Source organism: Macadamia integrifolia, chromosome 9 (assembly GCF_013358625.1).
Source record: "Macadamia integrifolia cultivar HAES 741 chromosome 9, SCU_Mint_v3, whole genome shotgun sequence".
Lineage (NCBI taxonomy): Eukaryota > Viridiplantae > Streptophyta > Magnoliopsida > Proteales > Proteaceae > Macadamia > Macadamia integrifolia.
In genome coordinates, this window is record NC_056565.1 from 14,270,368 (window position 1) to 14,405,941 (window position 135,574).

A 135,574-nucleotide genomic window follows, 5' to 3' on the forward strand; every position below is an offset into this window, starting at 1 on the left:
ACCGCAACTGCCAATAAGTACTGAAAAGAGTATGGAACGATCCCCAGTTTGGTTACTTTAGCCCCCCAAACCCTGGGCCCACATGGTAGTTCCAATTTAGTGTTGTTTTCGTTTATAAGAGTTCTAGCTCCTTTTGGTTTCCTTATTTATGTTCTAGGAATTTTAATTTGAACCAGATTCTCAATTCTCATATTTGTACGAATTATAAACTTCTTACGATGTCATCTGCGAACAGCATACACCAGCGGACCTCATCTAAAATGTTCTTCGTTAATTCATCCATGATAAGCGCAAACAAATAGGGGCTTAGGGCCGATTCATGATGTAATCCAATCGTAATTGGGAATTCCTTGCCTTGACCTCCCACAGATCTCACTCTAGTCACCAAGCCTTTATACATGTTCTTAATTATATCCACATATGTACTCGACACCTCCCTCTTTACCAGGACATGCTGGATTAAATCTCTAGGAACTCTATCATATACTTTTTCTAGGTCAATAAAGATCATGTGGAGATCCTTCTTGTGGACTCTATAACTTTCCATTATCCTCCTCAAAAGGTAGATAGCCTCTGTTGTAGATCTACCTGGATAAATCCAAACTGGTTTTCCGAAATCTTAGTTTCTTTTCTTAGGGGGGCAGCCGCGGGATTCAATAACTTTCTCCCATAGTTTCACAGTATAACTCATTAATTTTATGCTTCTATAGTTATTGCAGGTCTGAATATCTCCTTTATTTTTGTATACCGGAACAAAAATGCTTCTCCTCCAAATCTGGCATCTTGCTTGTGTTCATAATCTTGTTAAACAGTTGGTCAACCAGGTAACGCCACATATTCCCAAGGTTTTCCACACTTCTATTGGGATCTCATCTGGGCCTAGTGTCTTGCCGATTTTCAACTTTCTCAAGGCTTCTTTGACTTCTGCCACGCTAACCTTTCGAACATAATTTTAACATTTCAAAATTATAATTAAGAAAGAAAAAAAAAACCTAAAAATACGAATATTATTTGCAATAGTGTAAGAAGAGTACATCATGGCTGAAGGATGAGATGGGGGTGACAGCATGGAGGCATGGTGTGCCTATTGGGAAGGACAAGTAAGTCCCAATGCAATTCTTTTTTGGAAGAAAATCATGGGAGGTGAGGCTAGTAGACTGAAGTGGCATTTGGAAAATGGATATAGGAATGTGGCCAACTTAAAGAGAAAGTTAAATAAGCAGAGGGCAAAGAAAAGAGTTTGACAAGACAGTCCCAAATAGACAGGCAGCGGCAATAGGAGGGGGACTGATGCAGCAACGCTCCGATGGATCGACCCAAACCTGCTCCGGAACCAGGACCAAGACCCATATCCAATTTGGGTTCCAAGTTACTAATTTGGGTTCAAGATTAATAGAATATTCTAGGATTTTATTTTATTTGAAAATATTTGTTATCTTTTATTTTAGGTTATTTTAGGGTAGCTATTAGGTAAGTAGAAATTTTCAATTTTAGTTTTATTGTGTTTCAATTTTACTAGACTTTAATTTAGGAAGCAATTAGGATTTTCTATTTCAGTCTTAAGAAAGGCATGTAAACAAAGAATGAATCAGTTGATTAATGAAGAATGAAGTGATTGTGAAACCCCCCTGCGTGGCTGTCTTCTCCCCCCCTACGTGGCTGTCTTCTTCCCTGAGATCTCTCTTTTCCCTCTCTTCTTCTTTCTTCTTCCCCTTTCCCATCGATCTGCTACTGCTATTTCTCTCCTCTATTTTCTATTTCTACTAAACCAATACTGCTACTCTGTTTTCTGGGCAACATTAACAGCCCTGATTGTTGAAGTCGATCTCCATTGATACTCCTCTGTTGAGTCTGAGCTTTAGGGCATAAGAACCCCTATCTTAGGCGACTTGAACCCTAGAGTTTCAGTCCCAAAGAAGATCCCTACTGTTATAGCTTAACCTGCAACCATAACCAAAACTACGCCTACTGCCCCTTTTGATTCCAGGAGTAAAATCTGAACATAATACCTGATCTTTTGGGTTTATTTTGGTGGGTTTAATAGAGCCGGAAGATGTGACCCTATGCTTGCAATTTCAGCCCAATCCTAGGCCTAAACTGTGAGAACCTTCACCTGGAATAGGGTAACTCTCGCTGGTTTTAAGAATTTCCAAGGTTGAAGAAGACCTTTCAATCGTGAGTGGTGTTTCAACTTTATTTACTGTTTTTCCCAATAATACCCTTGCCTTTCTCCCATATTCTCTTTTGTCCTTTATTTCCTTTAAGTTCTAAGTTTGCCCCTTTATAATAAATCTTATTCTCCATTATATCGTTTTCTATTAAGTGACCTAATAGCACCTTTAAGAATTCTGTTAATTACCAAATTGCCACTGTTTCTAGTAATTGGCCTCTAAGTTTCTTAAGAGGGCCCATAACCATCCTCCTTGGATCCTTGGGGCCCACCGGCCCCCCATTAGGGACTCAGACTCTGATTTTGATTATGATGAAGACTTTGTGCCTGACAATGTGGAGACAGAACCAGAGGCAAGACAGATACGGCAGGCGAGGGCAGCGAGTCATATTACACATATGCAGGAGCAGGAGAGACACAGAGAGTTCAGGGGAGAAGCTGGTGCCTCTAGAGCAGCTGCAAGAGAGGCTGGTTCTAGTAGTTCTACATCTAGCGCAGCTGCAGGAGAGGTTGGTCCAAGTGGTTCTTATGCACAGGGTAGGAAGAAACAGAAATAGTTAGAGTTGCCCTTCAGGAGGTCACAAAGTGTGGGGAGGAGCCCCACCCCCACCCCCAGTAGACAGTGATGATGATGCTATCGACATACTTGAGCGAAATCCTATACTTTTCAGAACTCAGACTAGTAGATAGTGACAGCTGAAGCAAGTGTGGATTGGAGAGGTAAGGTGGGGGTTGCAGTGTCAAAGTGGTTCTTTTACCACAGTATCCCAGGCTCCCAGCACATGCTACTGAAGGACCCATCAATCAGAACATGCCAGTGACTGTAGGGAGGCTGGGGAGGAAGTGAAGGAGTCACTGCTTATGAGTTGATGAATGTGTATCTGCCCCAGCAGAGGAAGGAATTAGAAGTGCATAGAGACCCTCAAGGGTATATTCTATATGGTCATAGACTCATATTACCTCTTCCAATATAAAAGCGCTCACATTTTCAAGTTTTAACATGAGTTTTCGCTTAATTTTTAGCATTTTGTTCTGCAAAAGTTCGTGTTTAAACCCCAAAATATCATCATATCTTGTCTGCTTTTTTGATGACGAAGTAGACAATGCAATGGATCAGATCGGCCATTGTCTATCCCAATCTAGTCCTGGGATACCTCAGCTAAGTTTTGGCCAGATTGATCTGAGTTTTGGCATAATGTGGGCTCAAGATACCTGTCACAACCAAGTTCTAGATGCAGATCACCAAGTCAAGTCAGATCGGGAACTGGTAGATCCAGATACAGTTCAGCCAATAAAGCCGATCCAATCCCAAGTCCTAAATCTATGGTTGACAGAGTAAGCTGTGTTCTGGTAAAAACAGCACTTAAAGAATCAGGAAAAAAAAAATGATTGGGAAAACCACCACCCCATGAACTATTCAAAAAGGTCAAAGAATCATTATCTCAAAATTTTCTTCCTTGCACATTATGTTACAGACAGATACAATGGCAACAAGAACAATTTTGTGGACAACAAAGCAACTTGAACCATGCAAAACTGTAAAAAAGTACAGTAACCTAGAGGGAATGAGAACATCTGAAGAGCGGTAAACAAGAAACTGTGCAAGCAGTTATCTTCAGCTATTGGATTTGCAAAATTCAAAATGACAGAGATCTTACAGTATAGAAGAAATGACTGAACAGCATTCAAGAGGACGGGGGAGACTTCCTTGACTGGCCGAACCTCCTAGAAAGACAGAAGGTGGTCAAAACAACTTAGAGGATTGAAAAAAGGCTATGAAACTAGAGGGTAGAAAAAACACGGTAACCTTGAAATCATATCTCAGAAGTAAATACCTGAAATGATTTTGTATCACTCGGAAACCCCGAAATAATCAGTTGCCTTATTATCTTCGAACACAACAGCCACCTCTCACAAGTTAAATATAGATCATCTTGATGGTCTACTGAAGCAACCACAGTGGAACTTTGGGCAAGTGCAGAAAAACCACTCAATATGGTCTGCACATCACTCTGCCAAAGGTGCCAACTATATTCAAAGAAATGAGAGGAAATCTGCATTAAATGCATATAAGAAAGCCATTAGTTACAACCATCAATTACAAACTGGAAATGCAACCTTGAAGAGAGAACAGAAAAATATAAGCTACAAGAAGAATGGGAGCTCCAAATGCAACAAAAATAATAATGACAACAACAATTTTAATAATAATAATCATGATCATGATGGATATGGCCTATCAATGAGGAAGCACACGACAGACAAATACGGGAGAATACACAAGGACAAAATACAAGATCCTATAGCAAGGGTGCATCACAAACCCTAAAACAAGGATTGCAATACAGGAAACCCCCACTATGAACTCAATTTTATCAGAAGATCCCAACATAATAAACTTAATACATCCAATTAGAGCAACAATATTTAGAATTGCGATGCAAGGACATCTGCGACTTGTAATTCGATCTTACATCAACTTGGTATCAGAGCTATGCGTCATGACCCACCCAATAAAAGCCCACGGGCCAAGCATTCAAGTCCATGGACATAGTCCCTTGGGTCAAGCAAACTCTAGAAACCAAGAAGGTTCTAGAAAAGTTTGTATAGCTAAGAAAGAGGGAGATTTCTAGAGATCTCTAAGATACTAAAATCTTCCCCTAAGGAGGTGGGAAACTTCTAATCTCCATGACTAGAAAGTTCTTAACCATTAGATGTGCAACTCTTGTACAAATCCTATGCATTCTTTGTAACTTGGGGTGCCTACAAATAGAGGTGGCCTCATTTGGCTAAGGCACCAAGCAAGTGAGCAACAAGCATTGTACTCAAAGCTCTCAAGTGTAATGCAAGTTCTTTCACTCAAACTTTCGTGTTCACTATTTCTCTTCCCAAGTCCCTTAAGGAGCATAGTAAGGCTGACTTAGTGCTAGCGAGAGTGCTAAGTGCCAGCGCGGTTGCTTAGAAAGGTCTAAGGTCGTGACACATGGCAGAGGAAAGCTCCACCAATCCCCACCAAGCTCCTATCAATGCTATTGATACACTTGCTTTAGTTGTACAACAGTTAACAGAAAAGTTGTCTACTATGAAGCGAGAGTTTAGAGAATTTACCGACACTTCCTCAAAGTTGTCTACTTAGTATAGCTCACAATCATGTGCAACATAGCCGGACCAAACATATTAAGGTGGACCACCTCTTCATTAAGGAAAAGATTGACTCTGTCTATATTTGCACTATTTTATAAGACAGGCGACTAGTTGGCTGACATCTTCACCAAAGGACTCATCTCTCAGCAATTCAATACCCTTCTGTGAAAGCTAGGGATGTAGGATTTTTATCCTCCAACTTGAGGGGAAGTGTTAGAGTTCATGTCATAAAGGTATTTTGGGTACTAGATTATTATCTTGTTAGTTACATTGTATTCTGCTTTTTATGTTTTTATCTTTTACCTCCCTCGGGAGATGTATGTAGTTTATAATATTTAAGTTAGTAAATCAATATAGGGCATGTTGATGTATAATTTATGCTACCCTTCCCTACAAGTTTGAGCTTTTACGTATCAAAGCAAGGAGGTCGAGTGTTCAACTCCTGGGAAGTTCCAAAGGGAGCTTTTCTCCCACTTCTTATACCTCGGTCACATGTGTGGGCACACATGTGTCACACGGTGCCCAGATGGCCTGCACATGTGGGGGAGTGTTGATGTATAAATTTACACCGTCCTTCCCTACAATTCGAGCTTTAAGTGAAACGGTAGCGAACGAGGAAGAGACATCCTTCTCTCCCCATACAATTGCACTCATCTCTCTCTTCTTCTTTCTCTTCTCTTCTTCCTTCTCATCTTCTTCTTTCTTCCTCTTACCTCTTCTTTTACCTTGATCCTTGCTTACTTTCAACTAAAGGAATATGTGTCCAGTATATATAGTTGATGCCAGCTCAAGTTTATAACTAGTAGGACGTTCTAAGTCCTTGGCACATTTTACTACTGACTAAATATTACTCAAACTAAAAGTATAAAACCTCTGCTGAAAATAAGGAGTTGAAAGGCTTAATATTTATAAGGTAGAGGGTTCTCAAAGTAAGTGGCATAGGGGAGTAGAGAGATAGACACAAAGGTGCAAGCATTCCCTGCCCCAGCAGCTCAGACAACCTTTTCCCTAATTGCAATGTACCACAAAAACAATAAAATTCTCAAAACACTCTTGTTTTAATCACGAAAATTACACTATAATTCAAACAGAGTTTTGAGTCTTTTGACTGATCATTACTTTAATCTAGTTAACCTACAAAAGAAAATTCTAACATCATATACATACTATGACTATTTCAAGACATAAATTCTGACCCTTGAAAGTTTTGTAAAGCCACAAACCAAAATTCTAAAAAAGTCTGCTAGAATTAGTAAGAAAATATTATTTCTTTTGTATCACATAGTTGCTTAAAATTTTGAAAAATACAAACAGTACACTGCAAGATTATATAGTTTGGACTTCAAAAGCATGATTTCCCCAACGCAACCAACCTCTGAAATCTCAAAAGGAAACCAAAATAGAATAAAAGGTTCATACTATTAATGAGCAGAAAAGGGAGGGGGGAAATTTGGTGCAACAATGATCCAACTTTAAGTCTTTAACACATATGTTGTGCAAGGTATGGTGTAAAGCAGCACTATTGTGAGAGAAAGGTATCATTCTTAAGAGTTAAGAAAGAGAATAGAGGTAGACAGTACATACCTCTGCAAAGTTCCTCTGATCCGAAGTAAGACGTTTAGATGCCAACTCCTTCAAGGTTCGAAAGAGGACCATGAAAATTCTATGCGATGTAAGGACATCTGCCGATTGAAGTTGTTGTGCCAAAGCAGAAAAAAGCTCTGGCCTGAAAGAATGATCCCATTAGAAGTTAAAGTTACCATAAAAAATTAAGATGAAGTAACATATTTCTCATATCCAGAATTAATATATGGAAAGAAAAGGAGGAAGCAACACTGAAACATTACAGTCATGACATGTAGAACATGCTTATGGGAGTAAAGGCAGAATGGATCCGGTACAATGCAATTGGGACAAGAAAAAAAAAGCCTTTTAGTATCAAGGGAATGGCTCGATAAAATGGGAACGGGACAAGAAAAAGTCTTTTTAGATCATGGTGTATCGACCTGCATCAGTAAAAATACGACCTGAGACAGGTCGTACACCTCAAGATTAACTCAATATGACCTGACAAGACCAGAACACAAAGGCATTAGAAACCAAAGACCAAAAGTGAGAAAAACCAGTGGTCAAGGTTCAATCTGCTTAGGTTCAAGCTTGAGAAGCATTCTAGACACCAAAATGACTCCAAAAGAGAAATCAAACATAGACTTTTTTTGCATGAAAGGTGAAGAAATCACGGATCGAAGTGGAACTGTGGAAGTCCACGAGTTGAGGTGAACCTAAAAATGCTTCAATTTGTCTGCTAAATGTTGTTGTTGTTGTTGGTTGCTTTTGCTAAGGATGACATGACATCTAAGTTGAAAAACAGCCTAGAGTCATGCATCATTAGGCAAGAACAGAACTCTAATATCTATTTAGGGTAAAGTATTCTAAATTTGATTTGTAGTAACCCCAGAAATATAAGCCCAAGCGACAAACTTTTTACTTCCACAATAAAGTCAATAAACCCAAAATTTAAAGTGACACATTGCATAGAACTAGAAGACATACCATTCTTTAGGATAATCGATACGAGCAATTTTCGAGACGATAACAGCCAACTGGAGAGCTATCTGAACCAAAAATGTGTCACTAAGGTATAGCACATAAAATGGCTATCCTACAAATAGCAAAAACAAGGATAAAGGTGGTCCATGATCTCATTAAACCATGCATGAAATCGATGACATCATGAATAAACTGAGTCTATGAAACATTATACACACCCATACCTATCCATCTAAAACAAAAGAAAACAGCAAAACATCCATTAAAAAAATTAATGTCAGCAATCACCTGATAATTCTCTTCTCTCAAATGTGAAAGTAGTTTCTGTCTCAAATGTATTTTCTCTTCATTGCTCATTCCCCTGTACGAAAATTTCAATAAAAAAATGTTCTACATTAAAAAAAAAAACAACAATAAAAAACAAAAACAAAAAAACAAAGAAAATAGGAAAGCATCATGCACCCAACTAAGTAAGCCAATCGCATGGTGTTAAAAAGGAAATGAAGAAATAGAAAACTAATGAAAATATGAAGTTAAGGGGTCAAATCCAAACTTCTGATACCAAATCAATAAAAGAGAATTTTATCAAGGAGAAAAAAGAAGATTCCAAATAGGACAAGAAATATAAAGTACCCTCCACCATATCATTTTATAGTACATGCTGTATGAAATGATAACTGACAAGTTTAGAGAAAGGTAACTCCCAAAGCTACAATTATAGAAAACAAATAAGTAGTAATAATTTTTTTTTTTTAAATGAACAGAAAGGGAGTTGCTAAAAAATTAAGAATGATGACTAACAGATAGCCAAGATTGACCACTTCAATTTCCTAGATTCTGGAGAGATTGGAAAGAATTCTCATATCATCAAATCTACACAGACGATGTAGGAGGAGCTTTTAAAGTGTTGTGTGATAGACAAATCTATTATAAATATTGTATGGGGCTGAATACATTGTTCCAACGATTGGCCAAACCCGATCCAAATCAAAATTGACAGCGACCTCCATTCCACTGGTCAAAGTGAGAGATGTTTCAGTTGAGAAGCAATTTCTGCAATAGCTTCGAGGTGGAACAATCAACTGTTTATCACACCGACCTACTGTGCCCTTAGGTCGATAATAGAACATTCATTTTGTATGCAATGCTGAAAATCTGACTAGTCAACCATATCCATCAAAGTCCTCAAATTGAACAAAGTTGTTAAAGCCCTAGTGTGGCAGATTAGGGAGTATTGACCTCAAAGCTGAGGGTAGCATTGAGTTGCTAATGGAAGATGAACCACCAGTCCTCTAGAACATGTTCTTGAACATGAGGGAGGATGCCAGATCTGATCCTTCCTCCAAGGCGTATTGGTATGTAATCTTCTTCTGGCCAACAGACTCTACAAGAGTAGATCATTTGTGGGAGAAGAACCTTATACACTGAGTTTGTGTGCCAATAACAAACCATTTTTACAATAGAAAAAGGATTTGGATGTCAAGACAAAGCTTCGTTCCCCATGCTCCAATCACAGACAATAGATCGACTTCCTTTTTTTCTTTTTTTGGGGGGTGGTTAAATAAATAATTTATTGCCAAAGAGAGAAAAAAGAACACAACAGCCCCCAAAAGGAGGGGGGAAGAGCCAAAAAACAAAAAAGGATCAGCCCTCAAGGAACAGAGGAGGGAACATGAATAAGGGAAAGGGAATAAACAACAATGTGCATGTTCCTTGGGGAGTCAATACAAGAGGAGGACACACCAGGTTACTTGGCAACACCATAGATCAACTTGTTAATAGCATAATGCATTACATTTCTTCTAGATTGGGAATTGGCGTCATTATCATTGCTAGCAGTGGATGCCCATCTAAGAAAAATAAAAAATAAAAACATTTTTTAAGTTTCCATTGTTCCTTTGAACCTGGCCATTGCATTTGATTCTCTGCATCCCCTGTTCCCAGACGCTCTTTGTGCATTCTGCCATCTTTCTCCTTCATTCTGTGTGAGTGTGTGTTAAGTGTTTTGATAAATAACAAGATTTCACTGATCGAAAAGATCATGGAAGTAAATGTAATACAAATACATACAGGTACAACAACTAGGCCTCTACAAAAGGACCAATCCAACAAATTCACACATATCCTGTTGGCTGTACAGTATCTACATAGGCTATCAGATTCTTAGCCAACTGTTTTGTTGGACATAAATTGCTAATGTTATCTGAGGCCCAACCCATCTTTTCCTGCTGACTGACTTGTTCATCCAAACCCTTTTGGGCCCAGAAACACTACCCAAGCCACAGACCAGTTTCCAATTTGAGTTTGGTAAACACCAGTGGTAGTTTCCCACTTTAGAACCCTTCAATTAGGACTAATGGTTGGTGCTTCTCAATTTTTTGAAGACAAAGCTATCTTCTTCCTTGGTCAGCATCAGTACTACTGCTTCAGTCTGACATTTGGATGCTCTTTGATTTGAACTTGATATTTCAGGACCAACTTGAAAGGTCTCCATTGGTCGCATGTCACTTACTGAACACCAGGTCTTTTCTCTTAGACTTATTAGCAGTTTCTATAGATTTGAGGTCTCTGAAGTCCATATGGGGTGGTTGTCGGATTTTACTTGTGAAAACCAACCTGACCCACGTGTTGTTGAGCCTCCCAACACACTTCCATGTTCCCTCCGTGTTGTACTCTTCATTTCTAGTATTGGACACGTCTTCAGGGAAGCAAGTTCTACGGTCTTTATCCCACGATAGTTACTCCTCTAATGCTGCCAATTCCCTTTTCTTTTTTTCTTTTTTCTTTTTTTCTTTTTTTTTTTTTTTTTTTTTTTTGTGTGTGTGTGCGTTTGTGTGTGGGTGTGTGTGTGTGTGTGTGTTTCATTCTCTTCTATCCTAATTCAGATGCAAAACTAGTTAAAGTCACAAATTCAGAAGTCCAATTAGAAGTCCAGGGATATAAGTGCAGGTTCTGTACTCAAGTTATCTTTTCTTTGGCAATTGTGCTCCGTCATTTTAATCCACTGTTTCTGTCAATGAATTGTCCATATTTCCAAAACATTATGGGTCTCCCTTGGCTGGTTCCTCTGTTACTGCATGGTCAGCTTGGTTCTCTGTGTAAAGTCAACCACAACTTTAATAGATGGCTAAACCCTGGTCTGATCATGGGATCGATACAGCTGCCCTAAAAGATTGACAGAACTCAGAACTAAATCTAACAGTGGTAGGCTCTTAGCAAGGTTGACCCAATAATATTATCATCAAATTGTACTCTTCTACATTTCAGGATGCAAATGTTATAAATGTGGATAATGAAAGACCTGGTAAAGTAGTTCCATGAATTTTAAAGATAACAGCATAAATAAATAAGTCTAGTCAGAAAAACTCACAGTGAATCACGCCTACTTCTCCAGTACCGACTGATGCTGTTCTTGAAGTAAACTGAAGCCATGAGGCGTACATCTCCCTGAGAAGCTAGATCCTTTGCAGTAATCACTTCCTGTATTAACCGGAATTTCAGAACAAAACGCGACAGAGAGACATGGAAGCAGTATAAGACTGACAAAATCATACACTGAATGCCTGGATTCACGTAAATTAAGTATACCCATAAAACCCAGATTGAGCACTTCTAACGAAATACCAATCAAAAATTGTCACCCGCATTGCAAAGTTGGTCAATCAATAAACGAATAAAACAATATCAACATCAGTCGATGAAACGCCCTAGCAATAAAGAACTGGATAGATTACCATAAGACAAGAGCAAAAACCAGGCCTACTTTCAGACTGAGTAAGAGCAGTCTCTGCTGGCTTACGCAAGGCTTCGTCTCCCCTCAAAGAATTGGTGAGCAAATTATACATCGTAGGAACGTCCGAAGCAGACAGAGCCATGGCTCTGAACGAATTTAACAATCAACACTACAAATAAGAAAGAAACTAAATCGAGAATCCGATCAGTAACGTTAGACCCAATAAATGAAGCGCGAGAAAGATATGGCAATGTATGAGTACATGGAGAAGGAGAAGGATAAATTAAGGGTTCTCTTCTTTTCTGAAGTTCGTCAAATACCTTGTTTCAATCACCGAAAATCTATGCGATGCCACAGAGATTGATTTGTAAATTTAGTAGAGTAGGCCAGTGGAAGACCTGTTTGATACTTTGATAGGCTATTTAAAGGCTATCAGTTAATGGATTTTGGGCAGAGCCCGTTTGTGACGAACACCAGTGAGAGAGAATGGTATCAGAGCCTTATCCCTCCCCCTTCTTCGGCTAAGGTCCGTCTCCGACGGCCAACCCTTCTCGGTTTGAACCTCTTGTAGTCCAACGAATGTTCTAGGCCACGCCCTATTGCAGGTTACTCCGTAGGTATAGTTCTTTGGTGACAGAAAAAGAACCTTTGAGCGATGGGTTCTCAGGCCAAAGAGTGGCTGTTTTATACCCTGTAACGGCTCAGGTTGATCTGTCTCTGAGACCTTAACCTCCGGGGGTCCTGATCGGCCTCGACTAGGCATCCGTTGATCTACTTGAGTTTCACCGACGGGAAGTGCTGCTCGGATTTGGATTACCGCCCTCCTTACAGTATGTCTCTTTCCCGACGTTCTACGTCTTCTCGAAGTTCTTCTTCGTCTTCCTCTTCGACCCCTTCTTCTTCCCGGTCTTCCTCTTTTTCATCCATCGAGTCCCTCTATGAATTTGATTATCTTCCAGATGATCAAATCATCCCGTCAACCCCTTCCCCTCTGCTAAACCCATATACTGTCTTCCCAAAGAAGACTTCTTCTTCTGCTACCTGGAAAACCCTTTTAGCTCCTAGGAAGAAAACCCCTCCGGTAAAGGAACTTGTTCAGGCTTCCCGATGTGAACTCCATCACATCCCTGCCACCACTAAAGAACAACTGTTCACCTTGGAGATCCCGACCAACTTCATCCCTGATTGGCAAAACCAGGGTTATACCCATCTCCACTTTGGTGCAATCAAGTTTGCCCTTACTTTCCATGGCAGGAAAGGTCTTCCCGTGTTCTCCCGCGTCGCTCTTCTAGACAGTCGTTTTCTCCGGTATGAACATGCCGTGATTGCTACTGTTCAGACCACCCTGAACGCAGGAACAATCTTCCTTACCTTATACCCTAACTTCAACATAGCCTTAGCAGATCCACTTCTTCCTTCAGCCCTAAAGTTTCAGATCCAAATCTCTGGATCTCCACTTGCCCCTACGGCTTTAGCAGGTACTATCCACTATCAGTTGGCTTATCGATTACAAAACCATGCCTTTGATCTTTCGAAAGGCCAATCTGAGGATGCTCTATTCCTTTCGGTGGACTCTGACCATGTTCCTAGCCTTACCTATGTCCCTAGACAAATTCCAAGAGACGACCTCCTTCGTCTCCTACCTTCTTCTTGGGTTACGGCTTATGAACAGCAGATGGCTACCCAGCAACCTGCTCCCGTAGAACCCCTCCTACCTTCTTCTTGGGTTACGGCTTATGAACAGCAGATGGCTACCCAGCAACCTGCTCCCGTAGAACCCCTCCAGTCTACAGACCCACAGTTTATCACTCACCCTTCTGGTGAGGTTGAAATTAGGTTTCCTCCGCCACAACCATTGCCAACACCTTTTCCGACCCAGTTTCAGGGTATGATTCAACAAGATAAGATTCCAATCAAATCTTTTGATGCTCATGGCAACCCTGTTTACTATTTCTCCGATCCGGTCTCCGGTCATAAATACTTTGACCTCTGCGACTGTGATGATTGTCTCCAGGACTCTGATGATGATGAACTCTATCGCCCTAAAAGAAAGTCCTCCCAGACTATTCTCAGGGACCGATATGAGTCAGGAGATACCACAGTTGGCCCCTTAAGCACAGAAGCCCGGTATCCTTTTATGGTTAAATATGGAAACCCTCTTTCAGAACCCTCTTATGTTCCACCTCCTTCTCTGGTCTGTAAACCTCCTTCACCACCTAAACCACCGTCTCCTTTGGTTCCCCCTTGTTGTATGTATGCTCCAGGTTCTTCTTCTTCTTCTCCTGTGAAGAATTTCCCTGGTCCTACCGATTATGGTCCTGATTCTCATGGTGTCCGTCATGTTTGGAAAATTAAACCTCCTATTCTCCCTTCTGGACAACCAAAAGAAATCTCTCCAGCTGAAGCAGCTCTTAATTGGCAAAATGAAAACGCCATAGTCCAAAACCAGTACTTGGAACGTATCCTTACTACCACCCAACACACCCATAGTACTGTTGGCTGGCATACTCAGTTGATTCAATCCCTGAAAACTGAGATGGATCAAGTCCATAGGGAACTCGCTGGTATTGCCTCCTCGACTGCTGATACAGCTCAGGTCTTTGCTCTTATAGGCCAAAAGGAGAAACATCTACGGTTTCTTGAAGCCCAGTTGCACAGTTTACAACAGGCTCCACCTCAGGCAGCAACATCTAGTCGTCAGCAGCCTCTTCCATTAACAGTTCCCAGTATGGCTCCTCAAGATCCATTTGCCATGTATACTATCCCGGCTCCTCCGGTAGTTACATCCCAGCGCTCTTTTCCCCTTGAAGAATTGAAAGCCTTACAACGTCAGCAACGGAATCTGAACCCCAGGCAACAGCAACAACAGAAACAGAAAAACCCAGCCTTGGCAAAACCCTCTCCCCCGCAATTCCAACCATATCCTATGACTGTTTCTTATCCCGCACCTACACCACCTATCCCAAGCTATCCATCACCCTTACCTTCACCCTTACCTTCACCTTCACCTTCTCCACCTCGAACCAAACCTAAATATCCTCCTATAGGAGCCATAACCCCTTCCGGTGATGATGTCCTCACAGATCTCCTCACCACTTTAGCCCTCCAAGATCCCACACCTGTCCCTTCTTTTATGAATACAGGCCAAGATCCTCCAGCTCCATATCCTGCACCTCCTACTGTTGATGAGATGGATGGTGATCAGGATGACCCTATGGTCCATAATCCTGAACCTGCACCACAGCCCCCTCCAACATATGCTCCATTCTCAAACCAAGACCCCAAACAGTTCTTCACCTTGGATGATGTCCCTGTCTCTAAGTGGGCTTCTAAGTTTGCTGATTTCCATGCCTGGATTAATGCTGAACTTTTACAAGAAGGTGCTACATCAGTCAGTGTTCTGACTAAGTTTGTTGCCAGACTTCAAGGAAAACTCAGGGAATGGTATTTAGCTCTTGGTGGTTATCGACAATTACAACTTGTCCAACTCCCTGAAGGCCAGTTCATTACAGTCTTATATCAAGAATTCCTTGGTCCTGTCTCGAATGATATCACAAAGGCTCGTGAAGAGTTTTTACAGCTCAAGTGTTGTTCTCTGGCTCGTCCAGATCTTGACAAACACTATATTCGTATGACAGACCGATTCCATAAGATTGGTGGCCTTGATGATGAGAACCTCAAGCAGATTTTCCTCAACTCACTTCCAGATCCTCTTGGTGCTGATACTCTGCAGTTTCTTCGAAACCAGAACATTGCTCTCGCTTCTTGCAGCATCGGCTCCTTATACAGCTTTGCTCTCACAGCTCTTGACAAACTCTGTAATGTCAAGAAAATCTGGAAAGAATTACAGTCCAAGTCTGACAAAGTGTCATCAGCCTGTGACACTTCCTGGATGAAAATCAAATGTAAAGGTTCTGATCACAACTGTGATTGTTCGACAAAGAAGCCTTTCCACCACAAGCAGTTCTTTCACTCCTCCAGAAAGCACAAGAAACGTTTTCCGTTTAAGCCATCCCGGTATAAACGGTTTAAACCACAGTGGAAATTCCTTCGGAAAAAACAGTTTCGAGGGAAAACCAAAAATACTTCTTGCTTCATCTGTGGAAAAGATGGACATTTCGCAAGAAATTGTCCTAATACAAGTAAGAAAGACAAGGTGCTACATATGCTTGCCTCCCTCCATCATGATGATCTACAAGATGCTGATCTTGAATCTCTGTATTCCTTAGATGCAGAGCCTACGGATCTCTCCCTTTTTGCTATTGACTATCCAGATGAGGTTGATCCCCAACACCTCACAGACTCAGACCCAGAGTCTTCCTTCTCCGAGTCCGAGGATTCAGATCCCCTCTACCAGGTCATCCCTTTCCTTTCCAAGGAAAAGGAACCAACTCCTCTTCCCTGTCAGTCTATTACCTTACCGCATGCAGCAGTAACATTAATCCCAGAACCATATGCTAAACCCGTCCATCTAATAGCCTTTTTAGATACAGGTGCTGCAACAACCATTTTGTCCCCAAAGGTCCTTCCCAACCATTTCTGGAAACCTCAAGTCCCTGCTTTGCCATTTTTAGCAGCTAATGGTGAAACCTTCTATATCACCTTAGTTACTAAAAAACCCATTAAAGTTCAACTTCTTCCGACCCTTTCTTTCTCCCATGTTATGTTAGGATCCCAGTGTCCTGGAAAAGACCTCATCATAGGTTTTGATGTCCTGAGTCATCTTCCCCTGAAATGGACTCAGCAAGGTCTTGTGTATAAACAACAACTTCTCCCCTGGTCCCCTTTTTCTAACATATTTCTTGCAGGAACAGGTCCCTCTCTTTCTTCCTTTTCCTTTTGGGCGATCTTGGGAGTCTACTCGGCGCTTCTACTCGCGGTTCCACTCATCCACTTGGCGCTTTAGTGAAGAGTCAACTCCTTCTTCATTCAAGTAAGTTCTTCTTCTTCCTTTTTTCTCAGAATTTCTATTTGGGTGAAATGCATGTATAGGGTTTACTTTCTAAGCTTCCTTTCCATATTTTCCACCATAGAATAGTATTACCATGTGTTTGTGATGATTCCACTGTGCTCATTTGTAGTTTATAGGAATTATCTCTCTTTATTTGGAGAAAACCCCAAATTGGTGCCCTAGGTTCCCAAATTTGGGGGTTTCTTCAATCCTTACTCTTTTTCTCCAATTGACGACTTCTTTGTAATGCATTTCACTTGTTTTACGCTAGATATAATTTAGATTTCATTGAATCATCCATTATGCTTGAAATCCCCATGTATTTCCATGAAAATCCCTCTTTTTGTCTTGGTTTCTTAAGTTTTCATCCCATACTTGTATTCTTCTAATTCCATAACCTATTTGGGGTATGTTCTTGCAAATTTCAACATCCCACTACTGTGGCATTTCGTTCTAGACCCTAGGTTTCAACTTTTACTTCACTATGAATGGGTTGGTGAATCGAAACCGAACCCTTCCATGTTATTTATGCTCATTCTCTCCTTTGCTGTCATTTTACTGTTTTGGCATGTTTCTATGCGTTGTCATCTACCATGTTTCATATCCTAAGTTTCCCATCGTTACCGGATTGTCGCCGGTCCCCATTTTGCATGAATTGAATTTTGGATTTCCCCTTCTTAATGCTGCTGTCCTTTCCTTTCTGTACTAACCCTACTTTCTTTCCTTATTGCCAGAATGTCGTCACGCACCGGCAAAGGACCATCTTCCTCTGGCGTTCGACGCAAGACCACCGCTTCTAAGCGGAAGAGTGCGGAGACCAGCTCTTCAGCTCCTCGCACAGGGAGACCTGCACCTGCCCAGTCTGACCCTTCAGACTATGATGAGGAGCACTTCACTAGTGCAGAGGCCGCAGCCAACTGGCCTAACTTCCTGAAGGGGTCAGTGTTGATGGAAAAGACCGTGGTAGTTGAGGACTTCCACAAGGCCAGGCTTCAGGAGAGGTTCTCAGCATTGGGCTGGGACTCTATTCTTCAGGTGGACCGACCATGCTACGAGCAGCTCGTCCGTCGATTTTATTGCAACCTGGAGGTGTCGTATCAGTACGGGGAATTCACCATCAGCAGCTTGGTGAAGGGAGTGGATATCCAGCTGACGGTAGGCACCTTGGCCAGTATCCTGGGCATATCAGCGGCGGGATACCGATACTACAGTCCCCCCAGGAGTAGGCCCCAGGGACCATTCATGAGCCTGGAGACGCCGGACTTCATCTACGAGACCATCTGCGGCAGCAGCAGTCGCCCGGAGTCCGAGACATCTTTCTTCCCTGAGGTCCGTCTCTTCGCTCGGTTGATCCAGTTCAACCTGCTCCCCAGAGGAGGTCATCGAAACCAGGTGGGTTTCATGGCGGCTTTCATTGCATTTTGTATCTTCACGGCCGCAGAGGGAGGCGGGGAGCACTTGTGCCTTCCCTATATCATCCTCCGAGCGATGGAGCACCATGCTTCCCACCCAGAGGACGGAGGATTCCCCTACGGCAGGATCCTCACCAGGATCTTCGAGTTCTTCGGGGTGAATCTGAGCGGAGAGGAGGGGAAGACTCCGGCTGATAGGTTCGATCGGAGCAACCTCTTGAAGATGAGTCTCCATACCCTCATGGATTCACCTCCTAGATCAGGAACTCGGAGAGGTAGGGGTAGGAGGGCTGCCCCTATGGAGGATGTCCCCATGGAGGAGGAGTCCAGTGAGGAGGATGAGGACTACGTTCCTCAGGATGAGGAGGAGGATCTGATGGGTGGCAGCGTTCCTGAGGAGGCGCCTCAGGAGTCGAGAGGTCCGGGTCCTAGTTCTTCCGGAGCTGCAGCCCCACCATATGGAGCCCCACCACTTGGGAGTGGTGACTACGACTATGAGGTCAGGACAGCCTCCATGCGGGCCTTGCAGGATGGCCAGGTTCAGATACTGAGGCGGCTGGACGAGATTGCCTCCAGGCAGACCACCTTGGAGGATTCCTTCCGTAGGTTGGGTCAGGACTTGGACACCAGGACCAATGCTATCTCAGCAGACTATGGCCGGCTTCGGAGGGAGGTACAGGTGGTGAACGCGAGGTTCGATTATTACGATCACCGCCTCAACGTTAACTCCCGGCCTCCGGCGAACGTGGTAATCATCGACGACGATGACGACGACCAGTGAGGGCTTAGCTCGCCTACACTAGCTGTTTTTCCATTTTCTCTCTTTTGTAGACCTTGTATATTTATTTCTTCTCATTCCTTGTAATTGCAATGTAACTTGATTTCATTTATGGAATAAAATATCTTTGGATAATGGATTGTTGTGGTGTTTTCATATGTGGAGTACCTGTGTGGTTTTGTGGTGATATGATTTTTCTATCTGTGCCCTTGGTTATATTATTATCTGTTGTTTATCAGGTTTTGTGTAAAATTTTTGGAAATGCCACTTTACGCCGTTATGCTGCCGAAATTTCGTCGAAATAGTACTTTATAGGTTATAGTTCCAATCTAATTACCTTTTTATCTACACTCACGCATGCCATGAATGCAACTTATAATATAACTCCATTTTATACTTTCTTTCTTTGACTTTTAATCTTTAAGCTTTTAGCTTTACCCAACCCCATTTTCCTATTATAGAGTCTACGGGATTCTAATGGTATGCTGTGAGTGGAGCAAAGCATCACGCTCTGATACCACCTTTTGTCACACCCCGTTCACACTGAACCGGAGCGGTGACCGAGTTAACACCGGTTAACCCAAACCTGCCAGGATCATCAGATACTGTATTCCACCACAGCATACACACACTAACATTAATTCATCAGATCAGCGGAAGACTAAGTTTTACCTGTAAATAATTCCCATATACTTGATACCCAAATGGTGATACAATAATTATATACATTTGGGCCCGAAGGCATGATATATACACAAAAAGAATAAAGTTCAAATATCAAGTATATACAAGAATTCTTCAAAATCATCAGAGTACACAGCTCGGCTCGGTATCAAGGCTGGAGCTCAGCTCGGCATCAAGGGTTGTGCCCAGCTCGGCATCACATAGAAGAGCTCAGCTCGGCCTCGGTAGTGGAGCTCGGCACGGCCTCCAAGGTTGAGCTCAGCTCGGCCTCAGAACTGTTGTCCCGCAGCATAGCTCTCACATGCGCAGTCTACGCCGTGCCCAAACTCCTCAGGGGTCCACAAGTTCTCTTCAGGAAACTCGACTGTGGGACCCACCCCATGCTCCTCAGATGCATGACCTGCAAAAGCATCTAAAAAGGGGTGTACACATGGAATGAGCTCACTAGCTCAGTAAGTAGAGAGGTGGACCACACACAACAGTCCACACATCACAACACATCATATGCACTACATGTCATGCTATTCATTTTGAATCACATACACCTAATCAACATTACTAAGTCTTTGGTTTAAGTGCTACTACAACCACAGTGCGCGTATACTCCGGGTACGAGCCACGAACTCTCTCCCGCGATACGCCCATAGGGCTGTTGGAGAAGGCCCACCGTGAGTACTCAAAAAAATAAAGACAATGCCGTCCACCGGCTCTCAACAGAAATGTAAATAAATGAAATAACAATGCTGACTCCAGCAATTTAAAAGCAGTACGATTGGCCCTCTTGAAATACCACCGGGGTTGCCGACTGTCCTACATGACTCGCCGGGCGTAATGCCNAGAGCTCACTAGCTCAGTAAGTAGAGAGGTGGACCACACACAACAGTCCACACATCACAACACATCATATGCACTACATTTCATGCTATTCATTTTGAATCACATACACCTAATCAACATTACTAAGTCTTTGGTTTAGTGCTACTACAGCATGCTCCTATATGTGTACGACTGCATAGTGCCTCCGTGTCCCATACCACGGGCCACCAATGCATTCGTTTCCAAGCCGACCACGGCATCTATTCTATCAATGCATTATGCTCCATGATGTCCACATTCAACATATAACATCTCATTCAATTTGCATTTGAAAAGTAAACATAGCATATATGCACATCAATATGAGGAATGACTAATCTATATAGCATATTCATGATGACATGACTAGGTTAGATAAAGTTATATGAATGCCAAACAAATGCCTTGAAATAAGGCCAAACGTCCTCTCTCCACTTACTTGTAGCGTACAAGGAGTCCCGCTCGGTACGGGTGAGATCCGGAGCGAATCGGGTAGGCTTTGGTGAACCTAACAAAATTGAGCGGGGTTAGTACTTCACCATTTTAGAATCAAAATTAATGAAATCCGATGTCAAAATTGTGTTTAGAACGTTGAAAGAAGGTCACACGTCCGATTTGGGCTCGATCGGACCTACGGATCACCTTCAGGGCCACTCAGGTGGGTCGGACAGGTGGGCAGTCTACCCACCGGTCCTACCCGCCGGTTTGGACCGGCGGGTATACCCGCCGGTAGGGCCCGCCGGTCCTACCCGCCGGTTTGGCCAGGGACCCCCCTGCCCTCTCAGGTGGGTGCTCTCAGGCGGGTAGGGACCCGCCGGTTGTACCCGCCGGTTTTGGCGGAAAAACCCCAGTTTCTTCTCAACTTGCTCCATTCCTTGGGGACCCAAATAGGGCTTTTCCCAACCCATTCTTCACACCTTTAAAGTCCTATAGGATGGTTCTAGCTTAGATCTACGTTAGATTCGAGTGAGGGGAACCATCTTACCTTCTTTGCTCAAGAATGACTTCAAACCCTCCAAATCACTTCCAACTCACAATGCTCCTTCTACCTTGTCACTATCTCTTCAAATCCTTCAAGATCAACACATAAATCATCTATTAAACCTTAGATTCATCATTTCAAAGGGTGTTTACTAGATCTTAAGAAACCATACTCGAATCAAGGGTTTAAAGCGTGGGTATGGTTAATGTTCATAAAACCCAACTTTTCTTACCTCCAACTGTAGATCTCGAGTTGAAGATTACTCTCCCGGCGCCGGAATGGCAAGATCGAGCTTCGGCGCCACTGAAATCCTTCCTTTCTTCCTCTTCCCTTCTTCTTCCCTTTCTTTTCTCTCTCCTCTTTACTTTTCTCACCAACGTACGAGGGTAATAAATGGAAAGAAAAGAAATCATAAAGCCTTATATACTATTCCTAATTAAGTGAATAGTGTTGGATGGGTCACTCAGGTGGGTGGGTGTACCCACCTGTTATACCCACCTGAGAGTCAAGACATGGGATTTTGACCGGGTTCGGACCTCGGCTCGGACCCTACCCCAAGCATACGATGTAGCATACGTATATACCTTAAAATACGGATATAATACCTGTTCTATCCGTACATAGCCTTATGGTAGGTGCACGTACACGGTTTGGGCACTCCCGTCTCTTCTGGCACTGGCTCGGACTTGTCGGGCCAGCCGGTGTTTAAGGTCACCCGTGCCATCATAGCCCATAAGGAACCCGCTCTAATATCCTCAGGCTCGGTTCCTGCATAGTTAAACCGGTTCAACCACGAAATCAGACCGGGTTTAAGAAGCGGGATATTACACCAGTTGTGGTGCAGAATCATCCTCGTATTCCTAGACCCGCCTTGATTCAAGGTGGTCCACCTCAAGGGAGAATGTATGTACTATCAGCTGAAGAAGTTGAGGCAAGCTTCGATGTTGTAGCAGGTACCCTATCTATCTCGGGAATACCAACTTATGTATTATTTGATTCTGGTGCATCACATTCTTTTATATCTAAAAGATTTTCTGGTAAGATTGATGTGACAACCAGGGCTTTGGAAAGTAAATTGATTGTTAGCACACCTACAGGTAAGGTAACACAATTAAATAGTGTACGGACCATGTTCCGTTGAAATAGATGGGAAAAAGCTAGATGCCCAACTTATCAAATTTAACATGAAAATTTTTGATGTCATATTAGGCATAGACTGGTTGTCTACTCATCAGGCAAATGTTATGTGTGCTGAAAAGCAAATTAAAGTGGTGAATGATGATGGCAAAGAGCTTGTGTATCAAGTGAATAAGATAAGACGACCTAGAAAGATTCTTGTCTCTGCATTACAGGTGGTAAAGTTATTAGAAGACGGATGTCTAGGCTACCTAGCTTCAGTACAGGATGTAGAAGCAAAGGTCACACCATTAGAAGAATTGAATGTAGTCAAGGAATTTCCTGACATCTTCCCAGATGACCTAACCCAGCTTCCGCCCGACAGGGAGTTAGAGTTTGCCATTGATTTGATTCTCGGAGAGGCACCAGTGTCTAAAGCTCCATATAGAATGGCACCACCTGAATTAAAGGAGCTACAGACTCAGTTGCAGGATCTATTAGAGAAAGGGTTCATACTTCCAAATGTATCTCCTTGGGGTGCCCTAGTTCTGTTTGTCAAGAAGAAAGATGGAAGTTTTCATATGTGCATCGATTATCGAGAATTGAACAAATTAACCATTAAGAACCCGTATATGTTGCCATGCATAGATGACCTTTTTGACCAGTTGCAAGGTGCTAAAGTGTTTTCCAAGATCGACCTCAGATCTGATTATTATTAGCTCAAGATAAAGAACAATGATATACCCAAGACGACTTTTAGGACCCGATATGGTCATTATGAATTCCTAGTCCTATCTTTTGGGTTGACCAATACACTTGTAGCCTTTTTATGGATCTGATGAATCTAGCATTTTATGATGTTCTTGATAAATGGGTCATCGTTTTATCGATGAGATCTTGATATAATTGAAAATAGAAGAAGAGCATGCATAACACTTGCTAATGGTACTTTAAAGATTGAGAGAACAACAGTTATATGTAAAATTCAGAAAATATGAGTTTTGGTTGAAGCAAGTTGAATTCCTAGGGCACATTGTGTCTGAGAATGGGATTGAAGTTGACCTAGGGAAGGTAAGAGCAGTCATAGAATGGGAAACTCCCAAGAATGCCAATGAAATTAGAAGTTTCTTGGGATTAGCGGGCTACTACCGGCGATTTATTGAGAACTTTTCCCGAATTGCCACCCTAATGACTAAGTTGACCAGGAAGGGAGTGAAATTTGAATGGTTAAATGAGTGTGAGGACAGTTTTTAAGAATTGAAGAAACGATTGGTGTCAGCCCCAGTACTGACGATACCAGAAGGTACTGGTGGGATGACAGTCTACACAGATGCCTCCAGAATTGGGTTAGGTTGTGTTCTTACGCAACACGGCAAGGTAGTGGCCTATGCATCTAGATAGTTGAAGGGATATGAGAAAAATTATCCCACTCATGATCTAGAATTGGCGATAGTTATCTTTGTCTTGAAGATCTAGTACCATTACTTGTATGGGGAAAAGTGCGAGATATTCAACGATCACAAAAGTCTCAAGTACTTCTTCACCTAGAGGGATCTAAACATGAGACAGAGAAGATGGCTAGAACCCATGAAAGATTATGACTATGATATACAGTACCATCCAGGTCAGGCTAATGTAGTTGCTGATGCACTGAGCTGAAAGGCTCAAACTGTATCTTTTTCTTATTTGGCCACCAACCCACGGTTTAAGCAAGAAGCCATATTAATGGATGAGATCATTTTGAATGAGGGATATACCTTAGAGCTTGATCAACATCCAGAGGATATTAAGCAGTTAACCCTATCTCTGGTAGCCTTATAGGTGCAACCATCCATCAGGTACGAAATAATCATGAAACAACCCATGGATCCTGACTTGCAGAAAATCAGAGTTAAAATCCAAGAGCATAGGATGGATGATCCTGACTTCACAATAGCCGAGGATAGAGCACTATTGTTTCAAAGCAGATTGTGTGTACCCCATGACATGGGGATCCAAGACAAGATAATTAAGGAAGCACATAGTTCTGAGTACGCGCTTCACCCTGGAAGCACTAAGATGTACAGAGATCTTAAGCAAAGTTATTGGTGGCCAGGGATGAAGATTATAGTAGCCCTATATGTTGCACAGTACCTTACGTGTTAGAAGGTCAAGGCGGAGCGACATCGACCGTATGGTACTCTTCAACCACTCCCAGTACCAGAATGGAAATGGGATATGATTACTATAGACTTTGTCACCAGGCCACCCTGTTCACCCGAGGGAATGGATGCAATTTGGGTGATAGTTGACAGACTTACTAAAACTCTCATTTCATTCCAATCAAGACTACCTATTCCATGGTTAAGCTAGCACAACTTTACATGGAGAATATTGTTCACTTACATGGAGTACTGATCAGTATAGTATCAGATAGAGACCCAAGGTTCACATCTAAATTCTGGAAGAGCCTCTAGTATGCTATGGGAACACAGATGAACCTAAGCACTACCTTTCATCTACAAATTGAAGGGCAATCTGAACGAACCATACAAATACTAGAAGATATGCTCAAAGCCTGTGCAATGGAAATGAGTGGCAGTTGGGAAGAAAACATACCTCTTATGGAGTCTGATTATAACAACAGCTATCAATCAAGGATCGAAATGGCTCCATATGAGGCATTGTATGGTAGAAGGTGCAGAACTCCTTTATATTGGGATGATGTAGGAGAGTGACGAATGCTTGGGTCAGAAATGATATAGATGACTTGCGATAAAATTGATATGATTCGCAAGAAGATCAAAGCTGCCCAATTACGTCTAAAGAGCTATGCGGACAACTGCAGAAAAGACATTGAATTCTAGGAAGGGGAGAAAGTATTTCTAAAAATCTCTCCCACCAAAGGCTTACACAGGTTTCACAGGAAGGGCAAGATGAGTCCAAGATATGTTGGCCCATTCGAGATCTTAAAACGGGTTAGCCCAGTAGCATATAGGTTGGCCCTTCCACCGTCTTTCAACAATGGGCACAATGTGTTTCATGTTTCGATGCTGAAACTATATGTACATGATCCATCACACGTGCTAACAGTGAAACCAGAGTACTTAGAGGCAGATATGACTTATGAGGAGCAATCTGCTAAAATCCTGGATCGGAAGATTAAGACTCTTCGTAACCAATCCATTGCTTTTGTAAAGGTGTGATGGGCCAATAGTTCACTTGAGGAAGCATCATGGGAGAAAGAAGCTAATATCCAGGCTAAATATCCTCATCTTTTCAGACTACCAGGTAACTTCAATTTCGAGGACAAAATTTTTAAAGAGGGGGGGGGGTAGATGTAGAGCCTTGCTCTTTAAACCCCGGTTTATTGCCCTATTGGTTCGGTTTGGTCTTACAGGGTCTGAACCAAAACGGGTTGATGCTGGTGCTTTATGGTACATGATGGCAAGGGTGACGTCAAATATGGGGTGACCAGATGAGATAGAGCTGGTACCCAAGATGATCCGCACACCTAAGCTATGCCCTTGCACATATCACAAATCCATGTATGAATAGAAAAGGTAAGTTGTCGTATTTGAATGATAGGAACTTGATCCACAACACTTAGCGACAATGAAGTACATGTTAAGACTCTGTTTTCCTCCAAAATATAGCAAGGTTGGCTTGTTTGGCCAGCTGGTGGGTGTCATTGGTAGGTGCGAGACCCACCAGTGTGACCCACCTGTTGGGGTTTTGTGGACCCCAGCATGCCCGGCTTGGATAAGCACGTGTATTTTGACCTCCTCATTGTAATGAGGTGTTGTATGCCCAAAGATGTCTGCTACATCACCCAAAAACGTGATTAATGTGTTTTGGTCCATAAATGGGCAAAACCAAACAGACCTTACAAGATATTTATGAGCCAATGTATAATTAGCCTTTATAACTCTCTCTCTCCCTCATTTATGCTTTTTAGAAAAAGTAGGTGAGAGGAGTAAAGAAGAGGGAGAAAGAGGAAGAACGAGAAAAGGAAGAGGAAGGAAGTTTCCCCTTAGATTCTGGAGCCGCATCTTGCTTGTCCGTCACCGGAATAACGATCGGTGACTTGAGATCTTCATTTTGAGGTAAGTAACACTATGAATCTTGAGGTTTGATGAAACCTTCTTTGTGTATGTTTGGTCTAAAGGGTAACAAAGCCATTGTGTGTGATTTTTGTTGAAGTATTTGAGGAGAGGAACAAAGATTAGAGGTTTTTGAAGTGGCATTTGAGTTTGGGGAAAAGGGTTTCAAGATTTGGGGTTTTTACAAGTAAATGTATGATTTCTTCTCCTAAATCTTGTTGTTGTCTTAGATCCATGGTACAATCAAGTAGGTGAAGCTTAGAATGTGTGGGAAATGAAGTGGGAATCACCCCATTGGAATTTCAAGTGTTGGAATGGAAGAAGGAAGAAAAATAGCAGAGTTCGAGAGAACCAACAGGTAAGACCGGTGGGTGCTTGATCACTGGTGAAGACCTATTAATCATTCCTGCACTTCTGGTTCTACCGGCGGGTAAGACCAACGGGTCCCTGACCCGGCCGTATGACTCGTCGGTCTTACAGATTTCATTGGTTGGTTCCCTGACCCACCTGTATGACCTACCAGTAGCTCAAATGAGCTCTGATTGAATCCAAATTCGTTGACAACCTTCCGTACGCTATTATTCGTATAGTGACCATATCCTACGTCGTTTATGATCCTGACTTATATGTATTTCTAAATCCTTTATCTATGCTAGGATTCAAGAAACTCATCCTCTTACTTCGGATCTTACCCGTACCACGAGTACCGATTCTCCTACGAAAATAGGTAAGTGGGGAGAGGACTTTGATTCTTAATTTGTGGAATATTTTTGGCGTCCTTTGCACTCATGAACTATATTGACATTCTGATTTTCATTCTCATGCATATGGTTGATGAATGAATTATGCATTTAGAACTGAACATGTTATATTTTAAATTCTATATGCATTGTTATATGTTGCATCTTGAGAATGGATTTATTATGTGATGTATATGATGCCAGTTTACCGAAAATGTGTGGGATTTTATAGAATAGATGTCGTAGTTGGCTTGGAAACAAATGCATTAGTTCACCGTGGAATGGGACATGGAAGAACTATACAGTTATACTATCTTATGTAGGAGCATGTGATTAGGATTTTATAAATCCTCGTGCTACGACCCTTCCCAACAGGGGTTTACGTGTTGGGTTATCACTTAGGGGAAGCGTCGGTCGCAGACCGCCATGGTAGTTAAAAGTACGCCTGGCTGATTATTAGGACAGTTGAAAACTTTAGTGATGTATTTCAGAGGGTCAATCGTACTGCTTTTAATTTCTACTATGGTTCGGCCACGATTTACTTTTCTGCTGTGGTTAAGCCACGATTTATATTTCTGCTATAGTTCGACCACGATTTACTTTTCAGAGTGCTCACGGTGGGCCTTCTCCGACAACCCTATAGGTGTATCACGAGATGGAGAACGCATCTCCGACCCGGGGCATACGTGCATTGTGGTTGTGAGTAGCACGTTACCTATGACCTAGAATGATTTGTTTAGATGGAATAGGACTAAAATGAATCTTATGCATATAGTATCATTGCTTTGCATTTACTTGTGTGCGTCTTTCTTTCTATTTACTGAGCTAGTGAGCTCACCCCTCATGTACACACATTTTTAGATGATTTTGTAAGCTATTCAGTAGAGGAGCCCATGTCGGGTCCCATTGACGAAACCCCAGTGGAGGATTGGTGGGTCCTCGAAGAATTTGAACACGGTGAAGGTTGCCCATGTGAGAGTTGTGTTACTAGGCAATAGTGATAGATTCGGTTTACCGTACTTTTTGATTCTTTTGGTATATTCTCTTTTTGTGCTCTCGATATTTAAAATACTATTTTTTGTTTAATTATCATGCCTACGGGGCCACATATAAATATTTTATGTATAACAATTTTGGTATTAAGAGTATGTGAGAATTACAGATTATTAACAATGATAAGACTTCTACTGTATTATGTTATAACATTCCATTGATCACGTGTGGCTTGCTGCACTGTGGTTACTGTATCAGATGATTTTGATGGTTTTTGAGTTACCCGGAGGGAACCCAGTCATCGATCCGGTTCTATGTGAATGGGGCATGACAGCCACGGTCTCCACTTAAATCACAGACGCGTCTCCATTCGTACCCTGTGTCCTTTTCTACCAATGATCCAATCATCTTCTCATCAGCACACAAGTCCACATCGCATCAGCCTATGGTCTCACCCCATGCCACTCCACCTTTTTAGAAGAAACGTAGTCATCATAGCTCCTCTCTGCTTTTCAAGCTCACCTTTGGGTTTTACTCGAGACTTCCAAACATCCTAACCTAACTCATTCCACTATTATCCGGTTTCTCTATTTCCAACCCGGTATTAAACAACTCCCAATATCCTTTACCCATAAACATATCAAGCCCACCACCTACGCAAAGCCCAACTCACCTCCTCACTAATTATCCTCACCCAACCCAAACTTCTTCACTTTTATCCAATCACTTACAAGGCCTAATACCATCCACCTTCCCTAAGCCAATTCAACTCCTCCCAATTACCTCTTCTGAAACAACAATTATTCCTACTTCTCTTCCCACTTCTCCCATTAACCCCCAACCTTCCTCTTCCCTGCCTAGCCCTCCTGTATCTTAAAGAAAGAAGATAGTGCGTGAGTCCTATCCTAAACCTTATTAGTGCTCACAATCTACTAAAGGCAAATCATGCTATTCAAGGGCAAAACAAGCAAAGCATCAAACTCAAGGAGCCATTCAGGTTCAGAACCAAGAGACACCATCCTCTCTGGAATGTTTTTTAATGGATGGCCCCTCGGTAGCTGGGGGAAATCAGCACCACAGAGACCTATGAAGATGATCTCTTGGAATTGTCAGGGGTTGGGAAAGGCCCTGGCCGTTCGTGTCCTTCAACATCTTTCCCAGACCACACATCCAGAAATTATTTTTTTAATGGAAACCAGATGCAATAAGAGGAGAATTAAGTGAATAGTTCACAGACTTCAGCTTACTTCTCACTTTTCTATTGATCCAGTCAATTCAGGTGGGGGCCTCACTCTCCTATGGGACAATAATATTAAGGTGGAGATCTTGTCCGCTAATAATAGGGTGATCGATACAAAGGCAAAGCCCAAATTCTCCCACCCTTTGTTTCTAACTTATGTTTATGGCGATCCAGTTAGACACTGTAAGCAAAGTGTTTGGGACAAAATCACTTTATTTGGAAGCCAAAGACATGAGGACTGGGTTTGTATGGGGGATTTTAATTCTTTTTTTGCTTGGCATGAGAAGAAAGAGGGGAACAACAGAGGAAACAGAGATAGCATGTTATTTAAAGCTTTCTTGAATTCCTGCAATCTGATGGACATTGGGACATATAGTCCAGCTTACACTTGGAATAATCGGAGGAAACGTTCAGCAAATAAAAGGATTAAACTAGACCGGGTCCTTTCTAACCCAACCTGGAGAAGCTCCTTTGTTGATGTTATTGTCACAGTTTGCTCCATGGTAGGTTCAGATCATCTTCCTTTAGTTATTGATACTGAAGGAGGAAAGGCTTCAAGGGTTAAACCGTTCAGATTTGAAATATGTGGCTTACTCATCCTGATTGCAGGAATACGGTAATTAAAGCTTGGTCTATTCCCTCTTTTAACACCGCTGGAGATATTGTTTTGCAGAAATCATATAATTCTAAGTTGGTATTCTCAAAGTGGAACAAGGAAACGTTTGGCGATGTTAACAGAAAAATTGATCGCTATCTCAGGGAGCTTGAACAATTGCAAAATCAACCTTCTGAGGCATCTCAATCCAGAGAGAAAGCATTAGAAGATCTACTGAGTATTGAGCTTGAGCGGGAAGAATTGATGTGGCAGTAGAAGTCACGTCTTCAATGGTTGAAAAGTGGCTATTGGAATACAAAATTCTTCCATGCTACCACCTTACAACACCGACATCGAAACAAGATCCTTCATCTGCATCTTAGCTCCGGTCAGTGGTCCCAATCTAAAAAGGAAATATTCACAGAAACTCTTAATCACTATCGGAATATTTTTACTACAGGGGGTGGACGATGAAGCTCTCTTTCAAGTTAGTCAAACAATTAAACTTGTGGTGGATACGGATATGAATGAATTCCTATGCAAGGTTCCAAATATAGCTAAAGTTCGGTCAGTTCTTATTGATATGGCTCCCCTTAAATCACCAGGGCCTGATGGGTTACCTCCGGTATTCTTCCAATGGAACTGGGATATTGTTTGCTCTGATTTGTATGAATTTGTACTTGAATTCTTTACTTTTGGTACTCTTCTTGTAGCAACTAATGTCACTAATATATGCCTTATCCCAAAGGTCAATCAACCAGAAAAAATTGATTAGTACCGACCCATCAGCTTGTGCAACGTTGTGATGAAGATAGTTACAAAAATTTTGCGACCTGAGTGAAGAGCTTTCTCAATCGCATCATTTCCACCTCACAATCAGAATTTATTCCCGATTGTGCTATCTTCGACAATATTCTCCTTGCTCACGAAGTATTCCACTATATTAAAAAGAAGAAGAAAGGTAAGAAGAAGTTGGTAGCTCTAAAGCTTGACATGGCTAAGGCCTACGACCATCTCGAATGGTATTTTGTTGAGGGTGTTCTTCATTGGCTTGGCTTTAATGATAAATGGGTTACCATGGTTATGTTCTGCATCATCTCAGTCTCATATGGTATTCTCATAAATGGAGCGGTTAGAGGAACGGTTACTCCTTCCAGGGGTATAAGACAAGGGGATCCCCTTTCTCCGGCCATCTTGGTGTTATGCTCCTAAGCCTTGAGTTCCCTTTTACATATGCGGAGTTCAAGGGTCATATTCATGGTATCAAGGTGCACAATAGATCCACCCCTATCACTCACCTATTTTTTGCACATGACAGCTTTTTATTTTCTGAGGTGAATGTTCAAGAGATTCATAACTTGAAGGACTGTCTAGAGCTATATTGTAAAGCGAGTGGTCAGATGATTAATTGCCAGAAATCTTCCCTCAGCTTTAGTCCAAACACTCAACCACACTTCAAGAGGTGGTTCTCTTGTATCATGAAGATGCCTTATGGAGACGGTCCGAAGAAGCACCTGGGCTTGCCAATAGAGTTTCGGACCTCTAAGGTGGAACTCTTTAAGGAGATTTTGGAGAAGACCTTAAGGAAATTGCATGGCTGGAAGCAACAGTTGTTATCCCATTCTGGGAAGGATATTATGTTGAAATCGATTGCTTTGTCTATGAACACCTTCGCCGCATCTCACTTCAAATTACTGGTGTCTCATCACTCTAAAATTCGAAGTGCTGCTTGCTACTCACTTCTTTTGGGGAAATGAGGAGGACAACAAAAAAATCTGTTGGGTTTCTTGGAAGAGACTTTGTAGATCAAAAGCAAAAGGTGGGCTAGGCTTTCTTGACCCTGTATTCAAAACAAAGCCTTACTAGGGAAGTTGGCATGGCACTTTTGGAAAACCCCTGACTCTTATTGAGCATCTTATATGAAGGAAATATAATATCCTAATTCTACTTTCCTAGAAGCTAGGCTGGGAAGCAACCCCTCTTGGGCTTGGAGAGGTATATTGGAAGGTCGGCAAGTTATTCTCGATGGCTTGGTTTGTAATGTGGGTGATGGGAGGAACATCCGTGTGTATGACGATAAATGGTTGCCTTTACCCCCAAATTACAAACTTCAATTACCCAATTCCATTCTTCATAGCCACCTGCACGTTTCAGACCTCATTGACCAACAGAATAGAATGTGGAATGTCAAGCTATTGAACAACCTCTTCCATCCTGGTGATAGGGATATGATTTTGAAGATCAAGCTGAGTCCTTTTCCTCAAGGAGACCAGAGATTTTGGATTGGGTCTAAGAATAGAATTTACTCCACTAATGCTGGATACCACTTCCTCTGCAACATGAACGATAATAAAGAGAATGTTTCGGCTGCATCTTCTTCTCTTCATAGCCCAAAAATCCCTGATGAAGCTTGGAAACAGATCTGGCCTTGTTTTTCAGTGCCCAAGATTAGTCATTTTCTTTGGCAAGCATGTGTTGACGGAGTTGCATCTGGTTCGGGTCTAATGAAGAGGAAGATTCCCATTGATCCCGCTTGTCATAGATGTGGAGCCCCTTCTGAAGCGACAGGCTGAATCCAAACCAAACCGCTCTTACAAAGGGGCAGTCTAATAAGATATGATTTAACTCCCTTTGGATGATCCTCAACTTGTCTCCCTTATCCTTCGATGGAAATCCATTTTTTCTTCCAGCAAACAATTGGGTCGCGAAGTTTCTGGGCTGGGATCCTTCATCCGTTGGTCTTTGTGGAAAGCTAGAAATGATTCCTGGTTTGGAGGTCTGAACTTTTCACTATTAGAAATTATCAACAATGCTGAATCTCAATTCTAGGAATTTGTAAAGGCTATGGACAATGGAAATTCCAGCCCCCATAAATCTACTCCTATGCACAGCCCTCCACAAGTTTGGACACCTCCAAGGTCTAACTACTATAAACTAAATCCAGACGCATCCCTTCAAAACAGTAGAGGGGGTCTTGGATGCATTCTTCGAGACAGTAGCGGTCAACCCATTATAGCGGTCTCTTCACCTGCTTCCTCCTCGTCCCTTCTTATTGGAGAGGCTTTGGCATGTCGTATTGGTATTCTCTATTGCATCTTTGAAGGCATTGATGATCTTGAAGTAGAATCAGATTGCAAGGATTTGATCTGCACCATCAACCAGTCTACTCCTCCTCCTATTGAAGTGATTGGTATTGTGCAAGATATTAAACACCTTGCTTCTTTTCTTAGGAGCTGCAGTTTTCGATACATTCCCAGGAAGATTAACAACGTAGCTGACTCCTTGGCCAAGAAGGCCTTGTCTTGTGCGTGCAAGACAATCTGGCCTACTTCCACTCCGTGGTTATCTGATGTATGTCATTTAGATACCTCGCATTGGTCAGGCTTCAATAAATAAATCTTCTTTTTACCAAAAAAAAAAAAAAAAGAAATACAAAGTAGATAGAGGCATGAAAAATACAAGGCTTAGGTACAAAAAACCGAAGGCCCAGAAATAGAATGTGACCAATCTGCTTGATATGCCAAAAACAACAATCTTCCAAGGTAGGGAATGGTTAAAACCAAAAGATTCCCTAACAAACTTGCTATAGAAATAGCACCAAGCAGATATAATATCTTTCATCATGAGGATAGGTATATCCAAAATGACTAATAGTGTGGCGCATGCCAAACACAAAGTATCATAGTATGCATACAATCCAACACAAAGCCAATAACTGACAAAATTGACCAACATCCTATGATTCCAAAACGTGATGGCTAACACCAAGTCAGCCAAATTGCTATAGACATAGCATACAGGACACTCAATTATACAATTGATCACAAGAACCACATCATGGATAGAATAAAAAGGAGTAGGAGGCGTTGTGAACATAACTACACAAATCATGGTTGACAACCTGTCTAGGCCCCACATTCTATAAAGTCTGCGTACTGCACATGATCGTGGCCTAGATACTCTGTTAAGTTTGTCTCGAATTCTTGATCCGTTTTGAAGATTGACCCGATCCGACATATTTTGGTGGCGACCCGAATGGGAATTTTTTCTGAGATCTGTGATGGAAGCAAAGGGCTTGGGCCGATAGGCCCAAGCCCGGAGCCCATCACTGATCTCGTATGGGGGTGCGGGAGCTACGCCCCCGCGGTATGGTTCGACCGGATCGACCGTGACCCGATGGGTCGAACCGCTATTTGGAGTATATATATATAATGTACTGTTGCTTGTTGAGAGTCATTGTATTCTAGGGTTTTCACGAAGGTTTCAGGGCGAGTTCTTCCTCGCCGCTGCTAGATTGTAATCCTTCTTCTACATAGTGAATCATCTTCTTCTTCGCCCGAGGACGTAGCACACCACCCTGGTGTGTGAACCTCGTTAAATCTCTGTGTCGTACGGATCTATTGTCTCTCTTTATTCGTGTTTCTTGGTGTTTGATCTAACATACTCCGATCCAGGATGGCTGGGGTATAATCACTTGTTTCACTGCCGACGAAGACACCGTCGACGAAACCACCTCTGGTTTCAGCTCCAATGCAAACTCCATCTCCCCAACTTCTGTCGCCCACCAATGCCTTGGGTCGAGATCAGTCAAGGCCCCAACAGCAGCTCCAACGATGAGAACTGAGATGACAATAATGCACTAGCCTGGAAGCATCTACTGGATCAAAATTCCTATGAACAAGGAGTCAGAAAAAGAGCCAGGGAGAAACAGATTAAAGGATATCCTCCTCTCTTCTGAAATCCCAGCAAGTTTGATAATCGTAGCGATAACTGATTTGGAACATTGAGAGTTCGTTAGGGTTGTTGTGAAAAGCGCTCAAGATTCATCATCATCGTCATCATCCGTCGCTTCGTTACCATTGTGTACTGAACTGCAAGTCATGGAAAACTAGAAAAAAACATGCACAAAGGCTTAAACTTCATACACTAATGGCGAAGATTATAACATGCACAAAATGGCAGAAATTCACTAAATTTGGGAGTAAATCAGAGAAGGTCGGCTTCGAGGCGGAGATTACGTAATTGAACACTTCGTATTAATCAACTGTAGTGTGATCCGAAATGAGCAAGTTCGTCTGCGACTGCTCCATCGTCTCTGCTATTCTAGATAAATTGTGGTCCTTAATATAAGCCTATTGAAATGCATCAAATGAGTGGGCAGCCTAATTATAATGGAGAGAAGAATTCTTTGCTTAACATAATGGAGTATCTTGAGTAAAAGAAACTACAATAAAGAGCTAGAGAGAAATTCAGTTGGAGTATATTAAAAGTGTGCAGCTTGAATTCTTGGAATTGTTTTTGAAAAAGGGCAACCCAGCAAATATGATATTTTTGCTTATTAATTCTTCATAATATCTTTGTTCTATGTTTTTATTCAGTAATACTATGGACAGTCCTTCCCTGTTTACAAGTTGGACTATCCTACATTTAGAATCAGGGCAACCATTTGAAAAAAATAAAAAAGCTGAAAAAGAAAGAGAGGAATTACTATCCAAATTATGGAGTACAGTTTCCATCGCTTACTACACTACTCCGTATTAAGGAAATTAAGTCAAAGATTAGATGTGCTTACTTTTACTTTGCTATAGTTTCTCTTGCTGAAATGATTTTTATGAATACTGTTGTCGATGGTTGATGCAATGTGCCATACAAATATTAATGCAATTGGAACACTTCCCCCATAATTATTTCTAGTAACACTTACCAAAATACTTTTAATGGCTTGTTGTTTAAATGATGAAATGTTATTCGTATGAGTATTTCCTTATGAGTCTCATATTTGGCTTTCTCTTTCTTTGGTCACAGATTTTATAATTTAAATAATGGGCCTTTAACTCAATTGATAGAACACTTGTGGTGTGGAAAATGGTTCCATACCTCAAGAAGAAGGTGGCTCGAACCCACCAAGTCCCTTATTTATATTTTCTTTTTACTGAGGTAGTGTCCATAGTTTCTTAAACATGAAAACATAATAGTTTTTAAAATGAATTCTATAGGAGGGGAAGTGGTTGTCGTTTTGCAATTCTTTCTACGATATTAACTAATAAGTTAAACCAAGTCAGCTCAATGCTTGGACAAGTTAGAAACTTGATTAAAGTGATAAGGCTTAGTTGAAATAATATTGAGTTTGAGTCGAGTCTCCCATGTAAATAGTAACTAAATGAGAGAGAGAGAGAGAGAGAGAGAGAGATCTTGGAAACAATAGTAAGAATAGTATTTAACCATTGATTATCTAAAAAAATGTTATAATTCTCAATCATTATTTGAAATTAAAAAATTAATATTTAATAAGCATCATAAACAGGAAAAACATAACGATTTTTTTTAAAATGAATTGTGTAGGAGTGGAAGTGGTTCTCTCTCTCTCTCTTTCTCTCTTGCTACCCTAAAATAGCATTTGACCATTGATTGTATTAAAAAAATATTGTAATTGTCTATCATTATTTGAAATTTAAATTGCTATTGTTACAATGGATATCATATATGAATGAGATAAATTTATTTTGATGTGGACATTTTGTCCTCTCTCTCTCACATACACATATATAGTCACACGTGCATTTGCACGTACAATTTTATTAGTGTATATATAAATATATCATACTATTATATAAAAGCACGAAGTGGCAAATCTTTCACCAGGCTACTTTACCCTTTACTTATTATTTAAATATCATATTTCCTTCACTAATCTCCTTCTATTTTATTTTTTATAAATTATAAATTATTGGTACCCTTTTATTTATCTTTATTAACAATTTTCACTACTTTCCTTCTTTCTCTCAAACTCCCCCATATAGACTCACTTCTCTTTCCTTCTCTCCCCAAAATCTCCTATTGTCACGATCTCCTTTCCTACCCATTCTCTCCTTTAAGATAAGAGAGTTGGGAAGGGAGAATTTAGGAATGTGATTTCCTTATCTACAAACTCTCCCCTTGCACACAAGGTTAATTTATTATCCATAAAAGCTAAAGTTTAAGTTTAGGCTCATATAGGTAGATCGTTCATATCTTTTTTTGAGTTCAGAATCCAGATCCTCTCCAACTGCGTTCTACTAAAAGAAATCCTTTCCAACTACGATTTCTATCCATTGACAGAGGAATCCTTCATTATCGTTTATTTACTTCCTATTTTCTTCACCCCCCCCCCCACCCTCCCCCTTTTTCTCCCTTTTTCTTATAGTAATACATTCAATGTAATTCCTACCAAATAGGAAATTAAGATAATCAAATTCTTTCCTTGAATCCAATCTCTCAGGTCTCTCATTATTCAATCTCTTCCTCGCTCCTTGCCAATTGCCTTCCCCATGCGTCATCAATAGTTCACTATGCATGTTGAGCTTAATTATTCCAATTGAATGGTAATGATTGATAGATTAGAGAATAGTTCCTTCTACCAGGGTGTAGTCGGGAAATCAAAACGTACTGATGATATCTCCAATTCTTGGATTGAAGAATGTGAACCAGAATTTTATGAACTCAGTGATGAAAATCTTTCGCTCGTTTTGGAATTGCAGGTAGGCTCAGATTGCAGTACAATTACGCAGGAGAACAAATAATGAGATTAAGAACTTTTGGAATTCGTATCTGAAGAAGAAACTCAGACAATGAGAGATTGACCTAAAAACCCACAAGTCCTGGAGTGAATTTGAAGCACAAGATGAGAAGAAATTGCAGAGAACAAGAAGACTTGCAACCATCTCAATCCAAGAAACAGATGACCCCATCAGTTTCCATTAACGATTCAAGCTAGTATGATCCCGAGCCAATATTTGATCCCTTTCCTTTGTTTGAATTGCAAGAAAGCACAATCAATCCAATGGGACCTAATTCCAACTTTCTATACAATCAACACAACCAAGATTTATGACCTTTAAATCAAAATCAGAACCAGAACCATTTGGAGACGAGCTCAGATTTTGGGTTTTCTTCGATGCTTATCTAGCTACTTGGGATAATGTGACAGAGACATATACTTTGAGATAATTTCATCACTACATCAAGAGTGAGTATTATGTTCTTCTTCAATGAAGCACTAAGATAGAGTTCTAGCAACAGCTGCAACATGAACAGTTCTAACGTGGCAGAATTTCAGGCTTGGGATTCAATGTTTCTGTTGGATCTGGGTCAAAAACTAATCTGCAAAGTCATCGTGAAGCTCCAGTACTGTAGGTAGCACTGTACCTCACTATACGATACAAGAATTGTAGAGGATTTGGATTAATGGATAACCAATCTGACCATATTTTCAGGTAACATGCTACTTAAAATCACCCGAAGCAGAATACTATGAATAAATCATATCTAACGTCGTGTCTTTTTTTTTTTTTTTAATAATAATTGTGTGGTTCTAGCAAGGAAAACTTTTTGAAGGCTTTCCCATTTTATGATTCAAGGCCACTTCCTTGCTCACATCCTCTTATACTTTTTTTAATATTCCTTTCGTCTGTTACTGATATAAAATAGTCTCCACTCGCTAATGGTTTAACGGTACATTGGCAACTATTTACTATAGCAAATCATGAGTTCCGTTTGTGGTGATACAATTTCTTTTGAATTTGGTTAGTTTTTGGTTTTCCCATTTTATGATTCACTTTAGCTCTTGTTTATTCTTAGAGGGAGCTTATTTCCTTATAGGACAAGTCAAAATTCCTCAGACGTGTGAATTTCCACAAGGTGAGATGATAGGGTTCAGCTACTTCCTTGGTGATCAACGAAATTGGTAAGTTTAATTTCTTCTCCCTCTGTTTGAGTGGTGATCGAAATTTTGACTTCTCCATAACATTGTCGACCCTATGGAAGATGTCAGAAATATGAAATATATCTCTCATATTCCTTTGCCATTGTAAGTGTTCAAGTTGAAGATACTTTGGACTTTCCCTTCATAGGATAGAGTATAACCCTTCCTTTTTTCTTTTATTATTATTTTTTTTAATTTTAAAGATTTTCTGCATTGAGCATCTCATGATCTTTTCAACTATAAAGGCATTGATGGTTACTTGCTTTTTTTTTTTTGCTATCTTCTTTGCCTACTTATTTTGAGATTTTTGCTAATCGTAGCAGCTCTTTAGAGTGCTCTAATTAGCTATCTTCTTGGTATCAATGGCACTTTCTTTTTCAATTACTATTTTGATTAGTCCTCCTTTTCTTCCTTTCTCCAACATTGCTTTAATTTCTATAAATTTTAATTATTTGTGCTTATTTGGAGAACTTGTGATATAGGTTTTGAAGGTATAATGGTGGATGAGAGTCGTGAGAGAAAACTATTTTACTATTTCATTGTTTTGATATGGAACCTATTGAAGGACTCAGTTGTTCTGTGGCTTAATAGAGGACCAAGCTGCTCTAGATTTGATGGATTTGTGTTTGAGCATAGTAACACACTCTCATATCCTCTCTCTCTCTCTCAAATTGTTTTCTTATTCTTAGATGTGCAACTCATTTCATTAAGTAACTATATCATTCACCCAATATATTTCTCTTTCTTTTTTCTACCATGTGCTTCACTATGGTAGGTGAAATTTAATGTTCTATTGATTTCTGTCATTCCTTGCACAATAAGCATTTCTTTGTTTTGATTTTCTTCTATACATATAGCCATGCACGTGTAATTTTACTAGTGTATATATAGTCTTAGTCAAGTTTAATCAATTTGAATTGAAGGATCAAAGTCTCTTTAGCTTGGGTTTGTACAATATCTATTTGTTTCACCACCGCCACCTATGAATCTATTTTCTCATGTATGAACCTGATGAGGCAAAATCTGACCTCCTTGTTCAGCATGGCACCACTTCTATCTTCTCTGACCGAGCTCCGGCCTTGGCCCCCTTATGGCCGAACTGTCGCCTCGGTCCCCTTACGGCTGTAGTCTTGCCTTCGACAATCTCTAGGGTGGCCACAGACTAGTAGGAACCGTAACCCACTCCAACACTCAACCAACAGAATGTAGGGAACCAGGAACCACCATCCGTAATGGTCGCACGCAGGAGTGCAACCACCCCCAAAACTCGGAACGACTCCCACTCCAGAGTCCTACACACTCACGAAAGAGGGGAATATCCGCAGGATCTTCCCTAGAATCAGGGCATATTCACAGGATCAAACAAAGTAGACTATTGGTCAAAGCTGGACTATCCACGAACGATACTCAGGATTCACTGCCTATAAATAGTAAGGTAAGCCCCAAAAGAAAGGATCAATCACTCTTTCATAAGAAGTTTTCTTGAATAACTGTTGTGGAGGAAATCTGACTTAGGCATCAGAGAGTAGTTCGTCGGATCAACTCGGCTCTCCCTTGTCTTCTCTTCTGCACAGGTCTAGCGCGGAGAACCAAGTCTTGCGAGGAAGATCACCTGATCAATTTTTACTGCATCAGAACCAAATCTTTGCACATTTAATACTTCAATTTATTTGGGGAGGAAAGGGGAATAGACTAGAGTTTAGTTAAACGGAAAATGATATTTTTTGTATAACCACACACACACACACACACACACACATATATATATATATATATATATAAGACAAAAAGTTAGACAAGAAGTCACTATCCAATCTCATGGCATTTTACAATTCAATATTTTTCACATTATTATTTATGTCCCTTATTATAAGGACAAATGAAGACTCAATATGTAAACAAGCTCAGTATAACTTCTAAAAAAGAAAAAAAAAATAGTATAACCACTTATAATAATAATAATAAATAAATAAAATGAAAACATAGTATAACCATCTATATTCATTATACGAAGCACGATCCAATGAGAAACAAAGGTAAAATGCTAAAAAAAAAAAAAAATTGAATGAACCAAAGAGGAAGGAAATTAACCAGTACAAGTAATATCCCTATCAAGTCTAAATGCACAATTTCCCAGTTCAATTCAACTTCATATAAGTCAGTCTAGAAAAGTCGTAAAAAGGAAAAGATGGCAACACGTACCCTTGAAGGAAAAAACATATAGAAGGTTGCTGGCACGCCATTGGCCGAGAATGCAATTCTTAGGATGTAAGATTGTCTTTGGCTAGAAAGACTTCTTCGTCTGTTGGACATGTTTGGCCCCTATGGATTAAATCAAATCCTAACTGAAGTTTTCGGTGAATGGTTTTATATGGATAAGCTGAGCATACCTCATGTGGAATCTATATATGTAAGCTTATACTTGATAGTGCCAGTTGGAACTTATTCGTACAGTTGGATAACTAGGAAATAGTCCTGAATGCTTCACTTGTAGTACACATTAAAAAATTATAAAAATGAAATACCAATAGGAGCACTAAATTCCAATATAAAAATTCAGGGTTAAATTTTGGGCCAGATTGAGTCGGGTCGAGCTCAGATTGACCTAGAGTTGGGGCTCATAATCCGTCTTCGGGGTCCAGCATGGTTTTAAGATACCGATACGATACCCTCCGATACGTATCTTAAATTTAACCGATCGATACGATACACACCGATACGATACATGAAATTTTTAAAATCCTTTCGTATCGATATATATCCTACAATACATACTGATACGCATCAATATACCACCAATACACATCGATACGATACGATATGCCTTGACATGACTATGAAAATTATAAAATTGAGGTAAAATGTACGTTTCGATATGTATTGATACATATCGGTGAGTATCGGTATGTATTGATCGGTACGTATTGGTATATATTGGCACATATCGGTGAGTATCGATATATATATCGATACATATTGGTGAGTATTGATACGTATCGGTGAGTATCAGTATGTACCGATACAGTGCGCTATGGTCATATAACGACCAAGATGGGTAATTTTTCAGAAACACGATTTTTTTAAGGGTTTTTGTTCCAAAGTTGCTGTCAGCCATATTTCTCTCTAACTAAAGTGAAAATCAAGGTTGAGAATAAGGATTTTACATTTATGGGACAACTACAAACCTTGAATTCTTAGTACGATACCCTCAATTTAGTGTTTATGCATAATACATGTTATCAATAGCTTTTTTTAACAAATTCTTTATGCAAAAGTGTTTAAAAAAATGTTTCCTATCCATTTATGTGTGTATCTTTAACATATCTTAGTGTATCTCCGATACGATACGATACTCTCTGATACGTATCTTAATTTTGGTCAACCGATACGGCAACCGATACCGATACTTTAATCCTTGCATGCAGGGCTTCAACACTTATGAAATTTTTTATTTTATAAAGATTAGGTGGTAATTTCACCCACCCTTATATTGGGGCACATGACTAGACATCATTCTTTTATACTTTAAATATATTGATATAGATAAACAACATTATCATCAGCAGTACGTAGTAACGTAACCACAATTAACAATAATAACAACAACAACCGTAGTTGTAGTTGAAGAAAACTAGGGAAAAGGGAAAATAAATCGATGAAAGAGACTTCCTCTAAATAGAATGCTTAAGTGATTTCGTGTGAAGATGAATAAAGAAGATATAGGGTCATTGTAATTGAGATGTGGAGTGGGAAGGGCGGAAGGCCCACAACCTATAAGGCCCGAATGTTAATCATTTGTTTATGGACATCTGCACCCCACCCATCCTACCAACCACATAATGAAACACCACCACAATTTTTATTTTTATTTTTATTTTTATTTTATTTTTAATGTGTGATGGAGCACCACCACCATTCCCACACTACCGCCACGACCTTTCTTTGACACATGGAGACAAACAGACCGTTCATGGGTGGATGAGATGATAGCCAAACTTCTCTTGCTTTATGGTATTATTTTTTAATTTTTTGGGGGAGAGGGACAGGGGTAGGGATGTCAATCGTTCGGGCAGGTCGGTCTTGATTGATTCTAGTTTGATAAATTTTAGGATGCATCGTGAATCTTTGTTTAGTTAAACGAGCTTAGTTAAGCTGGACATGATATGATTTATAATTGGACTATCATAAATGGGCTTTAACTCAGTCTTAGTCATGCTACAAACCTATTTATCTCTAAACGGGCTCTAAACGTACCTTCTTAACTTGTATGCAATAGTCGAAGAACTCGAGCTTATAAACTTATTCCATTAAAATCATAGTTCTATCCCAAACATATCCTACAAGCCCATCATTAATCCACCACCACAATTACATAAATTATATTTTTATAGTTTGATTTTCTATAGTTAAAGACACTTGAACTTTTGTTTTGCTCTTCAATTTTATTAGTGGCAAAATGAAAATTTTAAGTAGTATTAAAATGGTCGAGTTAAGTCGAGTTTAAAGGAGTCGATTCAGATCAAGCTCATAAATATGTTGGGCAAATTGAGTGTCCATCAGGCTAAGTAGCTGCACCATGTATGTGTTTATCAACGGATCAAATTTTTATTAATCGGATCAATTGAAATCAGAACATAAATGTATGATCGAGCCTAAAATTGACACCCCTAATCGAGGTTGTAGCATTTTAAATAGATGATAAGATTCTTATGTATAACATAAACAGCGATGGATCCTAGTTCTCCGATCTATCAATAATAGCCTTTCATTCTGGATGGCATCAATAGTCTTCCTTCTCTGTTCTGACCTTTCTATCGGGAGGCATACAATATGCATAGACTCCAAAATACAATGCGAGGTATTAAAGAAAAGTCTCCTCAAGGTGGGTGGACGGTGGGCCTCTCCACCAAAGAAAAGGAGAAAAGAAAAAAAACGGTGGGGTACTCCATTCAAGGGATCCCCATTCTAGTCCGCAATGACAGCGTGGTTGTTGAGAACAAGGGATTGAAGGTATTTTTTTGGTAAATGAAGGTAAAAATCAACATTAACAGGGACACAGATGCGATGCAACCTCTCTCTCTTTCATCTACATTTTAGTGACAATTGTAGAATTACAGAGGAAGCGAAGTTCACATTCTATATAAACCACGGAAACCCGGTTTCCCAAGCCAGCAGAAAGAAGAAGAAAAGCTGCTTCACCGGACGGAGGTGTAAAGGTGTGTCTGTCTTCAGTTTTTCGATTTCCAATTAATTCAGTAGCAAAAAAGCTAGCACAGCAACATCATGGGGTCAGTGGAAGAGCAGGTGGAGACGAGGCCGCCCAGCCAGGAAAAGCAACAGGAGGAGGAGGAAGCATGTTTGTATGCGATGCAATTGGCCAGCTTCTCGGTTCTCCCCATGGTCCTGAAATCCGCCATCGACCTCGACCTTCTGGAGATCATCGCCAAGGCCGGTGCTGGGGCACAGGTCTCTCCTTCGGAGATCGCCCTTCACTTGCCCACCCAAAACCCAGATGCTCCAGTGATGCTGGACCGAATCCTACGCCTCCTGGCCAGCTACTCTATCCTCACCTGCTCCCAGACCACCCTCGACGACGGCTCCATCCAGAGGCTCTACGGTCTCGCTCCTGTCTCTAAGTTCTTGGTCAAGAACCAAGATGGAGTGTCCATCGCTCCTTTAGTTCTCATGAATCAGGACAAGGTCCTCATGGAGAGCTGGTATGTACTAAGGACATCCACTACTTCCTCCTCTTTTAATATTATTGCTCTCTCTCTTAATTTCCCCTTTAATTTGCTTCCTGCCATTAATTAATTAGGGACCCTTCCCTTTCCTTTCCTTTCCTTCTCCACCCAACTCCTCCCCAAATGGATTATATGGGTTCCTTTTGGTATATATGTAGGTACTACCTGAAGGATGCGGTGCTGGAAGGTGGAATTCCTTTCAACAAGGCCCATGGGATGACATCATTCGATTATCACGGCACAGATCCCAGGTTCAATAAGGTGTTCAACAACGGAATGTCCAACCACTCCACCATCACCATGAAGAAGATCCTCGATACATACAAGGGATTCGAGGGCCTCACCTCCCTGGTAGACGTCGGCGGAGGAATCGGAGCTACGGTACACATGATCGTGTCCAAATACCCATCTCTCAGGGGAATCAACTTCGATTTACCCCACGTCATCGCAGAAGCCCCCTCCTACCCTGGCGTCGAACACGTCGGGGGTGACATGTTCGTCAGCATCCCCAAGGCCGACGCCGTATTCATGAAATGGATCTGCCATGACTGGAGCGACGATCACTGCTTGAAATTCCTCAGGAAATGCTACGAAGCTCTGCCCGACGACGGCAAGGTGATCGTAGTCGAGTGCATGCTTCCGTCCACCCCGGAGACCAGCCGCGCTGCGCAGAGCGTTATCCACATCGATTGCATCATGCTGGCTCACAACCCTGGTGGCAAAGAGAGGACCCAGAAAGAGTTCGAGGCCCTCGCCAAAGGTGCCGGCTTCCCTGGCTTCCGAGTTGCCTGCCCCGCTTATAGCACTTGGGTCATGGAATTCTTGAAGAAGCCCTGATCCATTTTCTCCCTTGGTTGTTGATTATAATCTGGTGATGGTGCTTGGTGCTTGGTGCTTGGTTCTTGGTCCTGGGATTTTGGATTACTTTTCGTTAAAGTCAGTTTTACAGTCTTTGCATTACTACCCATACTTTGTGTATTCTGTTTCCTTCCCTGTTCTCTCTCCCTCTGTTCTCTTCTATGGAATGGGCCTCCTTTGGGGTTGGCTTTATAGATGGATGGATCATGGATGGACAGTTTTACTTCTTACCCTCCTACACTCTTTTGTACTGTTTTATAAAAATATCGATTGCATTGTATATTTTTCTTACAGGCTTCGAGTTTACTCGGTCTCTGTAATAATATGAGAATTGAGGTTGAGGGGAGGGATGGTTGTTCCAGACAGTTTCTCATCCTAATCGGCATAATCTTAATCCATCCCTGTATTTAGTACTCAACTATTGCAACAAACTATAACAACAATACTGTCAATTCTTCACGTAGATAACTTCCAACCATAGTTATGAAATTTGGATTCTGGCATTATTCGGATTAATTTTTTTCATTAATTCAATGATTTGGTCAAAATATCGGTCAAAAATGTGTGGAGATAATAAAATTCGAGTTTGGATTTGAATTCTGGAATTATTCGTTTACAAAAATAAAAAGCGAACAAAAAATTCAGATGTTATTTTTAATATTTACAATGCTTGTTTCATATTAACTATCAATTATCATATGTACATTACATACGAATTAAAATTTTTAATTTTAAAGAAAAAAATATTATATTTAGCTCTTTTTTTTTTTTTTTTCTAAACTCATTTCCTATTACTCAAATAATTGAATCAAAGAAAAAGAGACTAAGGGGGGGGATTGAGCACAAATTCAGCTAGACCCACGTCATCCATCATGCATGTTCACCTTAAAGACTAGAGAGAGTAACGACTGTAAGACTTAGTCAAACCAAAACGGGATGACAGATTTTTTTATTTTTTTGTATAGAAGTGTGAGAGATTACCTCAAGAAAGATAAGCTTTATCGGTTTATATTTAAAAAAGAAAAAAAATAACAAAGGATAATAAATACATAATAATCACACTATTTTCTAAACGCTTATCGACTTATTCAAGATATAATATATATATATAGATATTTTACATGGGATAAATTTCGGTTCGACTGAATTATTTGGGAATTTTAAAAATTCAGTAAAATTTGAGAATTTTTTCAAAATTTTTTATTTGATTCGGATTCAAACCGAATTATTTGTAAATTTTGATAAAATTCTATTTGGTCGAATTATTCGAGAATAATTCGGAGAATTTAATAACTAGGCTTCCAACTGAAAACTCTTTTTATTGAGGGTGTTTTTTTTTTTCTTTTCTTTTCTTTAATGGTTTTGTTAAGATAACAGATATGACGTACAACTAGAGCCTAGAAGTCAAGGAGTGGAATTGGATTAAAACACTATCTATCATGTTATTGATTAGGGAAAGGTCCTCGTAGGAGAATCATTCTCGTATAGTGTTTGATCCATCCACATTTGGGCTCTACTAAAAATAATTAAAAACCAATTAATAGAAGAGAGAGATTAAATGAAATCTAAGTGTGGATCAAATATCGAACTAGAATATATCTGAGCCATACTCTTGACTAAGCATCATATCTAGTGGGCGGTCAAAACCATAAAAATCCCTAATAACAATGTTTACAAGAAAGGAAATAGATTTTTTTTGGTAAAAAAAGAGAATAGATTTTACTTCTATAAGTGACATGCAAATGACATCTATTTTGTAATTGTAGAAGCTTGTAACTCCAAGCAAATGATATTAATTTCAGACAAGCTTCTAACTACCAAGTAAATGGCATTAACTTTTGAAAGTGTTAGACAAATGGCATTTACTTTTGTTCCCCAGTTTCCATAGTAGTCACTTAAAATGTGTAACTAGCAAGGCAATCAAAGCATGGTTTGAGGAATTGAATCAGATCAAATCGATTGGAGTCGTTCAGATCTATATCGATCTTGATTGATCCCAATTCTTCTTCAATATTGTGTCCCATTTAGTTATTAGACTAAATTGACATAGTTGATTTGATGACTGCCCTTCTTTGACTGCATTCTCAATCTGTTGGATTATGTCCAATTTAGATTCTTTAATTCTCGCTCCTACTGAGCGGAGTGCTCAAAATATCTTCCATGAGATGGATTGCTATGGATGAAGGGCAAAATAGTAAAAAATGATTTGAAATTAAAAATAGGGGTATTTGTGCCCAATTCAGGTCAATCTAAATAGAACATGACATTCTAATATTTACCAGAGTCAACCACAGCTGGGTGTGAAAGGACGGATTGGGCTCGTCTGTAGCACACTTTTGTGCTACAGATCGTGTAGCACGGGTTAGATGATCGACACGTGGCTATTTCTAAATGAATGGCCACGATATTTGAGGGAAGAGGGAGGCTGTTGTACGTGCGCTACAACGAATCTATTGAAAGAAATATACCATCCCAACCAAAAGAGGATGAATCGTAGTGCAGAGAGCAAACCCTTGCTCTGCGATTCTACTCTTACTCCGCCGGCAATATCGCAGGTAAGTATTTCCTTCGGTCCTCTGTTCTTTAGGTCCATGATCGATGCTCTCGAAAGCCTAAATCGGTCCGGCGATATCTCAAATTCTCAGGTGAAGTTTACACTCTTGCAGGCCACGTCCTTCTCCCTCTTCCCTTTCTTGGTGGAAGTCATTTGCAGGTTTGTTTGCTCAGCTTTATTCATGAACTCATTAGAGGATAGTTTGTTAATTTTTTTTTTATTAGCTTGAGCATTAAACATAATTTAAATCTCTGTTTTTTTTTTTTTAATGTTGAGGAACTGGGTTCAGTTATGCATTTCAAATCTGTTGCAGAGAAGCATTTTTCATTTCACTTCAAGGGAGTTCCATTTTATTTTATTTTTTTGATAAATACCAACATTGGGAGCCTTTTTCCAGCATTTAGTTATAGCTATTAGAGGCTTTTAGATACATAAATCTCATCTTTGGAGCTTTATTTCTTTGAGGAGCCAACGGTCAACAACACCCAACTCTCTTTTTCAATTTGATTATGGAGCTCTATTTCTGATTTTGCAATTTTGCCATGGAAAAGTGTGATGCATTGTTAGATTTGTTTATAGAATTATTTAACCATCCTTCTCTCTTTCTCTCTCTCTTTCTCTATTTTATGATCGATGAGCCAATACTGTTGAGGTTATTGGGAATGTATAGTTGGTTTCTTGTGAACTATTGGTGCCTGTTCTTTTCTTTATCATTATTTTAGTATGGCTTAGTCCCATGTTTTGTCTTCATTTGGCTGCAATGCTAAAATGGTGCCCTACTATCAATGACATTGTCTCATTATCTAGAAAGGTATTAGAGAGGTTTTTTTTCTTATAAAATCATTGTCATTGTCCCATTACCTGTATTATCTTATTGATTATTGACAAATTATGTTTTCCTTTTTGGAAGGACATACTACTATGGGAGATCAAGACATTGGTTTAGATGTTGAGAGTGTGCCTCGAGTCGACATGAAGTTTAATTCAGAGATCGAGGCTTATAAATTCTACAGTTCCTATGGGGGAATGTTTGGTTTCAGTGTGAGGAGAGGATATGCACATTGGAAAAGAACTGATAAGTCAATTCTAACCTTGAGAAAATTCGTATGTAGCAAACAAGGTTTTAGGGGAAAAGACAAACGAGATATTGATACGAGTATACCAAGAGCAGAGACAAGAACTAATTGTAGTGCATTGATGGGAATTGTGCGTGTTAATAATGGAGAATATAAATGTACAAAATTTGTTGAAGAGCATAATCATCCTCTTCATTTACCTGCCACCTTGCATATGATGCGGTTGCAATGAAAAATTTCTGATACATGTGCGTTAGAGATTGATTTGGCTGATGATTCTAGAATAAATCCTAAGTCCATATTTGACTTAATGAGCAAACAGTCAGGTGGAAGAGACAACATTGGGTATATCAAACAAGATCAGAAGAATTATCTTCGAACAAAACGTGAACGTGACTTATCTTATGGTGAAGCCGGTTGTTTGTTGATGTACTTTGAAAAACAAACTAGGAAAAATCCTTCTTTTATATATGCGTTGCAATTGGATAAGGAGGAGTAGATAACAAATATATTTTGGGCAGATCCAAAAATGTTAATAGACTATGTCCATTTTGGTGATGTTGTTAACTTCGATACCACATTTTGCACCAACAAAAAATATAGGCCATTCGGTGTGTTTGTTGGATTTAATCACCATAGATATATATGTATTTTTGGGGCTACTTTGTTATATGATGAAACTTCAGAATCTTTCAGATGGTTGTTTGAGGCTTTCATAAAAGTCCATGGGCAAAAGAAACCGTTAACCATTTTTATTGATCAAAATGTCACAATTGGAAATGCGATATCTGAAGTATTTCCAGATACATGGCATGGTCTGTGTACCTGGCACATAATGCAGAATGGCATCAAGCATCTAGGAAATTTGATGAATGATGGATCATTTTTTCTAAAGGAATTTAAAACTTGTATGTATCACTATGAGGGAGTACTAGAGTTTGAAAATGCATGGGATAAATTACGTAATGATTATCAAGTTAAAGATTCTTCATGGTTAAATCGTATTTATGAGCTTAAAGAGAAATGGACTAAGTGTTATATGAAGAATACTTTCACCCTAGGTATTCGAAGTATACAACTCAGTGAGAGTTTGAATGGGGACCTGAAGGATTATTTAAAATCTAGTTTGAATCTTATGTAGTTTTTTAAATACTTTGAGAGGGTGGTGAACGATAAGCATTACAATGAGTTGAAAGAGGAATTTGATGAAAGAAATAAAACTCCAAGAAATATCTTTCCCATGTCACCCATTATGCTCCAAGCATTACAAGTTTACACTCCTGAAATTTTTGAAGAATTTCAGGATGAGTATATATGGATCACTGCTTGTTTCATCAAATTTCGGATTGAGAGTGTTGTCATTCATGACTACATAGTTTCTGTTGTTAATAGAGAAGGAGATTTTAATGTCAAGTGTAATCCAATTAGACCCACTATTACTTGTAGTTGTAGAAAGTTTGAGACATGGCATTCTGTGTTGTCATGCTTTGAAAATATTTGATGTGCTTGCTATTAAATTCATTCCTGCAAATTATCTGTTAAAGAGATGGACACGGGGAGCAAGGAACATGATAATGGAAAGTGTTGAAGGAACCCGAGTTGAAAAAGATGTTAACTTGGATTGTACACAATGTTATAGGCTTCTTTGTCCTAAATTAGTGAGGATAGCATTAGAAGCATCAAATTCGTCTGAGAGATATGCATTGGTTGACAAAGTTGCTAATGATTTGTGTGCACAGGTTCAAAATCTTGTAGTCGCTGCCCCATCTAGAAATCCATCAAGTGAGTATACTAATGTCAACATAGGGTTTAAGAAAAAATCATCTCGTAAAGGTGGAAAGCGCTATAAGAGTTGGGTAGAAAAGCAAGGAAAAACAAAGAAAACAGGAAAATCAAATACTCCTAGATCTTCACATTTAATTCAACCAAGTGCACCATCTCATTCAAGTCAATGGAATCCTTCTGGTGGATCAGAATATATGGATAACAATCTAATTTCATATGCTCAAATATTAAGAGTAAGAAATCTTGATTTTTTTTTTTATTTCATTTAGTTATGTATTTATGCCCAATTTTATTAATTAAACTATCGGATTTGTGCAGGGATCTATTGATTATTCCCAATCCTCAGTGTTCTCTTCCCAAGCTGAAAACAGAATATGATTGGGCTTATTTGCCTCTTTTTTGCATCAAGTTGAATGTTTCTTAAGGACTATTGATAGCTATTGAACATCTTTTAAGTTATTTTCCTCTTTTTGTATCAAGCTGAATATTTTTTAAGGATTATTGATAGCTATTGGACATCTTTTAAGTTATTTTCTCTGTATATAATATTTTTATTATTCATTGCATATAATTATTCTGTAATTCTTGCCTTTTTATATATGGATTTAACTAACACATGTTATGTAGGTAAAGAGTCCTTAGCTCAAAATGGAAGAGCACCTGCGTTTGTTTCCAGGAGATGATGGTTCGAATCCATCAGAATTCTATTATTTTTTTTACTGATAATAGTGCATATGAGATCTGGTTAAGTTTTGTGAGGCATATTATCTTTGTTTCAATTCCATTATTTGTGTCCTCCAATGACACGTGTGTATTTCTCTTGAAAAATCTCAGATTATTTAAGTTAGGTAGCTTTTAATGTTCTTTAAGCTTCCTCATGTTATTGGCTGGATATGGGAAATATGGACCTTCACGAGTCATACCAATCAAATAGTAAAGCCTTTGTTGTAAGATCACAAATAATAGAGTCCTGATGGATTCGAACCATCATCTCCTGGGAACAAACCCAATTGCTCTTCCATTTTGAGCTAAGGACTCTTTACCAACATCATTTCAATCAGATTAACCAAAAGAACACCTATTAATCCAAACTAGATAAGAATCACAAATAAACTTTATGCTGAACAGAAACGCTGTGACCATATGCATATCCTTGACAAAATGCTTAACCACTTAAATCATTCCCTCTTGTTCTCCAGTTAGCGGACTGCTGTAGTTCCCATGACAATTAGCGGACTGTTGCAGTTCCTCACCAAAGGAAATGTGACAATCAGATGTCATTTAACCTAACTCATTCATACACCTGCGTAGCTGCTTGAAAAAGCAAGTGCCTCTCTTACTTGAATTGTTCAATAATATGAATAGAAGTTAAAGATAAAACAATGGGCAGAAACAACTTAAGAGAATGGAGCATACATATTAAGACCACAGAAAACTTTTATATGAAGGGCTACGAAGCCTAGTTTTAGAACTTCTCATCCCTTGAAAAGATAAAGATTATATCCACAGTTAAAGCATAACCATTAACAGAAATGATATGTTTTCCAACTTTAAAATATCTTGATAATTGGTTAATAATGCAACTGAGCTCATTCTTGTCTTCCAAAATCCATAAAAAAGCTGTGTACTTAGTGTTTTAATAGACAAGAACCAAACTAGATGAACACCTTTTGAAAAAATTGGTAAAACTATCCATATAAGACTGAAAACAAGTAGTTTACATTACCCAACCACCAGAGACAACAAATATCAAAACAATCCCTTACCTAGCATGAATGGATCAATTTATTCCCTGCTAAACATCCTAACCATGCTCTTAAGGTAGTTCACATGAGGCATTGTCACTGAACAATCTAGTGGTTGACCTAATTGAAATGCAGACACAGAAAACAATCTGCGTTATTCATGATAATTACATTAGTAGTTTAGTCCATGGCTAGGTTTAAATATCTTCAGCCTCCAATTAGGACCAAATAATCCATCCAATGGCTCCCGAAAGAAAAATGAAAAGATGAATGCAGCAGCCACAGCCCACAGCGAAGAATCATGTAAATATAATTCTAACAGATTTGAATCAAATATGCCTAATTAAATGAAGTAAATGACTTCCTGAAACCAGAAATTCAGACAAATGTAGAATAAAACCTCACAATTGTATTAGAACAATTCGCTGGCCTCTCAAACGACCTCTAATACTTCTTATTTAGAACACCCAGATCCTGGAATTCATATACAATACAAGATAGATGTTTCCAATCCAGTCTCAGAATGACTGAACTCGAAATTCGAGGAAGAAAAATATAGAAGGAATTGAGAATCAGATATAAACTCGTACACACAAAAAGGTGATCCGGGCAGAGGGGGAAATTTTTTTACAAAGACTAAAGGGGGTTCGTGGGTACCTCTTGAAGGAGATGAGAGAGGAGCGGAAAGAGCTAAGCATCTGCATTCCCTTCTTCGGCCATTGTCTTGATAATTGGTTAATAATCCAGATTTCTTGGTTCTTGTCTATTAAAACTCCTAGGCAGAGGCTTCCATTATCTGGACCGAAAGAAGAGAGGACCAAAGTCCCTCCCACCTGAAATATCAACCGTGAAGCAGGAAGAAAATAAAGAATCGCAAGAGTAAAAAAGGGGAAGTACCTACCTGAGATATCACCGGTGGAGAAGAATCGCAAGGAGAAGGATCGTCGGCAGAGAAGAATTGCAAGGAGAACGATCGCCGACGGAGAAGAATTGCAGGGAGAAGAATCCGTTTGGTTCCTGCGATCCCTCCCTCTTAGCTGTTTTTCTTTTGATTTCCTTTAAAATGCACGCTGCAACACACGTATAACAGCCTCCCCCTTCCCTCGGATATCATGGTCATTCATTTCAAAATAACCACGTGTTGATCATCTAACCCGTGCTACATGATCTGTAGCACAAAAGTGTGCTACAGATTAGCCCAATCCGTGAAAGGACCCAACTGTCCGTATACATTGTGTACTTTCACACCACAGCTGTCTCCGGGATAAGGAACAGTAGACTGGAAGGTTCCCATGCCCTTTTCAGTTCTTTTCTGATAAGAGAGAGGAACTTGCCTTCGTTTCTGTTTTTCCTCATCTTTAGTTTCAAAGTCAATTCTACAAAAGATAAAAAACAGTTTTCTAATACTTTTCAACAGAAGTAGTTGAACTAATGATGTATTCGCATTTATTTATGGTGAGAGTGAGAGGGTTAACATTGCGGACGGGATTCTTTCTTAGACCATGAATTCCAGGAACAATCTCACGCCATTCAAGTAGTGTGGGACCATTTCTAAATATAAGGTCTAACTCATTAAATAATATGAGATTATTGCAAGAGGTCTTTCGGAATAATGAAATTGGGTAATTTCGAATAAATGTGATGTTGATTTTTAATGCAAGTTTTTAAAGACAAATTAAGATTCAAAACACTTATTCATTCAGTTTTTTACGATTCTTTACATTTTTCCTTAATTGCTTCTTAAATGGCTAACTTATTGTTGAAGCTAGAAGTATTACGTACTACCTTTAATTATGGAGATTCCTTAAGTCTCTCGACATAATGGTTATTAATCCCTATAGTTGCTAAAAGCTTCTTAAGGTAATTCTCTTTTAACCGTTTGAGTCACTTTATGTCTCTACATGAGAAGCCTCTTGAGGTATCAATTCTTCAGTTTTGGGAGATGTATAATCTCTCATTCAAGTCTCAATTTAATTCTTTCTCATTTACTCTTCATCTCACTTGGCTTTTAAATAAAGGGAGACTTTAGCATTTGAAACGAGGGTCAAGTCACTTGAAGCATTCAAGTGTGTGTTGTTAAGCTTTGATTTCCTTGAGTTTCTTGGTGTTTTGTTTTCTAGTTTGAACATAGCCCTATAGCATTCGAAGGGGTCCATTAGTCAAGTGCACGATTACTGGGGGAACCATCGGGCTGTTTTATCTTGAAGCCCGATTTGTAATATTCCCGCTTGCACCATAGGGGGCATCTACGGTTTTAAGGACAATGTCAAGTGACACGACTCAGCCCATCGATTTTTCTAACAATCTTTGCTACAGATAACAAGAATATTTCATACAAATGATAAATTGAAAGTTCCCCTATCAAGAAGGCGACACTGAGCTTTGCTCTCTTAATATTCCGACACATAATTCCCCTACTTATGAATTAGGTATCACGAATTCTCTATCAACTGGTCTTCCCCAAAGTCCCAAGCGGAACAGATTTCGTGCCACATGATGGCCTTCTTATGTCTCATGGTCTCACAGGTTTGGTGTCAGGATGGAGTGTTCCAGGATGTAACGGATCAACCAAATTCTAAGATCCTTCCGTCAACCTCACTCAAAATTGCAAAACCAAATATGAAAGGTTATCAACCCTTATGGAGACTTTAATTGTAGTTGTTGCAGTTTGGCCTTTGGACTTTGGACTTTTGGAGCTCATTTTTCAACAAACGCACACAACCGCCAAGTGGCTGCGAAGGCAACAGCGAGCGATCTTATAATCTGTATTCCATTTTCTCTACAACTTGAAATTCATACATACTACTACTGTACTACTGTACTACAGTTCCAGTTGGAGTGATTGACACTGCTTCAAGTTACTGAATTTTTTGCTATGAAGCAATTACAATATAATAGAAAGGCAATTGTTGTGAAGTTGATTGGAGACAAATGTTGCAACTAAATGCATCCACTATTACTTATTTTTTTTCTTTAATAGATCGAAGAATGACCAAAAGTTAAAACCGCGAAGAGTTCTGGGTAACCAAAGGGGAGGTGAATGATTAGATTATGTAACCCTGCCTCAAACATGCTAGCAAACAAGATCAAACAAAATTGCGTAGCCAAAATGCAGGGGATATATTGAGACCAACACTCCTTTAAGAGATACCTGAACTGAACATGTCTACTTTGAACTCTCAAAAGTTCTAAATAAGAAAGGAGAAACAAACAAGTGGACATGCAGATAGATGCATGTATCTTGAAGTACAGTATATCATTGATTCATTTACTCGGGGGGTTAGAATTTCATTAAAACTTCTTCTTCTGCTGCTGCTGCTGCTGCAATTTACATATAGTTGCTTCAGAACCAAAAGAAAGAGAGGCCCTCCGGTCTCCAAGGACAATGACGTACATCAGTTCTTCATCATCATCATCATCAGATGCTCCCAATAATATCCTTGTAAGTGCCTTTGATTTTCTCGATCAAAGCTTCCCTGGAATTCCATTTATCCCAAGTGACCAGATTATCGCATATGAGAGATAAGGAAAAGGGAACTGATCTAAATATAATTCAAAAAATTTCAATGCCTACCGGTCGGGTTTGAATATCAGGTTCCGATAAGCAAACCACTGCAAGGATTGACGAGAAACAAGCATTTAATTGCATCAGTAACCTGATAAAACAAATGGATTCCTTCCCCCTATTCTACTGCCACATGGTGCCCATGTCAGTAAATTGTCATCATCCCACTTGAGACTGTTCACTGATTCAACACTATAAAAATTGTGATCTTCGACTTACCCCTGTGTAACCGATTCCAACGAGTTCCAGGACACCAGGGACTAACGGAAGCCTATCAATGGCCTGGTTTGGCATTATTTAAATATTACAAGAAAGATTAGGAGAAGAGTAACAGAAAAAAGAACAACAATAAACACCTAATTGAAAGATTGAATCATCAACAATAAACACCTAATTGAATTTTTCAAAACCCTTCGTACGTTCCTCCTCTACTTATATATAATTTGAGCAAGTGAAGAAGAGATTAGAACAGTAGGAATTATGTGTATGTAACGAATAAATAACGGAGTCTCACCGAGATCATGCCAGTAGAAACCCAGAGCGCAACCAAACCGGCCAATGCAAGAGAAGCCACAGCGTATTTATCATCCAGCTTGTCCCACTGTACAAACCCATCCTCAGAAAAAACCTAAAAAGACTACGAAGCACAGATAATATTAAAAAAAAAAGGTGAATTGAATCCTTACTGCTTCTTGAATGGATTTCACGAGCTCATCAGGCAGCTCAGAAGTGGCGACTTCGGCTGATGTTTCTCCTGTGGCCATAGTGACAACATTCCGTGCGATCTTACGGCCTGTGGAAGTGAGAGGAGCCAAGAATCAACCAATCCCTCCAAGTTGCAGTGCTTTCAGAAAATTAATTTCCATTATCAAAGGCTCAAATTTTAGTATTCAACAATTTAAAAGGTAATTGCATCACTTACAATAGGAAGTAGACTGCGGGCGGTTCTGAGAAGGAACAGGCAGAGGGAGTGTTGGAAAGCCAACGCATTGTGGCGATGCGGCGGCCGATTGGCGAGAAGCTTTGCCATCGATCAGGGCTGACGATGAGGAGATGGAAAATGTGGTTGAGCTCGAGGCCATCGCTTCCCAGTCTTCTCCAAGATTTCAGCCCTCTTCCTCCTCTATGCTCTCAGAAATTTTGGGGCCACACTCGATGATGATGGATAAGAAGATATGGAGATCAAACTTCAGGGTACTACTCCATTTAAACTTTATTTTTTTGTTTTGGAAAATTTATATTCTCATAGTTAATCGAATGAGGGAATATTGGTGGTGGGGAATGGGCATCCCTTCTCCCAAAAGTCCAACGATGGCTGACCAATGGTTCCTTACCTTCATCAGGATAGGGCTGACGTGGTAATTGGATAGGCAATTTATGGCATTTGATTGGTTTCGGCAGTTCCGGGTGGATCCCATAGAATCCCTTCTCCTTCAATGGATGAGCCCAGTAACAGAAGAAAACCCTATTATAAAAAAAAAATAATAATAATTACAAATAAATAAATAAAGTGTAGAAGAAGAAGACCGATAATAGTCTAAAGTAGGGGTGTCAACTGATCGGCCCGGCCTAATTTGGCTTGACCACTTTAAAGCGTTGCATCGTGAACACTCGTTTAAATAAACGGGCCTAGCTTTGGGAGACATGGTAAGGTTTATAATCGGGTTGGTCAGTGTTGAGTTTTAATTGGGCTTCCTTAAACGAGCCTTAACCAGGCTTTAACGGAGCTACGGACCTATTTAAGTCTAAACAGGCTCTAAACGGGCTTTAAACGTGCCTACCTTAAAATTCTATTCTTAAGTGGGTTGAGATTATGGTTGTTCTTTTTTTTTTTTTTTTAAGAAAAGATTCTTATCATTACAACTTACAAAATAAAGCTTAATTAAATCAAATCCTACTACAAAGTAAAAGGAAAGAACGCTTAACTAGTTTCTTACTAGTAGTGGCAAAATAGGAATTTTATGTAGTATTAAAAGGGCGGGTCAGACTACAACGAGTAGGTTCAAATCAGGCACATAGACGTGTCGGTTGGTTCGGGCGCCCAACGGGCTAGCTACCTACACCGTGAACACCTGTTTAATAAACGTGTCAGGCTTTATTAATCGGGCCGATCTAGGTCGGGTCATAAACATGTCAGGCTCAGTCGGGCCTACCAGTGCGGACTTAGAATTGACACCCGTAGTTGGTACCAAATGTTTTTCAAGCCGAGTCAGAGACTCAGTGCAAAGCTGATATAAAGTCACCAGGCCCAACATCAAATTAACTACATAACCTGGGCCTTCGTGGGTCGAGCCCAAACTTTAAATTGGGCTTGCTTGTCAATATGTTTAAGGTTTAAACACCCCCCCACCCGTGTGAACCCAAGAACACACCATGTATGCTCATGTGTGCCCCCTTATTGGCCCTCGTGCTGAAACAGGAGCCATACAAACAGGGATATGGTTCTCCAAGAAGGTAGTGTGGCCCCAAGGTTGGGGGGGGGGGGAATGGGAGCATTAGGAGAAGAATTAACAGGGGTAAGGAATTTCCGCTTTTCATATGGGGTGAGATACTCATTTTGTTTACCATTGTGTCTGGGCATAAAGACCACAATTTCTTTAGGTTATTTTTTCCCTTAAAAAAAAATTCAAAATTTACAAAAAATAAGAGGCGGACACATCCATCAAACACTGGAAAACCGTGAAGGCCCCATAGCCAGAAAATGAGCATCTATTATTAGGAGACCTGAGGAATAACTGAAACATCACAACCTGATTAGAAGAAATCAGACAGACATCCTCGACGATGAACTTTGTTATCCCCATTCCAGGTAGACAGTGGGATGGGAAATGCAGCCCATTTCTCAAATATTCAATATCAGGAGTGCTTGTAATATTATTAACCTTTTGAATGGCTATTGGCAAAATTGCCTTACATCTCCTCACTAAAGAAATCCTCGCTTGATGCTTCACATAATTTTGCCGTATTGCATGATGATGTGGTGTGTTTTTTATAGCTGTATAGATAGACCAATGTCCATATTTGCTACATGTGAAATTTAAGATCCAAATATATATAATATACATTGTTATGTTCAGGCGTACACGTATCCAATAGTGTATGTCCAAGCACCCTCATTGGTAGTTTAAAAATTTTCAATATTTTATTTTGCCACTTAGACCACTTTGCATTGGACTTAATCTTGACATGTGGGTAGAGAATCTTGACGGTTTTGTACACAAAATTTGGGCCCAATCTAATATGATACATGCTAGATATTCTAGGTTTACGAAGATAAGCTTCTCTTGGTGCTCCCACTTGGTAATATTTACCCCTAGAAATATTAATCATTCACTGTTTATAGGGGAAGAGTTTTGTGTACCATTGTGTATGGTGCATGACTAGTACTCGCAAAGCCATTGGATGGGGGATGAATGTTTTATGATACTCCCTCTCAACTCCATCCAATGGCTATGTACATGGTCGTGCATACAACGTGCCCCTTCTCATGATTGTTCTTGTGTATGAACAAGATAGGATTCTTTCTCCCATATTGTAATTAGGGAAAAAGAAGCTAAGAAGGAAGCATTGCCTGTAGATCCAGACATAAAGAGGAGTGAAAAGAATATCTTGCCCATGAAAAATGAAAATCTCACCATTGTTGATGCTTCGACGTATGCTTTAAGTGATTCCGAGCTATTGCAAGTAAGGATGTGAATTTGTAATCGAAATCATTTATCGAGACTTAACCGATCCGTTTACACCGAGACAGCAAAATTGTTTAGTAAATGGTGCGGTAGGCCGATTAACTAAACGGGTCGGGTCGATTTTAACCACGGAACCCATTGGTTTCAAATCGAATTGAAACCATTTAAACCGAACCGATTAATCAATATAACAATTAAATAAAGAAGGGGCAGTAATCCATATAACAATTAACAATTAAATTAAGTATCCATCCTGTTTTAATATGATTTATTACAATTCAGTTCAAGTTTAGACTTTAGATCAAGAACTTGTAATCCATATATGTTACTATGTTATTATGTTATCATAGATGGGGTGTTTTGGCTGAACCACCTGTCATTTTAATATTTTATGTTGTAGAAGGCTGGATTTGGATGTTGTATGATATTAGTTCTAAATGTTTGAGAATGACCATGCAAAGAAATAACACTAGATTATCAAATTAAGACATACTATCTTTACTATAGAATCTCTTATTTGTGGTTGCCAATTATTTTTTGATAAGCTTATGATATTTAGTTTAGAGATGGTTGCAAGTTATAACAAACTGATTATGAACCGTTTTACAAACCGTATGGAATAAATCGAAACTGAAACCATTTAAAACAGTGAAACCGACACCGTTTAGAAACCATGGAAACCAAAACTGTTTACTAAAAGGTCACGGTTTCAGAAAGTGGAGCCGTTTAGTAAATGGTGTGGTTATGGTTTTAATCAAATAAATATTAACCGAATCGATTCGTACTATTTAAACCGAAATCAAACCGATTAACACTCTTAATTGCAAGCACCACATTGCCATTTAAGGAACCCTCACCCTTATAATTATGGGTGAGTGGTAGCAACGCTAAGCGTTCCCAACAAATAAACGCTACATTAAATATGAACCTTTGATCTCTTTATAATTAATCTCTGCCCATCCATTGGTTTCAATCCTTTATTAAGGGTGGTTACATACACAGCCGGTTCCCAAGGAAAAGGGTATTACAGACGGGACCCATTTGCAAGTGCTTCCAACTCTTTGATTTCTGAAACCACAAATCGCAGCCAATCCATTATTAATCTTGATCGTTATTTATCAAGCCTTCAATCTCGACCGATGCTTCTTGACCTCCCACCACTTCGTCAATGAATGGTCAGATCCGTCTTCTTCTTTTTCCACGAAGTTGAAGGTCTCCCCGTCGGAAGTTTCTGTGTTTGGAAGCCGAAATCCGTGGAAGCATCTCCAGATAGATGCAAGAAGACCAGCTCTACTGGATCTGGATCTTCAAAGCGATGGAAATTCAGAACTTCCCTCCCCGGAGCAACAGCGATACATACGTCTTCTTGTCTCAGTCCAAGACCATGAGAAAGAGAAATGACAAAACTGAAAAAGCTACTGACAGGGCGGCGGTTCCGAAAGCTGATAAGCACCAACAACATCCTAAAGAGAGGAGAAACTCCATGTCCAACCCAGAACACAATTCCTCCCAGAATAAAGTTCTCATAGCCGTCGCCACCGCTACCGCTGCCGCTGCGAAGGGCAAAGTGAAAGCCAAGGGAGTATCCGTTGAAATGGTATCTGCTCACGAGATCCATCACGTTTGTAACAGAGTTATAAAGGAGGAAGACCGCAAACGTTCCCATCTTCCTTACAGACAAGATTTGGTGGGTTTCTTCTGTAATGTGAATGGATTGAGCAGGAACCTTCATCCCTTTAAAGCATAATAATGTGAATGTATTTTTGTTAGTTTTTTTGTTTTCTAGTAAATATTTTACGAGTTACATAGAAAGAATTTGGGTTTTGAAACTCGGATCAAACATCACTGATCATCGTTCCTTCAAAGCTATCAGTAGGGTATCTTGCTTTTGATTTTGATTTTGATTTCCTTCGTAAATTCCTGCAACTTGAGAGTCGAAGGTCGAAGGTCGAAGGGGTCGTTGGGGTTTGTCCCAACAAAGCAGAGCAGAACAGTGGAGAGAATATTACCGAAACAACCGGTAATCATTTGAAATTGAAGGGATAGTTCAGATTTATTATATTCAGATCAGAGGTTTAGATATAATGTAGCGTTCAGAAGGTGGAAACGCTTAAGCACTACTATCTTTTAGCCTATAATTATTACTTAATAAATTACTGTGTAAACATTATTAGGCCTTACTCTCACTGCCACTCTCTCTCTCTCTCTCTCTCTCTCTCTCTCTCACACACACACACACACACAAAATTATTCGGTTTCTCTCCCTTTTTTTCCTGGGATTTTTTATTTACATTTATAAGGTGTTAAATAATTTTTTTTTATAAATTATATAAAACATGTAAAACAATATAAAAAAAAAAGTACCCTTATAATTCAAAAGGAAAGGGTAATCTACACATTTAAAAAGAGTAGACGAGAAGAAGAGGTAAAAATTTAACTGTATAAAAGTTTCAGAAAACAAAAATTGAAAGGTAGAATATTTTAGTAAATATAAGCTAGGTGTTGGGGGAGTGACAATAATTAGGGTTTTTTTTTTTTTTTTTTTTAATATATATATTCAAGATGTGCCCAGTAATAGGAGTGTAGAGTGTTGTAGAATGGAGTACCATGAGGAAAACTTTTTGACTGTCTTCGCTCGCCTTGAGGTTGAATCCCTGACTGAGGTTGTCTATCCTAATTCTCTATCTATTTTTCGGATTTTGAGACACCCACACAGGGAGTGGGGAGTAGGCGCTTAGACGATAGATCGAGCACCCAAAAAGCACCCAGGCATAGGGGCATTCATGATAAGAATGCATATATGGGAAGGAAGGGGAACGGGTAATCCTCTCCCCACATGGGGAGGTGATTCCAGACTCGGGAAGGAATGTAGATTGGAGACATTATTGCTACCTCAGACACTTCAGAGAGAGAGAGAGAGAGAGAGAGAGAGAGAGAGAGAGAGTCACGCATAGGGGTGTCAATGGAACCCAGCCCAACCCTAAGGTCTCTTAATTCAATCCAAGCCTAGCCCAACCCTAGGTCTGGTTGGGATATCTCAGCCCATGCCCAACCCTGTCGAGTTTAGCCCAACCCAACCCAACCCTGATCGACTCTGATTGGGCCGAGTTTAACCCAATCCAGTCCAACCCAATACTATCGTTACTTGGTTGCTTGATCTTGATGCATTGCAAAGGCCAAAGACCAAAGTTTTCATATATGTATAGATTGTGGAAAACGAAAAACCTTTTTTTATAAGTACCGATTAATAATTATTAACATATTAATATGATTATATACTTAATACACATGGTTGGGTTGGATTGAGTTGGTTTGGGTCGGGTTGAGACCTCAACCCAGACCCAACCCAACCCTTCATTAGGCTTGAAAATCTTAATCCTAACCCACCCTATGGGATGAAATTTCAGCCCGAGCCTTGTTCTGGCTCAAGGTGAGATAGAGTTGATTCGGATTGATCGGACTTTTTTTACACCCCTGGTCGCACATTTTGGAACCCACGGGCCCCCCTCTCAGAGTTAATATTTGACTGAATCAAATTCAGTCAAATGGAGTAGACCCGTATATCCTATCCTATCCTATTCTGTCCATGACTAGAGGCTATAGGGCCACACTGCCACAGTCCCTTAGCCGGAGGCCATAAGATCCGCAGAGAGAACCCCAATTCCTTATCCTTCTTCACGGTCTCTCTCTCTCTCTCTCTCTCTCTCTCTCTCTATATATATATATATTTTCCTACTTTTTTTTTCCTCAGTTCCTTCCTTCTCCCTTGGGAGGGATATAAGCAAATGAATTATAGAAAAGAAAAGAAAAAAAAGAAAAAAAAAAAACAAATGCTTTGGCTAAGAATCAAATCAAAACAACAACATGATTGCTTGATTGCAGAAGAATATTCTTTGGTTTTCTTTTTTTCCCTACCTTTGGGGGTTGGAGGAGTAAAATATGTTATTTAAAAAAATATATATTTTTGAAGTAACAAATAAGTATTCATCTTACATATGTTAAATAAAGTTATAAGGGTATTTTTCTATTATTGGAGAGAACTCCCATGCATTTCTTACTTTCTTCCATTGGGCACTTTTTTCCTTATCAATGTATCCTTTGTTGGTGAAGGATTGATATAGAAGTTTGAAATGCTAGCGATCACACCACTATTCAATAGTTTAAAAGTTCTTTAGCCCATAGAATAATGAGATTATTATTACTATTATTATTATTATTATTATTATTATTATTATTATTATTATTATTATTTAAGAATAATGAGATTGTTTGGGGAGAGTGGGAGACTCATTCTTCACGTCTTAAGGAGCAAAGAACCTACTTCGTTTGAAGATGTTCTTGTGGAGTGATTTTTTTTTTTTTTAAATAAGGAAATTTAAGTGGATAAAATAAGTAAAGGCTTTAAGGACTTAGCCACATAAACGGAGCTGGAGATAACGGGGAGAGAAAATCAATTCGAAGTACTGTACGAGAGTAGTACAATTCTGATTTAAGCCAAACCAAAATAACAAATAAAAGGTTAATGGAAAAGGAAGGCATAATAATAGTTAGAAATCAATAATCATGTTCCGACTTCCGAACCTACAAAAAATTAAATAATTTGTGATCATTTCTGAGGCCTTCTCCGGAAAATAAAGAAGGAATGGAAATTCCCTGATATTAAAAAGAAAAATATAATGTCATTATCATCATCTACTTCTTCTGACGATTCTGTGTTGCCCAGTCAGGGGGATGGGTTGACTCAAGACTAAAACTGCCCAGGCCCCAACCCCACAACCCATGGGCCCCTCCAAGTCGCGCACTGCTCTGCGGCGTGGAGGGTTGAGGCAACCCTAAAATCAGAATTCTCAACTCTAAAAACTCCAACCCTGCCAACTGCCGAGGGTGCGAACTGTGCCCTCCTTCCTTTTTTTCTCTGCCTCACCAGGCCGGCGGCAAACGGGATAACGAGAGAGAGAGAGAGAGACCTTTTCCCTTGTGTAACTAGCAAATATTACTCAGGGTTGATGACCCTGAAAGATTGATGCACCGCTGTTGCGATGTCGTCGGCTGATCCCAGTTTGCACTCATCTTCCATCTGATATTACCCCATAAAAAATAAAAAAATAATGAATAGAAGAAGAAATCAAAAACCATTTTTCAATTTTTTTTTTCGAGGTTGGGTATCCGAAACGGAAAGCAAGCCGGAGGGAGGGGAATTCGGCAATGAAATATTACCTTGAGATTGAAAGAATAAAGAACTGAATGTCGAGACGATGTAATGTTGAGGTGTAAGATGTTCAGCCTGAGATCTTCCAAAGCAGCAATGGCTCTCACCAACTGCCCTGACCTCCTCCTTGCTGACACAATCTTCAGCTTTACATGCGTCTCTGTTACTATCACTTCGATATCCGCCACCACCGCCTTGTTTTCCACCTTCAACTTTTCTACTCCTTCATCGCCTCCCCTTCCCTCCTCTTCCTCCCCCATGTATTCGTTAACCTGCTTCGCATCATCGTCCACACTGGATCCAGCAACACTCAAATGAACGGTGGCCGACGATGACGAGTCAATCATCGTCCATTGCGGCGACGCAAAGAAGCCATTGACTGGTATGGTGGACTCTTTTGAGTGGTGGCGGTTACCTTCGCTTTCCGATTTACTCATTCTCTTTCGAGCGTCAAGTGACTGCAACAGCTGCTCCAATTCTTTAACGAAGTCAATGGCACCCGAGATGATCGATGCTTGGTCACCCTTCATCCATATAATAAGTAGTAATAATCTCACACTGTCAACGATTCTCACTGAAACAAACTAAAAACATTACTGTAAATGATGATTTTAATCTTCCTAACCTCCGATAGATAAAGGAGAACTGGAAACCCATGATTGGCAAATTAGCAAAATTACGGGTTTCTCAATTTAAGCCTTTTTTTTTTTTTGGGTGAATAGTTTCTCAATTTTCATCCTTCTTCTTTTCGGATAGCACAGGATGGGAATCCCCAAATCCCGAGACTTCAGAGAGAGAGAGAGAGAGAGAGAGAGATGTTTACCCTCTGAATGAAGGAGGTAGGCATCAGGGAACGAAGTGCGTTGAGATGGTCGTTCATCTGTCGTCTACGGTTTCGTTCGACGGCAATATGAGTCAAACGTTGGGACTCCACCTCCTCCTTGTTCTTGCTCGGCCTCGTTCGCTTACGCTTCCTCCTCTCCCGGCTGCTAGCCGCTGGGCCTGCTTTGTTCGATTGGGGTGATTTTCCTTTGGTCCTGCGACGATTCTGCTCAACCCGCCACCCGGACGACGACCCTGCCTTCCATTCTCTGCACTTCTCCTGCGAATTCGTTTCTACCTTGCATGCGGAACTCACCACTTCCATTTCAACTCCCGGACAAGACGATTGTGGGTGATGCAGGTCCTTGCTTTCTGATTTAATCGGCGATTGAGCTTCTGAAATGTCAATGCTGATGCAGCTCTCCAATTCCAGTGCCTGATTCCGGGAGTCGGTTTCTGGCTTCTTCTGATTCTGTTGCTGCTGCTGCAGTCTTAACAGAAACTGAAAGTTGGGGTCTATAAAAGACGGGGATTCTACGCCTCGTAGCATCTGTACGAACGACATTTTTTCATCTAAGTGTTGGGTTAATGTGGAGAAGAGTTGTCTTTCTTCCTCCCATCTTAAGTTCTCCATGTCTATAGACGGCTCATGGCCATGGGTGAAACCCAACGCACTTCCTCCTCGTTCCAGAAGCTCAACATTGAAATGTTCCCCAAGCCCAAAGAACTGCAAGAAAATAAAAGAAAAAAATAATGAAATAAAATCCATAAGTAGCCCATGAAGTCATAGACACATACAGATATATATATATATATATATAGAGAGAGAGAGAGAGAGAGAGAGAGAGAGAGAGAGAGAGAGAGAGAGAGAGAGAGAGAGAGAAGAGAGAGAGGGGGGGGGGAGGGAGGGAAATAAGAGAAATATACTACTGGGTTTGGCACCCAAGAATCGAATATTATCCCTTACAGTAATTGATCTAGGTGGATTGCTGAGTCTCCAGAGTCTCCACAAAGTGAAGGGACTGACTTATACTCAAGAATATAATGTGAAGAAAAGCTACAAAAGCAGAGCGGTTACTATTTCCTGAACAATTTGACATTGCATTGAATGCACCAGGTGCATTCAGTGGCGAGGGAAGTCATCAGTAAATGCACTTGTGGGGCGAGATTCCTTAAAATGGGGATTTCAAAGGAGAAGAAGAAGAAAGAGGAATAATGAGGGATCAATGGGTCCTCGGAGCCTTTCCATTCCACAGTTACAGACAGCAGTTGTAATCTTGTAGATGTGCGCGTACACACTAGAGTTCCTCCTCCTCCTCTTCCTCCCCCTCTAAAGCGTTTTCAGTCTGCCCCCGCCATTGACCCTTCTAGTTCTCCCTGTTCGGTTGCTAACATTCGAAGATGGGATAAGTGGAAAATACTAGGTCCAACAGTAGAAGCAATAAATATTGCCACTACAGAATTGGATGGGGGAGCAGAAGCAAGACCCATAACAGGATGGACAGATATATCTTCTTCCACGTTTCTGATTTGATTGGTAGTCCAATATTCCATTATCAGAAATTCATTTCATTCATTTAATGCTTTGAAGTTTAAACATTAAAGCCTCCCTCTCTCTCTCTCTCAGTCACTGGAGGGGATGGTGTCAAGTAAAAAGGGTAAAGATGTGAAATTTTTCCGAAGTGTGGTAGAATCGGGGAGGAGAAAGGAATAGATAATGCAAAGAGATGGGGTTGTGGTGGTGATTGGTGAGGAGCGAAAGGTGGGAAATAACAAGATGAACGAGAAGATATGAGAGTTTCAATGGAGATTTCGAGTGTGAGATTTAGGAGTTATCCTTGACTAGGGAGAGAGAGAGAGAGAGAGAGAGAGAGAGAGACTCCACTCTATTCTCCAATCTCCATGAATGGGTAAGGTACTGAAGAAGAGAGAGGAGTTGGGTCTAATGTGTGGTCCATCTCCATCCATCCGTCCGTCCATCTCCATAGAAAGAGTCAGAGACGATACATTATTGTCGTGGAGGCAGATTTGTCCGGCAGCGGGGGGCGGGGGACAGACGGTTGTGGGGACTGTATGAAAATTGCTCTTGGGATTCGCCTTTCGCTGCTGCCAAGGAGGATTAATGCAATCTTTTTGTATTTTCTACCCCACTACTTCTCTCTTGTCCCCCCTCTCTCTCTAGAGTCCACTCTCCACTCCACTCCACTCTACTCGTGTATGATGATGAACCATGAATCGTTAATATACATTCCCACCCCCAAATCTCCGTTGATTCATCCCCCTAGGCCCTCAGGCCTGAAATCAAGTTCAACTTAAATACCAACATCTCCCTTATTATCAGCTGAAACAAGAACATTGAGACATTTTGGCGTGGTATCAGACAGAAGCAGCCACAACTCACTAGAGATGGAGTTCTTGAAGAAGCCTAGTTCCAATCTGATTTTTTTTTTGGTGAGAAGTTCCAATTTGATTGCTTGCAGGAATGTCCTGTCAATGGTTCGTCTCCCACATGAACAATAAGTCACCATACGTTTTGATATCTGCAAAGTACCAAGCAAAAGCTCCGAGTGTGAGCTTCCTGGCAATTAGAAATTAATGGTCCTTTTTGAGGGAGTTTTGTAAATTGTAATCAATGCACAATAAAAAAGCCAGAAACTCACTTGCATGCTAAATGGTCTTTGTTTGGTGTAAACACACTAGGCTAAATTAAGCCCATGCCCATATTGCTACCATACTATAACCAAGCCCATATCCACACCGGTGCCATACTGGAATTGCCCTTTTTGTTCTATAAGAGGCATTCGTTGCTACATTAATGTCATGATTATAACTTGTCTTATACAGTTTAACGTAGGATGGTGTTTTTTTTTTTTTTTTTTGCCCTTTTCATTGGCACTAAGATTGATTAAAGACAAAAGTCATCACTAATCGTACTGCGGGTTAACATTAAATATACATTAATAGCAAATATATATTTTTTTGGTAGTCAAACTAATGATAGAATTCAATGTCAATATAATCCTTTAAAAATTATTTTTAAAATAATTTTCATAAATACGGATAAGTCAAAATAGATGAAAGCCCCTTATAAGTTTACACGTTGGATAATTCCATCGAGATGGACCATCAATTTTTTTTTATGATTAGAACTAAATGTTTTAGTGGCTTTAATTTCATAGAATGGATGGAAGTTTAAGTTTGATCTTCATTTTTTTTCATCATTGTTTTCATTAAACAAGTTGAGGAAAACCATGTTCTCCATGTCCCAACGTACTTATCAAAAAATATATATATCCCAATTTGGAGCACTTTGATGCAGATAGATTATGATTACAAAACTTAATACCAATATCATATTCATCCAAAATAAATAAATAAATAAATCCACGTGACATAAATAGAAAAAAAAAATTGAGGTGGTTGAGGCACCCTATGCCTTAAGAGAATAAAATAGAAAATAGAAAATAAAAAATGATAAATATGAACATAAAGACAAAGAAATAAAATAAGAAATAGATATATTTGAATAATTTGGAGGTGCATGTCTCTTGGATTTATAAGAAGAAGCCACAATGTCCCGATCTATTTGGAGGTAGCCAAATCTCTTTTCTTGTGAAAGAAAATAAGAACTTTTGCAACTTCCAATCATATCCATTAATTCTACTTGTGCCTATTAAATAGGCTAACCAAACAAATTATAAACGTACTAGATATCATATTAAGTTACATAACTATTAAAGCCTCTACCGTAACAATAACTCCTACCCACATACAAACATGAAGCACATACAACAAAGTTGCATAGACACATAATAAATTAAATACCTACTAAAATCAACTGGACATCACACGCATAAATCAAACATGCTCTGCAAGTAACAGATATTTATTTTTTATTTTTTTATTTTTTTATTTTTTTCAGTTGGTGAAAAGTTGAAGACAATGTTCTTGGTCCAAGTTCCTGCTCCAAAACTTGTTGTAGTACTCAGCATAAGTAAAGGTTCTGTACAAGGCCCGGACTTGGGATCCATCGTCGGCCACTTCTTTTGCTGGTTCAATGATCGCATCATTAGCAGGGCAGAGGAAGGAAGCTATCGAAATCCTTGGCTTGTCGGAGTTCACTATGGCTCGATGCCATACACTCTTGTATCGTCCATTACTCAGTGCCTGCAATAATATATAATCAACTACTACTTTAATTATTTTAATGAAATTTTGTGTTTAAGGTAGCTAGCTGGAATTACCTGCAACTGATCGCCGATGTTAATGACGAAGGCGTTTGGGTGGGGATTGACGGCAAGCCAGTTGCCATCTTTTAACACTTGCAGGCCTGCCACATTTGGGTCTTGAAGAAGGATGGTAATGGTATTCGGGTCTGTATGGCTCGGCAACCCGTAAGTCAGCTCCGGCTCTGGACATGGTGGGTAGTAATTTATGGCCATGTGCTGCCCTTGTTCACCCAACATCTTCTCCATATATTCCCTTTCTAAACCTAAGCTTTCTGATATTTCTTGGAGTAATCTGAAGCCAAGTCGTCGAACTTCCCCACAGTATGTGCTCACCACTTCCCTATCAAAACAACATTTGTGATTGTACGTTTGAGTGATTGATTATGCGATTAGCTCTCCTTCAATCATCCCTTTTTTTTTTTTAATATCTTAAAATACCAGATAGTGATTCCTTTACTACTACCGTCCCCAACCCGGAAAATAATCCTCTGTTTTTCTCATTCCTGTTTTTTCTTGTTTTGTTATCTGCAAAACGCGACACGTGGACAACTTTAAGACCAACGCACTGGATGTAATAATCCTCACCCAATCTTGACCGTTGGTCTCCTTATTGTCCACGTGTCGCATTCTACAGGTAGCAAAACAAGAAAAACAGAGGATTTTGATCCCCCAACCCAACGACAACCTAGCTTTCCACAGTGTAGGAGGCTCAAAATATCTAGGGGATCTTAAAATTTCAGAATGGTTTAGATTTCATGGGTTTTTGTGTTCCACGATTTTAATTAATGGTGTTTATGGGCAAAATAGTTTTCTAATCATGATTTTACCAAAGAAAAGAAAGGAAAAAAAAATCTACACATGATTATGATTATCAAAGTAAGTTTTTATTAAATGGTGGGCCGGCCGTGGAGGTGACTACTAATTATAGTGGAGAGACGAGGACAAGCCTCATGAAATGGCAATGGGGAATAATACCTACACATATCTATTTATTCGACCATCCACTGTCCAAGTGTGGGTGAGGTACATAACCTTATCAAAAAAAATTGGGTGAGGTACATAATGATTATTGTGAGTTGTGATGTCAATCAATCATGATTACTTTATCATGTTTTTTCATTCTTTCGTCTAACAAATAACTTAAGTTCACACATTTTTTTCGTTTTTTTTTTTTTTTTTTTCTGGTAGAAAATTAAGTTCCCACATGATTGACCCTTTCTACATTATGTCAACATGTTAAACTCAGCAGGGCAGGTGAACAAGGGAAGGGGGTCATGGGTGCACCACAAACTTCTTCACACACACATATATATATATATATAAATATACGTGACATACACCAGCGACTTCAAATTTGATTACTATAGATTCCAGAATCCCAAACACAAACAAACAATGAAAACTTTTTTAGATGATGAGTATTGAGTAGAGCTTCTTCTACTTGATCAATGATATTATTTATCGGTAAAGAAATGTAATGATATATACAAAGAGGAATAACAGTACAAAAATCCCGTTGATTGAGGGATTCAGATAAAATATCAGTTACCATCAATGGATAAGGAATGATGAGCTAGAGATAAGATTGAGAGAGAGATAAGCTTGACAAAGGGGAACCTCCAATTTGATTTGGAGGGTGAGGACTTTTTTCTTCCCCCTTAATTTTGAAAAAAAAAAAAGAGTACTTATTGTTTACCATTTGATATGGGTGTGCTTATACTACCGAAAGAAAAAGGGGGAAAAAAAATATGTGAATATTTATCTCATGATCCTAATTTGTCACGTGATTTTTAAATATTTTAATTTTTTTTTTCCCTTCACACTTACTTAGAGCATATGTCTAATTTCTAAAATTCATAAGATATCCTTCACTATCAATTTGTTGACACCATGCCCACAGTTTCACATACGTAAAATAAGGATCATGCTTTTGCTTTCCTTTTGTTAGATGGGACTCTTGGGTAGGGTGAGAGAACATTTGGATTTCAAATACATTAAAAGAGTAGGACACTAGCTTCACTATGTCTATTTTTTTCCTTGCATGAAATGATATCACTTCTTATGTATGAAGAACACCTTTAGCTGTTGGGATACATGTCTTCCCCAACAAGGGAGTGGAATTTAGATAAATTGTTGTACATGTTACTGACAGAACATTTCTAGCTAAGGAATCAACAACCTTGTAGACTCCCTATAAATACATATAAGAGAGTAGGAACTAAAATACGTTGGCAAATGAAAAATGTCGTCCAATAATGGCTGGACTAGAGGTATATTAAGTTGTTTTACTCCATAAGTATAAGATTAATTTACTATAGTCATCTGTTACCACCAAATTTAGTTTCTATGCTATCCAAAAATGCTTCTAATGTCCTACTAATACTGTTCCTGTACTCCTTAATCCTCTTTAAAGCCGGTGGCTTGTGGGACACACCCATCTCCTATGATATTTTTTTAAAACAACCTCTCTTTCCCAAATGACCAATACCCATCGAGCATCTTTCTGCTTCCATAAATGTCTTTCATGTTCTGTTAATGGTGTTTGATGAACATATATTGTCACCTAATTATTATCAAAAAAAAGAAAATGTATCATCATCAAATTGTACAAATTGTATGTGAAGCTACACATACAGTTTGGTGATCCAACCTAATTCCTTCTCTTCTAACTAATGACCCTTGTTTGCTGCATGTTCATGTACACCTTCAGCTAAAGGTGTCAATTTTATATGGTACTAATATTTAGTATGGTTTTGATACAGTACAGTAGGCCAAGAGTCAATACCTGATAACTTATTATACCAAGAAAAAATCCTATATTTCAGTATCGATATTGTACATATTTCCTATGTTTTGGTACAGTTGTTATTTGGTATGGTTTCATTACAATATTTTTTATCATTTTTGCTTTTTATGTATATATATATATATATATCGACAATTTGGTACAGTTTGATATATACCGAACAATTTTATCTTAGATACTGACACTGAATTCTATTGAGAAAAAAAAATCTATTTTCTCATATCAAAACCATACTAAATAACCTTCAATAAGTAATTCTGTACAGTTTTGATATCGATTTTCCATATCAATACCCAATTGACACCCTTACCTTCAAGGGCCCGAACATATATCCCATCCACTAACAGAGGGGATATTCTCGAAGCAAAAAAGACATTTATATATCCAACGCTGAAAGTTCATGTAGTGGGCTGGCACTCATAACCACCACCTCAGTCTCCTAGCCATTTCCAATTGGAAGGGATGAGATTAGGTCAGAGGGTATCAGGGCAATTAGCGTCCCACTCGAACTCAACCTCTAGAGTCATCCTCATACTCAACAACCTCTCCTACATTGTAGGCATTTTTAGTGAGCACAAACTCTAGAGACTACTTGCAGTCCAATACTACCTCATGAGACAGCAGAGTTGGAATAGGATCCCACATGTGATCATAGAGTTTGTCTATAACTCAATAATTGTAATCTCTATATAAGAGCACCATTGTACACTCATTAATGTTAATGCCAATATACAATTTCAACATGGTATCAAGAGCCGTATAAAGCTCCACCGAGCACCCTCCTCCTCCCTCTTCTACCATGGCCAAACCATCCCCACCTCCCACATCCCTATTTGGTGTTCATCATATGATATCTCTAAAGCTCACATCTAAGAACTATGTTTATTGGCGCACACAGGTCGTATCGTATCTCACTGGCCAACGCCTCTTCGACTATGTCACCGGTGATAATTGTTGCCCTCAAGACCCTATCAAAGCCAAGGCATGGCGTGAACAAGATGCCTTTATTATGAGCCTTCTCATCGCCTCTCTCTCTGAAGAAGCCTTTTCATTAGCAGTTGGACGGACCACTAGCAAAGAGATCTGGGATGCACTCCATGCTGCATTCAGTTCTCCATCTACAACCAGGATTCTGTCTCTCAACGTCTCTCTTCAAAATATGGTTCACAAACCAGATGAAACCATTACTCAGTTTCTCCATCGAGCCAAGCATCTCTCCGATGAGCTAGCTGCTGCAGGGAAGCCCCTCCCATCAGAAGACTTTAACATCCACATCTTCAGGGCCCTACGCACTGAATATCAAGCCCTTGCCTCCATTATGATGGCACAAAAGGAACCCATCTCCTACACCGACATGCATGGTCTCCTTATGAGTCACGAGAACCTTCTGCACTCACGCCTTCCCATTGTTGATCCTGCCATCGATGCATCAGCCCATATCACTCACCAAGGTCGTGGTCTTCCTTCCGCTGGTGGTCGTGGTACAAGCTCCTCCCGAGGCCGTGGTCGTGGTCGTGCTAGTAGATTTGGTCACTCTAATGCATTTGCTCACAATCCATGCACAATCTGTGGATGCACTAATCATCAGACAGACACTTGCTACTACCGCCCACAGGGACCTACCAGAGCTGCCATTCTACCTACCCCTCCCCATCCCTACAATCGGCCACCACCTCAACCCAATGCCTACCATACTACACCCTTCCCTACCCCTCAACCTCCTACCATCGCACCTCCACCCCACCACCCCACACCTCCACAATCCTTCACCACCTCTTGGATCCCTGATACTGGAGCCACCCACCATTCCACCCCTGACTTAATCCAATTCTCCACCTATGATCCATACACAGGTAATAACCAACTTGTGGTTGGTAATAGTAAGGGTCTTCCTATATCTCACATAGGCACTGCTTCCATCTCTTCTCCCTCTCGTTCATTTTCTCTTTCTAATGTTTTACATGTTCCCACTCTCACTTGTTCTTTGTTATCTGTTCAGTAATTTTGCCGTGATAATAATGTTTACTTTGAGTTTCACTCTTCCTTTTTCTCTGTGAAGGATCTGAAGACCAATCAAACCCTCTTCACTGGACACAGTAAGCATGGTCTCTATTCCGTTCCAGCGTCACCTTATGCCAATCTGGCCTCTGCCTCCTCTTTCAGTCGCTGGCATCATCGTTTAGGGCACCCTCATGAACGTGTGCTTCGTCTTTGTTATCGGGTCATCAGCTCGTGAAGTCTCCTTCTTTATGTTCTGCTTGCCAAATGGGGCAAAGCTAGTAGATTGTCACTACGTGAAACTAGTACTCGTAGTTCCTCTCCTTTGGATTTGATTTTTAGTGATGTATGGGGCCCCCACCCCACAGTTTCTTCAAATGGGAATCGTTATTTTGTTATATTTATTGATGACCATACTAAATATATTTGGTTTACTGCTTTAAAGTTGAAGTCTGATGTTTACTCTGCCTTTCGTACTTTTCAGGCCTTGGTGGAACGTCAGTTCTCTCGCTCCATCAAGGCCATTCAAACTGATTAGGGGGGAGAATTCCGTACTCTCCCATCTTATTTTGCCAAGTTGGGCATCCAACACAGGTTATCTTGCCCTCATACTCATGAGCAACAGGGAACAGTTGAACGTCGTAACAGGCACATTGTTGAAACTGGGATTACCCTACTATCCCATGCCGCTGTTCCCCAAGCTTACTGGGAGTATGCCTTTGAAACCGCAGTCTTTCTCATCAATCGCATGCCCTCCTCTATCACAGGTAACAAATCCCCCCATCAGTTAGTTACAGGCAACTCTCCGGACTACTCTTTTCTAAAAATCTTTGGATGCCTTTGTTATCCATGGCTCTGTCCTTACAATCATCACAAGGTTGAACCCCGTTCTGCCTCATGTGTTTTCTTAGGATATAGCCCTTCCCATCATGGTTATCGTTGTATGGATCTCATCACTCGTCGTATCTATATATCTTGCCATGTCAGATTTGACGAATCTACCTTCCCATTTCACACTGCACCACCATCCTCATCAACCCAACCCCCTCTTACTACCCCTCCCCCGTGGGGCATTGCACCTAACATACCTACCCCTCAACCTCACCCTAGCCCTCTACCTACACTCCCAAATCCACCCATCCCTCTCCCTGCCACCCCAAACCCGCCCCTACCCGAACCACCCTCTCCCATATCCCCTCCTTTCTCACCTGACCTAACCCTAACCGGCCCTAACCCTGACTCCTCTACCACCCCACCCCGTCGCACCAGAACCCTACACGATCTCTATGCTGACCCCCTGACCCTCTCTACCACCACCTCACCTGACCCGACTGAACCTACATGCTTCTCCCAGGCCCATAAGGTTCCTCATTGGCGTTCTGCTATGTCTGATGAATTTAATGCTTTATTACGAAATGGTACTTGGTCTCTTGTGCCTTACAGGAAAACTATGAATCTGGTTGGCTGCAAGTGGGTGTACCGCATCAAACGGAAGGCAGATAGCTCCCTTGAGTGCTATAAGGCCTGTTTAGTTGCTAAAGGATTTCATCAACAACCTGGTCTTGACTATCATGAGACCTTTAGCCCTGTCATCAAACCTACTTCCATACGAACGGTCCTCTCCTTGGCCATATCTAACGGATGGGCTGTTCGTCAGCTTGATGTTCAGAATGCATTCTTGCATGGTATTCTATCTGAGGAAGTCTACATGGCTCAACCCCAGGGTTTTGAAGATGCCTTGCGCCCTAATCATGTCTGTCGCCTCCACAAGTCCCTCTATGGGCTCAAACAGGCTCCTAGGGCTTGGTTTCACAGGTTAACTGAGTTCCTCACTCGCTCCGGTTTTTGGTCATCCCAAACTGACACATCACTATTTATCTACATGCAGGGCTCTGTTGTCACATATGTCCTTGTCTACGTCGATGACATCTTGGTTACAGGGAACCAACCAACTCATGTTCAGACTCTCCTTCATCAGCTTGCTTCAGAATTCTCTATCAAGGATCTTGGTTGTCTCAGCTTTTTTCTTGGTATTGAAGCCCTATATCGGTTTGATGGTGTCCTCCTCTCTCAACACCGGTACATCACTGATCTCCTCCAGAGGGCTGGCATGACTGACTGTAAGCCCGTCACTACTCCCATGGCCACCACCTTTGCAGCATCTTCCACAGGGGGTGTCCTTCTTTCAGATCCCGCCAAATATCGCTCCATTGTCGGTGCTCTCCAATACATCACCCTCACCAGGCCTGATGTGGCTTATTCAGTGAACCGTGCCTGCCAGTTTATGCATACCCCCACCGAAGACCATTGGACACTAGTCAAACGGATTCTACGCTATCTCCAAGGAACCAAGGATCATGGGTTTTTCATCTCCAAATCTAGTTCCCTCCAATTACAAGCAGTCTCTGATGCTGATTGGGCTGGTGACAGTACGGATCATAAATCCACAGGAGGCTATGCCATCTATATGGGTTCTAATTTGATCTCCTGGGCCTCTAAGAAGTAGAAGACAGTTGCACGATCCTCCACCGAGTCTGAGTACAAAGCAGTGGCTGATGCCTGCGCCGAACTCACTTGGCTTCGCTCTCTCTTTGAGGAATTAGGGATCCCTGTTTCCATTGCACCCATTCTTTGGTGTGACAACATTGGGGCCACTTACCTTTTGGTCAATCCGGTCTTTCATGCTCGTACCAAGCATGTTGAAATTGACTTCCACTTTGTTCGTGACAAAGTCGCCTCCAAGGAACTTCAAGTGCAGTTTATTTCAACCCATGACCAGATAGCCGATATCCTTACCAAAGCTCTCAGCTCTACACGGTTCTCCTTTCTACGGGACAAGCTACGGATTCGACCATTCAAATCCCCACCTTGAGGGGGTGTATCAGGGCAATTAGCGTCCCACTCGAACTCAACCTCTAGAGTCATCCTCATACTCAACAACCTCTCCTACATTATAGGCATTTTTAGTGAGCACAAACTCTAGAGACTACTTGCAGTCCAATACTACCTCATGAGACAGCAGAGTTGGAATAGGATTCCACATGTGATCATAGAGTTTGTCTATAACTCAATAATTGTAATCTCTATATAAGAGCACCATTGTACACTCATTAATGTTAATGCCAATATACAATTTCAACAGAGGGTTATGCTTTCCAACTGGTGGAGATTAGGTGGGTTTTATATGCCGTGATTTTCATTTGAGCCCACTTTTGTATGAACATTGTCTGCATCTTTTATTGAAGTTGCAATCGAAGAAGCGATGATGATTCGTTATTCTGTGCTTGAATTGATTTTTTGAAAGATATGCGAGGATTAGAGTTTTTTTTGGTAGAAGTTGGAGAGAGGATTAGAATAGAGTCGGATAATGGAGATGCAATTTCCTATCTACAAAGGAATCGCTTCTTCCCCTGTCTTATAGATCGATTCTAGAGGACATTTTTGTTTTATCAGCCTCTTTTATTTCATAGCTGACTCTTTTTTTAGGAGAGTACTATATGTACGATGGTTAAGCCTATTTCCAATTCATGGATTCAAAAAATGTGTTCTACTCTTGTCTTGCCATGAGTAGTCCACGTTGATAATGAATAAATTTATTCCTCCCCCAACACAAACCCCTCCCCCCCAAAAAAAAAAAAACTAGTGGAGAGCCAAGTGACTCGAATAGACACTAGATGTAGGAAGGCAATGGACATGGCGGATTCCCTGCTGCGTGTGAAGTTTGTAATATCTCAGTGATTTATTAATAAAGGATCCGCAGCGGCTTATGAGGCGATGGATTAGGGTTATGTTGCCCATTGGTTTAGGTTAGATCATCTCAAAATAATTGACAATAATTCAACAAAAATCAATCACATAAGAAGCAGATGATTCAACTGTAATTAATGATACATGCATAAGAAACCGTTTCTTGAAACAGAAAAATCAAACACTTTTTTGAGGTAAAAAAATTGTTTCTTGGAACAGAAATGGGAGAAACCGTTTCTGCTGTTTCTAGACACAGAAACGATTGAAACAAAATCAAACGGCCCATAAGTGCACATGGGTTTGATAATAGTGGGTTGAGAGATGCTAGGGTGTGTGACAGTGCATGGATCCTTAACACTGTGTGCATGGAATCCAAAAAATTAAGCTAAAGTGTGCTGCGATGCGTGTGTCTACGATGGTAGTGCAAGTTAATCATGTGGTGGAAGTGGGAACCAAAAACAAAATAGTAAAAGCAATTAAAGAAAACCGATCGATGGTGAGGATGAGGAAGAGGAAGGGATAAGAAAGCTGACTTGAAAGAAGGTGGATGAGAAGGCCACTCGTTGACGTAGTCTTGGAGGGGATAGCAATGGAGTCGAAGGTAGTCTCTCCAGTTGTGGACCGTCTCTTTCTTGACATTGAAACTTGTGGATAGCCTCATCGTCTTTGATGGATCATCGGAATAATACTTCATCTTCACATCCACCGGTAGATCGAAGAACTCTTGCGCCATCTCTTGCATTCTCTCCGTCAACTCTGAACCCACTCCGTGGTTGATTACCTACTAGTTCAACAACGTACGTACGTACGTAAGTGCAAATTCTGTCCATCAGTACTATATACAGTTACATCTGTATAATACATACAGATTATGTAGCTAGCTAGAGTAGTTGGATTTTGTATTCGTGTGGGTTGGTGGGAAATAAATAAAAAGAAAAATTTATAGTAGAATGAACCACTTTGCAGCATACATATATACCGTTAGTTAGACGTTGTAAAGAAAGATGAATGGAAATTAAATAGCAGGTGAAGAATGAAAAAGGTAGTATTAGTAGTAGTTATTGGGTTTAATTATTATGGATAATGAAAGGAATCAGTAAAGGAATAAACCTGGAATAAGCCATAAGAACGACATGCATCTCCGATTTGGCGGCTTATTTGGGACTTGTCTGCACTGGCCAAGTCGATCACCGGAACGTTTTCACAGTAGTTCACCTCCGAGAGCCTAGGTCTCTTGGATCTTGGTCTCACGTAACTCTCCGGTAAGCTCGACAGCCGAATTCCACAAGACAGTATTTTGGACTCCATGGATGACTTTATGTGCCGTGTCCGTGTGGTATTTGGTTTGGGAAGAAAGAGAGAGAGAGCCCCAGGATGGATGGAGTTCCGTTACCGAGCCCTATAAATCAATAAATATAAAGGGGCTCATAGCACAAGGGCGTTCCCACTCGACGTCTCAGAGGCGCAAGGTCTTGAGGTGAGAGGGTAAGTCACTCACTCGTCTTAAGCTGGGGATAAAATTTGGTTGACCCCAAGTCTAGGAGCCGCAAAGTCAAGAGCATATAATTAATTATGAATATCGGCATCACCGTGGTGATGTCATCATCACCTTCCTTGACTCCCGGTCTATACTCTTCACCAAAGTTTTTTTTTTTTTCTTTAAGTGAATAAATAATTCAATGGAAATACAAACCCTAAAGGCCCAAAATGCCCAAGAAGGAGTAAAAAAAAAAAAAAAAAAATGGGGGAAAAAAGCCTTAAAGAAGGAACCAAAATAAGGTACTACACCCATACCAAAAGCCAGAAGCCACGAAACCATATGTCAAAATAAAACAATCCCTCCAACAGGAAAGCACTAATGGAAAGACAAAGAGCTATCCAAATAGTCTCAAAACTACTTCCTTTTCTTCTTAAATTTCTTTTTTCAGCTGTTTTTATCCCTCGATAAGATGGCCCATTATACTAGGAGCAATATAATCAACAATCATGTCACCATTTAAGGAGGAGACTTTCAAATGCACTTCTAGATTCACCTAGTCTGCTTCACAAAGTTAATAGGATGGGCCTAAAAAAAATTTAATAAATGAAGAAAAATTAATTCTATGTATTACATAAGGAGAAAACAACCTCTATCTTGCTGGTGCAGGTACTTTAGAGATGGGTCGTGCGAAAGGCTATGTTCATCCTGATGCTCAAGATGCCAAAGATGTTGGCGTATGCCTTCTCATTGGTCATGTATACCAATGCTTCTTGTGTCAACAAGACAAAGTTCTTTTGCTCACTATATATTTAAAATAACTGAAAAATAGAAATCGCAATATGTGACAGTTAAAAAATACCATCAACCATTTTCAAAATGAAAATAAATAAAACTCTCTCTCTCTCTCTCTCTCTCTCTCTCTATTTTGCTTCACCAAAAAATAAAATGATTGAAATACATGACGAAAGTTTGCCGTTGTTTGTTTTCTAAAATTCGTAACAAAAGAAGGCTAAAAAATAAAAGCAAATTAATAATAATGAAAGGAAGAGAAGTTCTACATTAGTGGATGAGTTAGGTGGAAAATGTGTTAAAAGAGGCGTATTTCAAAAGTAATTTTGGGTGAAAAATGTGTTAATAAGAGAAGCCTACTTGAAGAATAATTACTCATACATACATATGTGTGTGTGTGTAGAGGATTCAGACTCATTCATTTCTTCCCTTAATAGATATAGGAAAGTGTTCTTAATTTGTCTAGGGACATGGCTTCTGCGCTTGTGGGAGATCCAATCAGTGCCCCTTCTTTTGGTTCAATCTATGAAGATATGAAGGTCATTTTATAAGGAAGATGGGAGACATTGACACAAGGGTGTAAGGACAGTAGCCACACTTTCAAACAAAAACCTTTCTTGCATTAGATGTCTAAGCATTTCAATTGTAGTTCCCATGCCATTGAGGATTGGGTCTCACTAAATGTCATCTATTTGATTACAAAATTATTTGGAATATATGTAACTTCCTTTTTTTTTTTTTTAAAAAAAAAAAAAACTGATTTCATATTTTGAGTCTCTAGAGCCACTGTAGAAACCAGCACGAATGTTGATTCCACCGTTCACCTATGCTTCTCGTCTCTGCAAACATTGAAGCAACACTCACCTCGATCATCTAGAAGCCTCGCAATGGCGAATCGATCGTCTGTTATCAACTCCACAATGTATATCAAAACAGACATAAAACCACCAAGCCACACTCACGCATACCCACCGACAAAAAAAAAAAAAAAAAGCATTGCGGGCCGATACAAAACCGAACCTTTCTCTCTTTGTTATTATTTTTTTCTAACCCAATTCTGGCTAAATTTCTTCACCCAAGACTTTCTTTTTTCGCAGCACAAGAAAACTTCACCATTTCTCAAGGAGTATTTTGAAATTAAAAAAAAAAAAAATAATAGTACAATTTTTTTACTTTTTTTTTTTCTTCTTTTGGTTAAAAAAAACAATCTAAATGACATCTCTATAGGTGTTTTTAAAACTTCACACCTTATTTATTTGCCTCATTCTCAAAATTTCTTCAACTTAGATATGAAAAGTTCTTAAAAAGTGATTTATCTAATCAAAAGTTGTCACCATCGTGCTCAATTTTTTTAAATACAAACGAGGAAATGGCAATATTTACTTTTATTGAGTAAAAAAATAAGATTACAAATTATTTCCATTTTATTAGAGAAATTAATAAAAAAAAATTATCATTAATAATTTTACCCCTTATTATTATTATTTTTTTTTTGTCCTTTTTGGATGAGGTTTCCCTTAATTATTATGGATTTATAGATGGACCTGTCAATTAAGTGTATTCATTTTCTTCCCACTACCTACCTACCATTTATCTTGTTTTATTGTGTCTATTTTTACGTATTGTATTTTGCTTTCTTTTCTACCAAACTCGACAATCAAGTGAGTCCAAGAGATAGAGCAATTTGAATTGGTAGGTCAAGCATTCCCCACCAATATATATTGGCTATATGGGTATATCTCTCACGGAATACGTATAGAAGATGGAATGGAAATTAAGTATAGATTGAGAGAAACATGAACACAGACACACACACACACACACACACACATATATATATATATATATATATGGGAAAAGGTTCGGTATGCCGCCGATATCAAGTATGTTAGCACCCATTGTGTCTATCTCTCTCTTCCCTTTTTCTGAAATAATCCCATATCCTTCCTAAATGATACTCTATCATATATTCCTATTGGTGCTATCCGCTAGTATACTTGATATCGACAGCATACCTATCCCTCTCCCTATATATATATATATATATGATTTTCTTAATAGTAAAATTGTAAAATTATGAGACCTAGTGAGTCTGATATATAATAGTTCCGTACGTACTTGTAGTTGAGGCTCTCGATCAGCTGGGCGCGTTGCCATCTATCTCTTTAATTTGGACGACCTATATACCACTGCAAACAGTACGAACCACGTGATCAAGTTGTTGTTGGTACAGTATGAATACTAAAATATATAGGAACACGCTTTCTTACATAAAAAAAAAAAATATATATATATATATATATATATATATAGGAACACGCTTTCTTTCATCAAAAAAAATATATATAGGAACACGCTTTCTTCTTTTTTTCTTTAATGGTACGTTCATAGTCGGCAGTAGTCGGCAGTATTCGACGGCCGTAGTCAGAAGTCGGCACAATTGGATATGGCACATGTCAATTAACTGTGAACCCGTCGGCACTCGATCACTACTGTGGAAAATGAAGTAATAACAGGAGAGAAAGCACCAAAAAAATGTGAACAGCAATGTAAATGGTAAGGGATGACCGACCCAGCTGGGACAAGGACAACTATCTAGAGGATTCATTGAACTTATAACATAATTAAATCAAATGTTTGGACCATCCCTCCACTTTCTATCCATCCACCTTATGAATTATGAATTATGAACCCCTTTTTCTACCCCCATCAAGAAGAAAAAAAGATATGAACCCTTTTCTCTTTTTAATTTTAGGGGGAGACCAATCTCATTAGTAGTATGCCCTTATGGGTAAATATGTTTTCCACCTTCTTAGGCACTAAAGACTATGTTTGGATGCCAAGAAACTTAGTAGGATGGAGAAAGGAGGGTCAAGTCCAGACTCCAGACCTCTTAGTAGGATGAACTTAATTTATCATCCCTCTCTACCTTCCTCTTACTTCTTTATGGGTGGGACTAAAAACTTAGCTATCTGATCCCTTGCACAACAATGGACCAATGAGTTAGGGGCACATAGGGCCTTAGGGGTACTAACATAGTAGATATTTTGTATTTCATAGAGACGGAAGCCATCATTTCACCCTCTCTATGTCCAACTCAAAAACCACATGACCATGTAACTTTTTTTCCCAAAACTTAAATATTGGATACATTGAGAAGTTCCACTCAGAGGTGCAGATAAGAGGCAGTCCGAGAAGGTGAAGGCACTGCACAGGTAAAAGCCTCAAGTCCGCCATCCTCCTAATCCACGAAGGCTTCGAGTCCAAGAATATCTGGGTTTTGGTCTTGGTCTTGGTCTTGGTTTGGGTTTGGGTGTGGGTTTGGGTTTGGATTTGGATTTAGGTCGGGGTCAGGGTTGTGGTCGTGGTCGTGGTCGTGGGTGGGTTGGGGCATCACCTTGTTTTCCAGAATTTGATAATTATAATATTTAATTAATGTGGTAATTTCGTTATTTTATCTTGGCTTCCAATCGTCAATTAATTTTGTAGGCTTCTAAGTCATCAGAAATCAAGCTAACCTAGGCCCCTTTCTGCATGTCGGGTTAGACCGAAATCGACCAATAACACTAATAGTCCTGAATTCCATGCCAAAACAGACTATTGGTTAGTCAATTTTTTTTTTTATCCCTTATCAGGTGGGTCCATTAGTTAGTTTCCAGTCTCTTAATGATTATTAATATTTAAAAAAATAAACCTAATTACTAATATAACTCAATTTAGGTACCCCATTTCATGAATAGATCAGGTTCATGTACGAGAATGTTCTCGTACGTCCCTGGTCTGTGGATTTAGAATCTAGTACATTCTCGTACGTGAACCTGATCTGCTCTCCCCCATTTCCACCTAAACTTTTCATCTCTCTTAATACCTTCTTGCTCATTTCATGAGCAGTTTTGTTCAAATTTCATGAGCAGTTGATAGCTTATCCATACAGTTCCGGTACCGCTGCCTCGACCTTTCATTGTTTAAAAGTGATCATGATCATGCACATTTAGTATGATTTACAAAAATTGTGCCGGTTTCCAAGTCCTTTCTGTGTGATTTATGATGATAGTTAACTCAGTGCAAAACAGGGGGCTTGATATTTGACACCACAAGGAAACCTTGTTCTATGTTCATGGGTGGAAAATCTCCTTTTCCCTTTTTCTTAGCTCTGAATTGCCAATCTTCTTCTTTTTTTCTTTTGTTTTTTGGTGCAGACTGAGTTGTCTAATCTGGAAGTTTAGAAAGAAGGATCCAGTCTTAGAACTCAATAGTGTCACAATTCTCAACTACCATGTGATGGGGGCATCAAACTGTATAGTCGAAAGAAGAAGAAAACCCAACCAGATCCATCTTTGAGATTGGAGGATTAGAAGAAACAAGAAAGAAGAAAGAAAGAGAGGAGTCGAACAAGCCTTCCAGCGCTGGGTTCGACCTCCCTTGTCCTCCCATTTGGCAGATCTTGTGGACCCCACCAAATCTTATTTGATTTTAGTACGTTGCTTTAATTCTAGTGTCATTTAACTATTTTACATAAATAGGAAACTAAGACTTCTTTCTATTGGTCTATTAGGTAGTTTTTTTTTTTTTTTTTCTTTCAAGCAATTGAGTTTCTAAATATCTTTATATATATATATATATATATTCTTGGAAGTTTTATTCTATTTAAGTGTAAGGCCATTGGCCATCATTTTGAATTATTGAATTATTGAATGAAAAGCACAAAGAAGTTGTCGCCCCTCTCTCACGATTCCTCTCTCTCTCTCGCCTCTAACTATTCTCCCCCTTCTCGATCTCTTTCTCTCTTTCAGTTCTCTCTTTTCTCGCCTCCCTCCCTCTACCATTCTTTTCTTTGTCACTGTGTCTATTCCTGGTTATTGTCATTACTACTGCAGCTGCTGAATACTATCGATTGGAGATCATCTCAGTTGCATAAGGCCCCATCGGAATGTTGTTGAACACTTCTTCAATAATCTGGATTGCTTTCTTTTATCCTCAGATTTGGGCAGCAGATAGGTAATGAACTGAACCTTTCCATTATCCCTTTGCTCCCTTATTAATTGCTTCATCCACTTCGATTAAACTCCCCTTTAGCCCAATGTTTGACCTTTATTTACCCACTGTTTTACCTTAGAAGTTGTTGATTTTCTTATTACAAGCATGATTGGTTTTGGAACATATAACATGAGATTCTTATCTATCTTAGGTGCTTAATAGGCTAGTGTTAGAACCTAACTTTGCTTGTTGCTACGTTCCCTATCCCATATTCCTTCTTAACGCTTGAGTGAGTTTTATGTGTTTTTCTTCTGAAACTATTATTGCTCATTAGTCTCACTTTATTTTGCATATCAATCTTGTTTGCTGAGTTTCCCTTATCTTATCCAACCTAAGTCCCTTGAGTTTATCCTACCTAGTTAGTTAATCTTGTAGGAAACCTAGTCACCTAGGAACCCCCTACATCATCTTGGTATTAGAGCATGATTTTGTCTAGGTTTAAGGTAATTAGGTACTGTTGTCCATTGTTTACATGTCTTACCTTTTGAGGTCTAGTCTCCGTCATAATTTGTCTGTAGTCAAGTCTGAGTTAAGAGAGCGTTACCATAGGTTAGAGGACCCTTTTCTTCCTTAGATTGGCGGGACCAAATGGCATTGGACGTTGTTCCCTCCAAAAGCACATACTTGAGAGAGAGATTTCTGACCTCAAAACTGAGAGGGATAATTACCTGTCTCAATTGAATATTCTGAGTAAACCTTAAGTCTTAAGTGGCAATCGTACCTTGGCTGCCCATCTCCTTATGTCCATTCATAGTGGTAGACCTTACCAGAATATGTCTGACCTTTCTCACACCCCCACCCAAGCTGAGCAGTTGGATGAATTCATGAAAGCCATCCAAGCTACCATCCAAGCTAGCCAAGCTATACAGGAGACATAGGTTGCCCATCTCCAAACCATTACCGATAAGTTGGTTGCCCTCGAGACAAGTGCCCAAAACCCTGATGGACAGTAAAGCCGTAACATAGCTGGCACTGAACCTAGGGACCAAGGCCTTAACCCTGAGAAAGTCAATGAGAATAATCACGCTGATGGTTATGACCAGATAGGGGATAATTTCTAAGGCCTAGGGCATGGTAGAGGTCGGGGTAGGGGTCGAGGTCCACCGCCAAGACACTATACCCAATATGGAGACGATGAGAGTTATGAGCATCATGATAAGGGCTTCGATGTCAGACGGATGATTAAGGTAGATGCCCCTACTTATGATGGTCAAATTGATGCTAAGATCCTTCTGGATTGGATTAAGTAGATGGATAGGTACTTTGATTTTTACGATATACCAGAGGAAGTCCGATACCGATTTGCTAAGTTCAAGCTTATCGGAGTCGTCCAGAACTTTTGGATAGACCTAGAGTACAAAGAGGACCACCTAGGACTTGAGCCAATCACCAGCTAGGTAGAAATGCAAGAGAGGCTCAAGAGGAAATTTTTGTCTATCACATATAGGCTCCAGTTGTTGAATAAAATGAAAACCCTGAAACAAGGAAAGTTGACTGTGACCGAATACATGAGCAAGTTCAATGAATTGAAAATTAAAAGCCATATTTGGGAGGATGTTGAGCAGACACTATCCAGATTCTTTACTGGGCTAAACTCTGAAATTCAGTCTCGTATGGAACCCCACCTAGTGCGAGATATTCCACAAGCCTTCAGGATAGCCCTTGAGGAGGAATCTTCTACGAGAATTTATTCTTAGAGGAAGAGCTTCCAAGCTGGGGAGTCCCAATTTAGAAAACCACCCCAAGGCTCGACTAGATTTCTAAAACCCCCTGTTGCACCATAAGTCAATTTGACAACAGGGATAAAGGGATTTTGGGAGAAGCGCCCAAGAGTAGTGGGCAACAACAGTGCTTCAAGTGTTGTGGATTTGGTCACTTCTCCAGAGAGTGTCCCAATAGGAATCTTTATATGAGAGAGCAAACTCCTGAAGAAGGTGACCAAGAGGGTTTTTAGGACCATGAGTATGAGGACCATAGACCAGATGAGACCATATCTGATGAGGATGTCGAAGAGGCCGGTGACCTCACGCTTGGTATTGTATGGTGCATGGTCTCACAACCTAGGAGTAGCGATGATTGGTGATGAATTAATATTTTCATCACTTACATATGTCATCAGGGCAAGAACTGCTACGTCGCCATAGACAATGGGAGTTGCATGAATGTGGTTACCAAGAGTATTATTGTTTGAATGGGCCTCAAACCTGATCCCACCCTAAGCCTTATAAGGTTGCCTGGGTAGATCAATCCACCATCCCTATTAATCTAAGGTGTCTAGTTCCCTTACACTTTACAGGATATGAAGATCGAGTGTGGTGTGATGTCCTAGAGATGGATGTTGCCCACATCATCCTAAGTAGACCCTGGTTATATGACCAGGATTTCACCAATTATTGAAAGTCTAACACCTATATCTTTGAGTTCAAAGGGAAGAAAATTAAGCTGACCCCCAGTGCCCCTAAGGAAGTAAGGGTTCCAGAACACAAGGGAAGTACATCCAAATACACCCCCACCAAAATACTCAACATTTTAAATCAGCAACAATTTAAAGGAGAGTTTCAAGGGTTAGGAGTGATTCATGCTCTAGTTTCCATATAGAGTAATATCGATAGATCATGCTCATTTACTGAGGCTCCTAGAAAAGTACAATCCTTATTGAAGAAATTTGAGAGGTTATTCCCGGAAGAACTGCCTGATGAGTTACCGTCGATGTGTGACATCCAGCACGCTATTAACTTAGTTCCAAGGTCCTCTCTTCCGAACTTACCCCATTACCGAATGAATCCCAAAGAGCATGTCGAACTCAAGTGGCAAGTGGGTGAATTTTTACAGAAGGGATTCATTAGGCAGAGCCTTAACCTGTGTGCAGTACCTGCCTTACTCATGCCAAAGAAAGATGACACCTGGTGTATGTGTGTTGATAGTAGGGTCATCAATAAGATCACTGTTAAGTATAGGTTCCCTATCCCTAGGCTTGATGACATGTTGGATATGATGGTCAACTCATCGATCTTCTTGAAGATTGATCTTAAGAGTGAGTACTACCAAATTCAGGTTAGGCCTGGAGATGAGTGAGAGACAGCCTTCAAGACGAAGGACGGTATTTTTGAGTGGTTAATCATGCCTTTTGGCTTATCAAATACCCCTAGCACCTTCATGAGGATAATGAATCAAGTGCTTCAACCATTCATTGGCAAGTTCCTAGTGGTTTACTTTGATGACATCCTCATCTATAGTAAAACCCCGTCTTCCCACTTTGATCACTTACAGAAGATTTTTCATGTGCTCTTACAAAAGAAACTTTATGTCAACCTTAAGAAGTGCACCTTCATGAGTGATCAAGTCATCTTTTTAGGATTTGTTGTTTCAGCCCAAGGAGTGTCTGCTGACCCTGAGAAAGTGAAAGTGATTGTAGAGTGGCCTAAGCCAATTAATGTCCATGAAGTGCGAAGTTTTCATGCTTAGCCACCTTCTACAGGAGGTTCGTTTATCGGTTTAGTTCCATTATATCTCCTATCACAGATTACATGAAAAAGAAGGAGTTTCAATGGAATAAGAGTGCTATGAATGCCTTTACTGAGATTAAAAAGTTCATGACTGAGGCCCCCATCCTGCGCCTCCTAGATTTTTCTAAGGTCTTCGAAGTAAACTGTGATGCATCTGGTGTTGGAATAGGTGGTGTCCTAGGGCAAGGGACACTCTGTTAATTTAGTGAGAAACTTAATGAAGCAAGGCAACGATATTCCATATATGACAAAAAATTCTATGTGGTTGTCCAATCATTATACTATTGACGACATTACCTTCTACCGTAAGAATTCGTGCTATTCTCTGAACACCAGGCTCTGAGATACCTGAATGCCCAAAAGAAACTAAACCAGAGACATGCTAAGTGGGTCAAGTTTCTCCAAGAGTACACCATTGTACTCAAATATAGACCTAGTGTAGAGAATATCGTTGCAGATGCACTAAGTTGGGTGAACATGTTCCTCAGTCGCATAAACGCTAGGAGTTGGGCTAGTATGTTGGTCCAGACCATGAGTGTAGAGGTTATAGGATTCGAGCGGGTCAAGGACCAGTACCTCACCTGTCCTGATTTTAATGAGCCGTTCACTTCCTTGAGTGGAGGTAACCTTAACTGTCGCTCAGACTACCTACTTCAGGAGGGTTTCCTTTTTAAAGGAAGTAAGTTATGCATTCCCAGGACTTCATTCCGAGATTTTTTGATCTGGGAATTGCATGCTGGAGAGTCGTTGGCCATTTCGGTCGAGATAAGACCATCACCCTCGTTGAGGGTCGATTCTTTTGACCAGGACTGAAGAGAGATGTTGCTAGAATTGTAAGTCAATGTAGGGCATGCCAGACTGCCAAACAACAAAAGCAGAACACTGGTTTATACACTCCCTTACTCGTTCCCCATTCTCCTTGGCAGGACCTTAGCATGGACTTCATGCTTGGTCTATCAAACACTTTGAGAGGCCATGATTCTATTTATGTGATTGTAGATCGCTTCTCAAAGATGGCCCATTTCATCTCATGCTCTAAAACCTCTAATGCGTTCATAGTAGCCAAATTTTTATTTAACGAGGTTGTCAAGTACCATGGATTATCCCTCACCATAGTGTCAGATAGAGATGTCAAGTTCACCAGTCATTTTTGGAGGACCCTATGATGGATGATAGGCCAAACTCCGCTTTTCTTTAGCTTTCCACCCTCAAACTGATGGTCAGACTGAGGTTGTCAATAGAAGTTTAGAAAACTTGTTGCGTTGCCTCATAGGAGAACACTTTACCAGTTGGGATCGAGTCCTTAGCCAGACCAAGTTTGCATATAATAGTTCTAAGAACCGTACCACTAGTTTGCCCCCCCCCTTTGAGATTTGTTCAGGATACCAGCTCTAGGCACCCATCGACTCTGTCCCAGTTGTGTCCAGTTCTAGGACATCCCCGTCAATCGAGTCTTTTGCTCAGCATATACATGATTTGCATGCAGATATAAGAAGATAGATAGCACTGAGCAATGAGCAATATAGGTTGAAGGCAGATGTGCACAAAAGGCTACAAGAGTTTCAAGAGGGCGATATGGTGATGGTTAGAATTAAGCCGCAACGCTTTATTAGGGGAAAAGCGAGCAAGCTGCATGCTCGTAGCACAGGTCAGTTCAGAGTACTCAAGAGGATAGGTGCCAATGCGTATGTTCTTGACCTGCCAGCTAGCATGGAGATCAGTAATATTTTCAATATTAAAAATCTTGTCCCATACCATGGTACCTCTACCATTACCCCTTTCTATCCTGATGACTTTGAGTACTTCCCGTTCACCATTGATGAGACTACTGAACCAAACCAACCACTTTCCCCCACCTCATTACCACTTGTGCCTAAGGTCACGAGAAGGACTAAAGAAGTTGAGAAAATCCTTGATGAAAAGATTGTGTCTGCACACACAAGAGGTTCTAGAGAGTTCTTGATCAAGTGGCGTGGCCAATCGGGGATTGACAACACCAGGATCACATTGCAAGAAATCCAACGACTCAACCCAAGCCTGCTTGAGTACTACCTGAGTTGTAATTCACTGGAGGTGAATTTTTTTAAGTCGGGAAGAGTTGGTGGGGACATCAAGGTGTATAGTTGAAAGAAGAAGAAGATCCAACTAGATCCATCTTTGTGGTTGGAGGATTAGAAGAAACAAGAAAGAAGAATAAAGAAGAAGGAAAGAGAGAGGTCGAACCAAGCGCTAGGTTCGACCCTCTCCCTTGTCTTCCCATTCTACAGATCTTGTGGACCCCACCAAATCTTATTTGATTCTAGTACTTTGCTTTAATTCTAGTGTTATGTGACTATTTTACATAATTAGGAAACTAGGACTTCTTTCTATTGGTCTATTAGGTAGTTTTTTTTTTCTTTTATGCAATTGAGTTTCTAAATATCTTCTTTTTTTTTCTTGGAAGTTTTATTGAATTATTGAATGAAAAGCACAAAGAAGTTGTCTCCCCTCTCTCACGATTCCTCTCTATCGCCTCTACTATTCCCCCCTTCTTGATCTCTTTCTCTCTTTCGATTCTTTCTTTCTCTCCTCCCTCCCTCTACCATTCTTTTCTCTTTCATTGTATCTATTCCTAGTTATTGTCATGACTGCTGCAGCTGCTGATTACTACCGATTTGAGATCATCTTAGTTGCATAAGGCCCCATCGGAATGCTACTGAACACTTCTTCAATAGTCTGGACTGCTTTCTTTTATCCTCAGATTTGGGCAGTAGGTAGGTAATGAACTGAACCTTTCCATTCCTCCATTGCTCCCTTATTAATTGCTTCATCCACTTCCGTTAAACCCCCCCCCCTTTAGCTCATTGTTTGACCTTTATTTGCCCATTGTTTTACCTTAGAAGTTGCTGATTTTCTTATTACAAGCATGACTGGTTTTGGAACATATAACATTGGATTCTTATCTATTTTGGGTGCTTAATAAGCTAGTGTTAGAACCTAACTTTGCTTACTGCTATGTTCCCTATCCCATATTCCCCCTTGACGCTTGAGTGAGTTTTATGTGTTTTTCTTCTGAAACTATTATTGCTAATTGTTACATTGCTCATTAGTCTCACTTTATTTTGCATGTAAATCTTGTTTGCTGAGTTTCCCTTATTTTGTCTAACCCAAGTCTCTTGAATTTACCGTACTTAATTAGCTAATCTTGTAGGAAACTTAGTCACCTAAGAACCCCCTACATCACCATGCCTTCAATTTATCCCAAGAAGCACCTATATATGCTCATCATAGAAATAGTTCATCTTTTCACTATCTCACGATTCTCACCCATTGTTAAACCAGAGTCAAGATACAAAGATTTTTTACCCAAAAACAGAGTAAGAATAAAATATAATACTGTGACTGGGACTACCCAACTACAACCCTAATTTTTCCTTACTCTCTTTGACATTTCTGTTTTCCATCATTTCCATACTTCTGATAGATGACCTCTGTGGCATAAATACGTGCAGAGGTCAATGTACTATCCGAAAAACAAAACTCTCACAGTTTCTTGACAATCCGCTACCCCACATATCTACATCAACCATTGGCAAGTGGCAAAATACAGCATTGAAAATCCAAACTATCGGAAGGGGGCACTCCAATGCTTGGAATACAAAGAGCGTTCATGCCACAAGATACATATTTGAAAGGGGAAAAAAAATCAGATTAAACTAATTAGTATCTTTCAGCCATTCAAAGTGATAAGGTGCATGCTGAAGGCTTCAAAAGGACAAGACAAAGACCGAAAGTCGTGGAATGAGACACTGAGAGACCTAAACATGGTGAAACAAAAGAAGAAGAAGACTCATCTATTGCATCCAAAATAGGTGGGGATAGGCTTGTTTGGTTTGAATGAGTTGCAATTATCACAAATATGATAACTAACAAAGAGCACATCAGTTTTAAAGGTAAAATACATTTATATTTCAAAATGGGTAACTTCAGGTTTCCTCTTCCTACATTTTCCAACTTCCAGGATACACCACATTAGCACTCGAAGCAGTACCTTTGTTGTATATATAGGTACTCTTCCGAACAAAATAAACAAGAAAGAACAAATTGCAATTTCAGTCTTCTAACAAGAAGGAATCAAACATGGACATCCAAGTCCATGAACAAAAATATCATCAATTTTTGATTTTATATTTTCTGAACTCGTTTTTGTCATAAGGATCTTCTCATATTCTTCTTTTTTCTTGATTGATTCTTCCATCTTTTGAATTCTATCAAGGAGATTCTCATAGGCTGGAGGAGTTGGGGTGCTTGTTGTATCAGCTTTTGAATACTGCATAATTCGCAGGGCTTCTTTTAACTCATCAACTTCTTGTATCTTTGTTGCTAGCAGATGATAATATTTTTGTTCAGACTCTTTAAGAGCCTGTAATTCTGTTTTAAGCTGAGCTTCATTCTTTTGTATCTCTGCAATTCTTGAGCTTGTGGTATCACATTGGTCACAGTTGATCAATGCTTCTTTGAAACTTGTTGTATCCCTGACCTTAGATACTGGAAATCTAAGGGCTGGTGTTATAAAGAAATTAGGGCCTAGATAATAGAAGAAACATGTTTGTCCTGTGTAGATTAAATAAACCAACACAATCTTATAAATTTCACTTGCTCTACCGTGACCCCCCAGCATTTGGAGGGGATCGAAATCAAGTAGTAGTAGTATGGAACAAGAAATATTAATTTTTACTCAGTGCACATCCAGAAAAGAAGTACAATCAATGTCCTGGAGGGAGATTTTTCCCAGGTATAAATCATTTGAGTGATCAGAACAGAGTTGGAGGCATTTCCGGTTTAGACTCTCATGAATGGCTCCCATCCCAGGAACCCACTTGTCTTCATTCAATGGATTGACATTAAGACGGTTTTGCAGTAACCGGATCCGATAAACGCCAACATCTGTTCTATTGCAGAAGTGAGCCACACAAGAACATGGAGACTCGTCAGAAACTAATCTGATCAAAGTCATTGATAGTGTCCCATCCACAGGTTTTGGATCAGACAGATTATTATCACCCATCATCTTGATCTCCCTCTCTGTTGGGAAGTGCACTTCTTCCAAACCAGTTGCATCAGAAACTTTCAGATCCTTGGTGTAATGCTTAATTGCCTCACGTTTGGTTGACTCATGCTTTTCTGCTAGTGTCAATAAACAGGAGAACCTTAAGTGGTAGGTGACAACCGTTTTTACCAAACTGAAGTTTCGGCAGCAACAGAAGAAGTCCAGCCATCTCCTACCTACACCTGCATACCACTTGATGATATCAGTATCTTCCAAAGGAATTAGTAATTTGATTGGTCTTGGACGCCCCATTGAATTTGTAAACCCAGCTAATTTAACCGCTTTCCTAACAAGATGAATTGGTGCAGCAACTCTGATACACAATTTTGTCAAATCCTCCAGTGTGCTCCTCGAGTAACTCTTTCTTTCTTCTTCTTCTATTCTCCTGGCTTCTTCCTCCAAAGCTTTTCTAGCTTGAACTGGATTCAAAAATTTGTTTACTTGCTCTTCAAATTGGTCGTAAGCATCCACAAGCTGTTGGGGAAGCTGATTCCTAATATCTTTCAAAGTGAGAAAATCACCATATGACAGTTTCCGATGCCAATTTGAACGCTCTTCCAAGGAACCCAAGAACTCTTGCACCACTTCATCTGCCCAACCTCTAAAGATATCTCTGACCTGCATCTCAATATGGAAGTCAAATTTGAACCCTTCAGCCCTCTTTAACTTCTTAAAAACGTGATTTAAAATTTTCAAACCCAGTTTCTTTCTTCTCGTCTCCCTAGCATTTCTCAGCTCTAAAGCTCTACCCTCTTTCTGTTTAATGTACTTCTTCCGAGCCCTGATCGCTTTATCTGACAATGGAGGATGCAAAACTGAAGGTGGAACAGCCTGTAGTTCCATTCCTAAAAAGGCAATCCTCTCTGATACTGCACTGTGGATTGTAGTCTTTAGTCTATCTACCTTTAGCTCCAATATCCCCTCTAAAAATTCTACAATTTGATTCATTAAGTCTATCGTCAGTGGTTTCGAACCAGATGTTATCACCAGTATCTCATCCAAGTACCTAATTGCATACATTTTCACAGGTTTATGGAAAACCCTGGATGGAGGCAAAGAGGACTCCGAGGGATCGAATTTTGGATTGATACTGGCCATCTGCGTGCGGAGATCTTGCATTTCCTTATCCAGACTATTAAAGTAAACATTAATCAGAATTGGGGCGAGGTTACTTTCTTGGGGAAAGCCCCTTCCCATGGAAGAACCACCAAATTCAATCCTCACGGCTTCGGATTCGAAGAATCTCCATATAAGATCAATCAGAAGCTTATCTTCTATCTTAGCTTGGATAAAGGAACTTAGTTTACGAAGATGTGGGGCATCAAATTTGTGAGGATGAAAGCAAACATGAAACCACCAGTTAGGGTTTTGGACAGAGTGTTTAAGGTACCTAATCGCGGTGTGCCGACCCATACCAACACGGCCGCCGTAAGCAAAAGTAGCGAAACGCTCATCGTAGACAATCTCCAGCACGAGTCGAACAGCTTCAATAACGACTTTTAGTTTCAGATTGGGGAGGACCAAGGAATCGCCTTTCTTTCTCGAGGACAGCATTCTGAAGCAACAAGCTTTAACGTCAAATCGATTTTCTCGGAGTTCGCAAGCAGTGCGTTCCACGGAAAATCGCCGGGACACGGAGGCATAAAGAGAAGAATCGGAGGAGTTTTCGCCATTAGGGCCGCGTCGAGGACAGAGGTTATCGGAGGCAGCCAGTAGAACGGAGGGCACAGAGACGACGTTGGTGATGAGATCGGAGAATTTTCCATGGCGGTACTGCTGGAGAACTAAGGTTTCGAGATCGGCTCTGCTTATAGGTTTGGTACAGCTTTCAAATTCGGAAATCTCCGGCGCGTGCGAAGAATTACCGTTGAGATGTACTGAATAGAATCGCAGACAAGAGAAGGCTGAAACCCTCGTTTTCGACGAAATAACTCGTCCGAGGTTCAAACGCATCGAAACCAAAGGAGATCAATTACGGGCGGGAAAGGAACCACCAAACCAAACACTAGCCACGACCGACCGAAGGGTCCATTCTGTTTTTATATGGGGCCGTGGCTTAAGTATGTTAATCGTTTCGATTTTGATGTATACAATTTGATTCGATTCAAGGCTAAATTTAATTGGTGAAACCAAAATCAAATCATTTAATAAACGATTTCATATATTAAAATCAAAATCATTTAGAAATAATTTCAATTTAAATGATTTTAAATAGTTTTCTTATATTTTTAAATTTTTTATTAATTTCTTTACCTTTAAATTTTTTTTTAAAATAGATACAATTTGTAACATTGATTGTTTATTGTTATATGTTTTTTAATAATTATTTAATATAAACTTAATTTTTTTTATTGATATATATGTAAACTTAAGATTGAATGACTTAAAACACCTTGATTAACCAAAAAAAAAACTTAAACATATTACATTTATGTTAATCGATTTAGTGATTTATTTAAACAGTTTACTACTGGTTTAAAACTTTAAAACCGCAACCAAATCATTGTTTCAATTTTAAAACTAAAACTAAACCATTTAATAAACGGTTTCACAATTTCGACGTAAATGATTCAATTCAATTTCTGTTAATGATTTCGATTCCAAATGGCTACCTACTCTGACCCCCAACCGTAAATATGAAGAGCTACAGGCAACCCTGCTTCGGTGCTTCCATAACTAATTTCGATTGTAAAAGTCAAAGAAGATCACCTTTTAGACTGTAACAGATGAAGGAAACATCCACGATTCACATTTCACAGAGACTATATATGCATATTTACTAGTAAGAACTGAAGAAGATGCTTCCATCCCCTTAGAAGAAAGGAAAAAAAAAAAAGGTCATTGAAGCTACAGTAGAAGGGGAGGGATCGATTTACGTATTAGTTTTATCGAAAATGCAGTCACTTACGTCAGATATTAGGTCATAAATTGGGTGGAAGATAGAGGGGTAAGGAAATGTTGGATGTGTGATTAGTAGTTGCATTTGTATTTATTCTTTACTGCGATTACCTCATGCATTAGAACATTCATTCACCAACCTTTCCCTAAGAACCAGGAAGGCAGATCCCCCCTCAAGAGGATCCATTCTCTTGCTCAAAACTTGTCGTAAGGCACAGCATACACAAAAACTGAGACATTATTTACACAGTGGTGGCAGCCAGATAGAATGGCGACAGAAGTTGCCTCCCGCACTCGGTAGATTGGAATTGGGAGGGTTGCAGCTGCCCCAAGACAAAAAGAAGCTCCTTCGCACCTTCAATGTCTAACCAAGATTTTTTTAACTTAGGTTCCGCTCGTTTTCAGGTAAAGATTTTCCCCCAGACCCCCTTGGCGGGTTGGGAAAAATCTATCTGAAATCTTTCTTTTACGTGCTTCTTACTGGGAAACAAACAACAAAGCCGAAGAAGAAACAGAGGTGCTGACCTTTTAGTTCAAACGAGGTGCTGGGAGTAATGGGTGGGGGAATAGATATTTTTTTTTTCTTCAAACTAGTGATATATATTCAAAATTGGAAGAGAATGATGGCAGCTTGATTGCCATATTGTTCCATGGTAATTCTGGCAAAGCACATTTGGGACAGAACTGACAGTATCACACAAGTGCCTTCTTCTTGGGTTCAAGAACTGGAGGATCAATATCGATTCCCATATTAGCAGCAGTGCCCGCTATAATTCTCATGGCTGATTCAATGCTTGAACAGTTCAAGTCCGGCAACTTCTCTTCTGCAATTTTTCGTAATTGGTCAATCGTGATTTTCCCAACTTTCTCTAACTTCGGATCTTTGGAACCTTTCTGCACTCCTGCACATCCAATGGTCAATTGAATAAAGGTATTTTGGTAATGATGTGAGCAAACAAAAATGTTCAATTTATTTTGTGTGTGTGTGTGTGTGTGTGTGTGTGTGAGAGAGAGAGAGAGAGAGAGAGAGAGAGATCATCTATATTCTGTGACTTTGCCATACAACAAGAAGCCATAAATGCTACACTTCACTGGTGTAAAGAATTCTTATGAAAAAATGACATAACACAAAACCACAGGCACTAATCTTCAACCACATTGTCCTTGCATGCATCATTTAATTTTAGGGCAACATGGCGTGGTGTAAACTGTTAAGAGTAGAAATATAATGTTTCTCTCACATAGCATCCCTATTAAATAAGGCCTAGAAGCAGAAGCAACTGAGGAGGGGGACTAGTTTCAAGATTAATATTGATTTGGTAAATAGTGAAGTAAGGCCCTATAAAGATGTCTATTACGGACTTGGTCTCCTACAAAATGCAGAAGCTTTGGTCTGAAGCATACTAAATATCATCTTAGTTTGGAAATCAATAAACCAAGCAGAGCCACTTACACTGACATTAAACCATCAAAGCCACAAGAAAGTACATTAAGTATAGGCACTAAAGCTTTCTATGCAGGAACCAATGATAGCATTGACAAAAGAAGTGATATAACGCAAGTAATAGGCCCCAAAATGAAAATGAAGAACTGGATGTCTATCTAGGTTACAGAAAGCTGCAAATGGATTGGAATGATAGAATAGGATGCATGCGTTCCATTCCAAATCAATATGAAAAGGCTTAGTTGCATTGAGTCTATAATTAGTAACATCGCTCATCAAACCAAATACTCAAGAGAAGATATCAATCTAACACCTATGAAAAACATTAAAGCTTTGATATTGACTTCAGAGCTATTAATCACCTCAAATCAGAACTCTGAATGACACTAACTACCCTAAATATGATACAGGTTGGGGTTTAGGGTGAAGGAAGAATCAAAGTAAATAAACTAACACAACAACAATGAACATACATGATTCACCAATTGGTCCTATATTTAAAGATCACAAGGGATGCAAGGACAAACTTAAGCTCCCCAGGGCCAGAATCCTAGAATAGTCCTCTAAATAAATAAATAAACTTCAAGTCATGACCCACACAAAACTCAATCATTACTGTTGCATCCTTGACCATCCCTGAGGTTTCCCTTCCAAGTACAGCTTAGGAACCTAAGACTAGCACACAGACCAAGATAGAAAGCCAGGCAGAAGAGCTGTTCCCACGAGAGCCTTCCACCCAAATCTCCTATTCTCATCAACTCAGCCTGGTCTTCTTTGTCCTGAAGTACCAAAACATCTTAAAAAGCCTAGTTACTTATATTACCAAAATGCTTGTAACCTAATGAAAGAATTAGCAGTAGTTAGATGAGTTTAGAACTAGTTACATAAGTACAATGAAGGATGTTATGTAAGCAAATGGAAAAATAAATAAAAAAGGATTTATAAATCCTCTTAATGACACGACCATGAGCTTCCAATCATAATGTGGGGCCAGACGGCCAGTAGACTTTCAACAGGTATAAACAAGAAGAAAGCCATTTTTATCTCTTTCCAGCATCCTAGCGGTTGTCAAGCTGGCACCATGTTGTGCAACAAGCAGAAATTCTGGCTACAAGGTTAAATAACACAAATGCCTACTCACCCATTTAACACAAAATTCAAAACCAGAATAGTTGTGTCAATCAAAGAGAATAGCCCTTGAACGATTGATCATTGATCAAAGTGAGACCAACAACCATAAAAGAACAAGAATACAAGATACAACCAGTGATGCATGCGACTATCATTAAAATTTACAAGAGAATAAATAAGAACATACCAGCAGCCTTGAGCAGAAGAACAGAAGCAGGTGGAGTCTTCAGAATAAATGTAAAGCTTTTGTCCTGTAAGTGCAAATTTAATGTAACATGAAATCTTCAAATGAGCATGGATATCAGAAAGTATTATTTTGACCCCCTATCGGAACAGGAAACATCAACTAACATCTAAAATCAAAAGAAAGATAATAAGAACCTAAAATATGGCCTGTTCCTTCAGAATTTAATAATTACTACATTACACCAGAACTGTGGAAACTTAGTAATCTCTATACGGACTATACACACTATTTATCCTTTTATTGATAGGAAAGAAAAACTTATTCAAGTGAAATCTGAAGTTCTCTATGGTATGTACTGGTACATGCATGTAAAGCAAGAGAATGAGACCCTAAACTGGATCAATCCCATTATTCAAAAAGGGTTCCTCAAAAAAACAGAAAGAACAAGAGGTCCGAACCAAAGTATTGATCATTGTACTACCAAAGAATATAAGGAGTCAAAAGTAAAGAAATAAAATAAAAATTATCCAAGAAAGCCATCAACTTACTTCATAGACTGTAATTTCTACAGGAATCACATAACCAGCCTTTTCAGCAGTCCTTGCATTATAATCTTTACAGAAAGCCATGATATTGACACCCTTAGAACCAAGGGCCGGGCCAACGGGTGGTGCAGGTGTGGCCTTGCCTGCCTCTAGAGCAAGCTTAATCACTCCAGTCACTGTACCGAAAACAATGATAAACAAAGAAGGAGAGGAAGTGAACAAATTAAAGGAATATATTGCAACATACAATAGCTGATAAAGAAAGATTCAACACCCAAATAAAAGCCCCCCAAAAAAAATGTACGAAGAAATGAATTAATACTGGCACACAGTAAGTTTAAAATCCACAATTAATGGCATCCCCTAAAACTTCACAGGCAATGAAGTCTGACTACTGAATAAAAAATAAATAAATAAAGCAAACCAATTCAAGAAAACGAGCATCTTCACACTCCAATTAATGTCAGAATAACATAGGGCAAGAATTTGAAGAAACTAAACACAGTCAAACCTTTCTTGGCTTTTCCCCCAGGTTTGGGAGGCGCCATCGATTTCACAGTAAGAGACCTCGGAGCTGAAACCATAGACTGTTTTCTACTTGGCAACAGAGTAGAAAGATGCGTCTTTGACGCCAAGCTTACAGACGCAGGGAAGAAAGAGGTTGGAAGCTTGCCATAAATTGGAGGACGACATGAGATTTGCGAGAGAGGGAGGTGATGGGTGGACAGAGACGCCATAACCGGAGGAGTGGCAAAATTGATAAGGCTTGTAGCTCTTGAAAAGGTTTAATTTTGGTTGGAATTCTCTCCCGAGTCCGGAGTCCGGAGTCCGGAGTGCCGAGTCCCGAGTCTAATAAATTTTGGGGCAAGGGATTTTCCTTTTCCGACCCGCTAGGGTATCTACACAGAGAAGCGCAAGCGTACGATGTGCAACTGGACAGAAAACTGAATCCCGTCAATGGGAGAAATCAAAAAAACGCAAGGGGCAATCACGCTCCCTAATCGCGCACCTCAGCTTGCATAAGCTATGTTTGGAAGCCAACAAAAAGACAAAGAAAAAGAAAAAGAAAAGAAAATAGTGCACCCTCACCCATTTGAAACCCAAAAACCCACCTTTAGGGATGTCAAAAAAAGTCTGGTCCGCTCGAACCCGCCCTGAATCCGGTCAGCCTTGAGCTAAGTGTTTCAGCCCATGGAGATCCCCCATTTGAAAGCCAAAAACCCACCCCTATGAATGTCAAAAAAGTTTGGCCAGCCCAAACCAACCCTACCTAGCCCGCGCTGAGCAAGATTAAGGGCTGGGCTAAGTGTTTCAGCTCATGGGGTGAACTTGGGCTAAAATTTTCAGGCCTGATGCAGAGTTGGGCTTTGGCTGAGTTAAGAAACCTTAAAGCTGAGTTGAGGTTTTAAGAAACCCAATTCATTGACATGCTTATCCACCCCCTTGTGCTTATATGTGCCCACTCATTGGCCTCTACATTAGCATATGAGCCATGTGACCAAGAAGTTTATTTTCCTAAAAAGTAAATTACAAAAATGGCAAGAGAGTGCTATGGTGCAACATATTCGCTCCACTGCACTAATATGAGGGAGTGGATCGGTTTGAGGAATCAGATCAAATCAATCGAGTTTGATCGGTATTAGCGTTGATCGGTCCCAACTTTTGACCGATACTATATCGATAGATTGGTATAGATAAAAGGTAAAATGGTCAAAAATGATTTTAAAAGTAAAGTCAAGGATACTTTTGCCTGAATCAAGGCGATCCAAATCAATATTGACGTTGACTAGGGATGTCAATTGGTCGGTTCGGTTTGGTTTTCATTCGGGTTGAATCGGTTTTGGTCTAGGAATGAGGGAGACCAAAACCAATCCATTAAGGAACTTCGGTTTTAGTTGGTTTCGATTTTGATCCGATTTGGTTTTGGTTTATTTTGGTTTTTCAATATCGGGTTGATACTAGTTTAGATTGGTTTAGTATTGAGCTTAAACCATAATGAGATCTTACATTCATAACTTAATGACAAGATTTGATAAAAAAAAAACACTTTAAATTATATAATTAAATCATGATTTATTGTTGTAAGGGAAAAATAATTAATATTAAAACCAATGGATAACAGATTATTAAGAAGATAACTAATTTTGAAATCACAAAATGAACCTTATTATTCAATCATTCATTTAAGTATCCAACTAGTTTTGTATAATGAACAAGGAAATCAATAGAAGCATTATTACAATTTTAAATCAATTTCTTTATTCATAATCTAATATTGATTTGTAATAATTCCCTTTACAATAAAAAATATTCTCATTAATATTATAAAAGATAGATAGTCAATTCATCAATTTATAATCTTATAATCAATTTTTTTTTTTTTTTTTTTTTGTCATTTTCATTCAATTTGATTATTGATCGATTTGATTTTAACCGATTTTTAATGGCCCAACATACCTCCGTTCACAATCAATCTAAGAAAGATTGATTTGGTTCTGTTCGAGTTTTATCGATCAGATTGGTTAGGTTTTGACACCCTATTTCTCATATTGAATATCGAGTTGTCAGATATTTGCGGGATGGGGGCTATGATCATATCATGGATCATTTTCTCGAGAAAAAAAATTATTGTGGGATCAGATTGAACGAATTTTGGACTAAGGTCAATATGGTCGACGGTCTCCGGCATCTGCCATTGAGTATTGACTGGTGAAAGGAATGTTGAACTTTGAAATCTTGTAAGTTTACTGTCATACAAGAGGTGCAGGACAGGGTCACACTCACAGGAGACGCAGCTCCCTTATTTCAGTATCAAACAGTGCAACTTCAGAATAACAGGAGCATTTTACCGATTTCTGATATCGGATTTCCGTGGGACGGGTACGGGGCCGGGGAAAGAGAAGAAGGAAGCCCTAGCTCTTTCTTCTTCTTCTTCTTCTTCTTTTCCCCATTTTTGAGGAGGCCTAGGGGGAAGAGGGGACCGACTTTAGAAAAATTAGTACACGGAAGAAAGAAATGGAGAACTCGACCACCCAAGAATCCCATCTCAGGTCGGATAATTTCTTCACGTACGACTCGCCGTACCCAATCTATGCGATGGCCTTCTCTTCTTCTCCATCCCCCTCTTCCGAAAAAACCCACCGTATCGCCGTCGGTAGCTTCTTGGAAGAGTACAACAACAAAGTCGACATCGTCTCCTTCGACGATGAAACCCTAACTTTCAGAACCAATCCCAATCTCTCTTTCGACCATCCTTACCCCCCGACCAAGCTCATGTTCCACCCCCTACGGAACTCTTCCGAGATTCTGGCCTCCACCGGGGATTATCTTCGACTCTGGGAAGTTCGTGACAATTCGATTGAGCCCAGATCTGTTTTCAACAACTGCAAGACCAGCGAGTTCTGCGCCCCGCTTACTTCGTTCGATTGGAACGAATTGGAGCCCCGGAGGATTGGTACTTCGAGCATAGATACAACCTGCACGATTTGGGACATCGAAAGAGGCGTCGTCGAGACGCAACTTATCGCGCACGATAAGGAGGTCTACGACATCGCCTGGGGTGAGGCCGGGGTGTTTGCTTCCGTTTCGGCTGATGGGTCCGTTCGGATGTTTGACTTGAGGGATAAGGAGCACTCCACGATTATCTACGAGAGCCCTCTTCCTGATACGCCGCTGCTTAGATTGGCGTGGAACAAGCAGGACCTGAGGTACATGGCCACCATCTTGATGGATAGCAATAAGGTGGTGATTTTGGATATTCGTTCACCAACCATGCCGGTCGCTGAGTTGGAAAGGCACCAGGCGAGCGTCAATGCCATTGCCTGGGCACCGCAGAGTTGCCGACACATCTGCTCTGCGAGTGATGACACGCAGGCTCTCATTTGGGAGCTGCCCACAGTTGCCGGTCCAAGCGGTATCGATCCCATTCTGGCATATTCCGCGGGGTCCGAGATTAACCAGCTGCAGTGGTCGGCAGCTCAGCCTGATTGGATTGCCATTTCATTCGCCTCCAAAATGCAGTTGCTCAAGGTTTGAGACTTGAGGTTTGTCTTAATTTCTCCCTTCGTCAATCTAAGATGTGCATCCGACTGCAATTTTGGCAATGTTAGGATTGTATACTTAAATATGTTTAACATGCACTTATGCTAGGCATGGCTTGTTTAGATGACTTCTACCTGTGTTGTTAGGTTGCCAAAGAAGAGGCTCTATTTTGTTTCCCCTCCCTCCTCCCTCCTCCCTCCTCCCTCCTCCCTCTCTCCTCTTTTCTGTTTTGAATGAAATCTTATAGTTGATATGGCTAATCCAATGGCCACTTTCTTCTTCTTTTTTTCTTTTCTTTTCTTTTTTTTTTTTTTTTGTGTTTTTTTTTTTTTTCAGGTTTGTGGTGTTTATATGCAGATCTTTCAAAATGAGAATACTAATGTTTAGTTTCCATTTTCGTTTTTCCCCCCTTTTAAATTGATTTGTGCAGCCATTGTGTTCAATGCATGGTTGACTCATGTTGTCAATAGGAAGAAGGATTTATGGATAGGATAAATCACATGGTAAATCTAATAAAATAGTCAATACATCATAAATCCTCAACATTTTTTAATCGTTTCCAGTATTTATTATTTTATTTTTAATTTTTAATTTTTAATCATCAATATGTCCTTATATTTTTGTTATGTTCATGTTCCCATGCAATTTAGTATGGGTCTAGTTGACACTTGGATGGTGTATTTAGGCACTTAGATCGAGTATTCCCCATGTTAGGTCTGTTGTAATACCAAAACCCTAACCCCTTGCTCCATAGGAGATGGAAAGAATGATCGTTCATGAAATGCTTTCGGTGCACATGGCTGAAGGTCTAAACCATCTGTCTCCTAATTTCCAAGTGATGAAAGGGATTTATTGCCGCTTCTTAAAATCTTTCAGCATTGGTTGAATATTTCTAAGTGATATTCTGGACTTGTCATGGAGGTGGCACTGTGCTCCAATAGATGAAAGGAGAAATCTCCTGTGGATCTTTGTTCTTGTGGCTGATCAATAGGGGATAACTAGGATTTTGTGATGGAAGGATAGAAGAATTTGAGTTTTGGAATGGGTGAATAGTGCTATCTGTGGGAGATGGATCCTTGTTCAAACTGTGTTGCTGGATAGTACATGGTGGGTTTCTTGGTGGATTCCAAGGGACTATACCTCTGGATTCCTGTCCCGTTATCTTTGATTATTATCTTCTACTTTGTTTTACCATATTCAATAGGTCTGTCTAGGTCCTCTTTTATTCCTACCTTGCGATCTGCTGTTTGCTGGTCAGTCTTCAGTTTGTTTTGATCTGTCATCTCTCCCTGGTAGCGGATCAGAAACACCAAATTTATTATACTGGGTTTTGTTTATATACTCTCTTGAACTATTCTGAAAATCTGCATTGGACCTTTAAGTATTCTAGTTTCAGCATTACTCTGTTTTCCTTGTTCCACTAGGATCACTCTGCACATCCTTCTCTAGATCTCAGTTTGTTGAGATGGTGTAAGCAGATTGTGATAACTGATCAGAAGACTACTCGACCTGAATATCAGGTCATTCTGATCATTATTTTCAAGTTATAAAATTTCGCTCCAAGTTCTCTCTGTTTTGATGATCCTGTACTGCAAATTCCTTCGTAGTTCTAGTTGGGATTTGAGTTTTGTGTTGGTTGTGCTGGTCTAAGTGGGTGCATTGCATACTATAGAACTCAAATGGTCCCATGCAATTTTATACTGGGTATATATATTCAATATTTTTTAGGGTCAAATTTTTAGTGTTCATGCCCCATTAATGTATTTATACGTTTGCTTTTATGTTTATGAGTAGCAGTATGGTTGGATGACTAGAAAGCCATCCTTGGTCCAACACTCCAACCTGCTTTTTTGAATGGCAAGAGGAAGTCTTAAACGTTCACCTTACCGTATGGAGGTCTAATTTTTCTGATGCATCTATGTCCTTTTGGGAGTTAATGTGATGCATAACCTGGAAAACTATTGGAGCATTCCCCTCTTTTAATTGAAATTGATAGAAAAGGGGAAGCACACTTGGTACTTTGTGGGTATTGCAAAAGCAGATTCTTAGAGTCTTAAATCATTATTTGAGGAACCATCTGAATTGGCCTCCATCGATTTCGATTCCATTTCTTCTGGAGTTGGCCTGAATCCCAGAAAAATCCCCAATTTTTTAGGCCGAAATCGGCAAGAATAGGGAATAGGATTGAGCCAACTCCAATTGATTCACTGATTTTGTTTCTTAGAACCATGGTCTTAATTGATAAATTAAGAGCTGTAGAAGTTGCTAATGGCTTAAAGGCTATACGTTGTGCAGAATGGTAGAATGATCAAAACTACCATATGGGAGTGCCTAAGTTAGTCGCAGGTACAGAAATTATGAGGAATATAATAGGATTCCATGGATTTGATCGGTTTCGGTTATGTGGGGATTGTTTATCAAGCCCCTTGTTCATAAGTTCAATGTCAGATATTTGGCGCTTTGGCTTGTCACTTGCGCTGTCGATTCAAATACTTTGACCAAAAATTAAAATGGAAGCTAATCTTGGCTAAAAGACTGCTCCCTTGGATTAGCAAGAGCATGCTCCAACCGTTGGTTCCAATATATCACTTTGTGGGAGTCATTGCCATTCTATTGCTATGACACTTTTTCGTTTTGGTTCTCTGATGCCATGGCATCCAGGGATTTAGGTATTGAAATTGATCGTTGTTGTTGTCAATGTGGAAATAAAATTTTCCCCTATAGTTAAAAAATAAAAAATAAATAAAATAAAAAACCTATAAAACATTATTAATTAATCAATTCACCATGCAGCGTACTTCAATCTCTTAAATCTCCTAGGCTGAAAAGAATTTTACTTTATTTTTTTATTTTTTGCGATAGAAAAGAACTTCAACTGAAAAGCTCCCCATGAACCGAAAACTCCTATGGAAAGGATTTTTTTTTTTTTTTTTTTTTTTTTTTTTTTAAAGGCCATGTATCATATTTCAACCTCAAACTTGACCACTTACCCTCCTATGAAATGCGTTATCCTCTCATGTTTGTCCATGCACCCACCATTTTATTATCATGCACCATTTTAATATCAAAGCCAAGTTAGGACAGGTTAAACTTAATGTGACATTTTATTATCATGCACCATATTTAATATCATGCACTGTCTTAATAGTGTAAAAATGTTAATTTCTTGCTTTGTCACATTGGAAACTCGGTTTATTCTGAGATTTGACATGTTAGTAGGGGATTTTAATGTCTACTTATCCACAAAATTTTAAGCCCGTCCAACATGACATATCTAGGTTCTGAGCAAGGGATTTTAGTGTTCCTATAGATGAGGAGTTATTGGGAGTGACCCATTTAGGAAATTTTAAGACAAAGACGGTTCTCTTTCATCCATGGTGAGGAGAGAATCTCTTAATCGGCAAGATTTGTCCCAATGATTTTGAATAAAAAAGATATTTTAAATCTTCATGAGGAACCTGAGGAGAGAATCTCTTAATCGACAAGATTTGTCCTAATGATTTTGAATGAAAAAGATATTTTAAATCTTCATGAGAAACCTCAGGGCCCGTTTGATAACATTTCAAGAAGCGCGTTTCTATGTCCAAAAACGGTAGAAACGGAACAAAAAGCGTTTGATAAAACAGTTTTGTTTCACTTGTTTTGAGAAATAGAAATAGAAATTTCTATCTATTTATGGTTCAAGAAACTACCTAGGAGAAACAAGTTTCTAGAAATGACTTGTGGTCATACTTTCGTTGGTTATTATCGACTTTTAGAAACATGACTTATCAAACACTTTCAATTTCATTTCTGTTTTTAAAAACGAAAATTTATGTTTCTATCGTCTCTTGAAACAAAAACGATAAAAATATTATCAAACGGGTCCCAAATTAATGATAAGACTCACCATTCCAAGAATCAGCATCAACTCACTTTGTCCGAAAGAAATTCTCTCTCCAACCTTTTTCTTTTTACGTAAATTCTCTGTTCAACCTCCTGGGTGAAAAGAAAATTTTAGCAGGACAGCTTTATGAGGTTTTTCAATCTCGAGTCAATGCATGATATGTTTTTTTGAAAAGGTGATTTATGCCACACGCCAACCACTGTTATTTTATAAGATAAGATTAAAGGACATAGGCGACGAGAATGGTAAACTTCTGTTACGTTCCAATATAGACTTTAGACTTTTAATACTTGGGCACGCGCGAGGCATCAGGTATTTATGATTTCCCATCTCCGGCCAGTTCTCCACAGATCCCATTTTAATGTATAAGCTCGTTTCTTAGAGAGTAACAAAAATGCACATGTAAGAAGACCCTTCATTTTGTTTTATTGATCTTCTTAGCCGAATTGCTCCTCCTTTGTTTCCCTTTCTCCCTATCCATAAGAGCATCATCGAAGATCATTTGGAACATCCAATCGAGTCTCAAGAAGAAAAGGTAGTGGTGTTAGAACGAAAATAGAAAAGCTAGCTGCTACGGGAGTAGATATTTCAAGATTCTTTTTAACTCACAAAAAGCTTTAGGTTCATTTTCCTGCCTTTTGTGTGTGTGTGTGTTTTTTTTTTTTTTTCTTTTATTTTTTTATTTTTTTATTTTTTTTCTAAGGGTTCTGCCTGGAATCTCATCATCACCATCATCCAACACCCTCCCCATCTCTCACCAATATTTTACACAAAAACAAAAAGGAACACCCAAAATAGAATGAACGTACGTTTGTCGGCATAGAACAACTCACCATATCTCTTTCAAACCAACCTTTGCTTCCCATTTCCTTCACCCTTAAAGTTGATCAAAGAAAAACAGAGAAAGGGAAGGAGAAGATAAGGTATATAGCATCCCACTTCAATTTACACCACAGCTTTCCATCCTATCTTTAAGTGAGTATTACAGAAAGCGATCCAGTGATATATATAAGCGTCTAACTTTACATAGATACAATATATATATTCACGAATCAGAATCACCTGAGCAAAGAGAAGAAGCAAAGACGAAATAACAAGATTAAAAGGGGGGAAAAAAAGAAAAAAAAGAAATCAAAAAGAATTAAACTTAGCAGAAGCTACTTACACTACATGGATAGAGTAGCTGGATAGGTTGTTGGGTTGAGCATGTAAATTCAAACAATAGTAGAACATTGAGCGCCTTGTTTGGAACTCACAGGGGGTGGTATGAATACAACGTATGGACGAAAGGCGATAATGGCAACACAATCCACATTAAACCGATATCGGCCGGAAACCCAGGTCCAAACCTTCCATCGGAGCCTTCCGTTCACCTTCAGACTTAAAACCAGACTACCTGCTGTCTGATCCCGACCCACTTCGTAACCAAGAGATGGGGCCACGGGGAGGCCCTGTCCTACCAAGGAAGCTGTCAACAGATTGCTATCTTCATGGCCTTGATAGAATGGAGGAAGAGAAGTGTAGAGAGTAATCTGTTGGCCCTTGTAGGAGGCGTAGACTTGGAGCTGGTCGTAGTAGACCCCAACCTTCTTATTTGGGTTCATGGTGACCATAGTGACTTGTATGGAAGAGTTGAGAAGGTGAGGTGCTGTGACGTCTAATTGGTAGATATCGGCTTCTTTGAGGTAGAACTCAGGCTTGGAAGGGCGTAGGATGAGCCAGACAAGGAAGATGAGTGAGAAAACAGAGAGAAGAAAGGTGGAGAAGGCGTAGAGTAGCCTCTTGGGTAGGTTTTCTATGTTGAATCCGTTCTTATTGGCGCAGTGCTTTGGAGATTTGGTGTGGAACTGAGACATTTGCTAAGAGTAGGAGGGAGGTGGTTAGTGGAACTCTGGAAGGGAGGAGTTAGTTGGTTCTCAATACAAAGTAGTGAAGACTAGGCGATGTCCCGATGTTATAAGGCAAGCCGCAATGGAAGAGAAGAGAGGAGATTTGGGGTTTGATTAAATAAAGGAGAAGCAACAAACAAACCAACAAAGCAACCAGGACGCATATATTCAGCAATCAGCATCACGAAAAAAAGCAGCAATTATTATCATTTCGCACTCCCTTGCTTTTGACTGGAAATTAAGCTCCTGGTGGTGGGTGGCAGAAGGAGGTAAATGGTAAATGGTTATTATTTACACTAGCTATATTATGTATACCAGTTTATGCCCATCCACGGATCTTGATGTCATCTCCGTTTATTAGGTGTTGTGTTTTTAACATTACTGGTGGCCTCGTGGGAATGAATCTCCTGGTCAACAACAACATCTTGGGCCCTTATTGATTGATTGATCGATCGATCGATCGAGTGGGTCCCATGCATCATCTCGTGGGTGCAAAGTAAAAGTCCCTAACAGGTAACAGTCTCCACATGATCATGCAGTGATCAATGATGATATTGGTGGGCACTCGATCGATCAGCAGGAGCAGCACAGCAATGAAGAAGGAATATAAAAAGACGAGACTTGAATATTCTGGAGTTACATAGTCACATTGGGATGGATGCCTGGACATTTTATGTGTTGAAATTAAAATAAACTACTTTTTCTTTTGTCTCTACGATTGGGATCCCACTAATGCATAATGTCTATCAGTTCATGGCCTTGAACTTGAAGAAAGGTGGGTACCGGGTAGGCTGGTACCCTTCCCTTCCCTTCCTCCCTTCCCTTCCCTTCCTAGCTTTTCTCAATTTTCAAAAACTTTTATGGTTAAGACATTCTACTACTTATATATGTTTTTTTTAACCACTTATGCTCTTTGACTAAATGTATATATGGAATCAATTTTCAAATCCATATAAAATGGTAATGGAACTTTGAATCATCATCTCATACTGGGACAGCGTTAAAGTGGACTAGATGTTGAAATGATGACCTAAGTATATATCGTGGTTGTGTCGATGGACGTTGCCCCGCCGGTGTACTCATATCTGGCCTCCTTGTGAATATCATAAGAAGGGTGAAATAAGTCTATTTGGTATCCTAAGCAAAATTAATAGTGAGAGGGACCTCCACCCACCCTTTTCAGGACCTTCAAAAGAGAATTTTAGTCTTGGGATTTGGGACTAAAGAAGATTTGGAGACGTTTAAAACCAAGGACTTAAGAGAGGGGGGACGAAGAGGCTAACCTTTATTTGATGGCCTAGCGCTAGCGTTCTTTTATTTGTTTTCATTCTAGGAATCGTAATAGAGTCGTGGGGGAGCCACTCAAACGTTGCTTCTCAATTCTCAATGAAAAGGTTGTTCTCCCACTCCGACCCCATCAGCCTTATTTCATCCGAGAGGCCCGTCCTTGGTTTTCCCATTACGTGGATGGATCTACTACTCTCGTCTCCTGGCCTCCTCCGTCAATTTAGCTCAATATTCAACAATATATTGTATTGTACTCCGTGGATCTGAATGATTACTTTTTCTCTCTCTCCATCTCCATGCTTAAGAGAAACGGTCAGAACCGAACAGCTACACCCGCCACACTCACTCATACTCAAGGATTAAAGTATTGGTATCGATCGTCGTATCGATCGGTCAAAATTAAGATACGTATCAGAGGATATCGTATCATATCGGAGATACACTAAGATACGCTAAAGATACACACATAAATGGATAGGAAATATTTTTTTTAAACACTTTTGCATAAAGAATTTATTAAAAAAAGCTATTGATAACATGTATTATGCATAAACACTAAATTGAGGGTATCGTACTAAGAATTCAAGGTCAGTAATTGTCCCATAAATGTAAAATCCTTGTTCCCAACCTTGATTTCTACTTTAGTTAGAGAAAAATATGGCTGACAGCAACTTTGGAACAAAAACCCTTCAAAAAATCGTTTTTTTCTAAAAAATTACCCATATTGGCCATTATATGACCGTAGTGCCGATACGTATCGATACTCACCGATACATGCTGATATATACCTATACGTACCGATCGATACATACTGATACTCACCGATAAGTACCAATACATACCGAAACGTACATTTTACCTCAATTTTATATTTTTCATAGAGTCGTATCGAGGCATGTCGTATCGTATCGATGTGTATTAGTGGTGTATTGATGCATATCGGTATATATTGTAGGATATATATCGATACGAAATGATTTAAAAAATTCAATGTATCGTATCGGCCTACTAAATTTAAGATACGTATCGGAGGGTATCGTATCAATATCGAAGATACTTAAAACCATGCTCATACTGGATGGATTGGGCCATTGGGGGTGGAGTAGAGGTGAGAGACGTGGTCATACGTCCAAGTGGAGGGACGTCGAGAATCGGGATCCCCCGGCCAATGGCCAATAGCCAATAGATGGCCAATATTCGCCAATCGCCATGGAGGGAGGGGATCATTTGGATGGATGGTTGGATGGTGGAACACTGGAACCCCACTCCACGCCCACGGGACCTTGGCTCTCATAGAGCTCTTTGTTCGTCATCATACAGGCCAGGTGTACCCAGTTGGCTCCACCAGTTCCTCAACTTAGATTTTTTGTTTCTTCTTTTACCATTAAAGATTAAAGAGTGATGCGTGCTTACTGGAATTAGAAGTTGGGGAAACGGGAAACCACAGTGCACCAGGGAGCTTTTCTTATTCCTTAATGATGAAGCCTACGACTCTTCCCTGTTTTTCTTTTCTAAATAAACTATTTGTGTAACAATGCGAGCCCTGCCGTACGGGCTGCAATCATAATTCATTTTAGTGTGGTCAGTGGTCAGTACTTTTTTTGTTTTTTTCACCAAACACAAAATCATGGGATACCCCCCACGCTCACTTTCCTCTGTCTCACGAGGAACTAGGAACTAGTGAGGCCCACGCTCGACTCAAGACTCCAGATTCCAAAGTCCAGAGTCAGTTTTGAGTCAGCTCATCACTGATTGATTCACCTCGCTAGAGTTTTATCAGAAAAACAATAACGACGGTGATTTACTTACTACCGTAATTAAGATTCAAATTAATTCTTGTACAATAAATATGGCCGCCGGAAGCTAAACTTGGATGATGATATATCAAGAAGGTAATTAAGGAAATGTTCGAAGCTTCATCAAGATGTGCTTGTAGTCATATATACCCCATATATATGTAATATCTGTTTTAGAGTAATTAAATTTACTTACATCACTTAATGAACATATATATTGACGAATGGCCATGATATATATATATATATATATATATCATCAAGTGCTTATTCAACTTACCCTTTGCTGCTTGTGTCCCACTTTGTGAATTTCTTCAAGGGCTGAACTATTCTTCACGTACGTTTGTCGGGATCCGGTCTACCTCTAACTTGTAAATGTTTATGGCTAGGAAAGCAAGGACGAAATCTCTCTACTTGTTTAACTTATGTCGATATCCACTCCTTATTGCCGGTTTAACGGAATTCTAATTTCTTTTATATGCAAATTACAAATAAATATATAAATAAGGAGAAGAGTTCTTGTTCGATCCGTTGTCATGCACCAGCACAAGGTCAATGGAAGTACAGTTAGAAGCGTCAATATGGTGGATATTTTAACCTTTCATAGGGTTGGGCATAGATTCATTTTTCCCAATAGATGAATAAGGTCTTAAGTTCCCCATGGTCATTATTCTCCCCCCCCCCCCCCCCCAATGCATTTCCCAAAAATCAAACATTTGATCTCCTTGTTGTGATATCATATTCGTTATCATTTCACCTAAAAGCTCTTGCTAGGGGTATAAGTTTAACCCTGACAATCCAAACCTGCCCTAAGCCTAAATAGTGCCTAAACTAAGATTTATGACCTTGGGAGTGGATTAATAAGGCATTAAGGTTGAAAAACCTTAGGTTAAGGTTGAGCCTAGGCCTCAACCTGGCCCTAATTTCAACTCTAATTTATGTAATATAATTTAAGTTTATCACCCTATCATTTAATTTAGAGTAATGAAACCTAAGTCATTGATTTTAATGGTCAGGTATCCTAAACACCTATTATATATATTGTGTCGCACTTAACAATTTTAATTGTTTTTTGCTTTTTGTTTTTTGTTTTGTTTACTTAGTTCAACTGCTACTATGTAAATAGGTCCCCTTGAGGATTGAGTGTTATTGCAGGAATTTAGTATATAACACTGCGGAAACTCGAAGTTCAGACCAAAGCCTCCAATGAACAGAGCCTGTATGGAAACTGATAGCATTACTTTTTCCGGAGAACAGAGCCTGTATGGAAACTGGCTCTTGTCGAAAATGTTTTCTTCCAAAATAAATATAAAAAAATGAAAGTGTCCAAAGACCTACCTATAAATTGGATAAATGCCCAAATGGAGGCCCAGTTTTAAATTTGCTAGCCCAAACCATGAGATAAAGGAACAGTTCCAGTTTTAAATTAGCTTGCTAACACTATTTATCAAAAAAAAAAAAAAAAAAAAGCCAGAGAAGTTTACCTGAGCTAGCCTTGCTCAGTTTATTTATTCTCCTAACTGACATTTTCCAGTGCAGTTCCAAACGATAAGAAATAATAACGATGAAAAATACTTACACAACAATGATATTTATTTTCTTACTAAAATTCTGGAATTGCTATGAACATTGTGGAAATGACCATAAGAACAGAGAATTGAATCAGGATCGAGTTCCCCAAAAATTTGCTGTCCTGGTCTCACAATCCAGGTGGACATCTAGATAGAAAAGCTTTTGGTTAGCAGATTAACGTGCTTTTGAAGTACCGCCATCCTATGAAGAAGGGAAGTAGTGCTTCCATAAATACCAATCAAGTTCGATCAAAAGTTTCTCATAGGATCCGTTCAAGGGAAGGGAACTGAAGTGAGCTGATATCAGTTGTGAAAATAAATATAAATTTTGTTTGGATTTTTTTTTTTTTTTGGGTGTGGGGTTTGGTTTTGGGGGTGGGGGTGTGGTGGGGTTTGGTGTCACCCAGCTCCCAGACATGTGGGGCTGAAATGACCAGCCCTTCCCAATGAAATGGAAAACGAAGTTTTTGTAGATATTTTTCTCACACACATGAATAGGAATCGCACTCTCCCACAAGAAAACTTTCCCAATTTTATAATCATAATTGTGTAATTTATTTAAAATTTAAATCTTATCATATTTAGTATTGATATTTTTTTCAGTTGTAATATTTATTTTACTTTCAAATATTTTAAAGGATTTGATTGTAAAGTAAAATTAAATTAAATTAAGGATCACTATCTGTTGTGTGGCCATTGTGCCAATCCAAGGACCAACTAGGGGGTAGGGTGGTCTTTTTGTTTGGAGTCTGGACGTAGAGACACGTGACTTGGTAGCTAGTGATACTTTCCCAATAAAATTAATGGTAGAAGATTACTACCAAACTGCATAACCCCTGCACAAGTATGGGCCAATGAGAGAACTCGTTAGGGTATGAAAAATGGGGGGGATTTTTTCATTTTAGAGGAGGTGAGAGGAGCGATCATTTTACGCAATCCTGTGTTTGAAAGTCTGGATGCAAGCTTGGAGGACATTTCCTTAAAATTTAATTACTATAGTTGGAATGTTTTAGAGTAAGAAACTTTGGAGCCAGAATGAATCCCCATACTAAAATGGCTGTTTATCTTATACTCATCGCATGTTCCCTGCTATATATATATGTCCAGTATGGAAGATAAAGAAGACGAAAGGAAGCATTATCCACACAGGTAAAAGGGAGTTCATGGGCTTCTGTTTTTGGGGGTGGTCATCCAAGTGATGTGGCCCAATTCTATTGGCAAAGGAAAAAGGAGATTGATCGGCCGACCATATAGAATTTTGAGTCTTTTTATTTTGTGTTCACACAGCACACCTAACTACAATGAAAGGAGCGAAAAAAGTTATGAATCTAATGCATGCTGCCATTCACTTATTAGACATGACATTAAGGTTGGTTTTTGTTGGGTATATGTGCTTTCTTCTTTATTATGCATGAGGAGGAGACCACTAACAGATTAAACTTGTATGTGAGAGCATCCTTTGATTCTTTCATGCCTCCTCTAATCAACCCAAGATAAGAAGCCTAATATTGGTTTAGTCATGTTTGCTAGGACTGTACTTTCAACCAGCAATTAAAATATTATATAATTTTTTTTTTTCTGACTAAAAACAATATTATATCACTTCTTGGGAAAATAGAACTACATGGGCTTGCAGCCTGGAAGTATGGAATAGACCATACAAATAAATGACAATGTAAACAATGTACTTGCAAACTTTGAACCTATTAAATTTGCCATTTTGAATATCGGAAGTAGTTTTCTATACGATGAGAGTGCAGCCTATGTCAATGCTCCTTTAATCTTTCTCTCCCATCCTTAGAAAAATGGGTACAAGTATTTTTACACAAGGCAGTAGAAAAATAGACATATGGGAGTACTAGTGTAAGCCACACTTTTGGACAAAGTTCTTTTCGTTTTGAATATTCAATGAAAGGCTTCATTCTGGTTATGTTTGTCAAGCCAATGGAGAAACAAAAAATAAAAGGAGAAAAGGACAATACTTGGTTTTGTGCTCTTGCGCTGACACAGGGGTTGTGCAACCAAGTTTTAATCCGATTGATACATGGGGGTGCCAAGTCATTTGTAGCTTCGCTTTTCTGCCTCAAACCCATTTTATATATTTTTCTCAGGAAAAGGTTATCTAAGTTAATGGGGCAGGATTTGCTAGCCCTTTTGTCTTTTTCCACTTCGCATGAAATAACCTCACTACCCTTTAATGTATGGGTGTCAATTAGTAGCTCGATCCGACTAAACCGATCGGGACCGACCGTTTATAGATCGGCCTGGCCCGAACCTTTATTAAACGTGTCGGGCTTGAGCCCGGCCCATTTATAAATGGTCGGTCTCGGTTTTGCTACTTGGACCGTCGGGCGCCCGACCGAGACCGGCCTATTATGCACCGACTTGGCCCGACCCTTTAATGATTGTAAAATACCTATTTTACCCCCCAAATTAAAGAATAAAAACTAAAAGGTAAAGACATGTTCACTTTTTAAATAATGGTTATATTTGGTATCATTTATTGATTTATTGTCATTTTTTTGGGCTTGCATGAGTGGGCCGGAATATAATAGCACATTTTAAAGAGGGCCCGTTTAAAAACCGGTTAAAGCCCGTTTAACATTAAACCTGTCCGTAGCCCGGTTAAGGCCCGACTAAAACCCGATTAAGGTAGCCCGATTATAGCCCGAGACCGACCGACCGAATATAAAGTGTACCATGCCCTCAATAACTAGGCCCGATTAGTTAAATGGGCGGACACAGTGTAGCCTTTGAAAGTCTTCAAGCCCGATTAAGCCCGACCAAAACCGAACCGGCCCGACCGGTTGACACCCCTACTCTAATGTACACCACTTGCTCAAAGAACGTACCATTTCCCCTTTATATTTTATCCCCTTCTTCTCTTCTCTCAAATAATCTTTCCCAGTGACATAAATTTGGTCCAGCCAGCCTTAAAACCCGTTCTAGCCCGGCCTAAGCCTAAAAAAGGCCTGGGTTGAAAATTTTAGCCCATAGGGTAGGCCTGAGCTAAGATTTTCCAGCCTGAGGCAGGGCCGGGCCTGGGCTTGGCCCAACCCATCCCAATCAGGGCCGGGCCGGGCCGGGCCAGGCTGGGCTGAGCCTCGGCTGAGATATCCAAGTAAGTAAGTGCCGCCCATTGACACCCCGAAGTCTTTACCATTTCACTGTGTATCCATCCACCTTGCAATTCCGATCATCTTGACTCTCATGATCACATCAATCCACAATGATAAGGAGAACTTCATCTTCTTTTCCTAACCAATTAAAGTGGACCTCTTTAATTTAACAAAAAATCCTTTCTCATCATCTAATTTGAAGGATGACAAATTATCACCCACAAGTACTCCATAGCAACAGAACCTAATAATTTATATAATTGCATGCAGAGCCATGCGACCATTGCGAGAACCATATCGAGGCCAAGCCGCTCAAAACTGTCTAGCACAGTTGGTGATATGTGGTGCACAAAAACCTTATGTTCAACAGGACTGTACATTTAAGAGAGGAAAAACGAGAGAAAGAAAGAAAGAAAGAAAGAAGATTAGCAGCAGGAGGGCACAACGTACTCTTTCCATTATGGTTAATGAACAGTGTTGATTATTATTTCTTTATTCGCTGTGTAATCTACCTCATACTCTTTTCTTCTACTAGGATTGGGAGATGGATCCAGAAGAGAAACAGAAAGAAATTCGCAAATTGAAGGCGAGGTAACAACTACTGCTAATTAAAAAGCAAGAAGAGCTAGCCTAATTAAAGGAAGAAAATTAAGAGAGCTTACGTTACTAACAGGAGTCATCATCATATATCGACGCTGCAACCAGGAGATCCAAGCAGAGGCACCTGACCAACAAAGCCCTTCTTCAGACCCACCAACATATCGCATTTCACATACACTCCGTAGTGACCACTCCTGAAGGGCCCAGCCTTCCACCTTAACCTCCCCAGAAGCACCAACCTCAGTCCCACAACCCCATAGGCCTCGTCCATCACCAGTCCATTCTCCACTTCCATCGATACCGGCACTGCTCCTCCCCCCAATATCGGCGACAGCGTCACCGTGCTGTGCCGCTCGTGGAACAGTGGCGGTAACTCGGTCGGGAGCGTGATCTCCTGGTTCCGGTAGGAGATGAAGGCCGAGAGGCGGTCGTAGTAAATGGAGACCCGGCGATTTGGGTTGCGAGTGACGATGGTGAACTGCATGGTGGTGGAGATGATAGGTGGGGAGGTAGTGTTGAGATCGTAGATGGCCGCACCCACCACCGTGAATCGAGGCTTGTGGGGACTATAAACTAACCACACTATCAGAGTTGTCACTCCCGTTAGTATCAGAAGCACCGCCATGGACGTCCACACTAGGCGTCGTAAGTCGGTAGTCGCGTAACTAAACATGGCCTTCCCGTGGGTCATTTTACCGCCCAGCTTTTGGGCTTCTGCATAGCCTGGCGGGTTAGGCTCTGCTTCTTCACGACTTCACCCATGCAAATGCGGATTGCAAGGTTTTTATAGAATCATAGAAAGATAGGTAGTAATGGATGGGAGAGAAAGGAGGAGAAGAATCTATGTCACTGTTCTGTTGGTACCAAAAAGGTGTGAGTGAAGGACTAAAGATGAAAGAGGAAAGAGCCCCCCGGGGGAAAAGCGGGAGCTCAAAAAGAGGCAACCAGTCTCTTCTTCTTCGTCTAAAGCGATTCATTCAGAGGCTAAAGAAAGACTAAAGTTGTTTCCTTTTTCTTTTTCTTTTTTTCCTTTTTTTTTTTTTTTTTTTTTAAAAAAAAAAAAATACATCATCCTCTTCTTGAGCAACTATATATCCCGTTAGAGTTGAGATTTGGGAGTTATATATTAATTCTTTTTTCCTTTAACAATCTTAAATCCCTCTCACCCCGGAGATCCTATCTCCCAACCCAACCCAACCCAACCTAACCCAACCCAACCCAACCTTTAGTTCCGCCTTTTCTGCTCTTAGACACCTCCCTCTGTCTCTCATTGAGAAATCGAAAGATCCAAAGCCTAAAAAGGAAAAGAGAACAATGGGAAAAGATTAAAAGAAGGGCGGCACCTTCTAAAGCTCACTCTTTGGCTAAATTAAATGTCAGTAGTCATCATCTGCAACGTCTTTTTTACTTTCTCTGCTTTTTTAATTTCTTAATTTATATTGTAATGCTTTGATCTCATTCTCATCCCTTAACTTTGATCCTTACAATTAATTCATACTATCACAAACTACGTTCGCAGCCGTGTTGGTAGTTGGTACAATTCGATGAAGCTGCTTGTCCAACGCCACGCCACACCACGCCACGCCACACCACGCCACAATTCTCTACATTGTAGCCTGCATTAGTAGCTTAGAGCTAATGGTCTTTTATCTTACCAGCTAGAAAAAAACTTCAAAGGAAAGGTTTCTCATAAGATGATGATTAGTAAGTGATGAGGTAAAAATTGACCAGCTGATCTTCCTTGCAGTTCTTGATGCTCCAATTGATCTGCATAGAAGAGAAGACAATGGAGAGCCAGGCTGACCCGACGAGGGACTCACCGATGCCTAAGTCAGATCTTTCCACAGCAGATACTCAAGAGAGTTTTCAGTCAAAAGAAGTGATCGATCCCCCATTATGGAGGCTTACCTTGGTATTTATAGGCTGGTGATAGAGGGAGAAAGAGGAATGTTTGTGGAGATTTCTGCTAGGCGTGGAGTCCTTAAGGAGAATGGCTCTACGATTCTGGGAATATTCTGGATTCTAGGGTATATTCCAGAAATATTCCTCTCTTATCCTGAAGGCACAAGCCGTGAGAGGTGTGGACACCTTAGCGATGTGAGTGGAATGACTCCTGCCCCTATAATCAGGAGTCACGTCCCTTGAATGTAGCAGTGCATGTGTGTACGTTTTTGGTTGCCTTATTTGATTGTGTCGAGCCGAGATAGCAGGTCGGCTTGTGGAGAGACCGAGGTGGCTGATCGGCTTGAGGAGAGACCAAGGTGGTGGGTCGGCCTAACCGAGGTGGCAGGTCAACCTGTGGAGAGACTGAGGTGGTGGGTCGGTCTGATGAGAGGCCGAGGTGGCAGGTCAGCCTGTGGAGAGACCGAGGTGATAGGTTGACCTGAGGAGAGACTGAGGTGGCAGGTCAGCCTGTGGAGAGACCGAGGTAGCAGGTTGGCCCGAGGAGAGGCCGAGGCAGCAGATCGACATACATGCTTCAGCCATGCTGAGGATGAGGACATATTTGGCCTCATCACCAGCCCCCCACTCTAGCAGTTTGGATCAGCCTGCTAGAGTAGTTAATTCGATCTCGGCTTTCATCCGGCGTGCGTTGTCTTTTTGGTACGAAACACGCTACTTCTGCCGTGTGTCACTCCGTCGTTATTTCACCTCTAGTAGGCGAAGAGGCTGCTTTGGGTGGCCGCTGATTTTGGTCAGATCTAGCCGTTCGTTTATCGCCTTCATCTCCTATAAATAGGATGCTCTTCCGCCTAGGAAACTTCGCATTCGTTCGAGAGATCAAGTCAGTTCAGCTTGCTCCTTGCTTCGATGTGGTTATCCATAGAGTCGTAGATCAGCTTGACTTCATGTCTTCAATCAGCTTAGCTCGTCTTCAACCAGTAAGTACTCCCATATTTTGGTCCACACTTATCGTTCTTCTTCTGCTCAGCCCTCCTTTCTTCCTAGCGTCAGACGTGGTGATCCCAATATGGTGTCTGTCCTTGATTCAGACCCCATCCAAGAGACCCCTTTGACGGTCGTAAGACCTAGGGAGAACCACCCAGAGTGTCCATCCTCGATGATTCATCCTCTAGCGGCGATACTTCAAGCGGCTCGAGCTCTGACAGTAGCTCAAGCTCGGGTAGTAGCTCGATTTCTGAGTTTGTTGAGGTGGTCTCACCAGTGATCGAGCCGACCAGGGTTGATCCTAGATCTGGAGTCCCAGCTCAGGCCCCTAGTGCCATGGTGGCAAGTACTTCAGTGATCGGGCCATCTGGTGCGGGAGGCTCAGAGGGAGGCCTAGCAGAGTCTGAGGGGGAAGGCTCTGCTTCTTCCTCTGGTGGGAAAAAGACTACTACTACCACCAAGAGTATTCTGAAGGTCCTAGACTTGATCCAGGCTCAGTACAGTGTCCCCAAGTATGTGGTGATGTGTGTCCCTGAAGACGACGAGCGCGTGGACACTTCTGGGATGAGGTGGCCCTCTATAATGTTGCCTTCCAGAGCAGCCTCAGGATTCCAGTGCCCAAATTGGTCAGCTCGGCTCTAGAGTACTGGGACCTTGCTCCAAGCCAAATTACCCCCAACTCCTGGTGCTTTCTTCTCGACTTTGAGGTGTTCGTCTCGAAGCTAGGCCGAACTGCAACACTGAAAATTTTTCGCAAACTATTCTTGGTGAAGAGGCACACCTCGGGGTGGTTCTACTTCACCAAGAGGGATAGGGATGGTCCCTACGCGAAGTTGAACTTGTTCCTTAATATGCCCTCCTCGGTGAAGAAATTGAAGGAGCGATACTTCTATGTAGCGATGGAGGGGAACCCCTTCAAGGGCAACTGGACAAAGCCTAATTTGTCAAAGCTGAATCGAGCTCCAAAGTTGTCCACGGTTGACCTCCAAACCTTTCAAATGTGTTTTAGTGGGGAGGCGTGGATATACATGTCACACCCCATTCACACTGAACCAGGAAAGTGACCGAGTTAACACCGGTTAACCCAAACCTACCAGGATCATCAGATACTGTATTCCACCACAACATACACACAACTAATATAAACTCATCAGATCAGCGGAAGACTAAGTTTTACCTGTGAATAATCCCATAATACTTGATACCCGGATAGTGATACAATAATTATATACATTTGGGCCCGAAGGCATGATATTTACACAAAAAGAATAAAATTCAAATATCAAGTACATAAGGAAATCCACCAAAACAATCAGAGTACACAGCTCGGCTCGGTATCAAGGCTACAGCTCAGCTCGGCATCAAGGGTTGAGCCCAGCTCGGCATCACGTAGTAGAGCTCAGCTCGGCCTCAGAAGTGGAGCTCAGCACCGCCTCAAAGGTGGAGCTCAGCTCGGCCTCAGAACTGCTGTCCCGCAGCACAACTCTAGCACAAGCAGTCAGTGCCGTGCTCTAACTCCTCAGGGGTCCACCAGTCCTCTTCAGGAAACTCGACTGTGGGACCCACCCCATGCTCTTCAGATGTATGACCTGCAAAATCATCTAAAAAGGGGTGTACACGTGGGATGAGCTCACTAGCTCAGTAAGTAGAAAGATGGACCACACAGCAGTCCACACATCACAACACATCATATGCACTACATGCCATGCTATACATTTTAAATCATATCCACCTAAGCAACATTACTAAGTCCTTGGTTTTAGTGCTACTACAACCACAGTGCGCGTATACTCCGGGTACGAGCCGCGAACTCCCTCCCGCGATACGCCCATAGGGCTGTCGGAGAAGGCCCACCGTGAGTACTCAAAAAAGTAAAGACAATGCTGTCCACCGGCTCTCAACAGAAATGTAAATGACTGAAAATAAAGGTGCTGACTCCAGCAATTTAAAAGCAGTACGATTGGCCCTCTTGAATGTACCACCGGGGTTACCGACTGTCCTACATGACTCGTCGGACGTTATGTCTAACCGCCACAGTGACCCGACACCCGCGACCACTGCTTCCCCCCAAATGATAACCCAACACCTTAACCCCTGTTGGGAAGGGTCGTAGCATGGGATGGTGAGAATCCTAATACCGCATGCTCCTATATGACAATAGTACGATTGCATAGTGCCTCCGTGTCCCATTCCACGGGCCACCAATGCACTCGTCTCCAAGCCGACTACGGCATCTAGTCTATCAATGCAACATGCACAATGATGTCCACATTCAACATATAAGCATCTCATTCAATTGGCAATTGGAAAGTAAACATAGTACATATGCACATCAATGTGTGGAATGAATAGTCTACATAGCATATTCATGATGGCATGACTAGACTAGATATAATTAAATGAATGCCAAACAATGCCTTGAAACAAGGCCAAACGTCCTCTCCCCACTTACTTGTAGTGTACAAGGATTCCCATTCGGTACGGGTGAGATCCGGTGCGAATCGGGTAGGATTTGGTGAACCTAACATAATTGAGCGGGGTTAGTACTTCACCATTTTAGGATCAAAATTAATGAGATCCGATGACAAAATCATGTTTAGAACGTCAAAAGAAGGTCACACGTCCGATTTGGGTCCAATCGGACATAAGGATCACCCTCGGGGCCACACGGGTGGGTCAGACAGGTGGGCAGTCTGGCCCACCAGTCCTACCCACCGGTTGTACCCGCCAGTTGGGCCAGGGGCCCCTGCTCGGACCGACGGGTAGGGGCCGGCCGGTATGGCCCACCGGTTGGGCCCGAAGGCCCCCCTGCCTTCTCAGGTGGGTACCCACAGGCGGGTAGGGGCCCACCGGTTGTACCCACCGGTCTTGGCGGGAAACACCCTATTTCTTCCCAGCTTTCTCCATTCTTTGAGGATTCAAATGTGGCTTTTTCCCACCCATTCTTCACACCTTCAAGGTCCTATAGGATGGTTCTAACCTAGATCTAGGTTAGATTCAAGTGATGGGAAACCATCTTACCTTCTTCGCTCAAGAATGACTTCAAACCCTCCAAATCACTTCAAACTCACAATGCTTCTTCCACCTTGTCAATGTCTCTTCAAATCCTTCAAGATCAACACATAAATCATCTATTAAACCTTAGATTCATCATTTCAAAGGGGATTTACAAGATCTCAAGAAACCATACTCGAATCAAGGGTTTAAAGCGTGGGTATAGTGAATGTTCACAAAACCCAACTTTGCTTACCTCTAACTGTAGATCTAGAGTTGAAGATCACTCTCCCGGCGCCGAAATGGGAAGATCAAGCTTCGGCGCCGCTGAAATCTCTCTTTTCTTCCTCTTCCTTTCTTCTTCCCTTTCTTTTCTCTCTCCTCTTTACTATTCTCACCAACGTACGGGTGACATAAATGGAAAGAAAAGAAAACATAAAGCTATATATATAATTCCTAATTAAGTGAATAGTGCACATGGATGGGTCACTCAGGTGGGTGGGTGCACCCACCTGTCCTACCCACCTGAGGGCTAAAACTTGGGATTTTGACTGGGTTCGGGCCTCGGCGTGAACCCCCCCGGCATATGATGTAGCATACTATATACCTTAAAATATGGCTACAATACCTGCTTTATCCGTACATAGCCTTATGGTAGGTGCATGTACACGGCTTGGGCACTCCCGCCTCTTCTGGCACTGGCTCGGACTTGTCAGGCCAACTGGTGTTTAAGGTCACCCGTGCCATCATAGCCCATAAGAAACCCGCTCTGACTTTCCCTGGCTAGGTTTCTGCATGATTAAACCGGTTCAACCGTGAAATCAGATCGAGTTTAAGAAGCGGGGTATTACAATACAAATGCTGCAGGATGACGACTTCCTCTAGGAGTGGGAGTTGAGTGAGGTCCCCAAAGAGGGTGAGGATCTTAATTGAGTCTGGTCACTTTGTTTATTCAACTCGGTCATTATACTGATTCAGCTCGGCTCATCTTTGTTTTGCAATGGTAAACGTGAAGGTGGATAACAAAGCTCTTGCCGCGGCGGTGGCAGAGGCGAGGAAGAAGGAGGCGGCCGAGCAGGCCGCAAAGAAGAATACTGACAAGGGCAAGGCCATATCGAGCCCAGGCCTCGGTGGGAAGACCATTTTGCCCACCAGAGCTAGCCTAAAGGCCTCATCAATTGTCATAGGGGGCAAGGTTGGTAAGGTGGTACCCCTACCGTCCAGTACATAGCTCGGTACAGGACTCTGAGCTAGACCAAGGGCAAGGAGCCAATGGGTCCTTCAGGAGACAAGGGCCCGGGGTAGACCAATACATCGGACTGGGCTATTAAGGGCCAGGAGGGCCAGAAGAGGAGGCACGGTAACCCGCCCAAGGTGGCTCGGAAGGGGAAGAAACCCCTAGCCATATGGGAGGACCTGATGAAGAAGCTGTCTGATGTTGATTCGCGAATCAAATATACGTGCGGATGGGCGACGTGAGTATCCTCAGCCTTTCTCATGTATTTTCTTTAATATCTTAAATACTTCTGACCACTCTATTGGGTCTTTGAAGATTTTCACTTTTTCGGTTGAGGCTTCCCAACGGTTCGAGGATATGGCCGTTTGCTGTTCAAAGTTGGAGGCTAAGGTGAAGCACCTTCGCGGGGAGCTGCTCATGGCTATAGGCCAATTGAAGTTCGAGAAGAAGAGGCCCGTTCTGAGGAGCAACAGGTGAGAGACGCTAAAGTGAGGGCTGACGAGCTGGCACACGAGGTTGCTAAGCAACTCGAGGTCAACAGTGACCTAGTCAAGGGGAAGGATGCACTTCAAAGTGAGCTGGCTGAGGCTCAGGACGCTAGCAAAAGAAGGAAGCAGAGCACGCAGCTCAGATAGACAAGCTGACAAAAAAGAACCGGGTTGAGCTGGCAGTGAATGATGAGCTTGTTGCTGAGAGGTGGTTGAACTCCGTAGTGGGTCAGCAGTGGTTGGTTAAAACGAATTTTGCCTCTTTTATAGCTGGCTTGGACCAAGCCATTAAGTTCATCCTGAGTAAGACACCAGACTATGATCTGTCAAACTATGAGCAGCGTGCTCCCGACCCCACTCCTTCAGTGCAGCTCGTGTCGCCAGACCGAGGTTGGTGAAGAGGTGACCCAAGCTGACCCCAAGGACTTAGCCAAGTGAAGAGTCAGGCCTCCTTAGACTAGCCCCCCAAGCCCTGTAAATTTCTTCTTCTTCTTCTTCTTTTTGGTAAATGCCTCCTTCGAGAGTTATGTACTTTGAGGGTTTTTTCCCTCTTCTCATGAGTGAAAAATATTTTCCTTTGACACCTTCGCTTCTCAGAACTTTTATGCTTCCTTGTTTTCATGTACTTCAAGTGCAGCTCCGAACAAGTTTTTTTTTTTTTTTTTTTTTTTGAGGAATAAGGATTCGTCTGGCCATTAAAGTGCAACTCCATTGTCTAGATGAACTCATATGTCTGCCATACGGGCTCTTGAGGTGTCATGTATAGGTTCTGCCATTGTAGTACCGGGTTGGGGCTCGGTCCTAGGGATACCGAGCTGGGGTTCGATCTGTGCCTTTGTAGATGCCAAGCTGGGGCTCAGTCTTGGTGCCTTAGGTACTAAGGTCTTGGGGTGCTTGGGTTTGGTCTTGGTAACGTCAAGATAGGGCTCGATCTTGATGGGTGCCGAGCTGGGGCTCTGTCTTAGCAGGTGCTGAGCTGGGGCTCTGTCTTAGAAGATGCCAAGTTGGGGCTTGGTCTTAGCACCTTAGATGCTAAGGTCTTTCAAAGTGCCAAACCTAGGTTTGCTCTTGGCAGCGCCGAGCTAGAGCTCAGTCTTAGAGGGTGCCGAGCTGGGGCTCGGTCCTGGAGATTACTGAGCTAGGGCTCGGTCTTGTTGCCTTATTTGCTAAGGTTTTGAGGCGTCAAATCTGGGTTTGGTCTTGGTAGCGTCTAGTTGGGGCTCGATCTTGGAGATTACTGAGTTTGGGCTCGATTTTGTTGCCTTAGGTGCTAAGGTCTTGAGATGTCAAATTTGTGTTTGGTCTTGGTAGCATCGAGCTGGGGCTCGGTCTTAGGGGTGTCGAGTTGGGGCTCGATCTTGTTGCCTTATTTGCTAAGGTCTTAAGGCGCCAAACCTGGGTTTGGTCTTGATAGCTCCGATCTGGGGCTCGATCTTGGAGATTGCCGAGTTGGGGCTCGATCTTTGGAATAGTGAGTAAGCATTTGAGAGAGAACTTCTTCGTTTATTAATATGTCGCATGTACTTGTAACAAATACATTGCTTCGAAATAGAGTCAAATCTGCTTCATGAATGAAATTGAATAATGTAATATGAGAACTGAAAACATGAAATATATAAGACTAACACCTGGACGTGCGGGACTTCAATGTGATATACTGATAAAATTTTTTGAGATTTTTGACATTCCATGCCCTTGGCATAGCTGTACCCCCTGAGTCTGCGAGTGGTAAGTACCGGGGTAAACCACTTTAGAGACAATGTAAGGGCCCTCCCAGCTCGCCCTTAACTTGCCTTCATTTCTCAGGTCTGCTACCACTGCTTTCCTGAGTACTAGGTCACCTACTATAAATCCTCACGACCGAACCTTTCGGTTGTGATAATGCCACACCTTTTGCTTGTAAGCTTCATTTTTGCATTAGTGCCTCTTCTCGAACCTCGTTTATAGAGTCAATGTTTGCTTGAAGCCCTACATCAGAATGAAGCTTGGACCATCTCCACAGGGGCTAAGGCTTCAGTTCCTTATGCCAGTCGAAAGGTGTTTCCTTTGTGGGGGTCCGACCTGAGGTACGATAGGCCCAGAGCACACTGAGTAGTTGGTCGGCCCAGTTTTTCTTCTCCCGATCCAGCCTTTTCTTGATTCCATCCAGAAGTGTGTGGTTGACCTTTTCTGCTTGGCTGTTTGACTATGGGTGTGCGACTACAGTGTTTCAAAAATCAATATTGAAGTTGTTGCAGAAGAGCCTAAATTTTCAATTGTCGAATTGTTATTCATTGTCAGTTACTAGTACTTTTGAGACATCGTAGCGGTATATGATGTCATCTTTTATGAACTTTTTCACCGCCTCCTCAGTGATCATTGCTTGGGGACATGCTTCCATCAACTTCGTAAAGTAGTCTATGGCAACAATCAAGAACTGGACACCACCCTTGCCTTTCTTGAACTGTCCTAGGATATCCATTCCCCGTATTACGAATGAAATCGGATAGATAATGGAGTTAAGATTTGTGGTCGAGACATACGGTATAGGGTTGTGTACTTGACATTTAAAGCATCGCTGGACAAAATTTATTGCATCTTGCTGCATCTTTGGCCAGTAGAATCCTTGGTGTAATACCTTGTAGGCCAGTGCCCTTCCTCCCATGTGGCCTCCGTAAATTCCTTTATGGACCTCACAGAGTGTCTCTTCAACTTGACTCGATGTGAGGGACTTCAGCAGGGGCCAGGATATTACCCTTTTGTACAATACTCCTCTTTGGAGGGTGTAGTTGGTTATTCTCCTCTTAATTGCTCTTGTCGCTATCTGATCTCCAAGAGGTGCCCATCTCGCAAGTAAGCTGTAATAGGATCCATCCAGCTCATCTCAGCTGGCTGTGTATCATTTCTACAAATCATTTCTTACTCATAAGTTGGTTTTTTCAGTACTTCAAAGTATATCGAGTTTGCGCAGTCATTGGTTTCGCTGTGGCCTGTTTGGAGAGGGCATATGCCGCTGTATTTTCTTCTTGTGGAACTTGTACCATTTCAAATGTACTGAAGCTGATGATCAGGCGACGGACTTCCTTTAAGTATTTGATCATTCTCTCTTCCTTGGCCTCATAGTGCCCGTTGACCTAGTTCACAATTAGCTGGGAGTCACTATGCATGATTAGGTCATCTATCATTACGGCCTTTGCCAACTTGATTCCTGCTATTAGGGCCTCGTACTCTGTTTTATTGTTTGTCACAAAAAATGTAAATCTGAGGGCATACTGTATTGTGAATGCCTCTGGACTTTGTAGCACAAGTCCCATGCTAATCCTTATCGAGGTGTTGGATTCATCAACAAAGAGCTTTCACTTTCTGTTTGGCTCGGTCTCTGCTCCTAATTCCACCTCTGTCTATATGCACTTTACTAGGAAATCTGCTAGTGCTTGGCCTTTGATTGCACTCCTGGGCCAAAATTCTGTCATGCTCGCTTAACTTGACAGCCCAGCTCACCATCCGCCTTGCTACACTAGGGTTATGGAGTGACTCCCTGAACGACTGATTTATCAGTACAGTACGGCTATGGTGTGTGCTTGGAAGTAAGGTCTCAGTTTCTTTGTTGCCATGACCAATGCCAATGCAAACTTTTCAATCCTTGGGTACTGTGTCTCTGTGCCGAGGAGCACATAACTTACGTAGTAGACAGGATTTTGGAGTTTTCCTTCTTCTCTTATGAGGATTGCACTAACGGCCACCGGGGATGTGGCGAGATAAAATTGGAGCACCTCTCCTGGCTTGGGTCAGCTCAATAGAGGGGGTCTGGTCAGGAGGGCTTTAACTTCCTCGAATGCCACTTCACATTCATCCATCCAGCAGAATTGCTGGTGTCCTTTTCCTCCTTTCAGTAGCTTGAAAAAGGGAAGAAATTTGTCTCTAGCTCGGGATAGAAACCTGTTCAGCGCAACCAGGCACCCCATTAACTTTTGGACTTCGCGAATGTTTCTAGGCTGGCGCATCTCTTGAATAGCTTCAATTTTGGAAGGATTTGCCTCTATTCCCCTCGGTGACATCAAGAAGCCCAGCAACTTCCCAGAGTCACTCCAAATGCGCACTTGGTAGGGTTTAACATCATTTGGTTTTACCATAAAACATCAAAGGCTTCCCTCAGGTCCAGCACATGATCGGTGTCATTTGCGTTGTTGACCAACATGTCATCAATGTAGACTTCTATGTTTCTTCTGATATGGCTTCGGAACATAGTGTTGACCATTCTCTGGTATGTGGCTCCTGTATTCTTGAGGCCAAAGGGCATCGCAGTGTTGCAATAGTTACCTTGAGTGGTGAAAAACATTGTCGTCTCCTCATCTTTAGCTTTCATTTTTATATGGTTGTAGCCAGAGTATGCATCCATGAAGGTCAGCATCTCATGGCCTGCCGTTGAGTCTATGAGGAAGTTGATCCTGGGTAGGGGATAACAGTCCTTAGAACAGGCTTTGTTTAGATCAGTGTAATCTATGCAAATCCTCCACCTCCCGTTGGACTTCGAGACTATGACAACATTAGCCAGCCAGGTTGGGTATTTTACTTCTCTTATGATCCCCACGGTTAGAAGTTTGTCAACTTCCCCATTGATGATTGTGTTCCACTCAACTGCAAAGTTCCTGCACTTCTGTTGAAAAGGCTTGAAGCCAGGATTAACGTCCAGACTATGTTCAGTCACATCCCTTGGGATGCCTGGCATATCAAAAGTCTTCCATGCAAAGAAATCAGAGTTTTTACCTAGGACGTTCAGGATTTCCTCGCGATGTTGGGAGCTCAGTAATGCTCTAAGCTGGATAGTCTTTGTTGGCTCAACCTCGGTTAGTGGGACAGTGAGCAACTGTTCCACAGGCTCAGCTCGGTTTAAAAGGCTTTCGGCATGGTAATCGATGATTTCTACCATGTATGCTGCGCTACAGCATGGTTTCTTGACAGACTTTATGAAGTTGGCATAGCACTCTCGAGATTCCTTCTGGCTGGACCTACATTTCTCGATTCCGTTGCTGGTGGAAAACTTAACCTTCATATGCTTAGTGATCACAACTGCTCCAAGGCCATTAAGATCAGGTCGGCCAAGGATCACATTGTATGGTGAGGCTATCTTGGCAACCATGAATGTGACCATGGTGGTGGCCATTTGAGCTCCCTGACCGATGGTTACTGACAGGTTGACTACTCCTTCTAGCTCTGCAGGTGTGCCTGAAAATCCATACAGAGGCCCAGGGGCGGGCTTTAAGGATCTAGTGCCAAGCTTGCTCCCATGTCTACCAGCACCCTGTGGAAGGGGTGGTTGGCCACCACCAATTGGATTACGATAGCATCGTTATAAGGCCAGTTCAGTTCTTCTAAGTCCTTATCTGAGAATGTGATGGGAGGATCTATCTTGAGGGTCTTGACGGGTTGTTCTATGATGCACACGAATCGTGCATGAGCTTTGGCCTTGCTTACTGATTTCACGGTGGGTCTGTCCTCCCATGATGGTCAGGATGGCCGGACCCACAGGCTAGTTATGGTATGTGTCAGCTCGATCCGCGCCTGACTCCTTAGGTGGCTCGACCCAGCCTCATCTCTCCTCGGCTCGGGTCATTTTTCACCATATTTCTGCTTTAAGTACTTGTTAAGGTACCCTACCTTAATGAGCTCATCAATCTCTCTTTCCAGTGACTTGCAATCTTCAACGTTATGTCCATGATCCTAGTGGTATCGATAGTACCAGTTGAGGTTCCTCTTCTCTGGCTTAGCTGTCATTGGTTTGGGCCAGCGAAAGTATTTCTAGTCCTAGATCTCTAGAAGCAATTTTTTTTGTAAATGACGAGCTTGTATAGTTGAGGCTCCACTGTGTCAAGTGGCTGATCTGTCATGTTCTTCTTCAGCTCGCGGGAGTCATCCCTGGGCTTTACTGGTATCTTATTTTCTTTCTCTGGTAGCTCATTTTTGTCAGTTATCCCTCTGACAACTAGGACCTCTTCTATGTTGGCATACTGGTTACACCTTCTTAGCAGCTCGGGCATTATGTCTGATAGGTCAAGGGCCAGAGATAGGACCAGATCAGGGTATGTAACCCGATTACACAATGCGCTATATGCTACTCCATCTGGTAGATTTTTCACTTCCAGTGTTGCCTTGGTAAATTGAGCGAGGAAATCCTGTATAGTCTCCCCAGACCTCTGTCACATGTTCATCACGTTCTAAGAGGTCTGCTTCTACTTCATGCTAGCTTGGAAATGAGTGAGGAATGCCCTTGTCAGTTTTTCATAGCTATAGATGAACCGAAGCCTCTAGTTCGACATCCACACCAATGCGACACCCTTCAGTGAAGCTGTAAAAGCTCTACAGAGAGTTACGTCTGATCCCCCATAGACTGTTATGGCTAAATTATAGCACAGAAGATGATCGTAGGGATCAGCGGTGTCGTCGTATGTGTTAAAGATGAGCACCACAAAATTTGGGGGCATCTCAGCATCTATCAACTCATCGGATAGTGCATTATAGGATGGGGTCACCGTTATGTTGGTCGGGTGCCTCTGCCTTGGCATTCCTTCTATTCTCTCAGTGAGACGCTAGATGCGTCATTCCAGGTATTCCCTTTTCTCCTCGACTCTGCGGCTCGAGAAGCAGCATTAGCGTTTAGCTCACCTGGAGCTTCTTTCACCATCCTGGTGTTTGTCAGGTTGGTCCTCTCTGTGTTGATGCGCACCCCTAGCTAGCCTGGGTGGTGAGTTCTGACGTCCTACCCTGGGTGGAGATCTATAAGCATCTCGTCTCTCGGGGCTCTGTTCTTGAGTTGAATGACGTGCCCTCCCCTTCTGGGCAGGTGAAGGCCCTCGCTGTCATCTCTCGGTGGGAGATCAAGGTGGCATCGAGCGAACTATTTGTGATGTCCTAACAGACCCGCTCCTTGCTGTCGATTGAGGGGCAACACTGTTATTAGGTGTTTCGTCTCGAGGTTGCCTGTCCGGAGCTGGTCTGGCCAACTAAGTAGAGCCTATGCGGGGTATAGGAAACACCGAGCAGAACTGGGATATGAAGTCCCACACCAGGGTGTTAGTTGCCAACACCTACAACTGTAGATTCTAGATTTGTTCTTCCATAATCTGGTGGGTCATCCAGGATGAAGGTCCTTGGTGAGATTGTTGAGGGTTTCAATTGCGCTGCCCTCCCTCTCCTAGAGTAACCCCTACATTGGCCTGAACCTGTGAAGGTCTCAGAACGGGTGTAATACCCCGCTTCTTAAACCCGGTCTGATTTCACGATTGAACCGGTTTAACCATGTAGGAACCGAGCCAGAGGAAACTAGAGCAGGTTCCTTATGGGCTATGATGGCACGGGTGACCTTAAACACCGGCTGGCCCGACAAGTCCGAGCCAGTGCCAGAAGAGACGGGAGTGCCCAAACCGTGTACGTGCACCTACCATAAGGCTATGTACGGATAAAACAGGTATTACATCCGTATTTTAAGGTATATACGTATGCTACATCGTATGCTTGGGGTGGGGTTCGCGCCGAGGTCCGAACCCGGTCAAAATCTCAACTTTTTGGCTCTCAGGTGGGTAGGACAGGTGGGTGCACCCACCTGAGTGACCCATCCAAGAGCACTATTCACTTAATTAGGAATGGTATATAAGGCTTTATGATTTTCTTTTCTTTCCATTTATTACCCTCGTACGTTGGTGAGAAAAGTAAAGAGGAGAGAGAAAAGAAAGGGAAGAAGAAAGGAAGAGGAAGAAAAAGGGGATTTCAGCGGCGCCAAAGCTCGGTCTTCCCATTCCGGTGCCGGGAGAGTGATCTTCAACTCTAGATCTACAGTTGGAGGTAAGAAAAGTTGGGTTTTGTGAACATTCACCATACCCAAGCTTTAAACCCTTGATTCGAGTATGGTTTCTTGAGATCTTGTAAAACCCCTTTGAAATGATGAATCTAAGGTTTAATAGATGATTTATGTGTTGATCTTGAAGGATTTGAAGAGATATTGACAAGGTGGAAGGAACATTGTGGGTTTGAAGTGATTTGGAGGGTTTGAAGTCATTCTTGAGCAAAGAAGGTAAGATGGTTTCCCTCACTTGAATCTAACCTAGATCTAGGTTAGAACCATCCTATAGTACCTTGAGGGTGTGAAGAATGGGTGGGGAAAAGCCCCATTTGATTCCACAAAGAATGGAGAAAATGGGGAAGAAAGTGCCTTTTCCGCCAAGACCGGTGGGTACAACCGGTGGGCTCCTACCCGCCTGTGGGTACCCACCTGAGAAGGGGGGGCCTTCGGGCCCAACCGGTGGGTACCACCGACGGGTACAACCGGCGGGTACCTACCCGCCGATCCTAGCAAGGGGTCCCTGGCCCAACCGGTGGGTACTACCGGCGGGCCCCTACCCGTCGGTCCCAAACCGGTGGGTAAAACCGGTGGGTAGACAGCCCACCTGTCTGACCCACCCGTATGGCCCCAAAGGTGATCCTTATGTCCGATCGAACCCAAATCGGACGTGTGACCTTCTTTTGACGTTCTAAATACGATTTTGACATCAGATTTCATTAATTTTGATTCTAAAATGGTGAAGTACTAACCCCGCTCAATTATGTTAGGTTCACCAAATCGTACCCGATTCGCTCCGGATCTCACCCGTACCGAACGGGAATCCTTGTACGCTACAAGTAAGTGGGGAGAGGACGTTTGGCCTTGTTTCAAGGCATTTGTTTGGCATTCATATAACTATATCTAATCTAGTCATGTCATCATGAATATGCTATGTAGATTAGTCATTCCACACATTGATGTGCATATATGCTATGTTTACTTTTCAAATGCCAATTGAATGAGATGTTTATATGTTGAATGTGGACATCATGGTGCATAATGCATTGATAGACTAGATGCCGTAGTCGACTTGGAAACGAATGCATTGGTGGCCCGTGGAATGGGACACGGTGGCACTATGCAATCGTACTATTGTCATATAGGAGCATGCGGTATTAGGATTCTCACCATCCCGTGCTATGACCCTTCCCAACAGGGGTTAAGGTGTTGGGTTGCCATTTGGGGGGAAGCAGGGGTCGCGGTTATCGGACACTGTGGCGGTTAGGCATT

At 40.7% G+C, this 135,574-nt stretch overlaps 11 protein-coding genes and 1 pseudogene across 14 annotated transcripts in view; 4 read left to right on the forward strand and 8 right to left on the reverse strand.

The window, feature by feature from the left end:
* Positions 1-12,036, reverse strand: part of LOC122088888 (importin-11) — a 54,639-nt gene extending 42,603 nt beyond the window's left edge. For 3 of the 4 annotated variants that reach the window (XM_042658245.1, XM_042658247.1, XM_042658248.1), the window contains exons 1-8: positions 11,918-12,036; positions 11,599-11,784; positions 11,235-11,344; positions 8,153-8,225; positions 7,868-7,929; positions 6,899-7,040; positions 4,006-4,224; positions 3,829-3,895 (exon numbers count right to left, since the gene is read on the reverse strand). In XM_042658245.1, coding sequence (XP_042514179.1) covers positions 3,829-3,895; positions 4,006-4,224; positions 6,899-7,040; positions 7,868-7,929; positions 8,153-8,225; positions 11,235-11,344; positions 11,599-11,739 — 814 coding nt within the window. In that variant the 5' untranslated portion in view covers positions 11,740-11,784; positions 11,918-12,036. The remainder of the gene's footprint in view (positions 1-3,828; positions 3,896-4,005; positions 4,225-6,898; positions 7,041-7,867; positions 7,930-8,152; positions 8,226-11,234; positions 11,345-11,598; positions 11,785-11,917) is intronic. The other variant, XM_042658246.1, reaches the window with a different exon arrangement.
* A 31,825-nt stretch (positions 12,037-43,861) lies between these two features.
* On the forward strand, positions 43,862-45,710 carry LOC122089414 (caffeic acid 3-O-methyltransferase-like). The gene is made up of 2 exons (XM_042659121.1): positions 43,862-44,482; positions 44,665-45,710. Exons 1-2 carry the CDS (start codon positions 44,049-44,051, stop codon positions 45,341-45,343), a joined length of 1,113 nt encoding a protein of 370 aa, XP_042515055.1. The 5' UTR covers positions 43,862-44,048; the 3' UTR covers positions 45,344-45,710.
* Positions 45,711-55,620: 9,910 nt separating this feature from the next.
* Positions 55,621-57,307, reverse strand: LOC122088555 (protein CURVATURE THYLAKOID 1B, chloroplastic-like). Its single transcript, XM_042657856.1, has 6 exons — positions 57,012-57,307; positions 56,776-56,882; positions 56,604-56,690; positions 56,309-56,371; positions 56,099-56,136; positions 55,621-56,000 (listed from the first exon to the last, which is right to left on the reverse strand). The coding sequence occupies exons 1-6, from the start codon at positions 57,169-57,171 to the stop codon at positions 55,943-55,945; spliced, it is 513 nt and encodes a 170-aa protein (XP_042513790.1). The 5' UTR covers positions 57,172-57,307; the 3' UTR covers positions 55,621-55,942.
* A 3,586-nt stretch (positions 57,308-60,893) lies between these two features.
* On the forward strand, positions 60,894-61,615 carry LOC122089915 (annotated as a pseudogene).
* A 2,698-nt stretch (positions 61,616-64,313) lies between these two features.
* LOC122088768 (transcription factor bHLH57-like) lies at positions 64,314-67,635 on the reverse strand. Its single transcript, XM_042658094.1, has 4 exons — positions 66,774-67,635; positions 65,808-66,533; positions 64,993-65,508; positions 64,314-64,852 (listed from the first exon to the last, which is right to left on the reverse strand). The coding sequence occupies exons 2-4, from the start codon at positions 66,438-66,440 to the stop codon at positions 64,769-64,771; spliced, it is 1,233 nt and encodes a 410-aa protein (XP_042514028.1). The 5' UTR covers positions 66,441-66,533; positions 66,774-67,635; the 3' UTR covers positions 64,314-64,768.
* A 1,698-nt stretch (positions 67,636-69,333) lies between these two features.
* Positions 69,334-80,057, reverse strand: LOC122088703 (protein DOWNY MILDEW RESISTANCE 6-like). Its single transcript, XM_042658021.1, has 4 exons — positions 79,697-80,057; positions 79,120-79,367; positions 70,051-70,375; positions 69,334-69,973 (listed from the first exon to the last, which is right to left on the reverse strand). The coding sequence occupies exons 1-4, from the start codon at positions 79,892-79,894 to the stop codon at positions 69,725-69,727; spliced, it is 1,020 nt and encodes a 339-aa protein (XP_042513955.1). The 5' UTR covers positions 79,895-80,057; the 3' UTR covers positions 69,334-69,724.
* A 14,033-nt stretch (positions 80,058-94,090) lies between these two features.
* Positions 94,091-96,541, reverse strand: LOC122089279 (nuclear intron maturase 3, mitochondrial). Its single transcript, XM_042658876.1, has one exon. It carries the CDS (start codon positions 96,438-96,440, stop codon positions 94,116-94,118), a length of 2,325 nt encoding a protein of 774 aa, XP_042514810.1. The 5' UTR covers positions 96,441-96,541; the 3' UTR covers positions 94,091-94,115.
* Positions 96,542-97,512: 971 nt separating this feature from the next.
* On the reverse strand, positions 97,513-101,612 carry LOC122089280 (50S ribosomal protein L11, chloroplastic-like). Its single transcript, XM_042658877.1, has 4 exons — positions 101,204-101,612; positions 100,696-100,868; positions 100,148-100,211; positions 97,513-98,287 (listed from the first exon to the last, which is right to left on the reverse strand). Exons 1-4 carry the CDS (start codon positions 101,427-101,429, stop codon positions 98,079-98,081), a joined length of 672 nt encoding a protein of 223 aa, XP_042514811.1. The 5' UTR covers positions 101,430-101,612; the 3' UTR covers positions 97,513-98,078.
* A 1,606-nt stretch (positions 101,613-103,218) lies between these two features.
* Positions 103,219-104,910, forward strand: LOC122088269 (protein TRANSPARENT TESTA GLABRA 1-like). Its single transcript, XM_042657468.1, has one exon. It carries the CDS (start codon positions 103,708-103,710, stop codon positions 104,725-104,727), a length of 1,020 nt encoding a protein of 339 aa, XP_042513402.1. The 5' UTR covers positions 103,219-103,707; the 3' UTR covers positions 104,728-104,910.
* A 4,616-nt stretch (positions 104,911-109,526) lies between these two features.
* On the reverse strand, positions 109,527-110,710 carry LOC122088580 (NDR1/HIN1-like protein 26). The gene is made up of 2 exons (XM_042657890.1): positions 109,785-110,710; positions 109,527-109,681 (listed from the first exon to the last, which is right to left on the reverse strand). The coding sequence occupies exon 1, from the start codon at positions 110,473-110,475 to the stop codon at positions 109,834-109,836; it is 642 nt and encodes a 213-aa protein (XP_042513824.1). The 5' UTR covers positions 110,476-110,710; the 3' UTR covers positions 109,527-109,681; positions 109,785-109,833.
* Positions 110,711-118,706: 7,996 nt separating this feature from the next.
* LOC122088634 (NDR1/HIN1-like protein 1) lies at positions 118,707-119,667 on the reverse strand. The gene has a single exon (XM_042657944.1). The coding sequence runs from the start codon at positions 119,570-119,572 to the stop codon at positions 118,964-118,966; it is 609 nt and encodes a 202-aa protein (XP_042513878.1). The 5' UTR covers positions 119,573-119,667; the 3' UTR covers positions 118,707-118,963.
* Positions 119,668-131,648: 11,981 nt separating this feature from the next.
* The window catches only part of LOC122089542 (cytochrome P450 94A1-like), a 26,121-nt gene continuing 22,195 nt past the window's right edge, over positions 131,649-135,574 (forward strand). The window contains exon 1 of the mRNA XM_042659281.1: positions 131,649-131,688. Coding sequence (XP_042515215.1) covers positions 131,649-131,688 — 40 coding nt within the window. The remainder of the gene's footprint in view (positions 131,689-135,574) is intronic.

Bases quoted from the DNA above. Each gene is read 5' to 3' on its own strand.
- LOC122089414 (XM_042659121.1), top strand. From the start codon at position 44,049: ATGGGGTCAGTGGAAGAGCAGGTGGAGACGAGGCCGCCCAGCCAGGAA. The intron at 44,483-44,664 runs GTATGTACTAAG...GTATATATGTAG, and splicing joins AAGGTCCTCATGGAGAGCTG to GTACTACCTGAAGGATGCGG.
- LOC122088555 (XM_042657856.1), bottom strand. From the start codon at position 57,171: ATGGCCTCGAGCTCAACCACATTTTCCATCTCCTCATCGTCAGCCCTG. The intron at 56,883-57,011 runs GTAAGTGATGCA...TCACTTCCACAG, and splicing joins CCCGCAGTCTACTTCCTATT to GCCGTAAGATCGCACGGAAT. The intron at 56,372-56,603 runs GTGAGACTCCGT...ATGCCAAACCAG, and splicing joins TTTCTACTGGCATGATCTCG to GCCATTGATAGGCTTCCGTT.
- LOC122088768 (XM_042658094.1), bottom strand. From the start codon at position 66,440: ATGGAGAACTTAAGATGGGAGGAAGAAAGACAACTCTTCTCCACATTA. The intron at 65,509-65,807 runs GTAAACATCTCT...ATATGGATGAAG, and splicing joins CTACCTCCTTCATTCAGAGG to GGTGACCAAGCATCGATCAT. The intron at 64,853-64,992 runs GTAATATTTCAT...GGGTAATATCAG, and splicing joins TTTATTCTTTCAATCTCAAG to ATGGAAGATGAGTGCAAACT.
- LOC122088703 (XM_042658021.1), bottom strand. From the start codon at position 79,894: ATGGAGTCCAAAATACTGTCTTGTGGAATTCGGCTGTCGAGCTTACCG. The intron at 79,368-79,696 runs GTTTATTCCTTT...TTGAACTAGTAG, and splicing joins GTTCTTATGGCTTATTCCAG to GTAATCAACCACGGAGTGGG. The intron at 69,974-70,050 runs GTAATTCCAGCT...ATATTATTGCAG, and splicing joins ACATCGGCGATCAGTTGCAG to GCACTGAGTAATGGACGATA.
- LOC122089279 (XM_042658876.1), bottom strand. From the start codon at position 96,440: ATGCGTTTGAACCTCGGACGAGTTATTTCGTCGAAAACGAGGGTTTCA.
- LOC122089280 (XM_042658877.1), bottom strand. From the start codon at position 101,429: ATGGCGTCTCTGTCCACCCATCACCTCCCTCTCTCGCAAATCTCATGT. The intron at 100,869-101,203 runs GTTTGACTGTGT...TTTTCGGTACAG, and splicing joins TGGGGGAAAAGCCAAGAAAG to TGACTGGAGTGATTAAGCTT. The intron at 98,288-100,147 runs GTATGTTCTTAT...TTGGATGTGCAG, and splicing joins TCTTCTGCTCAAGGCTGCTG to GAGTGCAGAAAGGTTCCAAA.
- LOC122088269 (XM_042657468.1), top strand. From the start codon at position 103,708: ATGGAGAACTCGACCACCCAAGAATCCCATCTCAGGTCGGATAATTTC.
- LOC122088580 (XM_042657890.1), bottom strand. From the start codon at position 110,475: ATGTCTCAGTTCCACACCAAATCTCCAAAGCACTGCGCCAATAAGAAC.
- LOC122088634 (XM_042657944.1), bottom strand. From the start codon at position 119,572: ATGACCCACGGGAAGGCCATGTTTAGTTACGCGACTACCGACTTACGA.